This window comes from Phoenix dactylifera, chromosome 11, assembly GCF_009389715.1.
Source record: "Phoenix dactylifera cultivar Barhee BC4 chromosome 11, palm_55x_up_171113_PBpolish2nd_filt_p, whole genome shotgun sequence".
In the NCBI taxonomy this organism is placed as follows: Eukaryota; Viridiplantae; Streptophyta; class Magnoliopsida; order Arecales; family Arecaceae; genus Phoenix; species Phoenix dactylifera.
In genome coordinates, this window is record NC_052402.1 from 8,620,165 (window position 1) to 8,764,343 (window position 144,179).

The window sequence follows — 144,179 nt, forward strand, 5'->3', positions numbered from 1 at the left end:
AAAGGATTAGAAGTGATTTTAGAAGGTTAAAGAAAAATAGAAAGAAAGGAAAGCAAGCCATTAGAGTTCTTTAAGAATTCTGCATTAAGGATCAAAGTCTTTGGAGCTTAAGACTTAAATCAAGTTTTCGTGTGGATCAACGTCGGAGGGTGAACACTTGGGCACCTAGTGGAAATTCTGCATATTGGATTAGCGTTAGAGGTATTCTTCTATTTCTGCATTTATATTATATTATTTGATTGCTTTCATTAAGGTGATCTTGGCTTATAAGGGTTTTATGTTAAGGAACTTTATCAAGAAATTTTTAAAATTCCTAACTTCCGCTGCGCATTATAACATGCTAAAATCCTTCACTGTTTGCAGCCCACCGCTTGATTTGAGCCGCACCTTGACCCGACCCAAATTGATTTCGGCCTGATTCAGCTCCGACTGAGCTCCCAACTCGGCGCCCAACCCGGACCCGAAACCTAGTTGACTCGGATCACGCGGAACAACACCTACTCCAACTGTCGAGACATCCTTCTTCGGCGTCCTCCGGCGGGCCACCTTGGTGGGTTTCTGCCATCCCTCGAGGTCAACCGGAGAACCCGTCGGGATCGGTTCATCTTCCATCGAACTCGGCCCGGAGCTGGAGATGGGCATCGAGTTCTTCCTTGCATTGGTCCCCTTCGTCTCCTTTCTCCGGTGTGCCGAGAAGGGCACCTGTCGGAACCCAATCTGATTGGTAACCATCCACGGACCATAGACACCATCCACTTCAAGCCCATCACCCACCCCCTCCATTTGCTTGGGAGCCTCTGCCATAGTCGATCCCTCTGCACCCGCCTTCGATCCATGCTCCTCCTCCACCGCCTTCTTCCCCATTGCCGATTCTTGCCCCTCCGCCTCCGGAGGCTGGAACTCACAGGCCACCGATGAATGTCCGATCCGTCCGCACTTAGAGCATGGAGCAGGCAAGCTTTCATAGGTAAAGCTCTGCCAGAACTTCTCCTCTCTACCAGCCGATCTCGCCATCACGAAAGTTCCCGGCTTGAGCGGCGCTGAGACATCCAGCTCGATCTTTACCCTGACAAAACCAAACCGCTTCCCCTGCGCCGTGAAGCCGTCTAACTCTAGAGGGTTGCCGGCACTCGTAGCTATCCGCAGGATAGTTTCCTTCATGCAGTAATCCAACGGCAGCCCAGGTAACCGGAGCCACACCACCACCCATCCAATGCCACTTGCTCTCGGGATGAAATTTGGACGCCAGCGTTCCATGGCGACCAGCTGCCTGACCACCATCCAAGGACCATTCCTCATCGCCGCCTCCCGGTCCGCTTCATTGTTAAATCTGATTGCGCCGACACCATCCACCAATGCAAAACTTTCAACATCGTACGCTAATTTTCCGGCCCGCCGGATCTCCTTAGCTACCCAATCCACCAGGATACTCCTCCCCAAGCTCCGCACCAAGATCGTGGTGCTCCTCCACTCCGATCGAGTATCCTCCAGCTCCTCCTCTGGCACCACCACCACCTCGGTAAACCGGCTCTGCACCACTTCCAGCTCATGGGGAGAAATTTGGTGATCGGTCCACACCGCTTGCCTCGGCACGCCTTTTGCCACCTCCGCCCACGACGAACATTTCGCTGCACTTCTGGGAGTATTGTTCCTGGGCCATCCGACTTTTCCGGCACCGGCGTCGTCGACAGCCCAGCTTTAGCGTCGGCCATGGCAGAAATCCGACCACCGTTCGACAAAATTCCCCAGTGACCCAGCTCCTGCGCCCGTCTTTGCCCTCACTTTGCCACTATCATGAACATATTGAGAAGTGTGTATCTTGAAATAAGATCAAGAGCTGATGTCTTGTTATTCACATCAAACATGCTTGACACCAAAGACTAAAATAGATGTATTTACTATCAACAATCAATTCCACATAAGACTGAACACCACATGTAAATATAGTCAATAGAATAAAATGATTAACCATATTAAATTTATTATTGAAAAGAATAATTTTAACTGAAAGGGCTTTTGAAATATATAGCGTTACTAATTTCGGTTGTTTGGGATCAGATTATTCAAGTTGAAAATTGTGGTGGTTCTTGAGGTGGATCGCCTTATCAGCATGCTATGGTTTTGAGGTTCCAAGGTACCAACATCTTAGTTGATGGCCAATGTTGGCATGAAGCAATATCTAAATCTAGGTACTGACTTTGAGCTTAAAAAGAAGATGGGAAAAAATTTAAATTTTTACAAATCTAGAAGCTGAATCTAAATTTATATATCCATGACAAAATGCTCTGCAAAGGAAGTATTTAAATATGCTCAAACTTTATCATTTCACTGCTGATTTTGCTAGCATTCTCAACAGTTTTCGTCCACTGCTAGGATAGAAAGCTAAAATGTTGATTGTTTTTTCTTTTCTTTTATTTTGTTTTTTTAACTCTAACCATATGTTGGACAATGGTGAAAATTTCTACATAGCCAGTGAAAACGGAACTGTCACCAAATGATGCATCATAGATTAAATAATTTAATCCTTAAAAATACAACACCATTCTCACTTTCCTATCAAATTTATGACAAGTGTGGGATAATTGCAATGCACAAGATAGTATCTTGAATTATAGATTGGGTGAGGAGGTAAAGGCAAGCATAAAAATATAGCTGGACTATTCTATTAGAAAAAAAAAGAACGAAAAGAAGAATATTCAGCATCCCATTTCATGTTCGAATTATGTCTACCTACCTGAATTTATTACATTTTTAAATAATCTTACAATATAATATCATCCTCATTATCGCAACATTAATACAAAAGCATAGAACGATCTTTTCAGCCAAAATTTTCATTCCACCTTTATTGATATCTAGTGATGGTGGCAGTGCAGAAGCCTTGGATACCAAGCGTTGCATAGGATCTGCAAATTTGAACCAGCAATGAATGAGGAAAAGATTGTGGAACACTAAAAGAAATTCAGCAACAGTAAATAAGATCATGCCATTTGGATTGTAATGTATTCAATTTACTTTGTTCCAGTTGAAGCCCAAATTGATGCAGTGTGTTTGGCAGATATCACCTGCTGTCTAACCTTCATGATCATCTCTCAACTTCTCTAGCTTAGCCTTAAGCTCTTCGTTTTCAAGTCGCAATCTTTCTACTTCATGCTTGAGCTCTGCATTGTCATGTCGCAACCTCTCAATTTCCACTTTGGAGTTCTCATCATTCTGTAGAAGCCAAAATGGGAATAAGGATTAAAATATTGAAAAGAGGGATAAAGACAGTCTCGCCCCAAGTCGAAGTATTCCAGCCTTATGCACTGTTACAGATAAATATAACGAAAAACCCCCAGTTTTCAAATTATAGTGTTTGAGAATAAAATGATGGGTGCTATCAGCACCAATATAAACAGTACAGAAATTAAATGATTCAGTCTCCAACTCATTTAATATAGAATAAAATGACTATCTCCATAATAAAGGAATCATTTCTATATTTTTGATTGACTTCATTATGTATATATTGACTATAGTAGCAAGAATCTTCTATTTAGGGTAGTGGACCTGCTGCCAAATCTCCTTAGAAACTCATCCTGCACTTGCTTCCTTAGTGTTTTCTTATTAATTTTGTTAAAGAGACCTGCCTCCTTCTACATGCACCCGACCCACTTCCGGCAACTAAGGTATTGACTTAAATTTCAAACATTAGAATGCTATACACAACAAGGAAAAATGAATCGGCTTGTACCAGCCGGTTCAGCTCAGACCACAAATGGTTCCGGCCTAGGCCGGAATCGGCCGGTACAAGAGCGAACTGGACGGAACAAGACCGGTTTCGTCTGATTCGGCTAGGACAGCCGGTTCGCACCAAGTCTGATTAGATTTGCCATAACCACCGGTTCGGATCGGTCCGAATCGGTACCAAACCGGACTGGGGGCCGATCGGTATGACACCCGGTACTGGTTTGGCAATCTTTGATACACAATATTAAGATTTATGAACGACTAGCATATGGAATATGTGATACATTATCAAAGTTTGTAAGTCCACATGAAAAACTGACAATGTTTAGACTGCAAATATGAACATAATGTTTTTAGAAATATAAACTTTGGTGAAATCCATCTTACACTTAAATTCATTGAAAGTCCGAATGCCTTGCCTTACTCTTCCAACTTTTCTAATTATTGAGAATTATACATATATAAAAATGTGTAACCTAGTAAAATGTGAAATAAGTATATCTAATGCACACCAATACCTAGTGGGCACCCATCTAAGTGAGAGATCTCAGGTTCGAACCGGAGTGGTGGTGAACAACTGCTATTCTCAAGAGAAAAAAATAATTATATCTAATGCACAAGGTGATTGGCATGCCAGTTGTTTAGTTGGAAGAAACAAAAAGCATAACCCAAGCACTTCTTTGCTAATTATGAGACAATTATTATATACTCACGCTTTCATATAACTGCCTTAATGGTAAAGAAGCTTTCCCTGTATAAGGGGCACCTAGCAAGACTTGTTTCATGACCTCCTGTGCAGCTAGATCATCAATACCCATGTTCTCGTAACTCCAAAATGCCCCTACAGCTTCTAAAAATCCTTCATGGCATAAAAATGTTGTTTGTACTTGGCCTTTTGACCTGAAAGAATATGAAAATCACAAAGGCATTGTTTAGGAAAGGAAAAAAACAGATACCAAAGAAACAAACTAGAATATACTATACTAATAACAGTAGCAATGTATATTGGAAAGAACAATGGAAAAAGACTATGCTCCATGGATAAAACCAAAGCCAAAATTGGAGTTTCTTAAAACCAAGCCTGAAAAGGAGAAGAAAAGGATAGTAATTCTTGGAGTCAAAAGATAATTACTAGTCTGATTACCAATACTTAAGCGAACGAGAAATCTTGTCAATTGTTTTTGCATGACCACATATGTAAGCTCCTCGAAAAAAGATTTTCTTCAGCCCTGAAAGATTTGCAACAAAGTAGGAGATCTGCAATGCACATATACAGTAGAAATAAGAGTTTACTTAAGACTAACAACTTGGTAAATAAATTTCTAATTGTTCACTAATTCTATTCTCTGAATTTTTACAAAGGAACAAGAAGCAGAAAATAATATAAAAGTCAGAGCCAGAAAGAATAAAATGGTCCAATTACAGTAACAAAAAAAATCACTCATAGCATGTAACAACAGCTCTAGCTGAATCCCATTTTGTACATTCTACACAAAGCAATAGCAGACACGAAGATCAGATACTTAAACTGATTTTCCAATATTTTACTTTGTGTTTTGTAAATTCATAATTTTAACTGGAGCAACTGTTGTTCACAGTATCCATCAGTTTAAAATTAATCTTATTGTAATGTACGACAAATATGTAACTTCTACTCATTCAACAACACAGCTCGTGGATAACTATGAAGTATAAATATATGCTAGTCAGTATACAACCTCATCCAAAAAAATATCAAGTTGGACTGCTGAGCTATGTCCTTTCCGGGCCTATCAAAATAGAACTCACTAATCCTAAGGCAAAGCATTGAGAAACTCAATGCTGAACAACTTGGAGCTTGACCTTTTTTTTGCACTATTATGGATAGTAAAACAATAGGAAAGAATGGATTCAATTGCTTGTGTCAAACAGAAGATCAGTAAGACTAGTGGTTCCTCCTACAAGTATTTGTTCCTTTCATTTTTCCCATCCATCCGTTGTAATCTCTTCCTTTAAATTTATACGCCTATAGTCTATTACTCGGAACGAGTATGCGTAATGAATTCCAGACATCCCACAAACAAAACAAAAACAGTACAAACAAAAAGATTCACAATTTTATTGATCATACATAAGTGTATCGATCGACTATATTTGTTGCTTTTTACCGACTGGATGTTAAGGCAATGCAGTTTATCCAATGATAAACCTGATTTGAATTATAGAGATATGACACAATCAAACCCAAATGAACAAAATGTTGAATTGAATTGTACTAGACTATACTGGGGTTTATTCCTCATTTTTGTACTTCTTGTTTCATTTTCCAATTATTTTTTCAATTGAGAGAGAGAAAGATAATGGCAGGAATTCTCTTATCCCATTTTCTGCAACTGCAATAACTTCTTTGTCTCTCCATCCCCAAAAAAAGAGATTGTCCACATTTCATGGGGCCAAATCTCATCAATTTTTTCACATCAGATAATAACATAGATATTTATTTAGTGTAATATGGTACAGCATTGTGCTACATCATAGGCACATTGGGAATAGAAGTACAACATGCTAATATGCCATGGATGATCCACATATCCAGGTCAGGTGCCGATGAGCACACTAAACTATCCATATGGCCGAGAGCCCTCAATCCAAGCACAACAACATAGTTATCAAGGTGCACTCTACCATTGAGCTAATAGCCTGTATTTCTTGACCTACTAGTGGCCAAACTACCCGGACACTGGGTCCAATATGAATATGATAGCATAGCTATGCTTCATAATTGGAAAAATGAGCACCATGGAAGTATATGCCACTCAATCAAAAGAAAGATAATGGAGAATTGACATAATGAGTATTGAATACCTTTTGGAAGATCTCCAAATCAATAGTATGACTATCGAAATTGTGAGCATCACCATATGCGTTCTAGATCCAAATGCTAGTACCAAGGCCCTTTAGTGTCCTAGTCGAGAATTGGGACCTCATAGTCGCTAGCCAATATGCTTCTCTCTCATGCCTTTTTTCATTCATGATTTGATATTCTGGTGTCCTAGGCATAGAGAAGCCACACCAATCCATCCCAAACTTGGTGGTTAAACTCTACTATGGTGATGATACTGTATTTGATTTACTTTAATTTGTAATTTGTTTTCTTAACATTGGATTTATACTAACAATAGTGCATTAAAGAAATATAATTCAACATATATATAATAATATATATATATAGAGAGAGAGATGGAAAAATTCTTTCAACATAACCTTTTTTTACCGTTTCAACAAACAAAGGAGGAAAATGAGCATGTAACCATGGTGGCATGCGAAGTGGATTTCGCCTATCTATCACATAAATGTGTAACCATGGTGAAGGTATGCCAGAATTTACCACATAGATCGCATTGATTTTGGATTATGTGTTATAAAGACTTGTGCGATTTTCTGAAAAACATGCCTGTATGTATGTATGCATGCATGTATGCATATATTGCACTTAGAATTCACTACAATGAATCTATTCAATGCGTTGGAAGGTACAAGCTTGGAGATCTTGATAAGTAGCTGCTTAACCAAAGATTATTATAGTGCCATAAGCTGATCGGTTGATGGCTTTGGTAGAGCTGCAATCACGTATTCAGAAGTTGGGTGTAGAAAGGAAACAATATGCTGTGGTTACAATCGAGAACAAGTGGCTGGGACTGGAGGAAAGATAAGCTAGCATATTGTGTACTACAAAAGTTAAGAGGCCTTGGAATCTAATACAATGATAAAATTAGCAAAGAAGATCATAAACAATATGAGTTTTATGTACCTAAAGCTCATCAACAAGAAACATATAGGAAAGGTTTTTGAGGGGGCCTTAGCTCCCACCTTAGCGTCGTACCAAAATTTTCTTACTATCGTTTTCATTTCCCTCGGAGGAAGCTCTTTAGCTTCCTCTTCAGGACACTACTAAAAATTTTCTTGATATAGTTATAACCATGGTTTGCTGTACCGCCCCATATAGATTGTACTTCTGTACCATATTAGGTGGGAACTGGTACGGAACTCGAGTTCGGGTCAATACAGGCCCCACACCGTGGTGTACTAAGATGAGTATCAACCTAAACCGAGGAGTACCAAGATAAAAAGTGAGAAAAATTATTAAAAGACTGTTTCGGTATAGGGGTGTGTACTAATACTATATCGTACCGACTGTACCGAACTAATAAAGTATCAGAATGGTACCCGGTACCGAGATTGCGGATCTTGATTATAACTTTATTGCAGCTGTTTTGGTACAGGGATGCGTACCATACTATACTGTACCGAACCAATAAGATATCGGTATGATACCTGGTACCGAGATTACGGACCTTGGTTATAACTCTATTGTAGCTTTTCCAAGACAACCGAAATCTTCAATTATTATATTATTTTAAGAGTTCCTCTTACTTTTTATATTAAAAGTATCTTACATATTTCTTCCCAAGCACTTATATTTACTGCTACCCCTCTCTTTTACCCAAATGTGCAACAGATTTTTCTCTTATTTCATGATGACTAAGCAGTCATATATACCAATAACCCACAGCTATGCCTATCCATACTAGGCAAGTCATCACATAAAATTTACCTACACCGAAGGGAAAAATAACAGAAATATCTTAAAGTTAGTAGCTAAATGGTACAACTGGACCCTCATTGCATGGCATAACAATTGATTCATGTTCAAATAAGTTACAAGCCAGGTATATCCTCATGGATAACTGATAAAACAAGCGAAACAGCAATATTTTAACTCCTGTATATATTCTGTCAATAAAATCATTGGAATGTAAAAAATCATAACAATTGATCATTTGGACAGATCAATGTGGCCTTTCATTCCCCAATAGTCATGGATTTGTTTGGAATCTTGCATATCAATAGCATTCTGTGAAATAATAATATAAAGGACATGGATTTCAGGCACAGTATGAAACAAAAGATAACAAAGGTTTTAACAAAATTCTAATGTATTCCATATAATTCCTACAAGTACAGGAAACTTCCTACTGCAGCTCAAGGCATAACACAAGAAAGAAAAAGAAGATTAAAATCATTTATAAAAGAAGAGTTGTTCATATTATTCATTATATAGTTTAAACATTCTAGCTATATTTCCAACACGAATTTTATCAACTTTGTGTAGACAAATAACAAACCAGACAAGGTGTGTTCAGATTGTGGAGTATTATTATCTTTTGGTTACCAGAAGTATCATAAGAATTCCGCCAACAAAAGGAGAAATTGGTACTTACTTGTCCAATATTGTACGTGAAAGCATTCAAGAGAGCTGCAGCAAGATCCTCTGCTTTGTAGTCTGAAAGCTTGTTTGAACTTACCTTTCCAAAGCTGGAAGCAGTTGTAGATGCTGGAAGACCATGCTATGATGATTAAAACAAATAAGATGTAATTACTAAACCTATAACACAGAAGGAAACACAATTTAAATTAGATTCACCATAAAGTTGTACAACATCGATCACTCAACTAGATTTCAGGTTCAGAAAAACAAAGCAAGAATCTAGTTTTAATTGTCGCCCCAACTTTCTTTGTGCTTGACTCTAAGATCTAAATGTCTGCCAGTAATTGTTCATGTTATTGTTATCGTTATTCTTTTTCTTCCCCTTAATCAAGACCTACCTTTATTCTCCCCTCTCCCTACATGCCCTAGGCTCCTTGTTCCATCCCTTTTCCTCTTCTTTGGCTCTCCCAAGCAGCAAACGATGCAATAATGACAGACAAACAGCGGCGACAGACAAGGCAGCAGTGGTGGACAATAATCTATCCTCACCACTCTTAGGTACATCCTCTCTCGCCCCCTTCTCATTATATCTATCCATCTCTATCCCCTTGCCCATTCCCACCCTCCTCCACTCTCACTGTTTCCGTTAACCACCTTGATAGGTGGCGAGCACGTTCTCATGCTCCCTCCTTTGCTCATTCCCCCCTCTTTTTGAGGCAGATGAGAGAGAGTGAGGCAGATGAGAGAGAGAGTGTGTGAGCCCTTCCCAATCCCTCCCCTCCCTCCCTAGGGCCTCCCGATCTCCTTCCTACACTCTCTCCATCTCTCTCTACCCCCTCCCTCTTGATCCCTCGATCTCTCTAAAGGATCTCTTGAATATGGAGGATTGGGGCCGTTTTGGGCTTTGGGTTGTGCTTCATTTTGGGCTCAGGTTGGGCTTGGGCTAGAACTTGCAAAGGCCTTTTTGGCTCAAGCCTGGCCTAAAGCCCAAAAATATTTTTTGGGCTGGTTTCAAGTCAAAAAGGAAACTTGACCAGACCGAGCTCATTACTAGGCCTAAATAAAGAGATACTATATAATATTTCAAAGAAGGTGACTGCAAAGTAAACAATAAATAATATTTTGTGCAACTCGTAAACCAAATTCTAGTAATCAAATATTTTACCTACCAAAGAAAACCATTAATTAGTATCTACTGATGTTAAAAGATGCCACACATGTAAGCATATGTAAGCTGAACATTGCTAGAGATTATAAACAAAAAAGAAAATATACCTTTGGATAACCTAGTTCCCCATATATATCCCCCACAGTCAAGTCCACAGATAGATTATTTCCTTGCTGGCTCAACTGTAGGAACTCTTCATAACTACAACAAGAAGAAATCAAATATTTCATGATGAAAAATTTAAGCTAATAAGGGGAAAAACTTGGTAGAAAATCAATACCTTGTACACCCTGTTAACAGCCTTGCAAGACCAAGAATAGTACCACCACCTAGATGTGTCCCAATGATACGCTCAAACTTCCCCTTGCCAATCACCTGTTTTATATTCCATATAATGAATTGCTACAATATAATGAAAAATCTAATTATCAAAGAAACTAGAACAATCAACTGTAGTAGTAATAATAAGAGTTACCTCAACCATACTAACACCTGAGCCAATATTGACAAGAAGATATGGAAATATGTTGCTTTCGCTATGTTCAGTTATCAACATTCCATCAGGAATTTTAGAACTTTCATGGCAATTTTCCTGCACCAACAATGTTAAAATATAAGAAACTCAGAATTTACCAAGGACCATCTGCTAGGATGGGCACTAAAAAATTGCAAATGCCTATCTTGCTGTCAAAACAAGGGGCAATTTTTGTAATTCGCGAACTGTTTTGTCTCATAAGATGAACATCATTCCTTCTAATATTACCAAGATGTATGGTGCAGACCAATTGCCGACTTCGTAATCTGTCACTACTCACCATGTCCATTATTATTTAATAGTACAATATATTAGAACTTGCAACAGCAGTTTAGGGGTTACACCTTTACCAAAACAGAGCATCAAGATATTCAAATGAAGTTGGGATAGGTAGTTGCAAGTATGACTTTCAGTATTTCCTTTTATTGGATAGGATAGATCAAATCATTAGAGTGGACATTTCCACCTCAAGAAAGGAATCAATTGGTTACTTAGATATAATACAACATTTTGAGAGATACAAAAATACTCACAAAAGAAAAGAAATCAAACACAACAAATAATTCTCAAGTATTTTCCAAAAGAAATGCTCGTAAATTATCCTTAATTGAAAAACTTCCTCTTCCTCCAAGTCCAAATACCTATATGCATATACAGGCTGAAATCAGGAAGGCTGAATGAATCAAAAAGAAAAGGCCATGACAAACCCATCTCAAAATGTTATAGGCCTTTGGGTTAGCCTGATGCCTTAAGCTAAAGTCAGACCCTACCCAAAGCCATATATAAATCTGAAAGTTAACTGGAGAAAGGTAGTCACTAAATAAGAGATACTAGAATTCTATTTTGTAATTGGGAGAAGTTGTACTCAAGGTTGATGGACTCAGAAAGGATAAATTCACCAAAACTAAAAATATCTGATAGCTTGTAACTATTGGCCCTTAGGTCCTGGTGACATGGATCAACCTAATTGTGCAGTAGTCATGTTTGTTCCCAAGATCCATAATACGAGCCACATTTAAAAGTGGGAAAGGAAAAGAAATTTGAAAATATTGACAAAATATCCGCAAAATAAAATAAAATTCTGCACAGATTTATTACCTGAGATAGATTGTATTTTATGTTGGTACATATCTTGTACATTATCACACTCGCATACTCATTAGACGGCTGTAGTCCATCTAAGCTGTCTATACATGGGGCTATTGCACCAATAATTGATTCTGTCATCTTATATTGAAGTAGCCTGTCACGACCCCCGCCCCGTTCCCGGCGGGCCGCCGCGACGGTCCTAGGGTGCGGGTAGGCATAAGGCCACCAGCCACCACGTAAAACCCTACTACCTATCAATCATCCATAAATTCTGAAAAATTTTGGCATGATGCATGCACAAAATGATCACCTTTCCTATGGTGACCTGTCAGGATTATCTCAATACATATAACACACTACCTGTCAGAGCAGTAATCACATAATCTGTCACATAATAAACCTGGACAATATATAGCAATACATTATCACAGGCACACAACTGATCTGCACACACATATATATATACATGCTTCCCAATCCATCCATGGTCAACCCATATCCACAACAGGATCTATGACTGTAACTATACACTATATACAACAGAAGGTTTATAATACACCAAAAGGGTATAAACCTCTATCTACATTATACTATACTATGGAGCGGCACAGCTAACAGGCAATCACTAATCCTGCTCCTCTCTATACAATACCTGCCCTGCAATCAAAAACACCAAACTGGGGAGTGAGTATATAAATACTCAGTGAGTGGAGTAGAGAGTACTATGCACATGAGACCAGATATAATCATGGCTCGAGGTGAAATCTCAAGATCAATAATAAGATGAACATGATCTCAACATAGAGAATATGGAGTAAGTCATCAATATCACCACAATCAATATCAACTCATCTGAAGCATATATGGAATAATCAAGTCAACATATATGCTACTCATGAATATGCTCAACATGTCATAGTACTGAATCATGTAAATCAGGTGTCAATAGGCTGAATCATCAACAAGACAGCTATCGGGAGGTGGGTTTTACGCCCCAGGCGAACCAGCAACAACTCTCTACTGCCATATGCATACATCGAATATGACACCACACCAATATGTAAATCATCACTAGACAGCTGTCGGGAGGTGGGTTTTACGCCCCAGGCGAACCAGCAACAACTCCCTACTGTCACATGCATATGCAGGATAAGACACCATACCGATAACATAAATGCTAGACAGCTGTCGGGAGGTGGGTTTTACGCCCCAGGCGAACCAGCAACAACTCCCTACTGTCACATGCATATGCAGGATAAGACACCATACCGATAACATAAATGCTAGACAGCTATCGGGAGGTGGGTTTTACGCCCCAGGCGAACCAGCAACAACTCTCTACTGCCATATGCATACATCGAATATGACACCACACCAATATGTAAATCATCACTAGACAGCTGTCGGGAGGTGGGTTTTACGCCCCAGGCGAACCAGCAACAACTCCCTACTGTCACATGCATATGCAGGATAAGACACCATACCGATAACATAAATGCTAGACAGCTGTCGGGAGGTGGGTTTTACGCCCCAGGCGAACCAGCAACAACTCCCTACTGTCACATGCATATGCAGGATAAGACACCATACCGATAACATAAATGCTAGACAGCTATCGGGAGGTGGGTTTTACGCCCCAGGCGAACCAGCAACAACTCCCTACTGTCACATGCATATGCAGGATAAGACACCACACTGATCATATAAATGCCGGCCAGTATCCAGAACAGAAATCCATCTCACATCTACATACTAAACGGCACCTCGCGGGAATTCTACATCCGCGGAAAGCCATACTGCACCTCGCGGGGTCTTACTATGCCCGGCGGCAAGCAGAATATAAGTCGTAGGACCGGCCGATCCTACGCCTAGGGCCGTGTCCCCCCCTAGGAAGGGACTGGGCTCCGCCCACCCAGAAGGCTACTATGTGCACAAAGGCCGATGTTCAACCCCCATCGACTATAGGTGTCCTGCAGATACTGCCAAGCCATGCATAAATGCCATAATGCACCCTCCCAATACTCTACTAAAAAGGAGTATGATCAAGACTACCGCTCACTCGACTCCGACCCAATCATAAACTAACATCAGGGTTGGGAGTGAGGGGTCAAGGATGTACAATGCAACTCAATATACCACTGAAATGGGCTCTACAAATCTTTGAAATAGAGGAAATAAAATCAATTTACAAAAGAAATCATTTCACAATTCGGAATCAATTTGATTACTCATCAACCCCTCGTAATTCCTCTCAATGTTCCCTCAAATGCATGTACAGAATAATCAAGCATGGAGAATCAAGATTATAGAGGAATCTACTACAATATTAATCAATATGCTCAAGTGGAATCAATTCACACTTGGCGACATTCATGAAAATGAATTAAGGATGCTCATAGTGCAAAGTACATGACTCCCACTCACCTGTCAATCTGGCACAGCCCTGATACGCCTCCAAAAATCTACAGCAGGCAGTGGGGAACTTCTTCCTCTTGTTCCCTAGCTTCTTGCCCAACTGTGACATGCATTTACAATACATTTAGTCTTGTATCAAGGGCTATAATCTACGTGCCAATTATAACATAGGAAACTTTAATTGATTCAACTCCCATGTTCTCTAAATCTTTTCTTTTCTTTCTTTTTTTTCCTTTTTAATTAATTAACTCACCATTTATGTGTATTAGGGACTCCTTTGCATGAGTACAAGGTCCCTTTTAGCTTGATCTAGGCTTAATACTCTATTATAGCATGAAATCCCCTATTTTCCACCCGGATGAACAGTAACCCGAACTGACAGTGGGTTACTTCATCCTGGGTTTTGATCCACTTTCCAAACTCCAAATTTGATGAAATTTTTACCTAACATTCTACACTCATAGGGGATTCCAAAGAGATAACATGCATCATCATCGGAGGCCGTTTGACCCCCTAAATAATTTGCCGAAGCTGGGACTTCGACACGGTTTTTCCGTAGTGCCGGAAAAATTTGTCAAAATCCGATTCTTCTTCTTTTAACCACCTCTACAACCCTTATCCGACCCCTCTAGACTATATCCACCCTTTGTATAGCCTAATGTCATCAAAAGACTAGATAGGGATGGATATTTACCTTTTTCTTTTTGGAAATCGAGGTCCTTGCGTAGAGGGGAAGGAGATCTACGTTTTTCCCTTCAGCTGGAAGTGCAACCGGGATCCCTTTCCTCCTTGAATCCCCTTCCTCTTCTTCTTTCTTCTTCTTCTTCTTCTCTTTTTCTTTCTTTCTTTCCTCTGTTTCACGCCTGAGAACCCCCTCCCTCTTTCTCTCGGTTTGATTCCAAAAGCCAGCTCAAACCCTCCAATTAAATCACATCAAGACACTATTCACCCTTTGTTTAATATTATTAAATTCCCATTTTGCCCCTAACACTTCAACATATCTACCGTTATGCCATTAACTTTTGATTCCTTCCAATTTTACCCTACCACTTCAATGCATCTACAACTATGCCATTATCTTTTGATTCTTTCCTATTTTACCCCTTATATTAATTGAAAAGGACTATTCTATCCCTTTTTATATATAAAAAAAAAATTTGGGGTTATTACATCCTCCCCCCCTTATATAAAATTCGTCCTCGAATTTAAAAGAGTAAATTACCTGTCATAGCTGCATTCGATGTCTGTGCCTCCTGTGGATTTACCGTGAACACCCTTCCTTGCCCTCTGCCTACTGGAGCTGACAGTTGAGATGGTCCAGCACTCTGCTGTGATGTTTGTGCTTGACCTCTACCTCTGCCTACAGGCTCCCTACTACTAGGCCTGTCCATCTGCACAGAAGGATAGGATGCCAAAGGCACAAACTGCTGGGTGGCACCCTGCGGGCATTCTCTGACAAAATGACCCGGCTGTCCACATCTGTAGCACACTCCCTGACCCATTCTACATCTGCCAGGGTGCTGCTTCCCACATATGCCACATACTGGCCATGATTGGAACCTAGATTCAGTTCTGGCCATAGTGACTGGAGGACGAGGTACTGATGGTAGAAAAGTATCTTGTGATTGACCTCTTTTCCTCCATTTCCTCTTACGTGGGACAGGTGGAGCTAAGCGTACAGACTGCTCCATCGGGCCCTCCGAGAGATCTACTCCCTCAGATCTATCTCTACTGCTTTGCCCTTTCCCCATACTCATTCAGCTCTTTCCTCTTTGTTTCTGGTCTCCCACTGTTTTGCTTTATCAATCAGCCTAGATAAGGTGGGGACCTCTACTGCCAGTACTGCATTATAAAGCGGGGAAATCAGACCCCGCCTGAATCTTTCTATCCTGGCAGCTTCAGTGGGGATGATGTAAGGAGCATACTTCCCCAATCTAGTGAACTCACGAGCGTACTCAGATACGCTCATTCCGGGCATCTGCTTCAGCCTCTCAAACTGAAGAGCCCGATTCTGCCTCTCAACCGGAGACAAAAACTCATCCATCACTGCTTGCCTGAACTCTTCCCAGGTTGGAGGATTCCTACTGTACAATTTGTCCTCCACTTGTCTCTGGTACCAGCCCCAGGCATCTTCTTTCATTGTGAGCCCTACAAGTTCTATTGCCCTTGCATCAGAACAGGGCAGTCTCCGTATCATCTTTTCAGTCTCCTCCAGGAATCTCTGAGGATCTTCACCTTCTTCCCCCTTAAACTCTGGGGTTCTGAGCCTCAGAAATTTCTGTACAGTAATTCCCTCATCATCTAGAGCTCGCCTGGCCAAACTTCTTGGCACAGGTACAGGAGGTGGAATGGATACTACTGACGGGGCAGGAGGTTTCCCCCGAGCAATCTGCTCTCTCAGAGCCTGATTCTCCGCCAGTAACTGTTCCATCAATGCATCTCTATTTCCTACCTCCCCTTGATCATCAACTCTCCGCCTGTCTGCAGGAGGAGATTTTTCTCTTTGGGGCTCGATATGTGTGGAACCCGCATCCAATGCTATATCTGGCTCCATCCTCCTTCCAGGACGAGCAGATCCTCTCCTTGGAGGTATTCTTTATATGTCTCTAAAAGAGTTAAAAAGAGAGGGCAGTCGTTACATACTGAGTCATAATATATTTTACTGAATTGTAAATGACTCATAAATTAACATACAGAAAAACCTTATGCTCCATAGTATAATCCTATACTTAATCCTGACTCACCCTATTGCTCTGACAGAACTCTTCTTAACCTTTGCTCTGATACCAAGCTTTGTCACGACCCCCGCCCCGTTCCCGGCGGGCCGCCGCGACGGTCCTAGGGTGCGGGTAGGCATAAGGCCACCAGCCACCACGTAAAACCCTACTACCTATCAATCATCCATAAATTCTGAAAAATTTTGGCATGATGCATGCACAAAATGATCACCTTTCCTATGGTGACCTGTCAGGATTATCTCAATACATATAACACACTACCTGTCAGAGCAGTAATCACATAATCTGTCACATAATAAACCTGGACAATATATAGCAATACATTATCACAGGCACACAACTGATCTGCACACACATATATATATACATGCTTCCCAATCCATCCATGGTCAACCCATATCCACAACAGGATCTATGACTGTAACTATACACTATATACAACAGAAGGTTTATAATACACCAAAAGGGTATAAACCTCTATCTACATTATACTATACTATGGAGCGGCACAGCTAACAGGCAATCACTAATCCTGCTCCTCTCTATACAATACCTGCCCTGCAATCAAAAACACCAAACTGGGGAGTGAGTATATAAATACTCAGTGAGTGGAGTAGAGAGTACTATGCACATGAGACCAGATATAATCATGGCTCGAGGTGAAATCTCAAGATCAATAATAAGATGAACATGATCTCAACATAGAGAATATGGAGTAAGTCATCAATATCACCACAATCAATATCAACTCATCTGAAGCATATATGGAATAATCAAGTCAACATATATGCTACTCATGAATATGCTCAACATGTCATAGTACTGAATCATGTAAATCAGGTGTCAATAGGCTGAATCATCAACAAGACAGCTATCGGGAGGTGGGTTTTACGCCCCAGGCGAACCAGCAACAACTCCCTACTGCCATATGCATACATCGAATATGACACCACACCAATATGTAAATCATCACTAGACAGCTGTCGGGAGGTGGGTTTTACGCCCCAGGCGAACCAGCAACAACTCCCTACTGTCACATGCATATGCAGGATAAGACACCATACCGATAACATAAATGCTAGACAGCTGTCGGGAGGTGGGTTTTACGCCCCAGGCGAACCAGCAACAACTCCCTACTGTCACATGCATATGCAGGATAAGACACCATACCGATAACATAAATGCTAGACAGCTATCGGGAGGTGGGTTTTACGCCCCAGGCGAACCAGCAACAACTCCCTACTGCCATATGCATACATCGAATATGACACCACACCAATATGTAAATCATCACTAGACAGCTGTCGGGAGGTGGGTTTTACGCCCCAGGCGAACCAGCAACAACTCCCTACTGTCACATGCATATGCAGGATAAGACACCATACCGATAACATAAATGCTAGACAGCTGTCGGGAGGTGGGTTTTACGCCCCAGGCGAACCAGCAACAACTCCCTACTGTCACATGCATATGCAGGATAAGACACCATACCGATAACATAAATGCTAGACAGCTATCGGGAGGTGGGTTTTACGCCCCAGGCGAACCAGCAACAACTCCCTACTGTCACATGCATATGCAGGATAAGACACCACACTGATCATATAAATGCCGGCCAGTATCCAGAACAGAAATCCATCTCACATCTACATACTAAACGGCACCTCGCGGGAATTCTACATCCGCGGAAAGCCATACTGCACCTCGCGGGGTCTTACTATGCCCGGCGGCAAGCAGAATATAAGTCGTAGGACCGGCCGATCCTACGCCTAGGGCCGTGTCCCCCCCTAGGAAGGGACTGGGCTCCGCCCACCCAGAAGGCTACTATGTGCACAAAGGCCGATGTTCAACCCCCATCGACTATAGGTGTCCTGCAGATACTGCCAAGCCATGCATAAATGCCATAATGCACCCTCCCAATACTCTACTAAAAAGGAGTATGATCAAGACTACCGCTCACTCGACTCCGACCCAATCATAAACTAACATCAGGGTTGGGAGTGAGGGGTCAAGGAAGTACAATGCAACTCAATATACCACTGAAATGGGCTCTACAAATCTTTGAAATAGAGGAAATAAAATCAATTTACAAAAGAAATCATTTCACAATTCGGAATCAATTTGATTACTCATCAACCCCTCGTAATTCCTCTCAATGTTCCCTCAAATGCATGTACAGAATAATCAAGCATGGAGAATCAAGATTATAGAGGAATCTACTACAATATTAATCAATATGCTCAAGTGGAATCAATTCACACTTGGCGACATTCATGAAAATGAATTAAGGATGCTCATAGTGCAAAGTACATGACTCCCACTCACCTGTCAATCTGGCACAGCCCTGATACGCCTCCAAAAATCTACAGCAGGCAGTGGGGAACTTCTTCCTCTTGTTCCCTAGCTTCTTGCCCAACTGTGACATGCATTTACAATACATTTAGTCTTGTATCAAGGGCTATAATCTACGTGCCAATTATAACATAGGAAACTTTAATTGATTCAACTCCCATGTTCTCTAAATCTTTTCTTTTCTTTCTTTTTTTTCCTTTTTAATTAATTAACTCACCATTTATGTGTATTAGGGACTCCTTTGCATGAGTACAAGGTCCCTTTTAGCTTGATCTAGGCTTAATACTCTATTATAGCATGAAATCCCCTATTTTCCACCCGGATGAACAGTAACCCGAACTGACAGTGGGTTACTTCATCCTGGGTTTGATCCACTTTCCAAACTCCAAATTTGATGAAATTTTTACCTAACATTCTACACTCATAGGGGATTCCAAAGAGATAACATGCATCATCATCGGAGGCCGTTTGACCCCCTAAATAATTTGCCGAAGCTGGGACTTCGACACGGTTTTTCCGTAGTGCCGGAAAAATTTGTCAAAATCCGATTCTTCTTCTTTTAACCACCTCTACAACCCTTATCCGACCCCTCTAGACTATATCCACCCTTTGTATAGCCTAATGTCATCAAAAGACTAGATAGGGATGGATATTTACCTTTTTCTTTTTGGAAATCGAGGTCCTTGCGTAGAGGGGAAGGAGATCTACGTTTTTCCCTTCAGCTGGAAGTGCAACCGGGATCCCTTTCCTCCTTGAATCCCCTTCCTCTTCTTCTTTCTTCTTCTTCTTCTTCTCTTTTTCTTTCTTTCTTTCCTCTGTTTCACGCCTGAGAACCCCCTCCCTCTTTCTCTCGGTTTGATTCCAAAAGCCAGCTCAAACCCTCCAATTAAATCACATCAAGACACTATTCACCCTTTGTTTAATATTATTAAATTCCCATTTTGCCCCTAACACTTCAACATATCTACCGTTATGCCATTAACTTTTGATTCCTTCCAATTTTACCCTACCACTTCAATGCATCTACAACTATGCCATTATCTTTTGATTCTTTCCTATTTTACCCCTTATATTAATTGAAAAGGACTATTCTATCCCTTTTTATATATAAAAAAAAAATTTGGGGTTATTACATAGCCTTCCAAACTTTTCACTGTAGAAGGCATTAGAGCATCAAATTCTGTTCTAATTTCATCACAATGACTTTGGAGACTTGTCATGTGACTAACATAAATGAATATCTAACACCAGATTAATTTCTGCATTGTTAACTTGGTGAGGAAAACTCAAAGACAAATCTCAGTAAGTAATTATCAGATATCTATGACACATGACAGGACTATATGGATCTAAAACACCTGTTCAGGAGGAATAGGGATTCAGCATCCAGTCACAGTCTACCTACAAAATCTAGCAAATCAAATGTCCTTTTAAACTTGTTGAACAAAGCATGACAGAATTCTTTTACCTTTTTCTCCTATTCCTGAATCCCAGATATTGAATCATTATAAGCGGTGCATCAAACTAGCTTGCCTGACTGTGTCTAATTTTCTATCCTTGAACTTTGACAGTCACCAAAGGATCATTTTGACCCTTTAAAAGGTTAGATCCCTTTACTAAGCAGGGCAGGTTGTCTCCCATATTAATATACTATGGTCAGAGTTATAATTGATCCTAATTCTGCCCACTCATTTGTATCATCTCATTTTACTTGCCACTTGAAATGGAATCTGGAACAGCTAGATTGTTGTCTGTCAGTATCTATTCCTATTGAGGATTCCTTGCCTACAAAACTTGTCTATAAGTCATGTGTGGTATGTGTAGAAGGTAGGGAACTAACTGTTGACCTAACCATCTGAGATATTCAAGATTTTGATGTGATTTTAGGGATAGATTGATTAGCAGCCTACCATGATTGTTGGTTGTTTCAGTAAGAAAGTTACCCCTAACCAACAAGTGTTCCAATTTGTCGGTATTAGAGGGTCAACCCTCCTTGTGTTCCATCTTCCATTCAGGCTAAGTGTCTCCTTTTAAAACTATAGACAAGAAGAGTTGCTTTGAAGTTCTTCATCAACCAAAAAGATACAGGATACAAAATGATAGAATAAACATGACCTTTCATTTACTAAATATTTTAATAATCAATCCTTATGCAATCTTATAGGTGAATAGTGAATAGATCTAGATGATTTACCAGCTTCACTTGCTCTTTTACATCTTCAAGTGTCAAGTCATCCACATCAAGATTTTCATAGCTCATTAAAGCACCTAGAGCTCCTAAAAACCCCTCATGGCGCAAAAAAATTGCTTGCATTTGGCCTTTGGACCTGAAAGATTATTAGAAAAAATGCCCGCAGAAATCTTAGCAAATCATCTTTATTAGAAAGCTCAATACAACTTCCAAAACAAAATACTAGTTTTGAACCACTATATTCAGATTACCATAAAGTGAAATGATGATTTCCCAAAAAAAAAAATAGTAGTTACCAATAATCAATTGCATAAGAAATGTTGTCCATTGTACTAGCATGGCCACGAATGTATGATCCTCCAAAAAAGACCCTTTTGAGCCCTAAGAGTGCTGCTACAAGGAAAGAGATCTGACACATACAGATCAAGAATAAGAACCAACAAAACCCTTTTTCCAAGTAAAATGACTAATAATTTTACTAATTGAACTTTGTACAACAGGCATGAAAGGACCATAACAGATATAAATAACGCTCCTACAAGGTGGATGCTAGAATTTATTAAACATAGTAAAAGTGAACCTACTGTAGTTAGAGATTCAGATGTAATGAAATATACAATGTAGGACAAGATTTAACTATCGCAAAATATGTTAATATGATTGGATGCTCATATAGAAGTAGTACCTTTGGAAGGTTATATTACGTTTTTTCTGGATTTTTAACCTTTGCTCCAGTGTATGATAACAAATGTTTTTGTTAACATCCTGTCCAAGTTATAAATTGGGCCTTTCGCTTCACATGAGAGGAAGGACAAAAAGGCAATAGGAAAAGGTCCAGGCCATCTAAAATAGAAACAAAGTTTTCCCAAGAAGGTGCAGCCATGTTTATAAAGGCAAAGAAACAGATGTATACACACAATATATCAGCATATATCAATGCATATGAAAGAGATACACACTGATACAAATTGATAAATATCAATGCTTGCCAGCAAAGTTATGGAAACATTCACCCCTGTGCTTTCCGATAACCTATAACATAGTATGTACGTAGATACAATGCAGATGGGCACTTTGATCCCAAGGTCTTGGGTTGATTATTTTGAGATGTTCTTACCAGAAACTCAAACTATAATTAGATGTGTTATTATGTTGACTACTTTGAATTGGCTTGTGTATCGACTAAATGCGAAGACTAGCTTCCAATAGAGATGTATGGGAACAAAATGGTCAAGTGAAAAGTTAATATATGCTCCAAAACAATCACTGAGAAAATCAGTAAAGTAGTTGTGGTGTATGGACTTAGTAAAATGAAAAAAATTATCTCTGTGTTAGTTGATAGCAATTTTTTCAGCATATTGTTCTAAAGCAAATGCAGCTGATACTGTCATATTTGGAAGAAATATAGAAGGTATTCAAAAGTTAAAACATTCTCTACATAAATATTTTCAGATGAGGGATTTGGAAAATCTCACACTTTCTACTGAAAGTACATAACTAGAAGATATCAGGAGTAAAGAAATTGTTGATCTGTACCATGGGAGCTATCTACCATTCTATGAGAAATCCACGGAACCAAGCTTGTAAAGACTATAGAAGTCCTCAATCTAAAAGTAACCATTGATCAAGGAACACATCTGGAAGACCAAGAGAAGTGCACCATACATAACAAGGCAGGCAAATTGAATATTTGATAATTGCATGATTAGATACCATGCTTTAGCATTGTCACTCAATTCATGCATCAGCCTAAAAACCTTGACTTGATGCTATGGTTCATATCTTTTCAATATCTAAAAGGGATCTGAGCTGCAGATTGGACAAGATTGCAGTTCGTACAAGTTTGATTAAAGTTATTGCACCTTTGTCGAAGGATACGTGGATGAAAAAGAGCAAAGCATGGTTATCACTTGTCAGGTCAGCATTGTAGCATATCATGCATGAAGTCACATAGTTAAAGACACCTATCATCAAGATGAGCTTCCTGGCTAAACATCTACAGATGTGATATTGTGAGAACTAAGCTATTGGATTTATGACCAAGTGTCATGAAAAAACTAATCATATTGAGGTGTATGTCATTTCATTAAAGAGAAGATAGAGATAAAGAAGTTGTCACCTCCAATAAAAAGGGTGTCCAATACACGAGATTCCAGCCACTATGGGGTTTGGGGAGAGTCAAATGTATGCACAACCTTACCCCCATGTGCGGAGAAGCTATTTCCGTGTTTTGAATCCGTGACATCCAGGTCATAGTAGAGCAACCTTATTGTTTCACCAAGGCCTATCCTCAAGTTGCCTCCTCTAATATCAAATCAAAATCAGGAAATACTTTCATAAAATCCTTTGAAGTATGTGAGGACCTGCATAGATGTTTGTCCAGTCCCACGTTAGGGCATTCATCAAGAAGGTCTTTCAAGGCTAGCCCTTTCATGAGATTCTAGGCCATCACAAATGGTATTAGTGCCAATCATCCCAAGACCAACATGCAGCAAGGGGTCACTATGGCATGGGCTTTTTTGGGGCTAACCATGAGTCTGTTGTGGGGTTTGTGATTGGACCCTTCCCTTAGTGAGGACATCAAGAGGAGGAGTGTGTGGACCATGGTATGCTGAACCGGCATGTAACGGCCGGTTCAGCATGTAACGGCTGGTTCAGTACGTATCGGACCGGTCCGGTACCATGGTGGAAAATGGTTTCGGCCCCATACATACCGGTCCGGTACCATGGTGGAAAATAGTTTCGGCCCCTATGGGGCCGAAACCGAGCGGTATAGAGGGCATACCGGTGCGAACCGGTACAAGCCCAGTACCACCTTGTATCGATGCAAACCGGACCAGTTCGCATCGGTATGCCTTCATTTTGCCACAGCGCGTGGGCGCTATGGCTTTTTTGACCATTCTAGCGCAGCGAACACTAACTTTGCCTCAAGAAGAAATCATGTTCCTGGAGTTATTCAAGCTACTGGAGTGGTATTCACTTCAGCGTCACCCGAGAGCTTGCAAGCCATGGAAGGCCTTAATCTTGCCTAAAGCACGCGGCGATGTGACCTAAAGTGGTCCAAAGTGGCCCTAAACATAGAAACATAAAAAAAAACATGAAAAAAAATCAACAAAACAACAAAAATAGCCGAAACCCATCCGAACCAGTGGTACGGGTTCGGTACGGCCCGAACCAGTACCATACCGGTCCGGTAGGCCACCGGTATGTCTACCGGTACCGGTTTGGCAGACATTGGTGTGGACTCATCCGAACATGTGTCTAATCCCACATCAAGTCGGTGTTGGAGAGGACTTGGGTACTTAATTATGACCCCAAGTAGTAACTTATTGGCCAGCCCTTTTTGGGTGAGGTTGTAGTTATTACAAAGTAAATAACTACAAGATTCCTGACCTGACTTAATGTCCTCTTTCACAAGACATTTGGTTGAGAAGGATTTGGTAAAGCTGACCCCCGCTTAAGAGTTCATAAGAGCGAGTTGAGGTCTTGACTTACACAGCCAGGGGCCCAAATTGGTGGTGGAAAGATAGAAACCCCAATGCAACGAGCTGCTTTATAAAAGATCAACCATAATTAGCAAATTTATGAGCTAAATAGCTAACTCAGATTTTTGTCGTGCAATTGGGCCTTAGAAGTATTTTTGAGCCTAGACTTGGCTGAACTTTAGATTTTAACTGCCTAAAGTGGCCAGATCCTGACGTCAAAGGACATATTGTCCTCTACACACCTAAGTGCTTGCCCTAAGCTTATAATAAGAGAAATATGGGAATGCACATGACTAGTCTCTGCAGTTTCGTACTTACCATTTATTCCCTTCTTCTCTTCTGTTTTGCATTTGCTCATCTCTCCAATTCTTCTATCCTTACTTACACCTCTAATTTTAAGGGGACAATATCACATCTCTTTTCCAAAAGATCAGTAAGCACTCTTCGGAAGGTTTTTATCCCTTCAAGTTACCACAAAGTTGATTCTAATAGTTTGGTGAAAAATCTTTAGTCACTAAGCAATAACAAAAGAAACTACGGAAATGTCTGCAAATAATTTGAGGAACACAAAAGAATCTTAACAAGTAGATCAATAAGAATTACTATAAAAAATAAGATTACTTTTTGGTAGCAAAACACCATAGCAGCTAGCAGCACTGAGATCAGCAGTTCAGAAACTTTATGAACATAGTAAGATGCACAATTTAAACTGTATGATTATATTTACATTGTAAGATGAAAATAAATATATTGAGGATGTATTCTCTTGTTAGTATCACTAGGTTTGCTTCAGAGTTTGTTTCTCTTTTTTTATTGTTTTGAATGAGTGAAATCAGTAGATTGACTTACTTGTGCAATGTTATAAGTAAAAGCACTCAACAATGTAGTAGCAAGATCCTCAGCTCTGTAATCTGACAGCTTCCTTTTAGAATCTATCACCTTTCCAAAGCTAGAGGCAAGGGTTGATGCTGAAAGCCCTTGCTGGAACAAATTAAACAAATAAAACTCGCGGTTACTAAAATCATATTGAAAAGGGGGAAATCACTCAAGGCACCATGGACAGCTTTGCCTTATCAAACATGACTCATGAGATGCCATTGATATTAGTAGAGAAATTATAAAGCTCCAAATGTAGTTTCTTAACAAAGCGTTGGCACATAGCATGTTGCTAAAACATGGCCTCTTCTCAACAAAATATGTTAAATGCAAACTCAAAGAGTGGTATTTATTTTCTCTTTTATCAAAGAAACATACCATGAAACAACAAGAAAACATCAGAAAAAGGTAGTGAGAGGAAAAACATTTTTGCACAACTTGACAAAGCATCAATTTGATTGCAATTTTGTACTCATTAGGAGAAAGATAAGAAATGGTGCAGAAACAGAAAGTACATATTAATTTCTGCACCAGTGGGTTAAATGAAAAAACTATTTAAAAGTTGTGAATGAGGCATTCATAAGAATGTAATTGAAAAACAGAAAGGTTGTGGTCTTCGTTTAGAAGACTTGGTGCAATCAACAGTTACTCATGTTTAGCATTATAACAGAATAAGAACTTCCGCAAAATAAAGCAATAAATGCTATATGGGGAAAATGTACCCACAACTGTAACTCCGATTATGAGTGCAGCTGCAGTTCCGTTAACAATTGATGAAATGAAATCATCAACAGAAGGTTAGTAGTTAATAATACAACTAGATGGATGGAATCAAACCTTTTGGCAAGCTAATTCTCCGCAAATATCTTTCACAATTAAATCGAGCACAAGATTATCCCCTTGCTGACTCAATTTCAAGAAGTCATCATAACTGAAACAAATAAAAATAAGTATCAGAATTTGAAAAAAGAATATTATGAAGCATATTATAGATTGGCAACATTACCTCGTGCAACCTGTTAAAAGTTTTGCTAGACCAAATATTGTGCCACCACCAATATGTGTCCCAGTCACCCGTTCAAATATCTTGTTTCCAGTAACCTACATACCATTTATACGTATTACAACTTTCTTGCAAAATCTTAGAGGGTTCATGAGTTTGAGCTAGTAGACTTTTTTACAAATAAATGTCACATAACATGTAGAATTACCTTTATTATGCCGACGCCTGAACCAATATTGACAAGAAGATACGGAAATAAGTTCTTTTGATTAATTTCTATGGGAGTCCTTTTTCCATCCATGTGTGTAAAGGATTCACCAGGGATTTTCTGCCCAAAAAGAACAGTTAACATATTTGACAATTTGTTCTATTCCAGATACTAACATCCTCATGAATAAGTGATTCCTAAGCATACCAGATCATATGGTATTAGCGATTCTCATTCTAAAGAAACATTGAAAACCTGCTCAGCAAAATTAGCATCAAAACATTACATGACTTGAGCAGTTCTGATATGAATGCATAGAACCGGGAATTATACAATATTTCCTAATGTAAATCAGATGTATTGACATTTTGCTTGGATCTAGTATTATAGTATATGATATGCCAATTGGTAATATGGTCTTTTCTTATTTGTCATATCATTACTATCACTATGTGATGCAAGGTTGCCAACTGTTCCAGTTCGTGCCATCCTGCACATACAGCTTCCGGCCTGGACTTGCATGGGACATGCACGTCTGCCAGGTATCCTGCATACTGTAGGGCGCCAAATGATATCAAATCTTGCTTCTGCACATTATGGTTTCACACAGCCCAGTATAATCGCTTTCGAACTAAAAATGTTCAAAACATTTTCTTGCTTTACTTTTTCAAAAATTCAACCCTAAATGAAAGGGGAATTTGAAGAAAAATAGTACAGATCATGATTTAGGTTGATATTATTTTCTACGGAAACACTGGGTTCATGCCCTAAAGCACAAATTCAGGACCAAAATCGAAAAATGTATAAATTTTACTTTGATCAATAAAACCTTCCCCAAAATTAGCTTAGGTCTGAAAATAATTTGAGCAAATGATGTTTGTTAGGGTTATTTTTTAAAAATATATTATCAAGTAGGGCCTATCTAATTATATTCTTCATTAGTCATCTGTTAAAACTTTCTGTCCTTGGTTTCTAATAGATGTCGTAAGTCTTAATAGATGACAAATATAGTTGTTCAATGCATAATAAAAGTTGTTTAATGTTTTAATTCTTATAAAGGACATGTCAAATAGCAACACAAAAGCTTCAGCACAAACCAAATAAGATGATTCAGCATTTAAGTCAATATATTAAACTCTTCATAGAAACTGAGCATTAAATCATAGAAAGGCAAATAAGGAAAAAAAGAATGGATGCTAAAGTAGCAATTACATGTCAGCATGATCGATATAGCAATATCAACAGTAATAGTCTGCTCACAACTGCATGATATGCAATTATGCATCATGTAATATACAGTTCAGACCACCATCACACTTGACTTTTTGATTCATATATTTCCTAACCCAAAAATATCATACCTCCTTCTATCCCTTTGGATCCTTAGAGTGGTCTATCAGTGATGTTCTATTTCTCACCCTAGGGCATTTCCAAATTCCAACTCTTTAACCAATCTGTTATTACATATGCGAGTTGTTGCTTCTCCAGATGCATTCTCTCTGTTGTCCTTGCCACTTATTGTAAGATGCTCTCTTGTTCCATTATATTGTTATACTCAATAGACAATCATCATGCTCATTATATTGTAGCTAAATGATAACCAATTCCTATCCTTGCAATCATTCATGTCCGCTAATAGAATCAATCCATTTGTGTGGAACTTTAGCATTCGGAGTAGCAAGCCACCACGGATGAACAACTTTGAGCTCTTCATAACTGCATATGATATACCCCTATTGATCAAAACCAAGGATCGCCGAACCGGTACCGAACCGGTACCACTGGTTCAACCTAGTTCACGCATCCAAAATACCACTGGTTCAACCTAGTTCACGCATCCAAAAGCCCAAAAAAAATTAGAACCGGTGCGAACCGACCGGTTCGTAGCCAGTATAGGCCGGTGCCATTTTTTAACGCCGAACTAGACCAGTCAAAAATCAAACCGGTTCGGTACGGGCTGAACCGGCCGGTACGGGCCGGTTCAACATTGCTTGATCAAAACCACATGAGGATGGGTAAAATTTGATCATATTTGGATCAAGAACTATGGTAGCAGGTGTATTAGCCTTGTACCGACCGGTATGTATCATGCCAGAGCGATGGCTGAGTCACTATGGAATATGGATCAAGCCGGATGAGGGCTCATTAAGAAACTTTTCTTTTTATTCCACTATCTTAAGGTAGGAGAATTTTGGAGAGGCGGTGGGAAGGTTATGTAAAGATTAGTTTGAATGTTTGGAGCTCAGATCACTGGATAATCAAATTTTAGAGGCAAGAAACTTGTTTCTAGCTAGGTAATCCCCTCCAACACTAATGTTTAAGCTTTTTTCAAAAATAATTTGACCATAGGTTAGGGAGAAATTGGAGAAAATTAGTACAAATTGTGTTTTAGGTTGATTCTATTTTGTACAAACATTGGATTCATGCCCTAAAGGACAAACCCAGGATCAAAATAAAAAAAAAAATTGAGTTTTGGGTTGAACACCAAAACCTACCCTTCAAGCAAATGGCGTTTGTTAGCATTATTTTTCGAATATTTTGTCAAGTTGGGGAGGATCCAATTATACCATTCATCAGTCATTTGTTAAATAATTACTGATTTTTTAAGAGTTAATATATGTTTTAATTCTTAATAGCTGGAAAAAATATAGTTGTTCCATATGTAATAGAAGTTTAAAGTTTTTAATTCTTTTAAAAACTTTTGAAATAGCAATAAAAAGCTTTGTCATAGATAAGACAATTTGAGCATTTAAATCAATATATTGTTCTATAAACTGAAAATGTTAGTATGCAGTATTAAGGGGGTACCATCTGGCCCAAGCTGTGTCAGCCAGTACACAATATCAATATAGTAGGCAATATAGTGCATACCACATACCGTACCAACTAGGGCTGGTACAGTACAGATCCTTGTTTGGGACTGACCTGAAGGAATTGATTTACTGTCTGAATATCGGATTGCAATTTAGAAGAGAAAGAAGAACATGTTAGATAATAGAAGACAATTAGCAACATAATTAGTAGAATATGAAGAATAAATAGAAAAATGTAGAAGGAAGGGATAGAAAACAATTTAATGCCTTTTATTAATCAATGGAATTGATTATACCCTCCTCTTATTCTCCTTTTATAGCTACACACACAATAAGATTTACATGATGGGATTTCTTATTTTACCTAACAAATCTCTTGTCTGTCTAAGAAGGGATATAAGAAAAGGAAGGAAATAAAATACTCTGAATTCTGAAATATCGTAAAAGATAGAAAGTTTCCAATATCAAGGAATCCAAAAAAAGAAAGCCACCAAAATCAATTCAAAAGATAATCTTGATGGTATAATATCTTTCTTGATCCAACCTAGTGCTAAACTAGACATGAACGAATTTTTTTTTCTAAAATAAGACTAAGACCCAACAGCAAATGGTTCTGAGAGCAAAGAAGAAAACTGCTAGTATGTACAAAATAGCTATTTCCTCTACTCTCATACTAAAAGTAAATTTATCAAATTCATATCCAAGGTTTTAAATCCTGTGGAATGGGGTTATCCCGATTTTTCTATGGAATGGGACGCATCGCCATCCCGCCCCGTCCCAACACTTGGGACAGAGGATGTCTCGAGATGTGCCGATCGGGATGCTGGGGCAATGGCGGAAAGGTCCTATCCCGACACTTGAGATAGTATCCCGTCTCGATGTCTCGCGGAACATCCACTAGGACTTGAGTCCATGATACGCCATACGTACCGAACCAGACGGTACGGAATATACAGTACCATACTAGTTTGGTACCCGTACACGATATGGGAGCATATCCATACTCGATATGCCGAACTAGCCCCTGTATCGGGCATACTAACAAAGTGACAGGGTAGCATCGATATAGGGCCCGATATCAAGACAACGTACCTTGCTTGAGTCCTTGTTCACATCTAAACTAGACCTAAATTATATCAGCATATCTGGAATGTTTCTTTCCCTTCCAACTAGGAAAATTTCAATCATATTTGCCTAGTGGTTTGCAAAAACAACATCGATGAAATTTTGTCAGAATGCAACAAAGCTGATATATTTGAGTCATCGAAGGCTTCACTCGAGATTTTGGCTTCCATAATTACAAAAGCTTCACTTGATGGATAATATCACCACTTCTAATGTCTTGGCCACTGTTGTTTTTGGAGTTGTTATCAATCAAATGGATATGAAGAATGTTTCTTCATAATTATTTTCTTGCAAGGTTTATGTGGAACCTTTGCCTCGTGTTCCACATCATGCAAGTAGTGTTTGTTGCCTGCATCATGCTACATATGATCTCAGCAAACTCCTACATGTACATTTGGCATATCATTCTTGACCATGGTTTGCCATATTGGCCCGAATCGGGCGGTACAAGACATATAGTACCGTACCAATTTGGTACCGATATCCAATACGGATGGCGTACCAACAATCAATATGCCGAAAAGACCCCGTACCATACCATGCCGTATCGACACAGTGCTAGTGTGGCACTGGTACGGGATCCGGTACCGAGATGCCAAACCTTGTTCTTAACAATAATAACTAATCACTAAATTGAAGTTCTGAATATAGATAGTAATAACACCAACACCTTTGCCCATCCAAAGCATCATATATAGTATCAATATGAATGGAGTTTGGCCCTTTTCATTGCATACTGAATTTTGAAATCAAGGTTCGCCGTCTCGATACCAGATCCCATACCGGTGCCACACTAGCATAGTGTCAATACGGTGCAATATGAAATTTTTTTGGCATACTGAGTGTCGGTATGCTACTCAAACCAGATACTGGTACCGAATTGGTATGGTACGGTACGCTCCATACCGTCCGGTTTGGACCGGTACGGCATACCATGCTTGAGATGGTGCCTTTCCTCGAGGGTTAGCCATGTCCATCTTCCATTTGGCATGAGATGACTAATTATGCCTACTTGATTGATACTAAAGCTACTGATCCACCAATGAAGCTTAATTTTCTAATTCATTCCAATGATGGTTAACTGCATACAACTTCCATTGACATCAACTCATTGGCCTTGTTGACTATGATCATCTTTTGAAAAGTTCGTCGCATTCTGCAGCAACCCACCCAATCTAGCCTAAAATTTATTATATATATAATTGAAGAGATAACTAGTCAAGAATGACATAGCATTATGCTTCTGAATTGGAAGAATGTTAAGGCTAGGAGTGGTAATTACAAGGAAGTTCTCCGCAGAAAATGAGTCTGCATGTTTGATTTAACCTGAAGAACATTCAATCTTTGGCAGCTTTGCTTATAGTGGGATGAAAGATAGTGGTGATGAAAGTGAGAGGGGTAAAGTGACTGGACTCCATGTTGAAATGATTTTCTGAGGCACTGTTAACACAATTACAAAGAGAATTACAAGACAACTCCAGCTCAATAAAGAAAGCTTTTGCTTGCCCCTGCAGAAATAAAAGAGGGGGAAAAGAGGAGGGGGGATGAAAAGAAAAAAAGCTATAGAAAATACTAAGAAAGGATCCTCCCCAATTCCGCAAAGATTCAGTTTTCGCTTTCTTTATACTTATAGTAGACATTTTTCACATGAACTGCTGGATCAAGAAATGAACTAAGTCAGAAGGTAGTCCTCGATGGAAGTGAGATAGGTCTGTTTTAGTTTCAGAACCTTGTTTGTTCCAGGCGCTGTGTGATATGACTAACTATAACACACAATGATGTACATTGCATCCTGTAGCTTATGACTATGCAATCCAAAATAAACAGTCCAGAAGAGAACAGTTTCAGTGTTAAACCTTCAACAAAAAGTTTGCTCCAGCTACAACACTATCCATTTCATCCAGCTTATCAAGAGAAACACCTAGCTTTTCTTTAAACACATCAGCAAATTTATATGCCCCTCCACCTGTGGCCTGGTCAAGCACTATAACAACAGATTAGTTGGAAATGAAGACCGATAATTCAAAGTTTTTTACTGCTACAGAAGGTAGTAGTATTAAAGATCTTATAAAGTCTGAAGCTATGCATCATTGCAGAATTAATTACACACAAAGCACAAAAAATAATTATTTAATTTAAAATAATTCAGAAAGTCACTAAAAATATCTAGTTTTGATCAGCTCAAATTCAAAACAGAGAGCAGAGTATCATAGTTGTCTTTTATGAAAAATCATAACAACAATGAACTATATATCATGCACATCTTCTTCTCCATATTAATTTTCCATGAAACATTGAAATTCCAAAGTGGATGAAAGTAAAAATAACCAGCCATAACAACCTAAATAATCTAGCACATGTTCATCCAAGATGCAGCTTTGTACAAGACAATATGTTTTCACTTTTCAGCAAACTGGTGCAAAACACAAAAGTTTGTTACTCAAAAAAAGAAATTAAATAAACGTTTATTATAAATGCATTTGACAAGACATGAATTGTCTAAAGTTTGGCAACACGTAGAAAATTATATTTTTTATCATGACATGGAAAATACTGATGTCCAACTGCAATTTGCAGTTAAGATCCAGTGATAGTTTAATTTAATACATATTATCTTCTATTCAAGGGACAGTATAGCTACATGCTTCGTTTATAGAGGATCCAACCATCATGGAGATCAATCATGAATCCACTGAATATCACTGAATATTCAATCAACCATTACATAACGGTCATATATTAAGCATATTACCTACGTTTTTTTAACTGAATTCTAATAACTGCACGTCATTTGATGACTATACATGCGAACTTCTATGGAAAATGATATATCTTAAAATTATCATGCAACACAGCAGATGCAATGTAATGTTAAATACTACTAATACAAACAGTTTGAATGTATAATTATATAAAAGGAATAAAATATTAATTCTAATAAGAATTGTCAAGTCTTTTTTACAATTATGTGGGATTGAAAAACAATTAATACTACTAAAAGAAACCAAATCATGGTTAAAGGAAATCCATTTGTAGGCTGAGGTCAAGCAAAGCCCCACAGAAAATCTCGGTAAGTTTTTTTCTTGAGCATGGATCCAGACAAATCTAGGCAAACTCCCCAATTCCAATATGCAAACCAGCATGTTTACTGCAATTAGTCAACCATAATACCTATTGACTTGAGTTCAGATGCAAAGCAGCTTGGACTTATGCTAATTATCATATCTTCTGTGTAATCTAAAATACATTTGGAGTCAGATTTAACCTGGAAGACAGAATTCTACAAGCTTAATATATAGACAATTCAATAGTTGAATTTAATATGTCTACAATTCATCATTCCATTTTAGTTTCCCAAATAGCCGGTAGGGAGTAGGGGGATCGAGCTTTGTAACCAAAATGTGAAGAAGCTACTGAATAAATTCTGAGAAAAACAGATGCTCTCTTCTCAAATGGTTTCAGGATAAATGCAAGATTCTAATGGTGACTACTAGAGAATTGGTGATGAGACTGAATGATTCTTGATTAGAGCAAAATGCTAGTGCGAGAAAAAGAATTGGTGAAAGATGGAGCTGATCAAACTAACCAAATTACTAATGTCAACCAAGTGTTACAAAAATAATCACAATATAATGAATTTAATCAATCATGTAATGTTAAATGAAGTCAACTTAAAGAAGAAAAAAGGTGAACCGACTACTTGGTTGTAACTAAAAGTTTTGACACATTTGTAACTAAAAGATGATTTGCTCCTAAAAGGGAATGTTGATCAATGTACTTTAAATGGTTGATGTTTTATCCTTTTTATATTTTATGTTTAGAAAACAAGATGGTGGTTAAGGTTCAACAATCATCTATGAAGAACCTTCCCCAATAATAATAACGAAAATGAAAATTGTAGCCACTTAGCCATGGCCATGGGTCCAAGGGAAGGTAAGTCAGTTACCTCTTCCACCAAGTTTATATTTTTAATATATTTTTATGTACAAGAGAAGCTTAAAATTGCTACACTATTTTTTGCACAAAAGTTACCATTCTTGATTGTGCATTTTAGTTATTTATCTGGGTCAAAAGAATCCATGTGGGATTGCATGAGAACAGTTGATGAAGAACCTATGCTATAAGATGTCCAAGAATGATTATTCTCCACATCCCATCTGGTTGAACTTCTTGAAAGGGATCCACTCAACATCTATATCAAGCAAAGGAAGAAATAGCCTTCTCCTTACCTCCAAAAGAAACCTTCAAAAAATCTTTGCATTTGAAACTTTTTGTGCAAAAAAAGGCAAACATGTGTGCACTATTCATTCAATCTCCAAGCGTGCTTCCTTTCATTGCAAAACTTCTAGTTACTTATCATTTCATATTCCTTATCGCCAACATCTACTATTAAGCTTATGTTATAGACATTTTCTTATGAACACAACATAAAAACTAACACCTCTTTCCAAAGGAAAACATGTTTCGACTTAAGAATTCCACCATTATCATGCAATAAATTTGTTCCTCCTATAAGGGCCATTATCAGTTATAATCTCGGGAATCCAAGGCCCTGGGAGGGGTGGACTAGGAACAGACCTAACCTTTGGCCTTTTTTTTGCACAAAGTGGCTGCTCCAACTTCTAAACACATGCCAATTCACTTGTCAGCCCAAGCCTTTACCATTGCACCAAACTAACAGCTCTAGATGGAACAAACTATTGAGTTCGCATATCAAGAAAAGAAGAAGAGATCTGTAGCTGAAAAAAGTTGATCTATGGCTAGGTAGCCCCATAAATCATGGCTTGGTAGATTCAATTAATTGTCCGTACTTCATAACATTTATCTCAATTGCCACATATTTATTAAGCGCATTTCTTTCAATCTAGTTATTGTGTGCATATATGTGAATATCATTATTGTGACTAAAAATGATACTAAAGGCCCTAGCAAGTCAATGAGGTTTCTAAAATATCACATTCACAAAAGGATCTCGAGAAGCATAGACACTAAGCGAGGGTCAAGATAGCGAAGTCTACAGGTGGAGCAAACTCGTGCTAGAAGACACATCTAATCAAGGTCTGAAATACTGGTCTCCAGTCCACACCATATGAACTGGCCAGCATGTACCACAACCCTGGAACAGTACAGGTGATATCTAGCCGAACTATGCCCTGACTGCCCAATCAGCATATCTCACCCAACCACAGGTGGACTTGAGCTGAATCAAGTCATCTAGTCCCATTACTGCTCAAGATGACTTATATTTGGTGTTTGGGGATTGATTTCCACCTATAAAACCTACTCCGTTTTACAAAAAAAATATGTGTAAATGTTTAAAAAACAAATTTAGATGGTAAAGATTTCACTTCAAGAGAGGAACCTTAGGGATGCACCTCGCAGTAGTACTTCTTGTCTATTGTCTAATTCCAATTTCTCACCCTCTTCACACGTTTGTCACAAAAGCACAAGAGTACTCGAGATATTACAAAGAACCAAATCTTGTTTATTTATAGACTAACAAAAGATAGGATAGAATAATTATTATAAAATAACTTCTTAAAGAGAAAATAATGCATTTAATACCAAGATTTCTGACCAAATTTCACTTAGCAAATTTCAACACCATCAAGTACTTAGCGACTTGTCTGCAACTTGATCCACTATCCAATGTGATTTGACCCACACTATGATTTATGACTCGATTTCAATCCAGATAGCATTGTTAAATGTATCCTGATTAATATTAAGATTGAAGCACCCAATTAAGTAAACATGGATGTTCAAGCATTATTAGATGTTCATCTTAAAGTAAGCAATCACATATTATGCATTGAATGCAAATCTTTAGGAACACTTATTTCCTAGAAAAGATATTTTAAGAATTGATGAGTTTGGACATTTCATTTAAATTTATTTTCCATACAATATCTAAAACTTCTAAAAGTAGGAAGTCTAAAAAGTAATCCGGTTATGTATGGAAGGAGCATTACCACATGATTTATGAGGGTTTACACCTCAAAGCAAAATTACTTGACAACTGACAGAGGTTATAGTTAGGTGCTGGTTCTTTTATAATCATGGTTAGTGTGTTACCCAAACATGTCATAAACATTTAAAGGTCTATACTTCTATTTTATATGCATGAAGACTGACCAACATCCATGTATAAGAAAACACAAGAAGATCCATACCTTTATTGCCACATGCCCATTAGATAAACCAGTAATAATTCCTGCCAAATTAAGTATTTGTAATTTTAAGCAAAGAATATTTGAAACTAGCAATCAAAGAAAAAAAAAATGTACATGAAAAAAAATAAAAAATAGCATATGCATGCTATAGTTCTTCTGCACACAAAACAAATGATCATAGCAGGTCAATAATGAGAGAATGTTATCAGACATAGAGAAGGGCAATAAAGGGACTACAACATCTTAAGGACAATATTCGAAGTTGCCTGTGAAGTTTGAGTAGGTACAAGTACTACAAAGGCTGGTCTGAAAGATTAATGAAGAAGTGAGAGACAAAGTATACCAACACATTAAAAATTTGTGTCGTTGCTCTACTTGGCCATCAATACAAAAGACATCTATATAATTATGATTATTGATCAGCTTAAACATGCAATAAGAACAACTTGTTCCCATTCAAAGAACATATCATCTCACTTAATAGGAAACCATCATAAATGATCTGTCATTAAAAAGGAGATGTATATTTAACCAAGTTTCACAAAACCGGTACCAAGAACCATACCTATACATAGGGTATGCTGTACCGGCCGGTACGGGCCGGCCCGAGCCGGCCCGAGCTGAGATCGGTACCGGATCAGCGTGGGATGCCGGTACGGGTCCGTACGAACCGGTCCGGGCTGAGATCGGTACCGGATCAGCGTGGGATCTGGTACCGGAAGCTTTTTATTGAAAAATCGGCCAGTACGATTGCCGTATCGGTATAGGACCGGTACCGGTACGACGAACCTTGCCTGTACGTTTCTAGTTTAATACGATATGGTTAATACAGTAGAGTACACACCCCATACCGAGACAGGGTTCCAACACTTTTTCTCACTTCTAACCATGGTACCACCCGAGACTAGGTCGGCACAAGTCTGTAGTGTGGGGTGGTTCCGCTCGGTTCGGATCGGTACAAACTGATTTGGCTCATATATTGAACCAAAACTCAATGTCGTACTGGTATCTTAATGGGACGGTATGGTACGATCAGTACGGGCCAATACAGGTGGATACGACAAACCTTAGCTCTAACCTATAGAGGAATTTGTTATCATATATTATCAGTTAACCCATCAATTCCTATCCAAAAAAAGTTAACCCATCAAACAAAAGCTATAATTTTGGAAAATTCTTAAAATAGACCAGTAGACATATTGCACACCAATAGTTCTATCTAACATGAAAGCTTTATGTAAATCTTGTGGTTGAACATAACTACTGGGGGTATCTCTTACATAATAGATGTATTCATGAAGATTAAATCTGATGTTCAGAAAGCGTAATCCAACTTGCATATGGACTAGTATTTCAATCAAGGACAAACATATAAAGGTCTCGAGTGATTTTGCCTAAGAAGATTTGAGCTTGTGGAAGTAATTACTCATGATAAAGTGCAAAGTACACTAACAAAATACTATCATAAACTCTCTCTCTTACTCTCTCTTGATATAAGGGTAGAAGAGGAAGAGCCAAAAACTTGGAGACTATAGGTTAGCCGGCTTATCCTAGTGAAAGTAAACATCTAGTTAAACCTGATAATATCCAATGCATATAGTAAGTTAGGAGGTGGAGAGTCCTACGGTTGACTAGAGTTATTATCTCGAATGATAAACCTATTGCCTCCTCCTCAAGTCATTACATGATTTTAAATAAGTCCTTGAATGTATTCTCACTAGAGTAGTGTGAATCTTCCATTGCAGCATAAAAAAAAAGTCCTTGGAGAAAACCAACTCCAATATATCACTTGGAGATCCCTTGTGCACATAAAATCATTATGATCAAGTCCCCCCATTCTTTTCGTGCATGCACACAGCTCTGTGGAATAAACTTGTATTGCCAAACCAATACATGCATCATTAGGGTGATGTAATCAAACATATTTACACAATTGAAAACCCAAATTGAGAACTTAACTATGAGTAGTGAAAAAGTATGATAAATCATCAAGAAAAATCAGTAGAACAGCAAGATCAAGAACTTTCTGTCAGATCATATTAAGCCTTAATATTAGACAAAAATCACTGATGGATATCTTGTTGGACTACTAGCGCTCATTTGTGATTTAATAATTCTTACAAGAAACCTCCTAACAAATGACTTAAATGAGTTAGCAGACTGGCTAATTCACAAAGAGACAGATCCTCCTGCGAATTTGCCAGCCTGCTAACTCGTTTAAGTCATGCAAGCTATGGACATTCACAGTTGACTCTTAGGCTGAAGAAGTGGTGGGCATATACACATAAAGAAGAAGCATATCCATGCAATATGCCTTAAGTAAACATAATATGTCAAAATGTACCATTTAGAACTTGCAATTCCAAAAACATCATGGGTCGCCAATTTAGTACATGCTTTTGTATCTTTCATATACTCTCTCACATCACTAGTAGAGTAAGAAACAGTATCATTTCATATTATGACAAACTGAAACTAGTTTGATTTTTATTAGTAACTAAAGGAGTTTCTATCCATGGTTACTTTCTCTAGTATGTAATCAGAGTGCAACACTAATTACAGAAAATAACATTTTTGATTAGTGAGAAAAGCATATCAACATTATGTTTTTGATTTGATGCCATTACAAGGCTTGCACCTTCTCCTTGCCATATGATATCATCATGCTTAAGATTGGTTTGGAGCAAGGTTCGCCGCACCGGTACCGGACCCATACCGGTGCCACACTATCATAGTATCGGTATGGTATGGTATGCGGTACGTCTGGCATACCAAGTGTTGGAACACCACCAGTACCAAATCGGTACGGTACGTTCGATACCTTCCGGTACGGTACGCCCGATACCGTTTGGTACAGTACTGTACAGCATACTATGGCTTGGAAATGTCTATAGTCGGGCTATAGCTCTTGCTATAGTTAAGAGCCACAATTTGTATCGCCATCTTCCTCTTCTTCTTTGTCATGTTCTTCTTGCTTCCTTGCATCGGGTCATTTTTACAAAACTATAGCTACACCAGGAGGGTGACCCTACCCTTAAATATAAAGACATTTGAAAGGGTCTTCATATAGACAGTCAAAAAAACAGTCCATCACTAAATATTACTTTCCCTCTTTTAACTCGCAATTGGATTTGTGATGAAATTATTTGGATTGCACATTCAAGACTTCTTTAATAAAGTACAGCTGTATATGCATATAATGACATCCTTGGTCAGGAATAACAAATGAACGTGATCCATAAAGGCAATCCCAATGTACCAGATAAGCGGTCTTTTTTTCTATCGTAAAAATAACAGAAATACAGCAAGAAAATGAATGTCAGATAAAAATTGTTAAAAATTATACCGCTGTCATGGATAAGCTTCTTGGATTTAATGAACTCCAAACAATCACCAAGACGCCTCCTTTCAAACTTCACAAAACGTAACTCCCCACCAAGAGTTGCATTACCGCTTCCAATCTGCTCATTACCCTCATTGCCGCCCGAAAAATAAACTAATTTGATCAAAGTTCCTAGAATTACCCAACCATCACATCCCAGTTAGAACCAAAAAAAAAAAACCAAATTTAGAACTTTGGATGCCACAAATTAATCGGAGAAATGGTAATGCATGCCTCCGATGTCGAGTGCGAGCAGAGAGGCATCGGAGGGCTGATTCGGGAGACAAATTGGAGGATTTCGCTCGTCGAGATTCCCAGAGATTTCTGCCCCACTCAGCTCCAGCTTCACGTGAGGAAGCTCCATCTCGGCTAGATCAAGATCAAAAATTTCTCAAATTTCCGGTAGCATTTGGAAGAAAGGATCTCATCTACGTCTTCTGGGAGACGATGCGAAGGAATGGATTAGGTTTAGGGTTTTTGACGGCCGATGACAGCGAGGGGAAATGGAGAAGGAAAATTAAAGAAACGGAATGCAAGAAAGTTGGACTTTTTTGATGCAGTCAACAACCTAAACAGTCGGGCGGCGGGTGGTGGTGTAATAAAAGGTGGCGGATGGCACGCAAGAAGCAGCGTTTGACGAAGAATATACTCCCGGGGTAGGTAAATAATTGGTTTTAGTACTTTTAGATTTTGTTGATATCCAACATCTATCCAATGTCTTTTTCGTCTTGTCCTTGAGATGAGCGGAGATCTTAATTTGCACTGGTATAAATCGTCATCAGTACGATAAATTTACCTTTTAAAATTGAACCAGCACAAATCGTGCACGTATCTTGTGATATTTTTAAATTTTTTCTTTATTTGGTCCAATCAATTATTCCTTTTAAAAGTTAAACCAATCTGTAAATTTGTCATAATAAACTAAACATTTAAAAATCATATTTTTAAAAACTTTTTAAATTTTTATTGATATAGAGATTATATTAAATGAGGATTCATCTTTTAGTTAAAAATAAAAAATAAGACTAAAATTTTAAATTTTGTGTGACGGAGCTATTTTGATTTTTTCCAAGATGCGTCATTGTTCCGTTTCGTCCCGATAATTGGATTAAGAAATGCTCCAAACTATGCCGAACGAGATATTAAGACAATGACAGAAGATATTGGAGATAGTATCTTTGTTGAAACTTGAGTTTTTAAATAAAATATCATTAATTTTTTTAAAAAAATAATTTTTTTAAATATATTGTTTGGATGGTAATTAGAGATAAGCAAACTAATAAACCATAATAATAGGCCATGCATGCACCCTCCTTGGCTCCATTATTTGCTCATTCAAGCATTGGGTTCTCATTGTTCAAGCATTAGATTAAGAGATGCTCGAAGATATACCGAACAAGATACTAGACAATGACAGGATGACCCTGTAGTTGGTACCTTTGTCGAAACTTGAATTCTTGAATGAAATATTGTTTATTTTTTTGGGAAAAAAATAATGTTTAAAATATATTGTTTGGATGGCAATTAGAGGTAAGGAAACCAATAAACCATAATAATAGGCCATTCACGCAACGTCCTCGGCTCCATTATTTGCTCGTTCAAGCATTGGGTTCTCATTGTTCCCGCATGAGAACGTGACGTATCACGATCACTTTGTTTCGGCCTTAGATGGTCTAGTTCAGGACCTCAGGTCCTCCTCCTAGACCTAGTTTGTTTGTGCAATATATTTCCTTCTGGATAAAATAGAGAACACAACCATGTCTTGTATTTGACTCTCCTTTCATTACTAATCCTTCTCAAGCTTGCAAATAGTATTCAATGATTCTCCCTATTGGAAGCTCCACTAACTCATCTGGATCACCATTCAGGAACTCATTCTTTCATGCATGACCTTCATCCAACAAATTTATCTTTACGGATTTGCCTCTCGAAAGGTCTTGTGGACTTGCACTCCCGAGGTGGAGTTTATTTTTTAAGTTGTATGCTCCCTTCTTGATCTTCTAAGTGGAAATTATACTTTAGGGGTTTGTTTCCTTTGTCAATCTCTTCGTTTGGCAGACCATCACTGCCAATAGCATTTTCCTATATTTCTCCACCACCTTTAGCATATGATTACGGAAAAGTAGGAGTAAAAACTTAAGCCTCATCTATTTTTTGCCTCCTTTGCTTTGTTCCTTCAGTTGAATGGGAGGGTCAGGGCCGGCCAGTGCTATTAAGAAGGAATCATGATCTGAAGCCTCATTACCTGTACACTTAAATGATGTTCATTTGCCTGTAAAAAAAGTCTGGCTTAATAGTTTATGGTAGGTACTCATATTTCTTCTCTGAGAAACATGTAAACTCATATATTATCTCAAAAAAAAATGTTCCTTTAGCCTTCAAAAGATGAATCATGCCATGTTCTATTAGAAAGGGCTATACATAATACATGCCCATACCATACATAGTCCAGAAAGAATAACATTAAAAAAATCTTCAGCAAAGAACAAAAATAAGCTTATTGAAGCATCTAATTGTCCACTCAGTTGCAGACGATGATGTAAAATTTACAGACAATGTATGAAACATCTGTTAGCATCACTGGTGTCAAAACTCGAGTACTATTGTATGATAACCAACCATTGCATTTGATTGTATACTGGGGATGAGATTTCAAGCTGTTGGCCTCATAGTCCTTTCTTGATGTAGTGGAAATTCATTTCAGATGGCAAGCATGAAGCAGTTCAGAAAATATTAAGAGTTGGGCAAGAGCCTGCCGTTGTACATCTTGTCCAGTAATTTTCGTGCATCAGGTCTTCGGAGCATCCCCTTATTATTGGGCAAACCTGTCCCTAGACACACTGGACATACCAGCTTTCCGCGACCTACACCATCATAAGATACACGTGTCAAGTTCATCCTTGAATTATTGAAATATTAAACACCACAATGGCTTGGTCATTGTTACTTATTAGTAATAGTGGCCAAGCTCACTAGTCATACTTGAATTGTATGATCCAAATGAAGCAGGTAAGTTAAAATGTTGAATGCCTTGAAGAAAATAACAATCCTAGATTTGAATGTTTGAATAAATAGAATTTACTTTACAGTTACATCAATTCTACTCTCCATAGATGGTACTAGATACTCATCTATGTAGCAGATAAATAACATAAAAGAGACTCATACCCTTAAGAAAGATTTCCACAGAAGTAAAACCAAAAGCACTCCATAGCCTTTCAGATTTATCTAAGGAAAACCTCAGAAATTTATCTTTTCTAACAAATGGATACTTTGATGGATCAAACCTTGGTCTGCAATGCCAATCCATCCACATAGGATAAGGATGAAAGCTATGTTTTATGCAGTGCTTCAGTAGAATGGAACATCCTAACATTTTCTTTAAAATAATTATGATTAAACTCTCATAATAAAACATATTCTCAGCAGACATCCAACCGATTGGACATTCAACTAAGGTTATTTTTAGAAATATGATCCCTGAGTGCACCCACCTTTCTTAGATCTATCTTCCTTCTTTATAAGATAGAAATAATAGAAGTGTTCCAACCAAAAGTAGGATTACCTTTATCATCTGATATAAAGTTAAATATCTTGATCTTAAATAATATCACAGCCATCCATGCTGTTCCTCATGTTCAAGGCACATGCTCAGTATCATTCTGTAGCCATGTAGACAACAACTATTGGTATGTTTTATGAGATTTGATGCATTAATAACCATAGAATTTTTCTTTTTCCCTTTCTTTTCTTCATGGTCATAGACAACCACCTGATGCTGCATAAACAACCAACATTCTTGCAAGCAATGTTGGCTGGGTTAAGCTGAACAAACTGACAGATCTAGTCATGCCGACAATCCAAGGTGGGCCTGGTTTAATTGTTATATCTGATTGGTGGTTGTTTATTGCTGGAGGAGCTAAGGGATACCTACCGCCAGCCAGTTGGTCTCAGAAACTTGGGCTGTGAGGAAAGGATTACATAAACCTGATGACCTAGGCCTTCGTGATGTGATACTTGGAAGTTGGAAGTGACTTCCTCACACTTGTGAGCAGCCTACATGGGTTGAGCAGGTCTCTTGGAGGGACTAGCGCTTTAATTGAGGATTCTTAAGGCTTTATGTTGCCAGTTCACTCACTAGAGAATAGTGTAGGGAGTGTAGCAACATGGAGTGTAGCAACATGGACTGGATTGGACTATATTGTATTCTGACTTATCTACCACTCTGATCTAGCAGTTGTAAGTTGTAACTGTGGCTAGGAAAGCCATTTCCTTATTAAAACAAAAAAAAAGAGGAAAATGCAGTAACACATGGAACAAATCATATAAATGCAGTAGCGAAGACATACCATAACAGTTTGGGCACTCAGTAAACTCATAAACATCTTTTGCTCGCTTTCTGTTGAGAGCTTTCCACTTACCTGTGCCACCACACATGTCACCTGAATCAAAGCAAGTGAACTGTATCATCAGAAAAAGTTCTATAAGCGAGTCAAGAGCTACATTTTCCAAATCAAGCCCACTTCATTATATTTGGAATATTCATCCGAAACCAAAATAGTGTCCTAGTCCAACTATGATGCTAGTTGGGCAACCAACTAGTGGCTGGCCTTGCACATAGGAGCAGCAAAAAAGGGTGGAAAATTGTTAAATCACATAGAAGAGTTAAAGAGAAGTACGGCACCTACAGGTTCTTCTCCATGAAAAAAGAGAGGAAGAGAGAGGAAAAGGTTTGATCTAAAGCACTAGATCCCTACTGCAGCGAAGCATCCCTTTGCCTCATAGTTGTTCGAGATTCGGGTCCAAGAAAAACCTCAAGGGTTGTGCACATGGATTGATGCAGCTGTGGATATTAAAGCTTAAAGGATTGTATATTTTTGCAGTCTCAGTATCCCAAAATGATAAATTCAACTCCAGAATCACATCATGGCTTGGGAAAAATTCTTTAAACTCTCTAAGCATGTTTTTTATGCATAAGTATATAATGAATAAGATCCTTGTCTTCCGATGCAATCACCTTGATGGATTTCCATGTCCATCACATGAACATTCATGACTCATTGCCGGAAGACATCATTTCCTCACAACAACATGATTGCTATTTCAATTCTCAATGATAAAGAATATATACAGGATCCTTTTCTAATATTATTTTTTTCCATTTCTCTCTAAGAGCTTGCTTCTAAAATGCTAATCCAAGAGTTGATATGCAGAACACTCATGTCACAATTGGCTCTGATATGCAGAAGGGCTTACAGTCATTAGAAATAAATGAACTGCTTACGTGAGTCTTAACTAGTTTGTTGCATAACTGAATCAAAATCAAACAGAATCCTGACAAAAACCATAAATAAGAAAGGAAAAAAAATAAAGGAGCAGATTCCTTACATATTATAGCACCAGTGCCCCCACAATTCCGGCAAACGGCTTTTTCTTTCCCAGACGACCCATCCACCATGTCCAAGGCGATTCCATTAGGCGGACAAATAGAGAACACTGAAGCATTTAATAATGCTAGATTTGCACACAAACATGCAAGACATTTGCGCCTTGAAGGCAGAAGGCGATTCCTCTGCATAAGAAAGCAGGACATTTTTAATGCAAAAATTGTTTCGTAAAGCTTTAGAATGATGCAGTTCTTGAAAGACATGTAACAGAAATAATACATCTTCTAGCATCCCTAATGTGAAATGCCCATTTTGTTTGCATGCATTTGCTGTTTAATTGGTATTTGACCCATAACACTTGCTTTGTCTCTGGGTATAATCAGTGAAATTTAAATCAGAACTGCACATATTGAACTCATGTAATTTAATTTCCTCATAACATGTTAAAGTATTGCAACTGCATTCACAATTTCACATAGTAATGAAATAATCTGTATGTTAGAAAGTTGCTCCATTCTCAGACGCTACAGTTTATAACTTCCAAAAGAAGTTGGTACACCATAAGCCACCAAAAGTATATCACTCCATATCCCATCAAAATTGTTTATACATACACTTATGTTCATTAACCTTGATAACATAACAAATGTCTAATACCCACTGCAGATGAACTTGAGGTGCGAAGAAACTGGAAATTGACTAATGAAAACTTATTTCAAAAAGACAAGAAAATTCATAGATTTGGGCATGTTGTACACAGAATTGTTAGATCCAGATATACCCATTGTAAGTATTTTATGGTCAAGACAAGTGATATAAATAAAAACGAGCAAAGTTGCAAACATTTAAGTTAGCTCTTCAGAATTTTTCCAGCCAAATAATATTACTAATAATATACAGCATTAATCCATGTAATACTTATGGAAAGAAACCAAATTCAATCAACCGATCTTGTAATAGAAAAGACAAATGTAAAAAAAAAAAAACAATTTAAAGGTTCTTACATTAAAAGCAGCATGATAATGTCAAAGAAGGACAAATCATTTCCATCAAGATTCTAGGAAGTGATTGCAACAGCAGTAGGCAGTGAAGCTCAGAATTGTCTAAGATTGGAGCATGGACAAGGTCATAGAACAAGTTGAGCATTCCATGGTGGACTCTTCAACTAAATTTCTACATTAGAAATAAAATTGAGCATATTGTTTGTTAAAGCTTCCATCAATGAAACTTGTTCTATATACTTAGAACACATTATGTACTTAACTAACTAGAGGGATGATTATTTTTATGTCAAATTATATGCGATACCCTTCAACTTCTCTTTCACTTTATCTTCTCTTCAGCCTCTTCATTTTCTTCTATTAGATATGATTGCATGGAAATAATTCTGCTACCCAAAGTTCTTCATCCAGGTAAGAGAATCCGTTTCAGAAAATGTGTGATGAGTTGGATGCATGTCAGACACTTGGGCACTTATCAAATTGCAGCTTCTAAAGATGGGTGAAGAGTTGGAGTTGTTGGACCTTTCAAGTAATAAGTTAACCCACCAAAATGATACTAGAAGGGGTTTTTGTTGTTTCTGGAACTCGATAAAAGATGTAGATATTAAAGGAACTTTGGAATGTCGAATTTCCTGTATCCTCGATCTAATTTTGGAGTCTGGATGCTTATCTTGAAAAAATTTAACGAATAATATATTTAAACATTTCCAGTTATACAATATAAAAATTAATAACAAATAATATCTCTAATCATCTTTCTTCTGTTGCCTATCTCTGATTGCCAGTTTTGATTTTTCTGAGCAAAAGGGAGGGGAACCCACCCAAAGTAAATTAGCCAGGGCAAAGTACTTGGGGATGCACCACAACCTGGAACCTCCTCCAAATGGAGAATGGTTGTGATTATTACAGCATTGGAGGTTCATTTTTTTGGTGTGTAAGTTCAAATGAACTTTTTGGTGCTGAAGACTTAGATGAACATAACATCCAGATATGTCACAGAAGTGGAAAAGGTATTAGATGTAACTGCTTTAGTTCTAACAAGCATTCAGAATGTTCAGCAAAGTCTATATGCTTGAAAGGTTGATTTTCTAGTTGAAACAATCACCCATACATGTTTCAAAATGATTTCTGAGGGTAGTTGTCATCCCTGGTTCATTTGTGTTCGGTCTCAACTTTACCATCTCCCGAACCAGCTTTTCATATAGGTAGTTTATATGCATAGCAGAGGTAATAATGAAAAAGGGAGTTGAAGAAAAGATGTTTGCTACCTTGTAAGTAACATTTCCACAGAAAGACAATCCTGAAGATGAAGTTAAATGGTCCTAGATAGTTATTGATATACCTCAATGTAAGTATGATTGATTTGTTCTCTAAAATATAAATATAAGATATAACAAATGGCAGCAAAGTCAATCAACCACCTAGGACTCTAGCATACCTGCCAATTGATATGACTATAAAGCAAAAGTGATCAAGGAGAAATTCAGAATGATTTGAGAAAGACATTGAAAACTTTCAGTGAATGCATTTATATGGCAGTCACAAAACCCAACCTTGCATTTGTGATCGACATAGCTTGCTGATCTGAAAATCATCTAATGCTATACATCTTGATGCAGCCTTATACCACGCATGGTACCTTATGAGTTCTTCAGAACGTAGAATCTTCAGCAAAAAGTATGCTCAACACATTTAATGGACACTAAGATGCCATTTAAATGGTTCTCTAATTGGAAACTTACTTCAGTTGCTTGATGCACATTCATAAGTATACAGATAGCTGAAGTGATGTGGTTGCTAGATATATTGCCAAAGGTAAGTATTTTGTTATAGCTCACACCACAGGTGACTTGATATGGTTGAAGACTCTCATCATAGTAATCAGCTTTTAAGTAACAGAACCAGTGAGGCCGCAACATTCTAATTATTTTAATTTGGTTTCTCGTACTGCTATCATACTCATAATTGTAAGCCTCTGAGGGATCTCCTTTAATAAATTCATGCAGGAGCCAGCTCCTTGGGACATGATTCTCTAAAAGGCCAGCAACCGCTCTCTAAGGATTCAGAGAGTGCAGTAATTTCTCTGAACATAGTACAGATTAGGCCTGGAGAGTTCACTTAGAATCTGATTTTAAGGAGATTTCGCAAGTTTCAATCATGTTTGTGCTTGTTGTCATCATCATGTATATTTAGTACATTTAAGATTCCTAATCAGAGTCCAAGATATTATTAAATATGACACAAAGCATGTAAATCTAACACGGTGACAAGCAAGGTTCGCCGTACTGGTATCGAACCCCATACCGGTGCCACACTAGTATAGGTGTTCCGAGTGTCGGTACGGTATGGTATGCGGTATGCCAGGCGTACCGACATTGGCGTACAGATACCGGTACCCATCGGTACAGGTACGATACGTCCGGTACCGACCGGTACAGCATACCATGACTGACAAGTAAATAAAAACTTTTGTTTGCACATGGCAGGTTACTGATCAAAAAGGGTCCAAATTTAATCCTAGTGCATATTAACCCAATAACTGGCTTTCACTTTCAAATATACAACATGCTGCAAGAAGTATATTGCTTCAAGTAGTATCTCAAATATGAAAATGTCACCTTAGAAAGCCTAGGTTCATCACCCATTGGTTGAAGAAAAAAATAAATATAAAATTATAAATGATTATTCAGCCGAAGACACACATTCCAATATCTAAATTAGATTCAAGCATCACAAACATGAACACTGATTGCTATTTCTCCTGCTGATCATAAATTTGCTTTTGTAAGAAAGGAGAAATATCGACCAGATTTTGCATATTTCAGAAGTATCTACGCAAATGCACATACAGTGATATTTTCAAATAGGACAGATGCAGAGAAAAGGCAAAGACAAATAAGATGAAAAACAGCCATTGTTAAGGAATTTGAAAAGCACGAAAATACATCATATGCAACCTTCAGGTTTTCTGTGTTTGACGAACACTCAGAGTTGCTCTGCTTCCTGTTGTCATCTTCCAAATTGGAGCTGTCACAATGTCCAGCTGACACTGATATGGCTAGCATTAGCGTACCAACAGGATAAAGCACATCAGACCAATTAAAGATTGTTTTGCTAACATAGTTATTACTATAAGACATGTACGGAAAACAGCTATTCAAGGAAGAAATAAACAAAATATTTTCTTGAGAGTTGATGAAACCAAAAATAGAAAGACTATACCAAGCAATTTTAAATATTTGAACACCTAAGGAGAATCCAGAAATTATAGATTCTATGATAGAAATTTGCAAGGCATCTTAACGCAAGGGCTTTGAGAACCCACTAACTTTCAAGTTCTAGACATGCATTAACAAACACCAGCAGATAACAGACACCCTTGAATTGATAAGAATAAAAACAGCCTCAATGCCTTGACTTGCAGTTAGCAATGAATCTCAAATTTACAAGAATACCATGTTTTGATCATTTTAGTATATTATTAAGAAATACTAGGAAAAGTTCTCTTATTTATATTTGCAGCCTTCATATGTAAAATAGTTTGCAGCCATCAAGGATAAAATTTCCAAATTACAGTGTTTAAACTTTAAACTACCCCATGCATAAGCATAGAGGCAAAAGCACTTATAGACGTAACTACGACCCAACTAGCTGTATTCCCAGCATTTAGAATTAAGATTCGATTCCATCCTTATGTTTAGCTTCTACTGCAAGGCACATGGGTTTTTAATGCTTTTTCAAAACTTTCCCATCAATTTTATCTAAGCAACCATATGTCTTTCTCTCCTCCTTCTCAATTCTTCAATATAAACCCAAGGACCTTATCAAGGCTTAATTGCACAGTCACATACCAACTTATCAGTTTCTCCACCACTTCATCCTTTTTGGGTTAAATTCCTACAATTCTCCAATCTAGGACAATTCTTCCTACTGTAACTGATTCACCACAAGACACTTGTATCTGCAATGTGTTCCTAAGCTTCTCCATTGTACAACATCATAGTACCTGAAGAATCTTCCCTCCTTCAGAAAAAAGATCCTCCAAGCAAAACATGACTCCACACTTCTTTATATTCAGAATATAATACCAAACACACATTTGAATATGCACAGCATGCTTAATCTCAAATATTTAGAGATGGTTTATAACTTGTTTGTGCCTACTGAAAAATAAATTCATTGCAAAATAAAGATTTTTCAATTTATTGTCATTTCTACCTAAGTTATATTATCTCCCTAAATCCTTTTTTAACCATTTAAGATGCATCCAAGGTCATGGCCTTGTTAAAAGCAACTAAGATCTCCACTGCTCATGAACCGACCATCATATCAAATTCTCAACAACCGATTATATATTTGGTGATGGTCATAGATTTGTTTCGCACGTTCCATTTTGACTTTCATTCCTAGTATATCATGTGCCCACATGCACTACATTATTTGTACTTATCTTATGTGCCTAAATTCATCTTGTTTCTCAATGTCCCCTCATATCCATGCAAGCAAATACTCAATCACCTCTTGTTTTGATAAAATCCTTATAGGATTTATCATCTAGATAAGTTGTGTCAAGGAAAAATTCAAAATAAGCACCTTCACACTGTGTTGCATGCAGAATATGGCATGAAGTCCTCTTAATCCAGGCAATTGAACCCATCTCTCTCATCAAACCCAAGACTCGATCAGTGAAGAATGGTTGATTGTGCAAGGAATGCTACATGCGAGACGTTTCATAAACAAGAGGCTCAACATGGAAGAATCAATTGTGCGCATCTCAATCCACCAATCACCCAACGAATGTGAAGTCCTCCTTGTTGATTCATTATTTGTATCTTATCATAGAAAATTTTTCATTCATGAGGTTGCAAAGAAGGTGCGACAAAACTTCAGATGGGGAACCAAAAGAAACTACTAAAAAGAGAAAAAGAAAGAAATCATTTAAGAACTCTTGGAAAAGCCAGTGAGCACAGAAACCGCAAAAAAAATCACAAGGAAAAGAAACTACTAGTACGACGGAGCGGTCATGACGCATCGAGCAAGCTCCATAAACTCAAATTCCTTGCGGCTGAAAAAAAATCCGGTAGTAGCGAAGAGTAACGAACTAACCTCTACTTCTGGAGCTGCTTCTACCGTTGGGCGTGCTGCGAGAGATGGCTGGTGGGAGCGCAGACGAGAGGAAGACGGGGCAACTGCTGCCCATTTCTACTCTCTCTCTCTCTCTGTGTCTCCGTCCCCCACCTCCTCATCCGGCGGTCAGCCACAAGAAGGTAACGGGTCGCGACTTGATCCAAAAGCTACGAGATATTCAAAAACCCGTCTGATTAGCTATTTTCCACCAAACAGCAGCATAGATTGCTTTCGCTCCAACACGCCGGCACGTGTCTAAGATAAGATTTGGTGTAGCTCCCACCAACAAAAATAGGAATTATGTAGACTGCTTCATATTCCTCGGATGTTTTTTTCTGGTGATTCCTCGGATGAGTTCACAGTGGGCCAGCGTAACCTAAATCTACGCAATTACATCAACCACCGATTTCTTGTGGGATTCATGATCTAGCATCTTTTGAGTAACAAGCGTATCCAACATTGCATTAGACCAGCAACTTGTCCAAACGAGTGTCATGCCTGAGCCTTGTTGAATTAGTGTTCTTTTTTTTATCCTTTTTGTCTACATCTGGAGGATCCTGCCAAGAGGCCTCACAGATAAACTGTTACGGCAAGCACATTAGTTTTACTGGCATAGCTAGCGATTGAGAGGGTGGTAAGAACATAGGAAAGAAATGAATAGATAGATGGTGTGAAAATGGATCGTTTTTTTACATGGGATTGGATTTTTCGCCATAAAGCGCGAACCAAGATTTGTAATACGAAAACCGAAAGAAGACTAAGGACTAGCCATTTTAGAACAAGCATTTTATTTTTTAGAAGCCATGAGCATCACAGGGGGCAGCAACTCACTTCCAAGTCCGCTCAATCCTGAACCAAATGCAAATGGATAAGCTTAAGCTTAATCCTAGCTAATATAGTTATAACGAACATGAAAAACCCTGGTGGCCTTTGACTCATATCACCAGTCGCATTGCTCACAATCAAATTTTCCCTTCCCAAGCTATTCGGGTATTCCTATGAACATGAAGATAATTTAAATGTCATACATAAATTCTATGTTTTTCTTCCCTCTCCCATTCTGGCCCATAACTGGGTTGAAATTAAGATCATGACTAGCACGGCATGCAAACAACTAAGAAGGCCACAAAAAAACGGAGGATATTGTTTAAACATTTCCAAGCGTAAGTGAAATATATATTAATCGGCAATCACCACGATTTTACAAACTTTACTAAAGGCATCATATGCCCAAAACGGATAGTCTTTTATCTGAGGTTATATAATTTCCGGGCAGTTGCACTCATCAAACCAGAGTTGCTTCCATTTGATGATGTTCTCCTTTCAATTTATTAAATAAAAGGGAAAAGAAGGACAAGGTAGGCATGAATATTTTCTCTGAAGTAGGCTCCAAGAACAGAAATTTCAAACTGGTGCATGGTTAACAATCAGAACTACTCACACATCATGTTGCGTCCCTGTGCAGTGAGGAGGTTTCGCATAACAAAACTTAAGAGGTAGTCATAAAATTCTACATTCTTCCCATCACTCCTCCAGAATTAAGCTAAGTTTCCTACCAAAAGGAGGGCACAAAAAAAAAAAAGACAAAGCAAAGTACTAGCGGTAGATTTGTATGTCCAAGAAAGTCAGCTCGGAAAATGTACTATTACAGCAAATGGCCTCAAAGCAGCGATACAGCTCCACCTCTGTGCAGTACGTTAGCAGATCTGGGACATTTAGGTGAACCACAGGATTTAAAAGAAAGCATATAAAATAGCTTACATCCGTACTCAGTGAAAGCTGCATTTCTTTGTGCATCATCAGTCGGGCTTTACGCAGAAATTACTCTAATCACACTCACTCAACACGATACACTGGGTAGGTCATGCCTTAAACCATTATATGCAAGGTGAAGACGTTTCAAGAAACAAAGCCAACGGAAGGATGTGCTTTCACTGGGCTGCAGCAACCAGAGCAGAACGAGCATTTGTGAATGTAGAGATAAGCGATCCAAGCTGTAACTTATCATTGCATCCAAAACTTAATCTATACCTGCAAACAGAACATTGTAGAAATAGTTAAACTCTTCTTTGCAGGTCCTTTTTCTTGGCCTTGTCTAATAAAAACTTTTCCTTATTGGTAAGTAATAAAAACTCTTCTTGATTATGACTATTGTAACAACATCATTGGTTTAACCACAAAACATTTTCCAGGGAATTTTGGTCTGAAACACAGACCTATTAAACCAAGTGGTTAAGCAAGGATCTTGTACGCTGGACTTAAACCAGAATTGACTCATTTAAGAAATGATCCAATCAAAAAAAAAAAAAAAAAAAAAAACAGATTAAGTCCTAATCTGATCAAGTATTGGACCTAATCTAATATGTTGACTGTCAGTCGGTACTGGGTACAAATCCTATGAAAAAAAAATTGAAATCACAAATGGTTCATGCAAGATTTGTAACCTGATTGAAACCACTTAAGACCTAACACCTTATGACCAGAAGATGTAAAATGCACAAATGCATGAGTTACATAATGTTAACCATGAAACTGATAAACTTAACTAAGATAAAGGAGGTCCATACTCAATATCAGCCAAATTGTTGATTAGCTTAACTCGGACATCTGATGGCATTTGGATCTTGAAAACAAACCTGAGTACAAGTCATGGAATGTGATTTAGCAACACAACAAAGAATGGGTAGGATGAAAAAAAGATCTCGTGCATGTTTCAACTTACATTGTAACCTCCCTCACAATATCAACCAAGGCCAGTCCTTTCCTCATTTTAATATCAGATATATCTAAACAAGCTAAGATGGCAAATCTTGCATAGAATAACAAGTTTCCCGCTCAAATCAAAAAATAGTAGTCCATGTGCGAGGATACATCTGAAACTGGCTGTAAATGATTCATTAAGTAGCCAATAGGCTATCTGTTCAATGTCTTTTGGCATCGGGTTTCCAGTGCAGAGGTAGACAGATTCTTCTGTTACATGCTGAGAAGCCATATGTGTTGACTGTCCACATTAAAGGAGATAAACTACCTCATTATCAAATTCAGAAAAAAAAATACAGATGTAGAAAAGCTAAACATATCAGAAACAAAAGTGAAAACTAATCCGACAACCCATATAAATATTTAATCCAGATGTTTTGGTAGACAATCATAGAATAAGTAATACATGCAGTTCTTTCTAATAAGATTAGGTGACCAAATAAAATATGAATTACTTGTAGTCGCAACTCCCAAGAACTCTTTCATCATACAAATAAACTTAAATCATTATCTCCCCTCAGTGTAATGCTTATCCCAGGAGGCTTTGGAAATTTTGGTAGATTTACAGTAAAGACCTTTAAGCTTTTCTTTCTGCATCATGTGCCTACAGATGTACATGTTAATTATTGAAAAAGCAACTTCATGCTTCTGAATGCAAGTTGCCGTTATTGTTACCAAAATTTATTAAGCCACAAGCATAACGTTTGGCTTCATCCCATCTACATCTGTTGGCTCTAATTTATTATCACATTTGTCATACTTCATCACCTCCTAATCAGATCTTCTAAAACCTTTTCCTGTTTCAGAACAATCTGAGTTTCCTAAACACTGAGCTGTCCCTAGTCCCCGGTTTCCCTCCCTACCCACCTCCACCTCCAATGTATAAGAGTATCAGCTGCAAAGTCACATTGAAATCTGACGCATTTTGAGTCTAGGTTATAAAATTAATGGCATGCAAGCAAACTTGTATTGATGTATGCACTCCCATTATCAGAGCTCTATATTTCACATAATAATTTTTCATAAAACAGTGTATAAAGTAATCCTTTTGTTACATGACCATCTTATGAAATGTCACATAGAGGTTAAGTAAAAGATGAATACAATTTCAGCCAAAGTTCTAAGTACCGTAGAACAGGGCCGTCCTGGTTTTCTCATGCAACGAGGACACCCCACATACCAAAACACGGGATGGTGGATGTCCTATCCCATCCCGGTCCACGTCCTGTCCAGGAACTTGGGACAGTGGGACACCCTACTGTCCCACAGGAATTTAAAACCTTGATTTCAGCACTAGCATGTGATGAAAACGATGATAAGCCTATATGCAAAATAAAATATGGATAGACGTGCTAACATATGACCCAAAAGATTTGAGTTCGATTCTGCATAAAAGTTTGTTCAAATTTTTGTAATAACATGGCCTTTTATACATTTACTAATAAAATCCATTTCAGTACTTACTGGGACATGGTACAAAAGCATGCCCATGGTCCTTATTTCACATATCATAGTTGGTTAACTGATACATTTGAGTATGTGACCACAGAAATCTAAAGAGTGAAAATTAGTTAATTTCTAAGATTGTCAATATTATTATACACCATCACTAATATAACATGCAAATATTGGTCAATATGGTCAAATAAACAAGAACATGTTGATAAGGTCCCTCAATACGGGAGACTTGTAAAAAAGTCAAATTGGGAATTTTACATATCAACTTTGTCACCCGAGGAAATTAAGTGAAATTTATGACATAAAATGCCAAGTCAGCCATCAAAAGGTAACTTATCTGACTAAGAAGAAAGCAATGTCAATACTTGGAACTAAAGGAGAATGACCTGCAATATGTTCAGAGCCTTTCTCATGTCACCGTTGCTCAGCCGTACCAGGGCAGTTAAGCCACTCTCAGCCACGTCAAGCCTAGAAGGAGATGATCACAAGTTACTGATTCAATAATCAGTAGATGTTTAATAAGTTGGTAGCATGTTAACAACTGAAAATCATATACTGCTTAATCCAATCGACAGCTGCTGTTAAAATCTTAGATTTTATCCAAAAAATATAAAAAGGGGGCAAACAGATCTTACAAAATAGAACGGTAGATTTTGGGAAAGTTGACTACTTATTTGTTGAAAGCATCTCTTACATAGATGAAGTCAGAACTTCTTAAAAAAAATTTGTACATAAACCCTGAATGTTCATCAAAGATCTTCTGACAGACTATGTTCATAGATTCCAGAGCAAGTTATTTTCCGGAATCTCTCATTGAACATTCATTATTGCATCACTGTTAAGTGCATAATCATCAATTTCAGATTGTTAAAAACACTGAAGCAGGTGCTTACTGAAGATTCATTTTGGGGATTCAAATCCTCTAAAGCATTCCAATCCCAAGAACAGAATTTTTATTTTTTAAGGTTGGGAAAAGAAAATTGATTCAAATAATAAACAAGGTAGCAGTATCATGGCTACTGGCTTATATTAGTACACAAAGTAAAAGAACGCCAAAAAAATCTTTTGCACCAATAGAACCTATACAGAGAAAAGGAAAAGAAATGCAAGTATAAAATTCCATATAAGAAACAAAAAAGTTTAGGAGCAGCAATAAATGAACACAGACTCGTGATCAAACGCTTGGCTCTTAGAGCTAGGTAAGGCAATTTAAGTGAGCATTAGGGCTGCAAATAGGTTGGGTCAACCCATGACGCAACCCGAGACCGACCTGGTTAGGCCCAGCACCACCCAACTTTTTGGACCCATAAGTCCAGTATAGTTCTGAAATATGACCTTTTGAACAAGCAGGTTGCATCTGGTCCATATTACCTAACCCAAGCCATGGCCCAACAAGGTTTAAAATCGGTCAAACAGTAGATGACATGATTAAACCTAGCTTTGCCCAATCCAACTCACCCCAAGATTCCACGAGCTTGTGTACTACAGGTACTAATTATAGGTGGAAGGCTCAATTAGTTGAATTGCATTTTCATAGACAACATTAGTGGTCCTATTTTGCACCAATGCCCTTTTTTTATTTATCTCAATTTATTATCCATGCTATTACTGGACCTTCTAGACATCAAACAGATGATGTACTTCCTTGTTACCTTGCACTGGATCCAAATCAAGATCTGATCCAACCCAAACTCAAATGCAGTGAGTTTGATTCAGGTCATGATTTACCTGTCCTAACCAGAATGACCCAGTTGATCCAAAATATTTTCTATGGACCCAATCCAAGCTGACCAAGTTAGCTAAAATCATGACCCAAAAATATACTACATACTATTTATGACAAGTGATAGCAAGAAAGGATATTGTATAAAATAGATTGTTATGAGAGAAAGGAATTTCAAAGGGAAATATTACCTTATGGGCCTGGAAGATGTTAAATTGAACAAATCTTAACAAAAAAAAAAAAGACTAAATGTTAATTGATCTTGAATGGTTTAAGGTTTGTGATTAAAGAGAGATTAATGAATCAAGTGATAGAGCAAGGCTTTGTTGCTTGACTTGAGTTTCCATTTTAGCTAAAATAAAATTAAAGAGAAATTGAGATTTTTTTTTTTTTGGGTGTGTGTGTGTTGGGGGGGGGGGGGGGGGGGGGGTATTTGAATCTAAGGGCATTTTCTAAGAAGTTGGCAAACAAAATCTAGAAAAGAATGTGCCAGAATCAAAACTGTATTTTCTAATAGAGTGTAAATTAAAAGGATATTATCAGACCATGAAAAGCAAGATTAGCTCCGGCGTGAAAAAATGTAAATTATCCCTTGGATAGGTGGCCAAGGAAATTCAAAATAATGCAATGCTGTACAAAACCAAACTATGAAATAAAGATACAACTTCAAAATGACATGCAACATGGGTACAACACCTTATGAAACTTATTTCATGTCAAATTTCTACAATGAATCAAATTAAAAAGAACAACTTACCCTTCAGCCTTTATCACATATTCAAGTCGTTCTCTGATATGAGTTGCATCAAGTGGAGCAAACCGAAACCGAGTGCACCTTGACTGTAATGCTGGAATAATTTTGTTGACATGATTACAGATAAGTGCAAACCTAGTGCTCTTCGTATGTTTCTCAATCACTGAACAAAAAGATAAAATCACAAGAATAAAGATGGTGAGAATACATAAACCTATGAATACTTAGAAAAGTGAATGGTTGTACAGGCAGACCTCTACGTAATGCAAACTGTGCATCTTTAGTCATAGCATCTGCCTCATCCAGCAGGACCAACTTCACAGAAGATTTTGCACTGCATGAAACATAAATAGTTGACTAGGTATTGCAGCATCCACCAGGTAACCAATGATAAAGTCACACATCTGCATGAGTGCGCATATACGTGTGCACACTGTATATATGTTAGTGGTGTTTATGTTTGCATACATGTATGTACATGTGCTACTTTTAAATAACCAGGTGTTGAACAACCATGCCCCATGATAGTGGCAGGATCCTGCAGCTGTCACAAGCTCATCAGGACAAAATTTACCTCATCGCATGATATGCAGTTTATATGATTTGGAGGGTGGAGTATCTTTACTCCCACACACACATGGTTCCAATCCTAGGGGCTGCACCCTGCCACATGCCATGTTCATATTTTGCCACCAAGATGGAAAATTGCTTAGCATATACTTCTGTCAAGCAGTCGTTCCCAATAAACACTATTATGTCTATCCAGCGCCGGCTTTGTAAATCCTAATTTGCTCAGAGTTGTCATCTTCTATCTACAAACACATAAGCAAAGGAAATAAAATGGTAGAATATGTGGGACATTGAGATCTTCTTTGGTCAGATCTTCCTCTTGACTGGCATTTCCACTATAATCCGAGCTTCTCTCTCTACTAAGGCCCTGTTTGGGGGAGCTGTTGGCAGTAGAGCTGTTGGAAGTAGAGCTGTTAGAAGTAGAGCTGTTGGAAGTAGAGCTTTTATAAAAAGCTGTTTGCTGTTTGGTAACTACATTTCCAAAATGCTGTGGCACTTTAACATTTGTTTGGTAAACAAACTGAGAAAGTACTTTTGTATGACAAAATGACCATAAAGGACATTACTAGTACTATACAATAGTGCATAATAAAATATAATATATATTAATACATAAATATATGATATAGTATAATATTAATGTAATGTAACATAATATTATTATAATATAGTACTATAACATTGTATACTATAGGATAATAATTTAATATAATATTAAATTATTTAACATAACATAATATTATATTATATTATATTTATAGTATAATACAATAATAAATGTATAAAATATTATAATTATTAGTATAAATTAATTTTTTACTCTTTTGAAGACCATTTATTTCTCTAACAAATTTTCTAACTAGGTGAAAAAATTGGTTAAATAATTACTAATATTTTTATTTATTTATTTATTTATTATTTTATTTCATTGAAATATATTTATTTATTATTTTATTTATTTATTTATTCGTTCATTTATATACATATTTATTTATTTATTTATTTTCTTTTTTCTTTTTCTTTCCTTTTTTTTCTTCTCTTTTTTTCTTTCCTTTTCTTCTTTTTTTTTCTTCTCTTCTTCTCCTTCCTTCCTCTCTTTTCCGGCTCGGGAGGGAGCCGGGACGGCGTGCCGCGGCGACCGCGGGGGAGGAGGGGCTCGGAGGGGGCCGGGACGGCGTGCCGCGGCGACCGCGGGGGAGGAGGGGGCCGAGATGGCGGGCCGGCCGGGGAGGCAGCGGCCATGGCGGCCCCTTCCTCCCCTTCCTTTTTTTTTTTTGCTGTGTGGTGGGTCGCAGCGGCGGGGGGCTCGGGTGGGGCCTAGGGGGCGCGGCCACGGGTGGCCGGCGTGGTGGCTGCCTCCCAAAAAAAAAAAAAAGAGGAGGGCCGGCGGCATTGAGGAGAAGGAGATAGAGAGGGAGAGAGAGAGGGGGGGGATGGTGACAGAGAGAGAGGCGGTGGGATTGAGATTTTTGGGAGGAAAAAGAAACTTTTAAATGGGGGTATTTTGGTCAAAAATACAGCTTCCCGACAAAGCTGAAAACAACGTTTTCGGAAAGCTCCAAAATTGAGCTTCTGCCAAAAAGCTGTTTTCAGCTTCCCGCAAAAGCTGAAACAGCTTCTTGGAAATTTTACCAAACACACTTTTTTACCTAAAAGTACTTTTGGAGGGCCAGAAAGTGCTTTTTGGCCCTCCAAAAGCTCCCCCAAACAGGGCCTAAGGTCCTCTTCAGTCATCATTGTACATGACAAAAAATTTAATATTTTCAATACATTACTTCTTTCAATCTCAGTGAATTCATCAACTTCCTCCACATTTGTAACCTTGGCAGTAATTTTACGAAAACCTGCCGAAACAACATTAACTCTAATACAATCATCTTTGCAATTGCACATAGTCAAGTGAACAGCAATAAAATTCAATCTGTATCGCAATTACTATCTGGAATATTTCTCCTCAGGAATCTGATACATGACAAAGCTAGTATAACCAATCGATCCAAGATACAGCTTTACTGTACTATTCGTTACATATCGTAGTTCTGCTAAACATCTACACCACATGCGCATGTAACAAGGAATAAATGTTGCATGCTGATGCCTTGCCGCCTAGCACTAGCATGGCATGTGCCCATGTACCAGTGCTTAGGATACACTAGCACACTGTAGGCATGCAGTCAATGCCACTGGCATGAATGGGCAAGGGACATATTTTAGATTTTTAAAATCAAAACAATCAACAGCTTCTTCATAATGCTTATAGATGTAGCTCTTAAAAATAATTTAAAAAAAGAACTAAAACCAATAAATAATATCCTATAATCAAAAATGAAAACATGTATGACTGTGTTGCTTACTGACAGGAATAATCTAGGGTATTATGGCATGGTATTACACCTCAACAGTACATTACCACCAAGAAACAATGATTGAGTGTCAATGTGTTATGTCATAAATTACCAAGTGATACCTCAATGACACTAATGACATCATACTCTAATAACATTTCTAAAAATCGACATGAAAAGATGTTATTTGCTTTTGTTTCTAGATTAATGTTGTTTCGAGGGGAGGATTTTGGATGGAAATCACTCCTCCCCAAAATCACTAATTTCTAAGCTGGTGTTTAAGTGGACATATTTGGTTGTTATCAACTTTAATCTTGAATATATAAATGTGCATGTGTGGATAAATCGTTCTATTAACCTTAACAAAGAAATTGTTATAGTCCAAATGTGGAAAAGGAAAAGAAAAGGAAATAGGTTGAAAATTGCTTATACCAAGTCTGGAGCAAGGATTCAATATGGATCCTGCTCAATTTTGCAGAAAGGCATCACATGAATGCTAGGTTCTCTGTTGTTCTTTGGAACCAAGAACAAAGTTTAACCTCCCTCTCTTGTGGATTAATGAGAAAAACAGAAGAAAAAAGGCTTCTGACACTGTTCAGCCCTATAACAAGTCATGTTAAACTGTGCCAAACTGGCACAGTTCAATATGGGCAGCACAAGGCACTTGGGAACACACCTCTGCCCCATGCCAGTCTAGCCCTGTCGTGGTAAATGCCAAACAGCATAGACCGGCATATGCTGACACAGGGATCTCGGTCTGTATATAGGCAACATAAAATGAAGCTTATTGTGTAGGCTTTAACATATATCAGGCCTCACAAAAAAATTATTATAATTAATGAAGGTAAAAAGTTCTTTATCACTTTTTGGATACTTGCATGAAGTAAATAAAAAACACTTATGTAGCATTTCATCCTTTGAAGTTCTATGTTTTCTCTTTGGAACATATGCTAGGTAGAAATATATCAAAGCTTGATTCATGAGACATCAAGGCTTTACTATGCAAAATTTTTTCGTTAAATCCCCACTTCCTTGCTTTAGTTTAATGAACTCATTTATACATGTAATATATGATCCATGAATGCAACGGGCAGATAATGTTTTGTTTTAAATCATCAAGATGCTTAATGAGACATGCAATCAAGTTTTTGTCTCTTGCTTTCCAATTTCAAAAGTCTGACCCACACCTCACTTGCATTCTCTAATTGCATCAAGGCACTTTGTCAGACATGTCAATGAAAGGTTGAACCAACTATTTTTCTTTGGAGCATGATAATGTCAAGAACCTTTAAAAAAAGAGAAGACTAATATGGACATGACTCTACCAAACAAGGGTATAGAGATCCCCTGATCCTTTCTATTAGAAGCTTAACAAGATAATAAATTTCATGAAGTCGTGTTTCCCTTCACTGTAATTATGCCCCTAGGGTATTGTAGAAAATGCATTGCCCAAAGAGTTTGTGGATAGGATTTCAGTGTGAAATAGCAAAAAAACTGACATCAGTTAAAACTGCCTTAAAGAAAGTTTATAGGCATTGCTAAATCACATTGCTCCATAATGTCATACTTGATAGAGGTAACAAGGCTTGATGGTTAAGATATGAATGAGAGAATCACACATGCACACACGTAGATAGAGAGAGGAGTGTGTATGCACATGCACAACACAAGCATAAAGTTGAGCTTCAAGTAAAAAACAAGATAATTTCAATTAGCTCTTAATTTAGACACAATTGCTAACCTCGTAATATTAATCTCATTTATGCACCTAAAATTTAAAACTACATTCGTATAATTTCACTTTTACTTTGTAGTAATTGCTACTAGAGCTAATATTTCTCTCATAGGATTTAAGAACCTTGACAAACTTCATAATCCATTCCATTTTGACCTCAACTATACAACAAAATCCTCTCCTATCCAAGGTTTAAAACCAATCTTACTGCATTGCATAGCCCGTAAAATGGAATATACTGTCATGTACCACCCCATATTAGCAAATTAAAGAGTAAAAAAAAGCCTGTACCACAGTACACATCACACCAATACATGACTGCTATGCCCCCTATTCTGCAGCGCATCAAAACTTTCTCCTATCATAACCACAACAACTCCAACTCAAAATCAGAAAGAGGAGTTAATCCATCACTAAGCTAAGTACATATCCCAAGGTGTTTTAAGGATGCAGTAATACCCTTCCCCCTTATCCAAAATGTGCAACTCCTTTGTGGCAGACCCCGCAAGTTATAGCTTTCTTATCATCTACTCTATTTTCCTTCTGCCACAATGTCTCGCAATATTTGTCAGACTCCACAAGTAAACATTTTGAACCGATACATGTCTATCTTTCAAGCATTCGGATCACCAAAACCCAAAAGAATTTTTACATAAACCCTGTACTTGCGCAAATTCGACTACTGAAAATAATAGATGTAAATTCAGCACGAACAAAGCAAAACTTCTTTGAAAGAAAACCTCGAACCACTTTTCAGCGAAGAGCATATAAACTAATAAATATAAGCAAGCATAGAAATTAATCCAAATTCTTTTTACCCAAAGGAAAGGCTCCGTGCACTGGCGAAATCTTGGATCTGCTGTCGAACAACATCAATCCCCCGATCATCAGATGCATTGAGCTCCAAAATCAGGTTGCGGTACTGCGCCCCATACAGCTTCCGTGCCACTGCCAGAATCGTCGACGTCTTCCCGGTACCTGGCGGCCCATAAAGAAGCAAATGGGGCAGCCTGTTCTCGTTCGTCAGCCGATCAACTTCCAACCAACAAAATCCAACTTTTAACCACAGAATCGAACCCAGAAAGAAGGAAAAGAGATCCATAGGAGAAGATAGGTGGAGGAGGGGGAGGGAGACGAGGGTTACTGGTGTCCACGATGTCGCGATGGGCCGCGACGTCGGCGAGGGACTGGGGACGGTACTTCTCGACCCAGGGGGCGGACTTGCCGTCGGAGGCGAGAGGGGCCTTGTCCTTGTTGGACCTCGCCGGCGCGTCGCCGTCGATCTCCATGGGAGCGGTCGCCTCCGCCATCTTCGTTGAAATCCTTCTCTCCCACGCCCTAGCGCTCTATTCTCCGGTTTCGTACTGTTCCCAGCCGTCGCGGCTATGGCGCCAAAAATCCCGAGTGGGGGTCTTTTTGGCTGCTCGAGGGCTAGGGTGGGCTGAAGGGCCGCGGATAAGCTCACCGATGGTGCAATGGACTGAGACCTCTGGCTATGAAGTGACGGGTTCCGTCTTATTTTGGAGGCGGATCCGATTGAAGCGGTAGAGTGGATTCTATAAAAAGGATCAAAAAAATGTACCGTATTTCAGATTGGTCATGTATCATGAAAGACGAACAGAACTGCTGATTGGGTACAGAGCTATAAAAAGATTTTGTGAACTCACTGTGTACCTGTTCCTTCACCGTTGTGGAGTATTTTGGCTTGTGACTCTGTTGGCAATGCTCACGCGAGATTAGGTGAGCGTCCGGTTTACCCAAAAAAAAAAAAAAAAATGACGGCAACTACGTTTGACTTTGTTTGGATTAGGCCAGGTCTCACTTGGACTTGGCGTCAACATATTATGGTGGATCTAGAACCAAGGTTCGATGCTACCTCAGATCCGGCCCCAAACCAGAATCTAAAAGAGCGTGTTTGGATGATCATGAGATATCCCACTGGATTCATGATGGGAAAGCCAAATTGGAAGTGTGTGGGGTGGCGGGGAAAAGTATAAAGACCCACGGTCGTTGTAGGTGAGGTGGCCGACATACTTTAATATGGAAGGTGGATAAGCGGGTAATTCGGGCTTACCTTACCTTGCATAACTTAAATTTTATTATTTGGGAGGATTACTGGAAGAGAAGAGGTGGGAGGAGAGGGAGGAAGAGAGCGAGAAGAAAAGGAAAGTGAATCATTTTTCTCCATGTTGGGGATAAATCATGGAAATAACGGCAATGGGGATAAAACGGGAACAGGACGTGATAGGGTTCTGCTTAGTTTTGCACTACAAGTCTATCCGAGCCATCGATCGGAATGAACTTATGCTGCGAGATGAAGGAATATCCCGCCATAATGAATAAATTTATTCTTATGGCACCAGCAGATCGTTTGGCAAGAATAGAGGAGATAGTGGAGGATATCCCTCACTTATTTACCAACCAAATGAGCTCATAGTCATTACTTCGACATATCTTTCCATTCGAAAGCTTTTTCTTTTATCCAGAGAAAAAGAAAAAACTTTATGAGAATATTCATTTCTTTAATCAAAGTTTATGAATAAGAATTTTAGAAAACAACGAATAGAAAGGATTTTAATGGATTGGGTTTGGTTAGTTTTGAGAAAAGGTAGCAATGGAGGAGTTTTTCTGGGATGCAATTGGTGTTGAGAGGTGTCGGTTGTGCCTTTCGAGACTTCATGATGACAAGCTGCTCATTTTTTTACAAACGAGACCTCCTATGATGGAATCTTTGCTCTCCTTCATTTGTTACCGCTAAGGACCGTATGCTCATTTTCTTAAGCAAAGTTTATGAGTAAGAATTCTAGAAAAAAAATGAATAGAAAGGATTTGAATGGATTGGATTTGGTTAGTTTTGAGAAAAGGTAGCAATAGAGAAGTTTTCCTAGGATGAGATTTTAGTGGGTGGGAATTTTATACAAATAAAAAAAGAGAGGTGGTTTTCTTTTTCTACTAGAAAGGTGGTGTACACCTTACGAATAGCGGGCCATGCCTAACTTTAGGGAACGCCAATTGTCAACCTCCAATCAAATATATGGTATTTTATCTCTATCTTTATTTGTTAAATAATTGGTCTCCTGATGCTAGCTTTTCTCTTGTATGAATTTGATCTTCTAATTTGTCAGAACGAATTTATTGAAGAATATTTATAAAAGAATGCTCATTGTCAAAGACGCCGGATTCCAACACAGAATGGCCTATGAACAACATGATGATGGCATTCCGATCTGTATATGGATTCAGGTAAGAACAGAAGTTGGTTTGCGAGACCTCTGAAAACCATACTTCATGCAGCCTCCAAACAATGTCCAAATCAAGCATCTTGTAATGATTTGATTACACTCGCATGATGATATGGAGTCAGCATAACCCTCTGAGACAAGATCCAGATGTCAAATGATACTCAAATATTAAAATGGAAAATGAGAGGAAAATGTCCTGACAGAACTGCCGCATCTTCTCATAGAAATGTCTCTTCTACCAAAACATATAAATATCTCTTCATCAGGCCCATCTAATGTGGATGCTACCCATTTCCAATTCCAGAATCCAACTTAATCACTGGTCAATAGATGCCAAAACAAGAATTATAATTGACCTCTGAAAGGTTTTCGTAACTTCTTTTATCAGAGTTTATTTTAAAGTTTGCTCTTCGCCTAATCAGCAGCACCTCATCTTGAATAGGATTTCTGCCAGAATGTTTGTTCATTTTGTGGTTTAACTTGAGAATGTTTTTCCAAGGTTTCTTATTAATTTGGTTTCTTGGTTTAATTTAATGACGAACCAAATTTGAAATAAAAGGGGAACAGAATTCATATATTATCATGGGAATAATTCTGTAGCGATCATGTAGGTGATTGGTTAGGTGCAGAGCTTATTTTACAAAAAGTATTACTGAACGTTTATTTGCTCTCAAGAATAAATAATTAATTCCATACAGATGCTTATTGACAATTAATGAACAATCTACCTGTTTTCTTTTTTCCTTGTGCTACCAATGAGCCTGCAGACCAAAACCTTCATTTCACTGATTAAATGAAAGAAAAGAATTGCGTTAGATCAACCGAAGAAGCCAGGAACAAGAGACTGACATCATCAATATCATCCACACAACACTACAACCCACCATAAAAGCATTCTACATTTTTGTAAGAATCAACTCATTAGGAAGAATGAGAGTTTAATACAATGTCATCTGAATCGAATTAACGAACGCTGGTCAAAGAAACTTCCTGGATCATCCCTTATGGTCAAGACATCGATACAAATTTAATTAGAGGTGATTTAAAATTGTCATGAAGGTAATTTTAGACCACATATGGAGGCCATCAAAGATTCCTGGAAACAATCATCCAGTGAGATCTTCTAGTTATTTGCTTTATTAGCTTCTACAAGAAAAGAGAGTACTCCAACCCACATACCACATTAACATGTAACGCAGCTAGCATAACTGCATCTTAACTTGTTCATCAAGTGGAAATCTACGGATCGGTTCCGTATCCTCTGTAACGTTACAACTTACAAGAATTGATGCCTCAGCAAGTTATTCAGATCAGTGACTATTTGAAGCAATGATAAAAATTTCTGGCGGGCTGACATTGCATAAGTTGCAACATTTCTGCCAAATATGGAGGGCAATTCGCACCAGTTTAAAGTCAACACAACTCAAACAATAAATTTGAATGAAAACTGACATTAAAAATAGAAACAATAAGAACGACGTCAATTCACAATACAAAACAAGCTCAATATACAATATATCTCTTACATACAAAAACCCAAAGCCTATGGACCAACCAAAACAATAACTCTCACCTTCCACTCTTATCTTCCCTTTCCAACACAATTTCAGTTGGCATCTAAATCATCGGGTTCATTTGCTTGAGATTTCTTCAGCTTTGCCACAAGAACCCACATGTTGGCCAGTTCATTTTCTAGGAAGGCTTCCCTCTGTTTAGATTCTTCTACTTTCTTCTGAAGCTCCGCTTCTCTTTGCTCCTTTTCCAGAAGCACAGCTTCAAGTGTTTGTTCTCTTTCATAGCTAGCATTCACTTCTCTCCTGGGCGTTGGTTCATGCCGCTTGAGGTGATTGTCTCTTTTGGCGTTCTTTGGTCCATTGCTCACTCTCCGCTGAGCAGAACTTCTCACTGATGCTAATTCAGCACCCAGCCTCTCATTCTGGTTCATGAGTTTGGTGACTTCTTCCGATAGTGCCTTCAACTCCACACCTGCAGCTGAGGCCAACCCTTTGGCATATGCACTCTCCTCTGCCAGCTTCTGGTTACGTGTTTCTAGTTGGGTTTTAGCTTCAGTAACTTCAGCTACTTTCTGCTTAAGTTCTTCAATCTCGGATGCCTAAGGGGGTCAATAAAGAAATTGAGTGGAAGGTATTGGCAGGATTTATTATAAAGTAAGAAAGATACCTCACAAACAGAGAACATTATCTAAATAATTACAGTGAATATTACAACCACATGCATCCAGAAATTTGGCTGCTTTTGTCAATAATTTATCCATGATATTCTAAACAAATTGTCCATTTATTGAGCACTTTCATTTGTGGATTCACAAGAATGTCCGATGCTCTAGAGCTACATACGTTATCCCCAATTTGCAGTGCATGGAGTTTCACATATTTATAGGACTATGTTAAGTTGTTTTTTCCTCTTCCAAAAATTGCTGACAAATGATCTCGAATGGTAGGCTTTAACCACATCTGTGAGGATTTAGCTTTATAAACTCCGCAACCACTCATTAAAGTTTGACAATTTTACTGCTAGTTCTCAACTTAATGTCGATATTCTAAATTTGTTTTCAAGTCATAGTAAGCAAGACAGACGAGGCATTTGCCAGTAAAATTAGTAGTTCAATTGGTGGGTTGTGAGATCTATCTTATAGGTCACACAGCTTGACTCATGGAACTGGGAAGCAACCCTGCAAGGTTTCCAACTTTGAAATAGATCAAGCACTTTCCAGCCCCCAAAAAAGAGAAAGCTTAGCAGAGAGGACAAACGTCAAGACTTGATGCCGGAATAGCATTCATATCAGAGGTAAAAATTATGATCTAAAGAGGCAAGCTTACATAAATCGCATGCTACAATTGTGGAATGCAGAACAAAAAGAGTTGCTGCTTATGGCCCTGATGTAGGAAGTGAGAAGGAATATGAACTCAGATAAATTATGAATAGGGCGTCACCTCTTCTAAGTGGATGATTATAAGAGTTACAAAAGAATGATGCAAACATTATGTCATTATTACAGGTAAATTTTACTTGTGCGAATGCAAAAATTTTAGTATGGTAAACAAACAAATGACACTTCTTTTGAACTTCTTGCATGGAATAAAGCATTTTAGCGCTAGGAAGCATACATACTTCAAATTCCATGCCGTGTCCCTATGCAATGTGCATATCAGATACTGATACACATTGCATACGGATAGGATATATGCCAGGTAGCTATTTTAAGTTCCATTTTCTTTTTTTATTTCTGAATGGATTCTTCCTTGATACGCTAGAAAATACTTCTCATATACCTCCAAGCATGAGGGATAGGGCTGCTTCTCTTTCTATTTTTTTCTCTTTTTCTTTTTGAGGGGAATGGGGGATAAATGCTGGCCTTTCAACCATGGGCATGATGGATAGTTACTTTTGGAGCTTAGGATGCGGATGTTATCGTGGAAGAATGGGTCAAATTATTGGGATGATTCATTATTCTTTATGGGTGTTTTTTCCACATATACGTAAAAAAAGTAGTTATTCATTGTCATACCCCAGCTGTATCATATCCTATTCTTTTAACAATTGCTACAATGGCACATCGATATCATGTGTCAACTCAATGTGCTTTAGGTATAGAGGTATCATATGGGCAGATAATATCTAAAACTAGCAAACAATCAGTAGAACTGACCATATGCGCCTGCTGCAGCAACTCTGTAGTAACGTCTCTTGATGGTGTGTTTTCTTTGCTTGCAGGGAACTCCATCTCAAAATTAGTTCCCCCAGAGCAATGTTGTGATTTAGAATTTGTTGAAGAGGCAATCTGTTTTTTCAGTGAAGCAATTGCTTCACACAATTCTTCACATTCACATATCTGACAAGGAGAATGGATTCAAGAATTACAGCTGGGCAATTTGTAGCCAGTGGTCATACAACCAAGAGAACATAAATATAACCCATTACTAAATTTCACCTTTTGTTGCAGCTGATCCTGTATCACTCTGTTATCTGCAGTTTTCACCTGGAATAGATCACCCAACACCGTCTCCAAACTCAGTTTTCAATAAAAGCCAAAATATATCCAAGTTGATTAGATTATATGCATATTCCAAATTTTCCGGCCAAATATTTCGTTCAGAGCAAAGATAACATTCAACTATTCCACTTGCCACAAAGTATTCGGAGATGCATCCATGCAAAGATTAATATGAAAGAGTACAAGTTAAAGATAACTTAGTACCTCAAGTTCAAAAGACTTCTCATTGAGTTGTTCTACCAGTTCAGCATAAGACTGCAACCAAAAAAAAAAATATGGCTGTGTCAGCATTGTTGTCACTTTTCCTTTTAAAGAAAATCTGAAAATAGGAATTCTATTTCTATTTTTTTTCAAATTTCTGACAACAGAAAACATGTTTGGTTTGCAATTTTTTTCCTTTTTTCTATGAGGGCCAGCGACATGGCCGGTGATGACGCAGAGGGAGGGAGATTGGGGCCAGCAATGTGGTTGAGAACAAGGGAGAGCTTGACGTCGAACGGAGAGGCAGTCGAGGGAGCAGCAAAGGAAAAAAAAAAGTGAGGATGGGACCGGTGATATGGCCGGGGACGAGGGATAGATCGAGCATCGAGCAGAGAGATGGCCGGTGAGGTCTGAGGAGCCAGTGGTTGGATAGGAGCGATGGAGCTGAGGGAAAGATTGGACGGAAGAAGAGGGTTCGGAGAAGGGTTAAAACCCACTTTTAAAAAAACTAGTAGTGAAATTTTTTCACTTTCACTTTTCCAGAAATAATAGAAGTTGTTTAAAAAAAAATAGAAACAGAAACAAAAACAGGTAACAAAACATGTTTTCTGCATTGAATTCTGTATTTCTATTTTTTTTAAAAAAAGGAAATAGGAAAAAAAACAGTACCGAACAGGCCCTAATTATTTATTCATACTAAATCAAAATGAGTAATATATGACATGTTCAAAAAAAAAAAATCACCGGTGAGAGAACCAGTTTGTCCATTTTGTTTTGATTAGCAGAAATTGAATCAGCCATCTGCTTTTCTAAAGAAGCTATCTGCTGGTTTTTGGCTTTGATTTCATCACTAATCTTCCTTATCTCCATCTGCGAAGTTCAAAATATATCAGCAAGACCTACATGCTTTACGCATATTGACCGAGAAAGGAATATAGGAAATGATACATTACTTGAATCTGCTCGTTCTTTGGATTATTGGTTGCATCGTCTGACAATCGTTTTAAAACACTTGAATGAAGTGCTACTTCTCCAGACAGAATTTTTAGTTGCTCTCTCAGCAAATCAACATGGTCTATAGTTTTAATGCTGGTCTATCATAAGATAACAAGCAGAAGTTAATCAAGTTAAAAAAAAAAAAAAAAAAAATCCAGATTACATTCCTGAAACAGGAGCCACACATATAGCACTTAATATTTAACAGTATATATGCTCCAAACAAAAAAAACAAGGTATGACATTCTGTTAACTTCATTCCTTAAGCTAGCCTTCCAATTAACTTCTCAAGAAGAATGAAAATTATCATCATGCGAAACTAGAAAGAAATACTAACACCATTAAAGCTTGATCTATATGGACAGAAGTTGTTCCATGGTTCTAAAACAAATCAAATCAGATAGGCATGTATCAGCCCCAAAAGAGAATTAAAGAGTGTTTTTTTTTTCAATTTCTTTTTGGTTTTTATGCCGTCTGCCTCAAGCATCCACGTCAAACATATAAGATTCTTAAATATTGCATGCTAGACATTATTCAATGATTATCGATCTTTTGTCTTAAGAGTATAAATTTATCCCCTTCCAGGTTTTTTTTCCTTTTGGCTGCTAGATCAAGGGAGAAGATAGACCTTTTACACCTAAACACCAAATATTTTTAGCTAAACATTTGTGAAATTGCATTATAATTTGAGAATAGCTTGCTCAAAAAATTTCACAAGTTTGTGTTTCCATTTCCCCTTTCTTAAAAAAGAAAGAAAAACAAAGGCTAAAAATTGATGATCTTGATTAATTTCACTACTCAGCCTTCTTATTTGGCAAGCTCACACTAAAAACATCATATACTCTTCATAATTAGTGTTTCAATTTTCAAATGTCATATCTTCACTTTTGTATTTTTTCAACAACAGATCATTTTTTATTTTCTTTAAATATTTTTTATAATTCCATTTAATGTATGCTTCATGTTCTGAACTGCTTTTTCATGAAACTATCCAAAATGTTTCAAATATGAAAAACGTAATTTTAGTATGGCTGAATTGCTGTCAAAAAGCAAAATTATAAACCTCAACGTCTATTGGACGACAGCCGAATAGACATTTCTCAAATTCTACAATAAGTTGAGTGAACTGTAAAATATGGCGATTCTTTTCTCCAAGCAACGATTGCTTGACCTAGCAAGTGCAGCACACTTAGTTATCTCAGAAAGGGTGACATTCTCCACATGCTGCGTGAAGTGGGGGTATGTTGTTCATAAGAAATCCTAAACACGGATGCACCAAGCTAACAATCTATTAAATACCTCCCTTGCATTTCATCATATCCTATGACGGAAGGAACATAGTTTTACCATTTTCATTACTGTCCTTGGATTTCTCCTTTGTCACCTTGTACTCTTGCGGAATAAAATATGTTTAATGTGCTTAAAATCATTCTTATTATTTGATTTAAAATTTCGAATTTCTTGGAGATGTATAAGCCAAATAATCTATTTCGGACAAAGCTTATAAGTAAAACTTGATGTGGAAGCATTACATGGAACCATGGTATGCAGGGGGGATATCAATTCAAAATAGATGAGGCAAAAAAATTTAGAACAAACACATAAAACATGATGTTTAGGTAATATTTCTCTGTCAAGCAAGCATATCTATGGAAAAAAAATTGTGCTAATGGTGTTCAAATTCCGAGTGCAATTGTTGAAAAATTTTCACAAAGGAAAAAAGAATAAGAATTTATAGCATCAATAAATGCATTCTATAAGAATGGGTAAACTTGGCATGACAGTAAAATCAGTCCATAGTGATGTTATGCCTTCCGATAATCTAAATTTCTTAGGCTGCACACTTTAATTTAGCTTCTTGCACATGTAAATATATGGCATAGCCCAATAAGCGAACTTAGTTGTTAAACAAGAAGCCATATGCACATATATATTATATAACTTCAACTGCATACCAGAGGTGTCTCCTGCAGAGAAAGATTATCAGCAGGAATACTCTCTGTGATTAAAGAATTTGAATTTCTTGGTTCCACAGGAAAGTTTACACTCTCTGCTTGAGGAGTTGAAGGTCTAGTGAATGACTTTGTCCCACTTGATTTTTCGCCATCAGAACTTGTCAATGTCCCACCACTGTCACGTTTCTGGAGAGAGAGTTCTAAATTATACATGAACCAAAAGAGAAAAAGGCATGTTACAAAATAAAAGAAAAAGAAAAAGAGAAGCATTCCAGAACTACTAGAATATTAACCTACACTAGACATTCTAACACAAACTTTGAAACATGAAGCATTTTTTCAGGTCACATGCTCACATGGACATCAAGTAAACAAGATGGAAGAGCTCAAGAACATAAATCAACTGTAGAGAAAATCAAACCATTAATTGTAATGATGAGCCAAATGCTCTGTTGGTCCTTATATGAGAGGGCCCTTTTACTCTGAAGGAGTATTTTTTTTTTTCTTTTGTCCATATTACAGAAACAGTAGAATGCAAGAATCATCCTTTATTATGATTCCATATTAAGAGGCCGTAGTGCTCCTGTTAGAGACAAATTGAAATTACCGAGAAAAAAATTTAACCATCCATAACTTCCTTATTCAAAGAATCATATCTAATATCATATCTAATTTGAACAGTTCTCTCTGCGAGTATCTTGGGATTTCTCAAAGATAATTAACATTGTGAACTTCAAATACCATCTTCAGTATTGAATAATAACAAATTTCTAAGTGAATATCTGCAGCCGTTTTGTGGATAAGGATGAATGCTGTGACCCGGTTCCCTTTTCTTGTCGCGGTGGGATCATGTAAACAGAGGGTAATCTCAGTATTAGCTGCTTAAAATTACAAAATAATAAGGCTTGCAGGCTATTTTGATGATGAGTTGTTGCTCAATACTTGATTATAAATTACATTTTGCTTCTACAGTTGAGTGTGAAATGGAGTATTAATTCCTTTCAAGAGTTTTGACAATCCTTCTGTCACTTATTAAGAGTAAATTTCTTTCTTTTAGGCCCATACATCTGATCGTGCCCTCACTGCTTTTTGAATGTTGCCGTGTCTATCAAATGTCTAGTTTCCTTGAAGGCTCACATGACACAAGCATGTCTTTCCTTTTTTCCTAGATCTACATCACTTGCCCCTAATTCATGAGGCATTGGTCATGAGGGAAACAATGTCTCCTCATCAAAGATGTGTGATATAAACTTTTACCATCACCGCTCCTCAACATGGTATTGTCAGAAATCACTGCTAGCTTCATCTGTTAGCCATCTATAAATCTTTTTCACGTTACATAAAAAACCAAGCATAGAGACCTAACCGGGGAAAAAGCTTTACTTTTATTCCCAGCAGCTTGGCCAAGAACTAGCAACTTGACAATATTCATTCATATAATATATCTTTTTTGCCAACAAATTACACTTTTGTTGGTATTTCATTAGCCTCTAAAAGTCAGGATTAAGATGAAAAGAGTTTCACCTTCACAACTTCACCAAAAATTATCAATGTGCATCCATGGTTTTAAATAACACATTATGCGGATCAACCCCGATGAAAACTGTGGTTGACAATTATAACGGTTATAATGGCCGTTATTTGCCTCAAAAAGTAGCATTTCAAAATTTTATTTTAATAATCACTGTTATAATGGTGTTATAATAGAAAGAAACAGGCAAAAACAGGAATCCATTCACATTTCATTAGATAAAAATATTTTTTAGACCGTACAATCAATTTTAAAGGGAAATTTGGTGTAAAAAAATGAAATTTGAAAAATAGACTTTACATAGATTTGCATGGAGAAAGACAAGTGAAAACAGATTTATTTATGTTATAACCGACCATTATAACACTAAAAAATGCAATATCATGACCATTATCTTTTTCTCCTGTTATTGCATAAAATCAACATCATAATGGTTATAGTACTGTTATTTAAAACCTAATCATAATGGTTATAATACTGTTATTTAAAACCTAGTGTGCATCCAGCATCATGTTGATGTCAATGGGAATTGTTGATGATAAAAGGTCTTTCACTACATATCATCCAATACTGGTAAAGAAGCTTTAAGGTAGAAGACTCACAAATATACAAGAAATCCTGTAGAAATCAGTTATCATGATTCATGCCCGTCTCTTATAAGGATTAAAAACGAGAAATTAACGAGGTCTTTATATTGATGTTAGGAAGGAAAAGAAGGGAAGCAATGGGGTGCAGGATTTTCTAACACTCGCTTTGCAAATCTACACCAACGCCTAAGTATCCCTAAAGGACCAAAAAATGCAACCAAATATGTTTGACCAGTTAAAATAAGTCCATTAACTGGTGATGTAGGCCCAAACAGTACAAATTAGCAAAAGCTAAAGTCCATATGCATAAATTATTGCATAAACATTGAAGGATCCATATGTATTTAATGGAATTTTGAGGAATGTATAGTGTGAATGGTGTAAAAACATAAGGATATATGTACCTCACCTAATTTATGAGCTGCGCTCAAATTTGAATAAGTCCTCAAGTTAAAAGGAAAGGATGGTCTGATACTATACATCACAAGGACTGGAAAACCGACCCGAACATCTACTTTAGGGAGTACCATACCAAACCCATGGGAACTGGATTAGTTTGCTGGTTCGATACTGAAGTTGGTCCAAACTGAGAGGAACCAGCCAATATGCTCAGTAGTCAGTACCAACCCATACTGCCCGGTTTTGGAAGAAAAAAAGTGTTGGGAGCTATCTCGGTATAGGGTGCGTACCATACCGCAATGACCATAGCATACTTTAATGACCATATCGACTATAATGTACCGAACCAGTAATATGTTATGCATCTCATATACGCTGTTGTATTAGTAGTGATATATTTCAGAGTGAATCCATGCAAATATTTACTTTCAGTTGAGTTGAAAGCATACATAGATGGGACCAAAAGATCATTAATATATAACTAAACTCTGTGCTTTAAAGGTCTCTTGCTACACGCTTTTAGCTCTTTTTTTGTAAGTAGGAAGTACTGATTGATTTTATGCAATTTAACACATTTAAGCTGACATATCAAAGAATCGCTTTTCTGACCCTCTATACCACAAGTTTCCACATTCCTGGACTGTCAGCACCAAATTATTACTGAAGTGATTGTATAATCTAGTTTCCATTGGAAGAATTCAAGCAACCAATTGCTAATTGCCTTCCATCAGTTAAAAGAAATATTTGCAAACTGGGAGAAAAAAATTACGAGCTTACGTGCTGTATATGCAAAAAATTGTATGAGCAGAAAGTATGTACCTAAATGATAAAAACAACATCGATTCTGAATGTTACATGGAGTGATCTATGTTAATTGTAATTGCTAAGATATGAAAAGAATCTAAAATTGTTCAAACATGAAGATGTGGCTGCTTTTGGTTCATACAATGCATAGACGACACTCTGCAGCTCTAATCAGTCTTTAATGTTCCTTAGACATGACTAAGGCCCTGTTTGGGGGAGCTGTTGCAATAGAGCTATTGGAAGTAGAGCTGTCTGAAGTAGAGCTGTTATAAAAAGTTGTTTGCTGTTTGGTAACTACATTCGTAAAGTACTGTGATACTTTGTTTTGTGTTTGGTAAACAAACTGATAAAGTACTTTTATATGACAAAATTACCATAAAGGACATTGCATAGTATTATACAACAAAACATAATAAAACATAACATAAATTAATACATAAATATACGATATAGTATAATATTATTGTAATATAAAATAATATTATGTTAATACAATAATAAAGGTATAAAATATTATAATTATTAGTATAAATTAATTTTTCATAATATAATATAATATTAAATTATTTAATATAACATATTATTATATTATGATATAATATAATATGATATTATATTTATAGTATAATACAAAAATAAAGGTATAAAATATTATAATTATTAGTATAAATTAATTTTCCATAATATAACATAATATTAAATTATTTACATAACATATTAATGTATTATGATATAATATAATATGATATTATATTTATAATATAATGCAAAAATAAAGGTATAAAATATTATAATTATTAGTATAAAATAATTTTCCATAATAATTTTCCATATTTTTTCATAAAATAATTTCCTGCGGTCCAGGGGCTCTTCTTCGTGGTCCACGCTCGAGGAGGACCTTAGCGTGGGCCGCGAGGTTGATGATAAAAAAAAAAAAACAATAGATTGATTTTGGAAGGTATGGAAAAGGATTAAAATTTTTTTCTTCTAAAATGTGGTTCAAGAGATGCATACAAAAATTGAAAAGAAAAATACCTTTTCTTACGGAAGGGAGTCTGACGACTTGGGCTCTTCGCTCCAGCAGATTTTTAGGTTTATACAGGGATAAACTATGTAATTATGTTATTTTAATATGGGCATTTTTGTCAAAAATTCAACTTTCCGAAAAAGCTGAAACAGCTTTCTTCCAAAAGCTCCAAATTGGAGCTTCCTCCCAAAAGCTGTTTTCAGCTTCCCGCAAAAGCTGAAACAGCTTTTTGAAAAATTTACCAAACACAGTTTTTCATCTAAAAGTACTTTTGGAGGGCCAGAAAGTGCTTTCTGGCTCTCCAAAAGCTCCCCCAAATAGGGCCTAATTCTTTATGCTTATAGTTGTACTCTAGCAGTCATATTTAGAATGTGAAGCTTGATAAAAGAAAAGAACATGAGGATTTATGAACATCAGTTTTGCTTATTAACGCATACACACAATCATACTGCATATATGCTGTAAATTGCCTAATTTTTTATCTTTGTATTTTACAATATGCAGCACTATTTTTTATATGACTAGCATTACCTTGATGCACATATATTGCCTAGTGCTACCTGTTGGGGATGATGTGCACTTCCAATGAGCAACAACTTCAATGGTCATCATGAAAAAGGGCAAGTATTGGCTCCAAGTGAAGCACTACAACAGACACTAATTGCACTAACAAGCAGGGTTTCTGAAAGAAAAACTAATAGGGCTCTATATACTGGTTATAACAATTACGTTGGGTTAGCAGGATGTAACAACAAAAAACAGTAGCTGGGTTACATAAGGTGTCAACCTTGAGCCCTTATTACTTCATACCTAGTGAAGACCTCTATGTATCGTAGTTGCAGATTATGTAATGATAAGTGATGATATAACCATGAGGTCAAATTTAAACCAGTGCTATGACTGAAATCTTTGAAGATATACCTCAACATAAACAGAGTATAGATCATGGTCTGCCGTACCGGTCGGTACGGGCCGGTACCGGACCCTATCGGTACGGTACAGCTACATATTTCAGTACCGAACCGTACCGGCCCGTACCGACAGGTACCGACGCGTACCGGCCCATACCGATCCATACCGACTCGGTACCGGCCCGTACCGAACCGGTACCGACCCGAACCGACCAGTCCGTACCGGCTCCAAATTTTTTTTGATTTTTAGCCCCTTCGGTACAGTACCGGTTCGGCTCGGTTTGGTTCGGCACCGTACCGGTACCGATGCCCACCGGTACGTCGGTACAGTCGGTATCGCGTACCTTGTACAGTATTCTTGTCAACCATTACTAAATGAGGTCCCAATCAAATATAATGGTGAAGAAACATCCTGACGAGATGACATCCATTAGTAAGTTCTACTTTGGATTAGAAAAGAAACAGAGAAAATCTATAGACAGAACTCTTAATAAGCCAGCAAATTTGGTCTGCGATAAAGTATTAAATGCATGGATTTCCCTGATACCAAGGACCTTTCCAATAGACATTTATGCGTACCCGTAGCTTGAACCAATTTAGGAGCCCATGCTTTCGGTTTTTCTTCTCCTCCTTGGAAGAATCATCAATAATTTCACCATATCCTTCTAGTGGAACAAAAAAATCACTGTTCTCAGTATCCAAGATCATTTCTCTCCTCCTATATGGGAGATAAGCAAGCTGCACATTCACATAAATACCAACAATCAGAGTGATTTGGGAAAAATAACGCCCTAACTGCATGGGAATGGAGACAATATATCTATGAGTCCATGACAACATTCATAAGAACCTGATAATTAAAATTAATTATTCAAGAGCTTAAGTGGATTAATACTAATCACCATACCTCCTCTTCTCCAAACGAGTGTCTTCGCCTTGGACCAGGACGTTGAGGAAACCTTGGAGATTGGGTGGTTTTTGTAGATACCAAAATTAGTTTTGTTAATCGTTGTATCCTTCCCAGCAAAGCAGCTTTAGCTTCTTCTTCTTGTTCCAGCCTCGATTGTAGCTTTACATGACCATCCTCTAGCTTTATATACATGATCATATTTTAATTAAAATTGAACATTAAAAAAGAAGGTAAAACAAATTTATGTTAAAAGACTGATATGTCTAACAGGTAAAGAAGAGAGATAAACATTTACCAAGTATCAATACTAATATTTTTAATTTTTAAGAAAACTATAAAGCACTGAGTATGTGAAGTGACATTTTCCCAGAAAGTGATGCCTTAATTGCCTTTTCAGTAATTTGGTGCAGATAATCAGTCCACACAAGTGTTCGAGGTGGATAAAACCAATAAGTTCTTTGCTCATCAGATGATCTCATTATTATATGGCATAGAGTTCTTTCTCTATATGCAAATTATCCATCTAGCTTGCCTATCCATAACTTTACTGGACATTTTTCCAGTTGTCAGCCCTTCAGTAATATCATGGGATGCTAGACTTCCAACTTTCAGAAGCATAACAAGGAAACATCATATATTCACAGTTTAATGAATGTTCTTGTCAAAGACTATACAAATTCTTTTTTAAGTTTTAATGATAAAAATAATGGTGGCACATTATCCTCCTATGTCTAAGGTAGCTCAGAAAAAAATTCCCGAAATCGAAATCGGAATTAGTTGTCATAATTTCACTCACTCTTAACTGAGATTTAAGTACAAAAGACAGTGAAGTAGAGGAAAGATGATAAATATGCTAATAAAAAATGCTGAAAGGACTCTAGAGGGGAGCAGATCTAGATCAATTCTAGAAGCGGTCAGAAATGGCAACATTTCTGACACGACCAGAGAAGAAAAAGATTTGAAATGGAGATGCGCCATTAAACAAAAACGAAGACCAACATAAGCAGGAAGAAATGTGGAAGAATCTAGGATGGGTTATGGGTTCGAAAAACTGCATTATTATTAACAACTAAATATGAAGAACCTGTTGAATGAGTGAGAATTTATTATTGTAGCCACTCAACAAAATGAAGGTGAAATACAAATTTTCCCGTATCCATGAAACTAAACTTAAAAGCCATGCTTTAACTGATGGCAGAGGATGGCTGAGAAAAAGAAATGTGCACTCATGGTGCGCAAGGGCTGAAAATAGAGGACCAAGACAATCACAAGAAATCACTAATCGTCAAAAAATAATTTTGTGTCATGCCAGATGAACAAAAGGTGCATGATCATCTGAGGAGGATAAGTTTTTTGCCAAATATTAGCCCATTATTGATGCAACAAATTCATGGATCTAAGTTTCTTTCAGATTATTTCATTAGTTTGAGAATATTTATAAGATCTAAGTCTAGGTATGGTTTTCGTTTCACTTCAGCATTATGATTGACTTGATGTAAGATGAGTATCATCTTTCTAAAGGCATACCTTTTCTACATCCATGTAAACATGTAACTAGCTGTCTGAAGGCTCACCTAGAACACTATATCTAATAAAAGTTATTCCGCAAGTTTTCCCAAGAAATGTCTTTAGTAAAAACTCTATAAGCAAGGCATATCTCAAAAGATATAGAACAAAAAGAATCATGTTGCAAGGCATGGCTTCAACATTTCCTTTTCCTTTTATTTTCTATTATTAGAGTTGCTTTATTGAGGACTTGCTAGAACTTGGTGAGATGATTTATTATTGTAAGGATAGGTGAGTCTTTAATTATTCTCCTGATTCTTTGATTTTTTTTCCTTTATGTTTGCAGGGACTCATATCCACACATCTTAGTTGCATCTGATATTATCTGGACTTTGTTTCATATAATTCCGATATATTTAGCCTTTCACAGGAGAAGTTTAAAATAAACTGTCAAAGGTTGTCAGAATGTTGCTTGTGAAAGAAACTTGGCAAAGTTGATATCATACATGCATGAAAATCCAAGACTATTAACAGATATTGTTACACAATGAAAGAACTTCCATGGAGACATGGATTTATTGGTAGAAACTGTTGGTATGACCGCAGCCATAAATATAAGCTTTGTTGCAAATATAAAGGATTGGTTTTATCAAACATTCCTTCTTATCTATTCCCTTAAAAGGCCACATCCAATGTCACCACAAGCTCTTTCAGTGTTGGAAGCATTTACAGAAGGCTTGTTTTTGCATTAAAATCTCAGAACTGAAAATATAAGAAAATTGGGCATGAGTTAATTATAACCATGTAGCCCCTTCTTAACTATTTGAAGTCAGCTTTATGGATCCTCATTCGTCAAGCATTCCTATTTAGAACCACCTCTGATGTTATTCCAAGTTTTCTCGTATCCTTCCTCACAACCTCCATCCATGTTACCTTAAATCTTCCCCTCCTTTTCTTATAACCTTCAACACAAACCTGGAGCCTCCTCAGCACTGCACATGTTCATGCCATCTCAATCAATTTCTTTACTGCCCAGCATATGAGCCATACATACGAGTTATTTAGCAAACCTATAATTACTAGTGAAAAATCATGGGTATTGTTATGGACATGGGATTTATTTAATTTTATCCATTCTTCAAGAATATGTTGATAAAGATAAGTAGAAGCCAGACCTCAGGAATGGAATAACTAACTCATAGTTTAATTGTGCAACAAGACTGTGGTGAGCCCTAGTTCTTTTGGAAGCAATTTTGAGAACCAGTTCTTATGTCTATTATGAAGGAAAAAACAAGATAACCATTCATTTACTAGCATCCCCTTGTATGGGATCTTAGTACATGTAGTGACTAAAAGAACTCATAAAATGATATGACTGGAATAACCAACGTCTAAATAAATGAACTAGGGCAAATTCCTACAATAACAGCGCCATTTATATGAGGATAATGACTTATACATAACCTTGGGAGAAAAAAATTGTGAAAGGGGCTCCAATAAATGCTGCTAAAATGCATGCCAATATTATGACCAGAATCAACATATAGAAGGTCGGTGCACATGATAAAACACGTTCATAATATGCATCAATTGTTGAACTCTTGAGTTATTCATTTGTAAGGAGGTAAAAGATTATAGGGTTGGCTTTACATTATTGAAAATTCTAGTAGGATTTTAGATCATGGTTATTTAGATGTGCTTTAGGGCAGAAAAAGCAAATTACCCTTTTGGATGCAAATTGATATAGGTTACCACTTATCATGAAGTTGACCATACTGCATATGTTTTCATTGTCAATTTACCATTTTATAAATTGGACACAAGTATGCAGCTCAGACTAGTTAAATCGTTACAATTATAACCATTTCCTTTCCCCAACTATTCAGCAACATCATAAAGATTGCATTTCCGCCTCCAACTAAATGCTTAGTTTTGGTGTTGCCCCAGCTTTTCTAAATCCTTGTTTACCATACTCCTTTTTCTAGAGTTCCAGTATAGATCTGACCACCTCTCCTTTTAGGACCACTTTATTTGACATGCCCAAGCCATCTCAGCTAGTTCTCCACCACTCTCGGTCTTCAATAAAGTTGCAATTTATATTGTCATGATTAATTATTTTTTCCCTAGCCTATTGTTCCTATTTTTTAATAATCATTCAACTAAGTTTTCTTATGACTGCTTCTGTGGCAGCCTAGGTATGCCACCCCCAGTGCCTTCTCTAGGCGCAGGTGGCTTGTTTAGGTGGCCCGACCATGGGTGGGGGCCTAGCCAGCCTGCTAAAACACCTGCCTAAGCAAGTCAAATCTGGAGTAAATCCAGCTTTCAAGTAGCGTGGCTGGTAAAGTAGGGCAACAACCATCTAGCATCTTGTTATTTAGAAAATCAAAATGACTTTCCTAATCCCTTTACCTACCTCTTCCATGCCTCTCCTATCTGACAAGCTCTAAAGAAAAGAGAAAATAAAGGGAAGAGAGAGAGACCAACTAAAATCGTTTGCATAGTTGTTGTTCGATGAATTTTGAAAATATTTTCTCAACCTTTCTATAGTAGTGTTATCCTTGAGCAGGAGCATGTAACTCAATCTACCTAATGCACTACATGCTTTGATTTGTTCGATTTGCTAATATCATTCTCGCCTTTAACTGCGCATTCAAACTATATCGTAGCGTCATTGCTATTACAAAGTTCTTAGCCTCTTAGGAAGGTTTTTCATCAAAAGTTTTCTCTTTTGTTTTTGCTGTTTCTCATGACTAAACATCTTATATGTTCACTTTCTGATAATCGATCTCCAACATCAAGTTTAATAGCATTCTTGCGTAGAGCTATAAAATTGATTTGAATAATATTTAGCATTTTATATAAACTATCAAGCATTCAGCAGATTAACTATATCAATGTGAACTGTAAATAAATAAAAGAAAAAGATCATCTTCCGTAAATTGCAGAATATGGAGAAAAGGCACACCTTTCGCTTTAAGAGAACAATATCATCCTCTCCCATATCTTTTAAGGGAGCAACAGTCACAATGCCCCTTTTTAGCTGTTCTAGCTCTTCCTTTAAACTACGAATCTCATTTTGATATTTCTTGATCAAAGACTTTTCATCAATAATCTGCAAAGTATAGACAAAGTATGTGAGAAAAAATTACAATTAAGAGAAAAAGAAATCAAGTGAAGGAGACAAAACATGGAATATAATGCACAAACATAGGACAGTGGTTTCTAGGAAATGCAACTCTCTCTTAAGAAGGTTGATCTACAATTGTTACTAAAGTAAAATTATGTACTAATTCTACAAGATAAAGAAACATACTTTATTTTGTGATGCTTGTATCTCAATGTGTTTGGCACGATGGGCAAATTTCAACGTGTTATGGGTCTCTTCTGCATTGCTTGAGGATGGAGTCACTGTGCAGATGAGCTGTGTAACAGAAGACAGGTAAAAACTACTGAATACTTTATGACGATAACATTTTTCTTTTTAACAAACAAGACAACTCTAGCATTAAAAACCACTCGTTGATTTCTCTTTCGTGTTAATTGCTTATGTCATAAGTAAACAAAGTGTAACTTACAGAAACACGCCCTTGACCACTCAAGGAGGATTGGAGGAGTCGAGTTAATTTAGAATCTCGGTATGGAATATGTGTAGCTTTTCCATCAGTTAACTTTGCAATCACCTGAAAAAAAACTGAAGAAGTTCAATGAGGAAACTTGTAAAATCAAATAAATAAAGCAAAATAAAGGACTTAAACAATGTAAATGTGACTGACAAGATGTCAATAATCCAAAACATGAAATGGAAATGGTTTAAAATGTTGTATTTTTTCATTTATGAGTTATGAAAGTCAAATACTTTATTAGACAGTATGGCCCTAAACTGAGTACAATGGAGGAATAGGATTTATGAAGCCGACCCCAACTAGTCTGGGATTGAGGCTGAGTTGAGTTCAGTTGAGTTGATTATTAAAGTCAAATACTTTTATTTATAAAATTTGGTCCTTATAATTATATAAAAGTCCCTGGGCATGACATTTTTCCATTGTTTTCATTAATAAACATAAGATTAAAATATAACAATTTTCAATTTAAACTAATTTCTTTATAAAAATCTGAACTTAAAATATGATAACTTTTAGAGCTCCGTGGATTGTGCATACTCAACAATGTTGAGAAGAAAGAACATTTGCATGAACTTAAGTAGCTATAGTTTTCGTTTTATAAGTTTGGATCAAAGCAAGGCGGGGAACATCCATCTATTCTTCTCACATTGGCTCACCCTAGCCATTGATGCATGTAATAGTCAAAAAAAAAATCTAACAACACTCTGCAAAATGGTTTTTAGCAAAAAAAGGACATAAATTAGCATTTCATTTAGAAAAGAAAGAAAAAACAAAAATTAAATTTATCTCCCTCAACAGATGATCCTTAAATTAATTTTTTTAAAAGAACAGGAATCAAACCCATATTAAGGGACAATTGGTCTTAAAGTGGGATCTGAATAAGATCATATATCCAAAGAACACTTTGAGTCTTCCAGCTTAAATATAAATGAGTAATGCTACCCCAAAGTCTCAGACAAATCAAGAAGGCCTGATACAAGCCATGAAGTGAATTCCAGTTTCATAATGTACCTAAACGTCCCAATGGTCCAAGTTTGCATTTGCATCATAAAATTCATGGCATGACGCATATGACATGGCAAACTATGATTGGCACTATGACAACCCTTGGATTGGTTCTAAATTGTGGAACTTCTATATAGAGCAAAGTATGATAATTATATAAACTAAGCCCAGCAATACGGAAAGACCAAGGAATAAAGATTCTGGTGCTAGAAAGGATGAATTTTGTAAATAAAATGCATCGATAAATGATTTGGACAGATTTTGACCCTGCAAAATTTTACAATAGCAAGAAATCAGTTTATAGCCTTTCTTCTCATTTCTCTTTTTTTCCCTTTTTTTTCTTTTTTGTTTTTTGTTTGTGCATTTGAACTTTTGAAGGCATATGGATGTCATTACATATATAGTCAGTTAACAAAATTAGTTAGTTAACAATCTGAAGTAAAGCATGAAACGATACATATCCACAAAATTGATCAAAGCATAAATATGGACCCTCTAGATAAATAGATGTTTCTTAGATCGTTCAAAATTTCCATTATAGTTTGCATCAAAGATGGGCAGTGAGAAGCTGTCACCAGAAATTACTTACACTGAGCATACTTACTGGGCATGCATCATTCAAGGTTCTATACTACTATCAAACTTATGGCATCATCAATATTTGAAAGAAACAAACAAGGCATGCACATGTAAGCACAAAAATGATGATATATAATTAAAAATTACAGAAACTAAAGTAGTTTAGTGGAGAAACATATTTGATAATTTAAATAAATATGAAGAATTTTGCTTAAAGCCTTACGGTTCCAAGAGTTAATAAGCTTTTATTGATATAGGATCCCTCTTTTCGACGTACTCCAGTAGTTTCAGCCCTCGAGCTCTCTGAACCTGCCAGATCGATGAGGTTCTGCATATGAGTAAAAGAAATTTATAAGAAATCAACAGAGTACCATTCTATAAGAGCATACATCAAACATATTCAACATCACTAAACACTTTAAGTACAAAAAAGAGTGAAAACTAGAAAATTCTAGAAAGAAAGAAGCATCACATATATAGACTTACAAGTTGTGAAAGATGAACTGCTTCCCCTTCACTACATTCACCACAGGGGCTACTCTCTATTGTCTGTCACAAAGCAGGATAGAAAAACATAAATGCTAATCTGGAATTCAAAAACTAGTATGATGACAGCAAGTTTATGTGAATCATAACTTAAAATTTCTATATATGATGTGAAAGGCTTGGAGTCCAGCATGCAAAGCTGAACTTGGAAGCCTTCTGCAAGCCTTGATGCACTATTTAAGCAGTGCTGCTCTTAAATACAGCACATGAATTGCACATCGCGCATACTAGTCTAGTATAATGATTGCAAGTGTTTGTGAATGACAAGGACCTAGGTTTAAAATGGAGTTAATTAGAAAGATAGTATTTGATATACCCTGTCTATTAAAAGAATTTACAAGTCTTATGATTTTTAGATAAGCTGATAAGGTGGCAAAATTTTGAATTATATACCCCATCTGTTATAAAAGTGTTGGATCCTGCTGGGGAGCAACACCCCCCCCCCCCCCCACAAATATCTACTGTAGTTTCTCTCACTCGCACACGCACAGACAACTGGCCACTATGAGGGGTATCTTTGGAAATATCTAATAAAGTTGCAGTTTCACTTTCATTATGTTGTGAAGATTACTACTGGAATTGGACTAAGCAGTGTTTTTAAAAGGTGGATGTCATACGAAGGAGGTCAACAGAGCACATAATACATATGCAATATGTGAGCTGCATATTACCGGTTCCTATGCAGTTACTTTTCTTCAACTATTTAAAAATAAATGAAATATATTTTATATCAATTATAGCAGCGATATTTTTTTTTGATAAATAACAGCAATATCAATATTAATATAGCTTAGTTCAACATACCGGCCGAAACTGAGCGGTACAGGGTATACCATACCATACCGGTTCGCTACCAGTATCCGGTATGGGTGCATACCGACACTCAGTATGCCCAAAAAAAAAAAACTCCGTACCAGTACCGATCGGTGTACCGATGGCGGCCCAGACCGGTACGTACCGATTCCGTACCGGTCTCGTACCGGTCCCAAACCAGTTCTTCAACGATAAACTACCGGTACCGGATTCCATGCTGATCTGGTACCGGTCTCTGGCCGGACCGGTACGACAGACCATGCTCCGTACCATACCGTACCGACAGTGCTAATGTGGCACTGATACGGGGTCCGATACCGAGACAACGAACCTTACTTAATAGCAATAGTTATAATATAATTAACATATTAACATTATTAATACCCTTATTAGGCCCGCTTTAAACTCATATCAAACCTAATCTGTGCAGGCCCAAATAAGAGTGGGCTGCATATGACACACAAAACTAAATGGGCCGCATATGTGGCCACACAATGCTACGTAGATTGCCTTTTTGGTCCATATGCAATATGACCACGTATAGGCATCGTGGTGCAGTCAAGGGACAGCATTTGCATAACGACATCTGCATATGCAAGTGCATATGCAGCTCTATGCACCACATTTTAAAACACTGGGACAAAGAGCAAAGCATCTTATTCTTATTTGATACTCGTGTCAATTCTTCTCTTCTTTGCCATGTATCTTCTTCGCTTGACTAGTCATCATGTGCATCTTGACTTGTCATGCATGGAATCTTAGTGGTTAGGGACTAGATATATTGCTTTTTGCGCTGTCTTTAGTTGCCTCTTAATCAAATTTCTGGGCAGAGACAATATTGATTGCCAAAACCCTTATGAACCCAGTTATGGTCGCTAAAACCTGAACACAGGTTCATGCTTTGAATATAAAGATTGTGTGCACATATTTTTTTTAGGACAGCAGCAGCATATGTTGTTTAAATCCAGGTATCACATGGAAGGCCTCCATGAGCATAGCCAGATGAAACCTAAGCGAAATGTCAGCAGCACTTAAAATTTGCTTGTTAAACAGAAAGAAATATGTATATTTTAGTATTTCAGTTGACCATTGAAAGTGCATGTAAATATATCTAAAGCATCAGAAAACCAAATAAATCTCAGTGGTAACAATAAGTTAGGAAAACATATGAAACAGAACAGAAGAGTTACAAAGCTACAGAATCATATTAGTTCAGCCAAAATTTGATTAGGCAGAAATTCTTCAATAAGGAAATGCAACAGCAACCAGAAGTGCTCTTATAAGTAACAATGTTTCTAAATTCAAACATAAATTCCAGTAAACCACAGCCTACATACCAGTGTGAATATTGTATGACTTCTGCTGCTTAGTAAATTGAAGTTATTAGATCCCACATGTCTATGTTCTGTCACCAAGTCAAAATTATCATCATTAGCAAGATAAAGAAGGCATAAGTAGTATATTGCATGAAGAAAGACAATACAAATGCTTCTTTCCGATGCAAACAACTTATTGACCAAGGTTTACAATCTCAGTACCGTACCATGTATGGACAGGAGACTAGTACGATATGGTACTGGCACCATAGCAGTACACTAAAAAATTTAAAGATACTCAAGGTTCCTATCAAGGAATCATGCGGTTAAGTCGGTACCATACCACAATGACCATGAACTAGGATGATTCTTACTAGGCCGAACCGCCAAAAATTGCTTTGTTCCATGCAGATTGGCCCGATAAGGGCCCTATACCAATTCAAGCCATACTAATTGGGGGAGAAAGGGCCTGACGCACCTTTCTCATCCCTCAGTTTCAAGGTAAGAGAGGAGAAAGAGAGAGAGTGGAAGGGTTAGCAAGAGTTGCAATCCAGCTATTTCCCCCTCTATTTTTCTTTTTAAAATCCCATAAACAGAAAGAAATTGAAAAAAATGAGAAAATCATGCCAAAGTTTTAGCATGATTTTGTGATACATCATAAAAATAAATAAGATGTTAGATTCCAAAACTAGTGTCAATGTTAAATAATCTGAACCCATATTGACTCTTGCAGAATTGGCATGACTTGATACCTTGTGATACATAGGGTATTGCAGTGCACATGTGTGGCCAGTGCCACCACTAGCTTAGCAAAGGCATGAACGATGCAAACTAGCACCTAAGACCATGGTTAGGACAAATTAGTATTAAATGCTCCATCGCACGTTCTGCATTTATGTTTTCTGGTTGCTATAGAGTTTGGCCAATTTGATGGACCAATAAGTTCTATCAAGATCACCCTGGAAAATCAGTCAAACAAATGTTACAATAGCAAAGACGATTAAACTTTCTTAATTCGGTAACTTTTATTTATTCCAAAAGATCTCAAACGAGGAAATAGCTGAACTATTTAATGGTGGTCACAATGAATGTTAGCTCAATAAAGGCACTGCAGTGTTTAAGGCACTGCATGAAGACGGCAGCCAATGAACTCCAACACCAAACATAAGCACAACCACTCAGCCAAGTGTTGCAGCTAAACAAGACATTGCAGCAAAAAGGGCAGTGGTACCTGGGTGAGGTTTTGGGAAGACCCTCCTATTCCTATAATTTTACACCTCCTACCATAAAGCATGTTGTAAAAACTCTAATATTATTATAAACAAGGCCCACTAGTTAATTCCAAGTAGACAAAAGTCAAGAATTCTTCAGTAATCGCTCAAGGCCTATTAAACACTCAAAAAGCACTATCATCGCTATGAAATGATCCAATTTGGGACAGTATAAAATGGAGAAACCTGCATTCTCACGACCGCTACAATTGATCACTGGATGCTCTTTGAAAATACAACAATTTTAAATAACTGGAAATATATTTGTTACCAATACAAATATGCAAACCTGCAGGAATAACATAATGATATATGAGTCTAAAATCTACAAACGTGGTAACTTAGTACATAGTGTAACAATAGAAATGTTCTATTATTAGATAGAAATGTCTTATCAAGCTCCTGAGAAGCATCGTGCCATATGATAGTTTCCTGGGCTTACGAACGATCCCAAAACAAAGTGCTGTTTTACATTTCAAATATGGAATACAGAACTGGATATTATAGTAGCATTCTATTAATCACATTTAGAAATATATGGTTAAACAAGTACTCAAAAGTATGATAGGTAGGTACTATAACAACCATAATCTAATACCACAGATCGAAAATTTATAATTGAATATTTAAGCATCAATGGACAGCTGCATACATATAAGAGATTAGCTTGTATAATAATAACTACCAGGTTGACTATGGAAAAATTAATAAATTTACCTTCCCCAGCTGCAATAAGGGACAATGCGTGCGCAGGAGATAATACAACTTCTTCCTTAATACCCTCAACGAATGTTCCCTGAAAACATAAAATGAAGTTCAGTAATTGCTAAAATAATAGCCCTCACACAAGATGCAAACAGTGACAATCTGCCATAAACAAACTTCTACAAGATGCTAATATATTTACATCTATACATATATATATGAGCAATTATCATATGCTCAATAACCAACCTGTTTGCAACTGGATATCATTTTAGCTAGTAAGAGATTTAAGGATTAAACCAACCAGGAATCATGAATGGTTCATAGGTTAGCAGCAGATATAAGGGAGCATCCTAGGCCTCAAAGAAGGAAAGGAAGAAAAAATGGAGCATCCTAGGAACATATTTATACTCACCCAGTCTGATTATTAGTTATTGGACCATATGATCCTTGATTTAGGTGTGGTCTAAGTGGGAGAGAGCATTTTGCGGAAGTGGATATTTTAGGAATTAGTGGAAGTGAGTATTTTAAGAAGGGAAATATGTTAGGAACTAACTTGTGAAAGTTTTCACACATGAATACTAAAGCTTTTGTATAGTAGTAACATGTTACCTTTTTTAAGTTGTCTCTAGCTCTTTTTTCCCCTCTCATGGAGATCTATAGATTAACAAGATGCAGTAAAATTTAATATCAAAAAAGACCTTTTTGAATCCTCAAAGTCCACATTTGGCAAACCCTGATTCAGTCACCACGAGGAAAGGATTCTAAAGGCTAAAGGTAAATCACAATAAATGGAAGGTATGGCACAAATATTTAAAAGATCATTGCTGCCGCTTGTCAGAGCATGAGAATAAACATAAACTTCCTTTAGCTTCTTGTTATCAACAGCGGATGGAAAATCAGCACGCAGCAAAGCTCCAAGTGTCATCCAAAGGCCTGTATTCTTCTCAGATTTTAAAAATTGCTGCAGTCCAAGATTTTGGAAGAATTTGATGGATCCATCTTAGTATATAATTAATAATTTCTATTTATTTCAGTTTAGGAAGTGGTTAGGAGGTCTAGTTTTACGTTTTTCCTGTTTCCCTTAGTTAAGAGTCTGATAGGAATCGAAGGCCGCAATACAGTAATTCCATCAGTTATAGATAATACAGCAATAAATAGCTGAAGAACAGACATTAATAGAGAGAGGAGATGAAAATAGTACAAGAAAAAGATGAGAGATGAGGGGGAAACAGTCGTACCCGAACTTCAGTTTTCTTTCTTCTCAAAACAATAACAAAAACCAACCATAGAGCCAACAACAAGTTTTGTACTGGTTACTAACCAGCCATAACATTACCTATTTGAGTCCTGTTAGGACTCTACAAAACAATAAAGAAAACAAATAACCTTTGGTACTGTAACTTGAACAATACATGCTACAATAACACGAGCACTAAAATCCCAAGTAATTTTTCTATTTATGACCCATTAGAACTTTGCTTGCCATTTAAAATCACTGCATAATTCTGCAATCTTCCCTGCTCTGAACTCTTGAAGCCATAAATCCTTCTCCCTTTAATCATTTAGCACTAATCATGTTCTCTACTAACGTATCACATTAGGACCCATAAACAACTCATGCTGCATTGCTTTTTCTTTTGAATTACAAAAATACAACCAGAACTGTCCTGATCTCAGGATTCTGGACAGCAAGCAAATAGATTGCTCTAAAACCTTATCTCACCTATTGTAAGGGCCCACTTACATATTGTGGGGCAGCCAAAACGGTCCGGCATCACACACTATCCAGCCTCAAATGGTTATTTTGATTTTTGAAGAAGTTTATCATTCATCGATAACTTTGAGCATTCCATTTTATCCAACATAACCTCATTTTTTTCTACACTAGACTTCTGTGATCTATAATGTCTCAAGAAACAAATCATAAACTCCAAACAGAGAAAAGGGCTTGGAGGAGAGAAAGATGGTTATAGCAAATGGGGAATCAGTTAATTCCCCTCTTTCTAATAAAAGAAAAAATAAGCTCTCAAACTGAAATCCATGACCCACTCGGTATAAAAACATCCAACACACAAAATGTCTCAAGAGTTCACGATCATAAATCACTATAAAATCCATAAACAAAAAAAAAGGTGAATGCCAAAGAACAGAGAGCCCTCTTTCTTTCTCCAACCCACTCTTCTGTCATTTATTTGAGTGTAGAGCACAGGCAGACAATGATCAACACCTATCAGAGGATGTCAGGCCCTGGCTGGAACCACATTTTTCCCCAGCATAGACTCAGAAATTGGGTACATTAGCTAGCAACAATATGGCTGGCAATTAGGAGCATTTGGAAGAAAGAAGAGAGGAAAGGTGCTTGTAAAATGACGAGAGTATAAGAGCATGTCTGGAAGCATATAGCAAAAAAGAGAGAGAGTATAGGAGTACAAAAAAAGGAAGGGCAACTGTTTTGACTAACACAAACGACAAGGCAAGGGGGGAACAAGCTCTGTTTTCCCAATCTGCTCGTTTCAGTAGATGTTTTAAGATCAGCAAGAGTGCCTTACCTGGTGATTTATAAACAGATCCATACATGATCATTTTAAAGGAGGCCTCTGTAGGATTTTTATCTGTGGAACTTAGGAAAATGGGAGGATGAATTGGTAGATCCTAAAAGCAAGACAATGATTGGCCTGATTGGGAAAGAATCTGTTTGTTAATTCTATTTTTTGCATGTTTTTCTTTCTTTATTCTTTGGGGTGGGGGGTGAGGGCATCTATCTTCTTTCATCAAATTTGCTTTCTGTCTTGAAATATAAGTCCTTACTGCAGAGAAAAAAGATTTTACTTCTATATTTAAATTTTATTTTGTGTGGAAAAAGCCGAATGAATTCAAACTCACAAGGTTAATACTTGCATAAATATAACAACAACACAGTTTCAATTTAGTGCAAATAACGACCAGATAAATTAAGCTTCCAATTCCAAAAGAACTTAAAAAATAGAATGTAAGTTGCAATAGCAATGAAAGAGAAATGGAACAGCAGTAACTTTTAAAGAAAAGGGAAATCTAGCACCTGAAGATCCTCCCTGATTCTTAGATTCTGTCCTGCTGGGTTCAGTAAATCATTAACAACCTGGGACCAAGAATGTTCAGTGAGCACTATATCATCTCCTCTATATGTATAAAAGAGGCAAATAATTAGCATCAATAGGAAAGTGGTCATCTCAGTACAACCAGTATCCTTAGCAAAAGAAATTATTGTATCAGTGTTTAGAAGCATAAATTCTAGGAGACTTGATTCTTGCAAGATCACCAATAGAAAAGTACCAAACAGAAAACAAGTTGATTAATGGATAACATAATGGGAATCAACTACTATATGAAACAACAAATAAAAAGATATGCATATGTTGAATTTATATAAAATGAATAGCTGTATTGAGTGGCATGTATAAAATAATTTTGCACATGTTAGTGTGTCTAGACAGATACAAACAGATGAGTTTTTTGTCTTATCTGAGTGTAGTAGCTGTATCAATATAATTATTGCATTAGCAATGTTTTAGAACTCTTTCCTCTTCCTCAGTTCCTCCAACCATTTTCTAGAGATTTTTCACCACCTTCACACGCATACATGGATATACACATATATGAGTGTACCTGTCCTAATTTGTTGATCAAAATGTTCACTTCTAAGTTTTGGGGCTTCACCCTTCTTTCATCACATTTGTCAAATACACATACACATATACACACGAGTGTATCTGTCTAAATACATTTGTCAAGGTGTTTGATTCTAAGTTTTCGGGTTTCAGCTTCTTTTAATCAAATATAATCCCATATTTCTTGCCACTAGGAGTTTTGCAATTTCTTCACATGCCTTTCAAGTCTTTAGGTCATCCTTTCACTGCTATGGTCTTAGGTTTCTAAGGATGACTTTGTCATTGTTCTGCCCACCAAGTATGGATTCATTCAATCATCATTGCACACCAATTTCATAATTCCAGCTCATAGCAATTTAACTAAAGTAAATATACTTGCCAACCCAATATGGAGAAGCTTGTTTTTGCATGGAATTGGCTTGTGCTCTCAGTTACAAATGAGTCCATCTTAATGTTTGAGATAGGATACATGATTATTAGAGCTCACCTCATCTTCTATAAACTTGAATTTAGAGGTAGCATGACTAGTTTCTTGGGCTCCACTGACTCAAGGTGTCATCAAATCAATTGGTAATGTTGCTCTTCTTAGAGACCTCCATGGATCCTTCTGTCAATCGGACAGAATGCTTATGGAAACATCTCATTGTCTAAAGCTACCTCTACGAGATTGATGGTAAGCTGGGTCAGACATATGAGCATTAGTGTTGAGTGCTACCAATCCACTTGACCAAGAGGGAAATCTCCCTCCAGTTTGCAAGAGTTCAAAGCCATGGACATGACAGTTCAGCCATCTTCCAAATCACATGCCAATACATTGAAGCCACAGGATTTTGTTCTAATTCCTAATATGTCTTGCAGAGAAACTTGTCACTAAGAACCAGCAATTAACCAAGATCCTTCCTCATCATGAGGTTTCTCTTGATAAGCTATCTGTGGTCAGTGCATCTACCAGTCAGCCATGCTCCTCCCAAGATGTAACATCAAGATTTTTCATGTTACTACTTCTCAGTCCAGTTTCAATTTCTTTCCAGCCCTAGCATCATTCTTGTTTTTGATTCCTATCCTAGTCATGTTATGCCTTTTCCCATGTACCTCATATTAAAAGAAAAAAAATTAAAATATATAAAAATAAAAAAATCTTAAGACACTGCTTGAAAGATCAAAAGCAGATTTACATATATAGTACACAAAAGTTATGTGGTGTATTATGTACTCCTTACAAGGTACTAACTAAATGCAGGGCATTGAAATCGTACAACCATCTAGTATTCCTTACTCTTAACTATACACCTAATTGTAGTCATTTTTCTCTATTTGTACTTTTTTTAATCTGTCAATTATCTGTGGATTGCAATTTCTTCATAAGCAATTAGACTGACTAGTTCAATTTTAGAACTCATCAACTACAAATAAAAAGTAACTCTTCAAAATTTTCGTACAATTAAAATATTTATCGACTATTCCCATAGAAGAGATGTTGTACAAACCAAGGGGACGCCTGATCAAATTAAGTTCAATCACCGTTGCAGTTTTGATCTGGTTCATCTGGAAAACTGCTCAAGTCAAACAGCTCCACAACAAACTGTCTAGATTGTTTAATTTTTTATTGTTTAGATACAATCAGTCGAGGTGCATTATGCGGGCTTGCCTTTCTATATATAAAAGAAAATTACCATTTGCCACTCACCAAGATTCATTCTCAATAAGCCATTATCCTGCCCTTAGCCAACCACAATATAATCGACTCTTTTTTTTAGCATAACTTCTTTGTGGATTTATCATATTCTCTATAAAGAGACCTCTATGGAGCAGATTGCAGCAAAACAGTGACGTCCAATTATCAAAAAATGTACGACACAACATGTTTCTTGTTATTCCACAAAATGAACTTCAAGGTTCAAGTATTTTTTTACAAAAGAAAAAGCAAAAAAGATTTCCCATACATTTCATCCAAGAACATAATAGAAGTGAATAGAGAAGGCTATTTCTAAGAACGTTATAAGTTTTTTCTTTTATAATTCAGGACCTATTCTTTAACAACCAAAACAATTTAGAACTTCCTGTATAGTTAGTCCTCTCAAAGTGGTGTTACTAAAATTAAATGATTTAATAAACACAAGAATTAAGTTGCCTTGATGTTAATCTCTCTTGTTAATGAATTTCGTCATTATGTTCAAACTCATGATTTTTGTTTAAGGGAGATACCTTTTTCTTAGATGTTCTATCAATAACTTGCTTTTTACCATTTATCCAAAGAACATAACATATTGTACAACAGAACTGGCAATACGAATATCAAGTTATCAACCATAAAGATTTTTCAATTATTTAAGAGGTTTTAAGATGATATAATCATATAACACCCACAAAGTTGTAAACTTGCACCACCTTTAACAATGAATTGACCTAGCTTAGTTCTAAGCTAGTGAAATTTGATGTATCTTGAAAAAAACACCAAGAGTTATTAAGTATTTAGTGCTTCACAGAAGGAAAAGCATAGAGCACAAAACTTTTCTGTTAAACATATTGACCAAAAGATTGATGTTCAAATTATCAATGGGCAAATCCAATCAAATGCACAGATCTACTCAACAATCTACAACAAGGAAAGAACATGATCTGATGGAGTGATATAGAGAAACAAACCTCATTATAGATTTCCAAATATGATACACGAAGGAGAAATTCACGGTTAGGAGTCTACAAAAATAGAAGTGCTAAAATAGTTAACCACTTGTGTACTTAGGATATTTATATTAAAATAAAATAACTGGAAGTGAACAACTAGCCACATACCTCCTGTATAATGCTAAATGCATCCTTCACAGCCAAAGGTATGATACCAGGGGATCGTTGGTCTCCCTACAAGTGATACAACATCAAGAGATGAATGCTAGGTATTTTAAATTTCTGACCATGTTACTTTAGTTACTAATCTTAAGAAACATATAATTGTCATTTAATATAAAAAAGAATTGTGATGAATCAGAAATATATTTTCTTACAAATACATAGAAAACATCAGCATTGTCCATTGAAACTCTTAGAAATTCACAGAAAAGATCAGCATTATCAGTAGAAATGCCTCAATACAATGAAATGCAAAATTAATTATTAAAGCATTTTTAAGGCCCTGAAAACATGTACATAAATGCTACTAATTAACATATTTCAACTAGAATACTTCATATTTGTCTAATAGTTGCAATAAAGGAATTAGAGAAAAGCTTCATCTAACAATATATACATGACTTGGGAAAAGAAACAGCATGCCGTGGGCTAGTCATATTCTGTTGAGATATAATTATCAGTACAATGTAGTCTGAGTTACTCACCAGTGTGGATAAGGATTTTAATGCAAGAGCATGGAAGCAGGTCCTTAAAAATTTTAGAAAATTACAGCACAAAGGTAGCAAATATATGAAAAGTAAAAATAGAAAAGGATAAAAAAAATTGGTGGTTGTAATTGTATATATTAAAATAAAAGTATTTGGTTACATCTTATAAAGTACGTGATCTAAGTGATGAAGTCAAGGCGAGATCATGCGTGCAATTCTTATCGTGATGATATGAGTCTATCATCATCATTCATGCATTAAATGCTCCCAATTTGAAGATTTAAAATTTTCTTGCTTATCAAGGTGTTGAGCTTTTTTAACTTTGTTAACAGTCAATTTGCTGGTCAGTTGTAGAACATCTTTTGGGCCATCTTCCTCTCTTTTGTTATAGTTACTATTCATGTTAGTGTAGCACAGTACCATTTATGCTAAAGCAACTGCTACAGTACTGCAGCCTAATTAGGGGACTTTACACATCCCACAGAGCAAGTTGATTGCTTAGTCTTTAAGAGTCCTTACAAGACTCAAATAAAAGGTGATTGAAAGTTTTAAAAAAAAAATCTAACAGAAGTCCACTAGAGCTGGTTTAGAAGCATTGTACAGGAATTGCTTTTGTTGAAAGAAAGAGGTTGAGGCCAGGTTGATCCTTCTGTCCCCACCCTCCCAGCCCCCACCAACCACAAACGCCTCTAACTCCAGTTCTCTTCTTTTCAATCCATATTTACTCAAACTGCAACTTCTTTTCACTATTTCTGCTGTATTATTTCTAATATTTTGACATGCAGAAATCATTGAAAGCCTATTTACTTTCAGTTTAATCTAAAAATTCCCTATTTCTGTAGAATGGACAACAAGCTAGATAATTGTTCATAGGACCTTCTATGCATATGTAGGCTAAACGGACCTATGTCACTAAGTTATCTAGAAATTAAAATTAAAATTAAAAATACAAGGAGATATCTCAAAAATAAGTATAATCTAAAAAATTAAAACATAACATACTAAACGAGATGTAGCAAGTCTAACAGAAGTACCAACTTTTGCAACCTTCTACTCTAATTTCTAAATCAATTTCAACCTCCATATCCAACATGATGCAAAATGTTAGGGCCAACACTTGTTTCATTCTCAAAAAAGATCCTAACATCAGTCTTTCCTTTTTTTCAAGTTTATGTACATATAGCTAGTTCACATTTTTTGGTTCACACATTTTAAAAAAGCTGTGCTAACTAATAATTCATTTTAATGGTGCTCTCACATTGACTACAGATGCCAGGAACACAATTTAAACTTATTCATGGCTTCTTTGTTATCTTGGAAAGTTAGGACACCTAGCATCTCTCTTTTTTTGCTAACATTCTACCCAAAAAGCATTAAATAAAATGACTCTAAGAGTTCAGCTTTGTTATATATAGATGTTTGCACATCTAGAAAAGTAAAGAAGAATATTTAACTAGATGGCAGACTTTTATGTAGAATCAGATTTGAAGACTATATTTGCAGAACAAATGATAGCATGACTATTAGTTACAAAATGCAAAATGCCATATGATTAATCAAATCTAAATGCACATACTTATATTTTCAATACAACATATGGATAAATCAAAACAGTTGTAGTTCTCACATGCATTGTATGTGTTTTGCCACTACTAGTAACTCCATAAGCAAAAATTGTGCCTGCGAAAGAAAAAAAAAACATTAGAGTACAATATTAGTGATACATACAGTTTATGCTGTTCGCATGTATAAATTATTTAACACATGTAGTGAATAACACAAGATAAGAATACGTCCAAATGTTGTGACACCTCAAGATGCTGAAACCCAACCAACTTCAGGGATTCGCATATACTTTCATGTGCATGCTGCTTCCTTCTATAGATTAAGAGATGCAGCTAAAAGATTCACTCTGCATGAATCATGCTAGCATGGATAATTATATTAATAAATTTCAAAAGACATACATTAAAAGACTAACTGATTGCATGCACATAGATAGTTCGTCAAAAATGTAGACCTCTTATGACAGACAATGTGTTTAAACATCATGTAAGAAGGAAAAAATCACAAAGCCCTAATGTCTAGCTGCAACGATCTCATAAATCATATGATTTATAGAAATGCTGGCAAACCTTATATATTCAGCCATGGATAGTATATTTAAATGGATTAAATCAGATATCACACCTAGCTTTCAAACAACAAAGTTTGGTCTATAAAGGGTTCCCTACGAAGCAAATTCATATAGCTAAAAAGAGTAAAAGATGTAATCATCATATACACTAAAAGTGTCTGTTAGCATGCATGTAGAACATGTTCAAGCATTGAATTGTTGATATTTCTCTATCCTTCAAAGTTTAAAAATACTTGTAAATAAAATATTACAAAAAGTATTAAATCTAATTACCATTTATACCCTCCATTGCACCACTGACAACATGCTGAGCAGCAACATCATAAACATGTCGTGTTGTAGTTGTAGGTCCAAAAACTCGATCTGGAGCCATCAAGCACAAATGAGCAGTTAGTCAAGGCCAACCCTCTCTAATCTACTGAGGCCTCAAACACCAAAATTTGTATCTACAGAACATGACTGCGCATACTATATAAAAAATACACATGGAGTGTGGAAAAGCTTGCTTATAATTTATTGCACAAAAAGATAAGGAAAGATTTCAGTCAGATGCTCCTTCGAGTATCTATAAGTAGAATATCAACTACATATATGTTAATGCTCCCACTCACTTTGGCATTTCTCTCTAAATATCTAAATGTAAAAATATATATCAATGCTTTTCTTTCTCTTAAATAAATGACCAAAGAATCATAGATTGCTCAGACTTATTTTGAATATCCTGATAAAATTTCTAAACCACATTTTTAAAGCAAAAAAGTATAAAGCAGCAGTGCCACTTTTTTCTAGTTGTCATTACCTATACAACCATAGCTATCATTGCCTTTGAATGAATAACAATATAGTTCCACCTGTGGAGATGAGTCGCAAATGGTTGCCTCCCTTCTCCTTTTTTTCTCATCATTTCTCTTTGTGAGATGTTTTTTTTTAACAGAAAGCACTCTCAAATTCTTTTTACGTCTTTCTCTGATTCTCATGCAATACTTTCCCTTACACTAGTAGAAGGTATCTTTTGTAATGTTTCTGATTCATTTTCTTAATGAATTCAATTGGAGTAGCTCCATTCTAGAAAAAGCAAACTATTAGAAGAGAAGGAGAATAGGAAGACAGGCATAATGTGTTAATCATAGGAAGATGGGCATAATACCTTAATCCCTAAAAAGTGGATATTTAGCATTAAATACAAAAACAGTATCAGTATCAAAATCTCAGGGTTGCAAATAATAGTTGCAGCCAACTGCACCAAGGTGTCATTTAATTACACCAACCCTAATATACTAAAGGAATAGAGGGACTGATCAACATTGTCATCAGATCTAATATATCTAGGGCTAGCAAACGCTGGATAAGACCAGCTATCTTGCTCCAATGACCTGCTAAATTAGAGATCAATCCAAATCAAAACCAATCAGCACTTGGGTTTGGGTTTGGGTTAGGTGACCTAATTAGGGATGAGAGTAAGACAGATTTTCTTATTTGACATATCTTAATAAATTAGTTGACCTTTTATTTATCTCCTATTTGCTCATAAGTTCCAATTGGGAAGTCAGCGAGTCTTAGATGTATTAAGAACTTTTGGAATCACTTAATATACTAAAAAAAAGGGATCTATGTCGACCAATGAAAAGTGAACCTGATTCACTTAGAACGAATAATTGACTAACTAGTAACAAAATTGAGTAAAGCACATACCAAGAAATTATTCCTTAGATTTCAGTTATCATCTTTTTCCCCTAAATTGATGAGTATGCCGATTCCTCTTTTTGGATTGAGGAAACCTTCTTTCTGTTCTTTACTTTGCATGCCAGTTAATCTAGTGTTATAGCATTGATAAATCTGGATGCAGGTAGGCATGATAACATCTTCAGCCTATAATATTTTGTTGGAACCACCGAATTTTGACCCGCAAGGCCCAACACAAAACAGGCGTTGTAATTACAGATAATCCAATTCACAATTGAAATGCCACACATACCACGTACCATATGCATATGCCACTGATGGATTATGCTCGCTCCTCACGATTGTATCCCCATCGGCGTACCACGCGATCTCCTCCCCCAGCCGAATCTCCCGTGGACTGCATTCGGAATCAAACACCAAATCTTAAGAAGGCACGCATTTCCAAATTTTCCACAAAGAAAGGGGACAGCAACGCCGCACGGAAACCGAACCTGAGCGGCCGGAACCGGACCGTGACAGTGACATTCTCCTTGGATCCCCCCGCATCGAATCCCAGGCCATCCTCGTACAAGTACAGCGGCTTGCTCAGCGCCGACGACGAAACCGGCGAGCTCAGCCCATCCAATGACGCCTCCGGTACCTGCCGCGAAGACGACGTCGTGGAAGAGGACAGCGAATTCGTGGCCTTAGAGACCGCCGGAGCCGCCTTCCTCTGCCTTGAAGCCGGCCTCGACGCCATGGCGAGCTCCGATCGATCCTCCAGCCCAAAACCACACGAAAAACCTCCCCTAATCGATCGAAGACCCTGAGAAGACCGATTTCGCCGTCATTGGAGCTCGAATCGGAGCAGATCGGAGCGGCATTGCACGGAATCCTGACAAAATATGATCTAAGAGGCTGGAAGATTGAGGTTTTTGAAATTTGGATACGAGGAGAGGAGATTTCTAGGGTTTCTCTCTCTGCTCCGCTTTTCTTTTGCTTGCCTTGGAAGCGATGCAGTTGATCGATTTTAGAAAGCTCGCCTTTTCGGTTATTTTTCTTTTCCTTTTTCCTCCCCCTTTTCTCTTCCCACTTTTATTTATTCCACTGGCGCCCGGAGGAGAAAAGCGACGGCCGTATCCACACCACAGTTCCTCCCATCTTATCCTCCCATAGAACTTTTTTGCGGTTAACTACTTATACCATCGATAATTATCTCGGACGGCAGATCTACGTAGTCGCATAGAAAAAATATATACGAAGAATTGATAGAAATTGCCGGTTTGTCGAGGTGGGACACCCCGTCACATGCCACCCGTGTCGTCGCGACGAGGGTGTACGTTGAAGCGAATCCAATCATAGGAGGACGCGTGGCGTCGTGTACTGGATCCCCACATCACGGCACCGGGGCCTGCCGGTCGCCGTTTTCGTGCGTGCCCCCAGAAAGTATCCAAGAACACCCGCTGTTTTCCTTAACCTACTCCCCCCAATAAAGACAAATGTTACGTGCACGTCTCTGGAATATATACAGCATTACTTGGTGGCCCAGGAAAGTGGCCCGCAGGAGCAGGGGAATAGGGGATGCGTCCGTTTCCTACCGCACCGTGCGCGGTGCGCTGGTTTCATGAGCCGTCTTTTGTTGTCGTACGTGTTTTGCTTCGGAGTGCCGACGGCACATTATACCGGACGTTTGAATGCGATCAATCAGGGCCGTTCGTTTATGATTTCACAAAAAAGACGGTTGGTTAAGTTGATGTGTAATGATGTTTACACTTCTTCAAGCAATCTTGGGGTTGGTGAGTGGTCGATTTGGAAGAAAGGCGTTACAGTGATCGGAATGGCTTGGAATGGAGTCTTAACATCAGTGATGGATTTGCTGTCGGCTGTGGATTTGGTGCATGGAATGTGTTGTGGTGTAATTTAGAAGAGGACATCATCCTCCTATATATGGTGGTATGTATAATGTTTGTGATAAGATAATTGCCACCTTCACTCCGACAATGTCAATGTTACTACTCGAGCGATGCGTTTGATACAAGAGAGAGAGAGAGATGTCACAATAGTTAGATGAATTTGTAGAAGAAAAATCGCATGTCAAACAACCGGAGGACTTGAAACATCTAAACTAATAGATGTTGTTGGGAGTGGGTAAGAATAAGACATCGAAGACCAACATGATTTAGTTCTTATGTCATCGATTTGTTTAGCATCTAAACTAATAGAATCAATAACTAACTACACTAAATTGGATTTAATATATGTACGAAGGTTATGATTAAGGGGCCAAATGGGTCAATTGGCGTAATATAGAAACCACCTAATATGCTACCACCCTTTTGATTATCACCTTTTTTTTTTTTTTTTATGGAACCTTTGAGCCTAAGCAAACTAGGTGAAACCCAAACTAAAGCCCAGCTTATAAGGTGGGGCCAAATCAATCCCAAATTCGACCCTTGACATCTCCAATATGTGGTCAAGGTTTGGTTAGCCACCTAGTTGTCACCGCAATTTTCTTAGGAAAACTTCGACATCGTCAAGCGTTTGATGAATGGACCCAAACAGTGGACAAAAACATGGCTCCAGCAACTTCAAGACTTAAGGAGCTGGATGGTCTTTGGAATCCATTTTACAAAATATCTTAGGGCAATAGGCTACAACTGATCTATAGAAATTCCATTCATGTGAACAAGAAGACTTTAGGTTATTCATAAGATAGAATCTTTTACGGCTATTCCTTACTGGCTCTATAGTTTTATCGACATGGTAGATGTGGACAGTGGTCCAAAGCTTTTCTCACTCTCTCTATTTGGAGGAGACATCTCAAGTATTCGACAAATTAGTATTGGAATGTAATACAATTGAGTCTGTTTGAATGATTGAGATGAAAATCTTGTAAAATTCATAGGTTAGGCCAGTATAACCAGCAAGATCACAGAATCATATGCAAGCTCTTAATAGTACGAAGAAGGTGCTACTCTCTACCTAGATATATGAGATAGATTAACTATTATATAACTACATCCATTTCTGTTGAAAAGTTGCAAGAAGGTAAACAAAAGAAAACATTGCTGACTCATTTTCTAATTTTGTTTGTTCTTTCCATCCAAAAGGCTACTCTATATCAACCACTAGTGCAGCCAAAGGATTCCATCTGTACTACTAATTGGTTACTAGCTGTGCCTTCCATTGGAATCTAGGTGCGATGGGCATGAATGCTAGAAAATAATTAAAAACTTTCAAAAAAAAGGTACCCTGTCACTTTCTTTCTGAGTATGCATCCCACTTGCACCTCATTAAATTTACGCTCCTGTTTTAAATTTTGTTCAGTCATAATCTAAGTTGGTGAAATCCCACTTAATAATAATGATTGCATGAATCTAATCATTAAAAACAACTTTTGTTTTTTTTTTTGGCCATATATATGCACCCCTTAGATCTTGAAAAGAGCCGAGGCGACCAAATAATCAACCTGCTGCAAGAAGTAAAGCACACGTAAGTTGTGCTTGTGCATGACTGACCCACCTGCACCACCTTCATGCACGGCGTGACCAAGCACAGTGATTTAAGCCATATAGTATTTAGTCCAAAATGAAGGAGTTCAATTTGGCACCTGTAGTTGGAAACGGTATAAATACAAATCTGACTTGCAATAACATATCTAATATGGGACTAAATAAAAGATCACTAAAGAGTCCTAAATGTTTTAATGTGAACTTTTCTAGTTAGATATAGTCTCTTGCCAAATGGCAAACACCAAATGAAAAGCTTTCATTAAAGTCATGAAAAGATCTAAAAAAATTACTAAAAATTATCGAATAATTAAAATTTATCTTGCAAATATAACACATGATGATGTGTAGAATGATACAAAATTTTAATATTAAATTAGTGTATAATTAAATAAGCCGAAATTTGATATAATGATGTAACATCTCAAATTTTATGACATAAATATGAATAAGAGCGGATTATAACAACAATGAGAATAGCATGCTCTTCACTAGAAGAGGTTCTAGGTTACAATAAGATGGGTTGTATTCCTATCATATTTCTTCCAAAGAACGACAAAAAAATTCTCTCCCATAAGCACTCCACAATTGCATATAAAATTGTTCAATTTAACACCCATAACCTTGCTGACATTTAATATACTAAAAATTCACATTATCAGGTGCAGTAATGCGATCTAATATCAACCAACCATTTTTCTTCTTTCCCTATTTTCTTTTTTATTCCAGGATGAAGAGAAATAAAGAGAGAGAAGGATAAGTATCATTAGAACTCATGCTGCTTCATTGCTCAATTCTTGATGAACGCAGGAGTAGTGGATTCAAACTCTGGAATCATGATATTTTAACCTTGTCCTTGAAATAGACCACAACTAGTATAGTATGACAACTTAGGTTTCGTCCCTAAAATGAAACAAATGCTATACTCGGGTTACATGTTTGAACCCTGGTTTGCTCCCTGAAGCGAATGAGCTTGGCTGAAGCCTAAAGCAAATTTGGTCATGGTCGCAAATAAAACTCAGTTTTTATTACCATCCATCTCCACGGATGCCCGAATTTCATGAGGAGATGCTCTTGTACAGTCTTTGGGATGGACTTCGGCCCCATTGGGAGAGCTTTTGGAGGGGCTTTCTATCTCTCGAAAAGTACTTTTAGATAAAAAATTGTGTTTGGTAAAAGTTTCGTAAAGCTTCTTTAAATTTTTCAGAAAGCTAAAATCAGTTTTTTGAGAGAAGCTCTATTTTAGAGCTTTTCGAAAAAACACTTTTAGGCTCCATTGGGAAGCCATTTTTTTTACCACAATCTCCATAATAAAATATAATAATTACACACTTTGTCCCTTTATAAACCTAAAAATTTGCTGGAGTCCCAACAAAAAATTCTAGCCGTGGATCAGATTTCCTTTCATGAGGAAAAAATATTATTCTTTTCTATTTTTGTATGTATCCTTTTGAATCATGTTTTAGGAGAAAAAATTTATAATTTCTTCTCTATTCCTTTCGAAATCCATCGATTTTTTTTCATCGACATCGCGGTCCACGCTGAGATCCTCCTCTAAGCGTGGACTGCAATGCATTAGGAGGTTATGAATCGCGGCATTGCGGTCCACGCAGAGAAGAGCATATGGACTGTGGCATCGCGGTCTAGGCTCAAGCAGAGACCGCGACATTGCCGTCCAGGCTCAAGCATGGACCGCAACATCATGGTCCATGCATCAGAAAATATGGACCGCGGCATCGCGGTCCAAGCTCAAGCGTGGACGGCGACATCGCATCCACCAACTCCCTCCTTGATTGATCTTGCGGTCCATGAAGGACCGCTAGATCAATTGTGTTACAGAGAGAGAGAGTCCTCTCTTTGTTACACACTATAACAGAGAGACAGAGAGAGCTCTCTCTATAACAGAGAGATAGAGAGAGAATATGGCCATGCCCTACTTTGTCGGCTCTATAGTATTTACTGGTAAAGCTATTAGTTATTAGAAAATAATCAATATACATGTTGAATCAATATATTATTTGTTTCCATTTATGCGCGGATTGCATTGCTAGATTTTGTTTATTATCATACTTGATTTAGAAAAAATTGGAGCTTGGTTATTGATCATAGTCATACATGTAACTTGTGTTTTGTGTAGTAAACAATAGCATCTTATTTATAGGTGTAGATTCTTGGTTCACCCACAAGGAGTAATATGACTAATATATGAATATATGGGATTCTAGGGGTCCATATGTTAAAAAAGAGTTGAAACGAAAACGAAAAAGTAAGTTATATGTATGTAATCTATGTGTATGTAAATTGTACATATTTAGATATGCTTTATAAGATGCTTTATGATTATGGATGAAATCATGACTTATAATTAACAAAATGTTTCGTGCCTTTATTGTTGCATTGTAAGAAGAATATATGTCTAAGAAGAACCAACACATCCTTGTTGGTCCATCAATCCAAGATGAGAAGAAGAGGAAGGCCATTTGGAATGACCAATTGATGGAGGAGTTTATCGAATATGTATTGGTGAACTATATTATAATAATTGATATGTTATGTTAAATAATTTAATATTATATTAAATTATTATTCTATAGTATATAATATTATAGTGCTATATTATAATAATATTATATTATATTACAGTAATATTATACTATATCATATATTTATGTATTAATATATATTATATTTTATTATACTCTATTGTATAATACTATACAATATCCTTTATGGTCATTTTGTCATACTAAAAGTATTTTCTCAGTTTGTTTACTAAATACATATTAAAGTGTCATAGCACTTTAGAAATGTAGTTACCAAATAATAAACAGCTTTCTATAAAAACTCTAATACCAACCGCTTTCCTAAACAGGGCTTGGTCCCTTTAGCACCACTCCTTCCAGCACCTTAAATCTGGCACGAGCGTTGAACTAAAATAAAAATGCAGGAGCGTTGGTGGTGGTTTTGGACTTGGTTCTATTGAGCTACTGATCTTTGTTTTTATGTGAATGAGGGCCGTTATAACTAGTGGGCATGCAGTGGCAGTGGCAGTGGCCGATCCAGTATTTAGAGGAGCGTTACGAATCATTCAATGATGTCTCTCATAACATAACTAGGGAGCTGAGAGTATCAGGTTGGCAGCTTGATTTTTTGTTGGTATCTAAGAAGTATCTGACCCACCATGCGGCTGAGAACTTTGTCTTCAAACTGCCACATGTTGAACAAGATTAAAGCTCAATGTAATACCTGCATTTTTTTACTATTTTTTCTCCACTTTTCCTTTTTTTTTCCCTCTCCTCTCTCCTCCCTCCCAGCACCACCACACCTCTTCTCTCTTACTTCCCCGTCTCTTCGATCAGTCCAATGGGCTTTCTATAAGACACCATTTATGATCATCCGAACATGAATGGTATCCCCCGGTTTATCTCACTGCAGAAAAAGGGGCCAATATTTCTCTGGAGCCAAAATTACCGACGTTTCTATCTAGCGTCGGCAGGGATGAAACTAAGATGATGCTAATTAGCGTTATCCAAAGCAAATTGTAAGACGATACTTCTAAGCATCGTTGGAGGCCAAAGAGAGAAAGGAGCAGACGACGCTTAAAAGCGTCGTCGGAATCCTACTCACTAAATTTCCTTAACACTAACTTCCCCCTTAAACCCCTCCTAAACACTAACCTAAGATGACGCTCATAAGCGCCATTGGAAGACGAACTATAAGACTTGGGCCAGACGATGCTTAAAAGCTTTGTCAAAATCCAATGGCCCAAGGACACTCAGTTGCATCGTCGGAGGCAAAGTCCCCCTATAAAATGCCAATCCCAGATCAAGAAGATGAAAACCCTAGCCGTGGTCAGAGAGATAGAGAAAGAGCCACAAGGGCTGCAAAAGGGAACCTTGCCGCAAATACCTTCCATGAAGGATACTAGCGTTATAATTTCATGACTGATCTTGCCTTCTCTTCAAATCTCAGTCATATTTGTGGTAATCGCATCATCTAATTACGTAGAATGATAGAAACTGACAGTTCTTGCTACTGCTTGGCGTAGATCTATTCATGAGGGAATATTGGCTCTTGTGTCATCTACAGAAGAAAAATCTTTGTTAATTTGACAGTCAAATCCATTTTTGCAGTGGGGAGTATTCATATATAAATTCTAGTAGATGCTGCAAATTTAAAGTCAACTTGAATGCGGCACCGACCCAACATTTTATCTTATCATATGAATCAAGTTCTCGGATCAATTGAAATAGACTTGACATACTTACACTTCCTTAATTATAATAGTTCAAAATAGTTGATATAGAATAGTGATTGCTCAAATTCATCAAAGGAGAGTAGTCTATTTAAAATAAATAAATCAATAAATAAATAAATAATGAAATATATGGTAAAGCTACTTAAGTGTAAAGTTTGATATATATTGTTGACATAACGGTATATAACCTGTCACGCCCCCGGCCCGAGATCGCGAGCCGGGGGTCCGCCCCCACCGCCGCACACCAGTAAGAAACTCTCCCCACGAGCATGCAAGGCATCTAAACCAAAACACCTCAATTATGTAATTCTAAATTAATTCAACTGAAATAAATGCAATCTTATTCCATTGACTGACACAAATTATAAAGTTTCACGGTTCTCAATGCGCAGCGGAACAATAAAGATAGAACATTAACTTAAATAAAACCCTAATCTAAGATAACTTGTGTCAAAGTTCTTCTAGTCGCTCTCCCATTTTAAATCCCCGATAGGTTAGTTCTCGGAATCTGTAAAACAACAAGAAATTGTATAATGAGCTAGACAGCCCAGTAAGTAATAAACACCTTAACTAGTCAATTCATATAATAACATAAAATATAAATACAAATTACGATGAATCAACATAATAACATAATCAATTCTTTTTCAAGCACAAATTCATTAAAATTCGTATTTTTCAAATATCTATATACATAATCATAAATCTGATTCGAAACAAATCATATTCATCTCATCAGCCTTTAGCTACGACCACACTTATACCCTGTGGCTAGGCCAGAAACAGAACCGCACTTATACCCTGCGGAGTGGGCCAGAATACCGCACTTATACCCTGCGGAGTGGGCCAGAATACCACACTTATACCCTGTGGTGGGGCCAGAATTGCCAATGCATAACCCCCTATTGGCAGGGTCCAGAACATAGCCAGGCTGAGAGTTCTAAATCTGATGCACATCAAAATTCTTTTGTAACATAATAGATATATCATAATCCGATCTAAATATGCATATACGATGCAAGAACAGTAATATAACAATAGTCCGAAAAAATATCATTCCAATTCACATATCCATTTTTCATTCAAAGCATCATCTCGTAAGATTCATAAATCATATATAAATTCATTAACAATTTACTTGATGCAAAAATAATATTATATAAATGAATAGTCTAGAGAAGGCAGTTCATTACTTACATTGAACGCGATCCACAACAAATCCAATTAATCTCACAAATTCCTCGCAGGACCTAATATCCAAAAATCATATTTTCTTTTAAAATTAATCACAATATATATAAAAACTTAAATTTAATATTTCCTCCAGGGCTGACCCTGCCAAGGTGTCTAGCACCCCGAGTTCGGGTTCATACCCATAGACCACCCTCCTTTTATATTATTATTATTATTATTATTATTTTTCTTTCTCTCTTTCTTTTCTTTTCTTTTCTTTTTCTTTTCTTTTCTTTTCTTTTTCTTCTCTTTTCTCTTTCTTCTTTCTTCTTTCCTCTCTCGACTCTCTTCCTCTCTTTCGGCGAAACAGGGGATCCGTCACCCCCTGCCACCCCATCCTCTTCCCTCTCGATCGAACCCAAGGGCGGCCACGGCGGCCGGCCTTGACAGCAGCAGGTGGTGGCGGAGCAAGCCCGACCACCTCCCGGCGGCTGGCGGCGACGAACCCGCGGTGGCAAGCTTACGGGCCGAAACCTCCTTTTGGACCCAAATCCGGCGCTTGGCCGGCTCCAAACTATCCTACAACATGGCTAAGCATCAAAAGAGGAGGAGAAGAAGGTGAGCGATGCTTACCCCAACCTCGACGAAGACCGGTGGCTTTCTTTCTCTCCGGCGGCAATGAGGAAAAAGATCACCCGTGCTGCTCGGCTCTCCCTCTTCTTCTCTTTCTCTCCGGCAACGCGAAGAAGACCCTCCCTCTTTTCCTCTCTCTCGGCCGGCAGCGGCTCCTCTTCCCCTCTCTTCAAAGAGAGGAGAAGCCCTAAAAAGAGAATGGGGGAGCCGGCTTCTTCGGGATGGCTCCCCCCCTTCTTACACGCCCTCACGTGCGACGCACGTGAGGCCAAAAATTTGGGCTGGGCCGGTCAATGGGCCGGGCCCAGTTTCGGGATCTCACATCCTCCACCCCTTAAAAGAAATTTCGTCCACGAAATTTTCGTACATGTAGTTCAAGAGTAGATTATACTTCTTCCAAACTAAGTCATAACACTCTTCAAATCAAAGTCGTCTTGTCTGGGGCAACTGCTGTTGCATCTGCATAAGGCCCACTATGGTTTGCATAACCTGGCCTAGGCCCGGTTCTTGTCGTCCTGTCTGAGTATCACTAGCAGGATTGACGACTCTCTCCTGCTGAGGGGTGTTACCAACTTGTTGGGATGTGCTGTCATTTTGCGGGTTGGGTGCCTTATTAGTAGCTCTGCGAGTAGTTTTTTTTTCTCGTCCGACGTGGAGGCATCCTGACCTATGTCTATCAGATAGCAGCATGCCAATAATAAGCTTACCAGTTCATTACAAGTACATGGAATGGTTGTTACAGTCATCATAAACTAACGTCCCAATGTCCCTAGTGTCTACCCACCTACACTCATGTCAAGTCAGATTTTCTTATTTCATAATTTATCCAATTATGCTCTGATACCATAAAAGTTGTCACGCCCCCGGCCCGAGATCGCGAGCCGGGGGTCCGCGCCAACCGCCGCACACCCGTAGGGAACTCTCCCCATGAGCATGCAAGGCATCTAAACCAAAACACCTCAATTATGTAATTCTAAATTAATTCAACTGAAATAAATGCAATCTTATTCCATTGACTGACACAAATTATAAAGTTTCACAGTTCTCAATGCACAGCAGAACAATAAAGATAGAACATTAACTTAAATAAAACCCTAATCTAAGATAACTTGTGTCAAAGTTCTTCTAGTCACTCTCCCATTTTAAATCCCCGATAGGTTAGTTCCCGGAATCTGTAAAACAACAAGAAATTGTATAATGAGCTAGACAGCCCAGTAAGTAATAAACACCTTAACTAGTCAATTCATATAATAACATAAAATATAAATACAAATTACGATGAATCAACATAATAACATAATCAATTCTTTTTCAAGCACAAATTCATTAAAATTCGTATTTTTCAAATATCTATATACATAATCATAAATCTGATTCGAAACAAATCATATTCATCTCATCAGCCTTTAGCTACGACCACACTTATACCCTGTGGCTAGGCCAGAAACAGAACCGCACTTATACCCTGCGGAGTGGGCCAGAATACCGCACTTATACCCTGCGGAGTGGGCCAGAATACCACACTTATACCCTGTGGTGGGGCCAGAATTGCCAATGCATAACCCCCTATTGGCAGGGTCCAGAACATAGCTAGGCTGAGAGTTCTAAATCTGATGCACATCAAAATTCTTTTGTAACATAATAGATATATCATAATCCGATCTAAATATGCATATACGATGCAAGAACAGTAATATAACAATAGTCCGAAAAAATATCATTCCAATTCACATATCCATTTTTCATTCAAAGCATCATCTCGTAAGATTCATAAATCATATATAAATTCATTAACAATTTACTTGATGCAAAAATAATATTATATAAATGAATAGTCTAGAGAAGGCAGTTCATTACTTACATTGAACGCGATCCACAACAAATCCAATTAATCTCACAAATTCCTCGCAGGACCTAATATCCAAAAATCATATTTTCTTTTAAAATTAATCACAATATATATAAAAACTTAAATTTAATATTTCCTCCAGGGCTGACCCTGCCAAGGTGTCTAGCACCCCGAGTTCGGGTTCGGGTTCGGGTTCATACCCATAGACCACCCTCCTTTTATATTATTATTATTATTATTATTATTATTCTTTCTCTCTTTCTTTTCTTTTCTTTTCTTTTTCTTTTCTTTTCTTTTCTTTTTCTTCTCTTTTCTCTTTCTTCTTTCTTCTTTCCTCTCCCGACTCTCTTCCTCTCTTTCGGCGAAACAGGGGATCCGTCACCCCCTGCCACCCCATCCTCTTCCCTCTCGATCGAACCCAAGGGCGGCCACGGCGGCCGGCCTTGACAGCAGCAGGTGGTGGCGGAGCAAGCCCGACCACCTCCCGGCGGCTGGCGGCGACGAACCCGCGGTGGCAAGCTTACGGGCCGAAACCTCCTTTTGGACCCAAATCCGGCGCTTGGCCGGCTCCAAACTATCCTACAACATGGCTAAGCATCAAAAGAGGAGGAGAAGAAGGTGAGCGATGCTTACCCCAACCTCGACGAAGACCGGTGGCTTTCTTTCTCTCCGGCGGCAATGAGGAAAAAGATCACCCGTGCTGCTCGGCTCTCCCTCTTCTTCTCTTTCTCTCCGGCAACGCGAAGAAGACCCTCCCTCTTTTCCTCTCTCTCGGCCGGCAGCGGCTCCTCTTCCCCTCTCTTCAAAGAGAGGAGAAGCCCTAAAAAGAGAATGGGGGAGCCGGCTTCTTCGGGATGGCTCCCCCCCTTCTCACACGCCCTCACGTGCGACGCACGTGAGGCCAAAAATTTGGGCTGGGCCGGTCAATGGGCCGGGCCCAGTTTCGGGATCTCACATAACCATACCCAAAAAGGTATATAACCATAACCTACAAGTTCCAAATGCTATCATGGATCCTCAAATACCGCCTCTGTTTAAGCCCTCATGTTTACTTGATTAAGAGTGCAAATCCAATTACAAATACCATAATCAATCCGTGCTTAGCTCTAATAGGCTTGTATTGCAGTATCCCTTATTCTACATGGACTATGGGCTATATCCTCTCTAATACTATTTATAATGGTCTAAGATCTCACCTAGAAAGACTTGCCGAAAGATACTATTCGATGTTCTTGGCCCTGTATAAATATAATTACCCCAAAATCTAGCTAGTGTATAACCAATGTGGGACTAAACATATGCTTGCACAAAGCGTCATGTATGGAACCCAAAGCGAATCTTATATAAGAACCCATGAAGGTATATGCGTAGTTCTATATTGGTTGTGTGCTAGGAAAACTTTAGGTACCTAAATACAGCTAAAAGACCCAAACAATATCTCATAGCTAGTATTTTTGGATGAGATCCAAGGTTGTTACAAATGCAATTAAAGTAGATCCGGCCCATATTCCACATGAGACTGGAAGACATTACAACATAAGTCTGTGCCTCTTGGCAATTAATCACAGGTTGATCTTTGTATTTATATTTAGTTTTGACGAAATATAGACCCTTAGATCCGTAATGGAGCTAAGACTTAAATCAGAAGAGTATGAGAAGATCCTCACATCGATTATAAATTAGGAGATAGTTATATAAAGCCAAAAAAATTAGATATTATCTATTGAATAATTTTTTTTTATATTCTCTTGTTCACCTTTTTGAGTGTGGTCTAGATAAATTGCTTTATTCAACTCATCATAAACCCTATGGGTGGTGACATTCCTTTACTCCCATAAGGACAGGGATTGTATCTTTCACGTGAAAGAGGATTCGCCTGCCTTCGCATGAATCCATTATTGAAATAGCGATCGGTGGATAATCCAATAGTAGATTCATGCAAATAAAGATGGATCTTTTTTTCCGCATGAAAGATACAACTCCAACAACACTCCACTGCATCCAATCCCTCCTACTCCTTTTTCACATATGAACCCACCCCACCTGGGTCCAAGCCAGGCTCGCAAGTCTCGACACCTCTGGCCGTTATGGTGTCGCCATCCGATGGTCCCTTTGGACACGATGGACCCAAACACGTTGTGCAGCCATTCAACACCTGTCCTCTGATTTAGTGTACCTGTTGCGCCCCATGGGATGCCAAGCATCGGTTGGGTCGCGCATTGCTCGAACCCTGCGAGATTAGGCCAAGATTAGATAATTAAAATTAGATTTTTTTATATAAATACCCCCTAAATATTAGATTTTACATGAATATTCTTCCAAAATTAATATTTACATTTATATTCTCATAAAATACTTGTTTTACCATTCCATCCTTTTTTTATTTTTATTTTTCATATATACCCATGCTATCAAACGACGTTAAAAAATTAATAGTTTCAAATTAAAATGACTAAAATACCCTTAATGGGTAGACATGCAAATAGATCGTGATCTTGATAGCAAAAAAAGAAGATAAGGATAATGGCATAATTCTAAAATTTTATTTTATTTTTAATTACTATAAATATGATTTTTCTTAATACCGTTAGAACAACCGTTATATTACGGGCATTTGTATAATTACAAAGTTTTATGAGAATATACATGCAAATATCAATTTTGAAAAAATATACATGTAAAATTCGATATTTAGAAGGGTATTTATGAAAAAAAAATTAGCAAAATTTTAGCTTCCCTCCCTCGTCCATTCTATGGAGGATAGGGCCCGGCTCTTCAAGGCTTTGGTGGTCTTTTCAAGGCATGGGGATAACGCTATCGGAGATAAGACCTCTAACCCAAGGACCACAAGAGGGGAAGCATCTCATAGGAGAAGCCACCAAAAGATAAATAGATGGGGAATGTTGGGGTTCCTTCCACATGATTGGCTATCAATGCACAAGAGGATCTTGGACCTCTTAATGTGATTGCCACTCCCTCATATTTTATTTCAGTTGATGTAAGAAGTGAATAGAAAACACCAGCCAGGAACTTGCAACAATTGAAGGAGCACCCCTCTTTAAAATATTACTAACTTTTGAACTTTGGAGGGACTACTGTGCAGTCTTTGAATCCTAAAGCTCCATTAATTGCTAGGCATGAAGATATTTTATTTCTAAGGAAGGATGACATGTAAATGGTGAAACGGATTGAATGGCATCATATGTGGCTCATCATGCTGAGGATTACATCTGAGAGAGTCTATCATCCACTCCTTTTCAGCAACAAAATGTTTTGTATTTGGACTTTTTGGGTTGTATATGCATTAGAATGATAGGATTCACCCTTTCCATCAAAAAAAAAAAAGCGAGAGAAATCTCATACCTTGGCGACTGAGGCGTAAGAAAGAATTGAATCATGACCTTTGCACTAAGAACAACCTCATACCTTGGGGACTGGGGCACGGGGGCACTGTCCTTGGAAAATTGATAGGTACTCTTCAGGGCCCAGAAGAATCAACTCATTGGAATGAGAACTAGGACCACAAGAACATCCCGAGGAAGAGCAGATTGAATTTAGGGGCAGGCTTGATAGAGTAATTGGTTGGTTCTCCTAAATATCTCTCTTCAGTGGGTTGCACACTTGATCTTGAATAATTTTATAGATTAATAACATGCTGGAAGTTGTGATAGTAGGAATTGGATCCAATGGAATGGATATGAGAAATTTTTTTTTGGCCCCTTCCTTAGATACTCCTGAACAATCTCCATTCAAAATAGAATCATCTATTTTATTTCTAAATTAACATCATGGGCTAAGCTTACTTGATTTATTTGATCCTGCGCTCCCTTCAAGTTGTAGAAAGATAAACTATATCCATTATAATACTTTAACAACTAAAACAAATAGTCCTTTCGTTATACGAGGATAGTGACAGATTTTTTTTTTTTTGTTTGTTTTTTGTTTTTCGAGGTTCTTGAGTGTAGCACCTTATAAGTATCCATACTATATATATAAACCCTTAGATATCAATGTTCATATGTGACATCTCTTTGCCCACAGAGCTCGATTCACCAACATTTGTCACTAGGATATGACCACTTGTATAATGAATCCTAACAAGCTTGTTTTAATTTCATGTTTTGGCCTCTCTTGATACCCAAGACAAACGAAACTGCGTACCAAATTATACAAGCTCAAAGGAGAAAGAAGCAAAAGTCATCACTTAGAAATGGAAAATGCTTCGGGGTTCATTGGACTCACAAATGCTGATTTAAGAACTCCACAATCGACCAACTGTTGTACCAAACTCTTCTTACTCAAAATTACAAAGATAACATCACGTTTTTAGTTATCTCAATAAAAAAAAATTCATGCTTTTATTATCTTGTCTTTCTTGGTTGTTTATTCAAAGAAGTTATTATAAACATGGTAAGAAGTTTGGGTTAATAAGAAATGAGATTGCTTTTTTTGTACATCTTACGAAGATCGGGAGAACAAACCGAACCGATAAAAGTAGAAATGTAAATGGTAGAGGAGACAAACCAAACTATACTCTCAAAGGGAATAAATTAAATTAATTTTGATAATTTTGTTGACCATCAAAGCTTCACTCCCCGTTATGCATTTGTAAAAAGGATCAAGCTAGAGTATTAAGGCTAAGGTAAATAAGGAGAATCATGGACTTGATGGATAAAATCAAAGATAATAAATTGTAACTTCATCAAGGGCACAGTTTTCTCCCTCCTTTGAAAAAAGATGAAATACATGAGGTTATAAGTTAAAACCTAATCCTTCTCAAAGCTAGGGGGAATTCAACTTCTTGTTTTTCTTCAAACCTAATATTTTGAATGAAAGCCCACACGACCTATCTGGTGCCGCCCTTGACAAAAGCCCAATCTCATAAAGCCTAATTTGGATTTTTTGGAAAAGAAATTCTATTTAAGCAAGAAGACTTGATTCTATTTATCTGAGGTAGAACTAAAAAGAAAAGAGTTTCAAAGCCTTCGAAATACTTAACACATAGGGGATATGATGGGTATTTTTATTTTTTAAAATTTAAATCTTTTTATAAGTTTAAAACTCCGGGGCATGGCACACTCTTTTCATAGACATTGGTTGTGAGACTTGGTGTTACATGTATTCCATTTTCAATTGTAGATAGCTGTCCTTGTGACACGTCTAGTCATTGACATATATGTCTTTTATTTTTCTTCAAAAAAGACATCTGTCTTCTATATTCCACCATATATGTGTAAGCTGTTGAAGCTTAATTTTAAATAGGGACAGCTGGATGAGATTCATGAGGGGCAAGAAATATGATGCTTTTATCTTGATCACAACTACACCTCACTTTTTCCATGCGAACGATCAAACATGTATTTGTAATCAGAGGATTCCAACAATCAGGCTTTGCTATATTGGTTGATAAAGTTGTAGCTTGTTTTGAAATGGGACAATCGGGTCAAGGTGAAGATGATTTTCCATTTAGGTTAGCTCTATCGCTAAATTACCGCCAACTAAGATTAAACTACATTGTCCATTTATGAATTCTAGCATGACCTGAAATTTAAGAAATTTGATGAAGGCTGGATCATCTAGTTCAACTTATTCGAGTGAAAACTACTCTATTCATTGAGTGAATGATGATGGCAAATGAAGGAATATGGAATCGTTCGACCCTAATGGTATGCCTAGGTAGACCATGTGGACATGGTGAAGCATCTAGTTTTAACTAATTCATAATAGTGATGGAAAATTGTTTCACAAAAAAAAAAAACACAAACAAATTGGGGATGATACTAGAATTCGGAGAACATGGTGAAAGGCAAGTTACACAAAATGGAAATATCAGGAATTCATTAAAAAAGAAAATTAAAAATAGAAATGAAACTTTTAGAAAATTTTAAATTAATTGTTTAAATTTGTCGGAAGTAAAGAAACAAAAACCTAGATTCTTAAAAGAGAAAATATTTATTCAAATTAAGCCTAGGCATGGCCCGAGCTCGATTTTAACTTATGCTTCGGGCTTCTGGGTGGACCTTGGCTTCATGACCATTTTCAGTTTTTTTTCCTAAAAAATACTAAAAAATGTTAAATATAAATAACTAAATATTGCCAGCAATCTACAACATATCTATTATTCTATTAAATTGACATATCAACAAGGATTGCCAACTCAGTTTATAGATATATCAAACATATACAAATAACACAAGAAAACCAAAAAAATGGGCCGAGCCTAACCCTTTGGTTTGAGCCCACCCAAATGCATCCGAGTTAGGTTCAGGCATAGGTGGGCGGGTGGGAAATCCGGCCCATGAACAAGTCTGAGGCGAGGGCAGGAATTGAATCCCGCCCAAAATGTTTCGGGCTTAAACATGTCAAGTAGGTTGTCCGGCCCGTGAACAAATCTAAGATGACAGCAGGAATTGCATCGAAGTCTTTTGTACCAACTCCCAAAGATTTATCATCTTTACTAATTGTCACCCTCAAGTTAAACTTAAATATAGCATCCACATTCGAATAAACTCCATAATATTGTGATAATGGGCTCCACAAAATTCGCTCTCCAGTTTTTGCAAACTGTGTGTATCCCACTTTATCAACAGCTTAACACTCTCAAACCTATCAGATTGAAATGTGATTATTGTTCCTATTCAATTCTTTTTTTTAAAAAAAAATTATGTTTACTGCCCAACACCCCTAAATACCCCAACATTAAACCATCCACAGTAGAGAAAAGGAAAAAGAAAACAAAAGAAAAAAAATAATGAGGAGAAAGCGAGCTAGCCGGCAGGAGCACCTTCTGCAGATATATGACTCTTGCTCAGTAGATGTGTGACTGTGGATTCAACTTGGTGGCAATGGCAATACTACTCGGGGGAGAACACATACGCACAAAGTGCGTCTCCCTCAGTTACTTGCACACACACAAGAGAAAAAAACACTCGATGGCAATGGACGTATAGCAAAAGAAAATGTTAATTCTCAACTAAAAGAAAGAAAAGAATAGATGTTTTAATAGAAAGATCTCTGGCTGAAGCTGGAGTACTGCCTCGCTCCTTCGTCGGAGAACGATAGATGACAGAGATGACTCAACCCTTGGTTAATTTGTTAAGGTCGACACTCTTGCACGAATTCATTGAACTAGGTTTGATCTTAAGGTATCGGGTTAAGGACAGAGATTCCCAGATCTATGAATAAAAAATTTAAAAAGAAGAAGAAGAGAGGAAGCAATAGCTAAGAGAGGTTTGAAGATTCCATGACTTGGGAGTCGCATTCATGTCGGCAGATCTCTATCTTAGTGTGCTTGTTGATTTGTTTGATACATAGATTTACGTTCACCATATTAAATAGAATTTCTGTTGTAACTTGTTGCAGTAGCTGATCTAAAATAATCTAGTCTTATTCAAATCAAAGTTATTTAGATCGAATTTATCTAGATCAGACTTGCAGGTTTTAACTGCAATTGCAATTGCTATTGGGGTTTTTGGTGCTTGTCCAGGAGAGAAACAAGGAGCTCGCTTGTTGTGCCATAGTGGATGTGCTGGCCTATTTGTTGTTGAAATTTTTTTGATTGCACTCAAGCCAATAGCACCAGGATATTACACTTAGAAGAGAATCACAGTCTTCTCTCAGTTTTCTGTTAATGTTTTCTTCATATCATATTATCCTTAAAATTATGTTGTGGAAGGCCGTCTGGATATGTATACATTTTTTGAAAGGAGCCTAGAATACATAGGAGAAGGAGCATTTGAGCAAGAGGTGGTTGGTTGTTTCATGTATGTGCTGCAAAATGGGCACTTTGTTAGTGCAGGCATATATTCCTTCTGAGTGGAGTGTTACCTGTTAGAATTTTTCCTTCTGACTGCTATCTAACTGAAGATTTGCACCAAAATTAAACAGAGTTGGGTATGGCTCAAACAAATCCTAACCACACCTAGTACAACATACTTGCATAACTAGACTCTGTATATTTGTCATTACCAAAAAGGAAATACAGACTTGTACTCTGTGCCCCGGCCACATGCAATCCGTGCAATAAACTAGTTAAACAAAGAAGAAAACATATCCATATTTTGGCTACCAATAACAGAATCAGAGGGTGGCAAGCACATCTCCTTTCATATATCCCCTTCATGGTGCACTTTTTTTTTTTTTGTTCAAGAAGTAGGATGGTGAAATCCCATCCAAAATCAAGATTAGATGGACTTGGCTTAAGTTTAAAGCATATCAAACATAAACAAATAACATAAGGAAAAAAAAAAAGTGACCGAGTCTAAACCTTCGGCCTGAGCCCACTTAAAAGACTTTGGGCTTAAGTGGGCAGGGTGGGACATCTAGCCCATGTGCAGGTCTAAGGTGAGCGCAAGAACTGAATACCGCTCAAAATTAGGGGTGGCAATCGGGTCGGATCATGCATAAACAGGTCGGGTCAGAAAACTATAAATCTGAACCCGACCTGTTTATTAAACGGGTCAGGAATTGCAAACCTGAACCTGACCTGTTTATTAAACAGGTAACCCGACCCGACCCGTTTAACCTGTTTAATAAACAGGTAACCTGTTTACCCAACCCGATCCGACCTGTTTAACCTGTTTGCCCAACCTGACCCGTTTAACCTGTTTAGACCTGTTTAAAATGCCCAACCCGACCTGTTTAACCTGTCCAACCCGACCTGTTTAGACCTGTTTAGACCCGTTTAACCTGTTTAGACCTGTTTAACCTATTTAACCCGTTTAACCCGTTTAACATGTTTAGACCTGTTTAACCTGCCCAACAGTTAAACGGGTTAAACGGTTTAAACGGGTCAGACATCTAAAACCCGTATCCGACCCAATTAATAAACAGGTTAAACGGGTCGACCTGTTTACGACCCGAACCTGTTTAGACCAAACCCAAACCTGTTTATGGCGGGTCGAACACGGGTCAGGTTGGCGGGTCGGGTCATATTTTGCCACCCCTACTCAAAATGCATCTAGCTTGAGCAAGTTAGGTTGGTTGTTCAGCTGGTGAACAGATTTAAGATAAGGGCAGGAATTGGATCCAAGTCCTTTATACCAACTTCCAAAGATTTCATCATTTTTACTAATTGGCACCTTGAGGTCAAACTTACACATAGCATTCATATTCAAATAAACTCCATAATATTGTGATAATGGGGTCCACAAAATTCATCTAATGCTCTCCAATTTTTACAAATCGTGCATGTCCCACTTTATCAACAGTTTAACACTAGCTCAAGCCTACCAGGTTGAAATGTGATTACTGTTCCTATTCAATTTATTTTTTTTAAAAAAATTGTGATTACTGCCCAAGACCCCAAAATATCCCAATATCAGGGCGGACATCCATCCCCCATCCGTGTGGTGGTAGAAAAAAAAAGGAGGAGAAAGCAGGTTGGTCAGTGCGCTCGACACACTGGTGGTTTAAGAAATCTATAAAGTCACCTAACCACCTGCAGATATATGACCGTTGTCCTAAGCGCGAAGCAGACTGTGGATTCAAGTTGGTGGCAATGGTAATACTGCTTGGGGGAGAACCTTACTCCCTGAGTTACTTCACAAAAAAAAAAAAAAAACATGTATACCCGCAAATAGTAAATTTATGAGAATATTTATATAATTTTTTATATTTATAAATGTATATATTCAAAAATTGATTAAAAAATCAAAATTCGATTGGAATTTGCTAAGTCTTTTATAATTCAGTTGAATCGATAAATCAAAAAAAATTAAGCAGCATTGTCAATTTTCTTTTTTAAGATCGTGACTCGGTCAAATTAGAATATTAGATGATCATTTTGATAATGTTATTTTTCTTTGATTCGGTATAAATATAATTATTAGATCTATGATATCTATATATTCTTCATTATTTTTAAAAGATTAAAGCATATCAAATTTAAATTAATTATAGATGATTAGATTAATAAATTATTTTTTAGTGATTTATAAATTTTGAATTGTTGTTTGTTTTTTAGGCGAGAATATTGTAAAAGCCGCATGATTCATTCTATAAAGGTTGATATTAAAATGAGATCATGGGACATGGTAATTTTAATCTTTTTTTGTCAACTTTTTTTATTAAGAACAACTGCATTATTTTTACTGAATTTTGATCATTTTTATTTTATACCCTTCTAAATATGCGTAATTATGTGAATACTCTAGTAAAGTTGTTATTTGCATATGTATCCTTATAAAATTTTTCTTTTGCGTATCTACATGTAAAGATATTTCAGTTATTTCAAATTTAAATTATTTATTTTTTAATAACATTAGATGATATTGATATATATATATATTAAAAATATATAAGTAAAATAATTTTTTATGAAGATATATATAAAAATGATAATTTTATAAAAATATTTATATAATTGTATATATTTTAAAGAGTATAGATGTAAAAAAGCTTAAAAGTAAAAAATAAATTAAATTCTCAACCGAAAGGAAGGAAGAACGATGACAACCAGAAAACGACAGATGACTCCACGTAGAGATGGGCACTGGGCCGGGCCGCCCACGGCCCGGCACGGCACGGCACGAAGCGGGCCGTGCTGGGCTAGAGGGTCCTGGCCAGCGGGCCGTGCCTGGCACGGCCCGCTTCGGGCCTGGGCCGGCACGGCTCGGTCTAGGCCCGCGGGCCAAGCACGGCACGGCCCGCGGGCTAGCACGGCACGGCCCATAAGGGCCTGGGCCGGGCTGGCACGCGGGCCTGGCACGGTCCGGGCCTGGGCCCGGCTCGGCCCGATAAAAATTAATGCTTCATAAATTTTTTTAATAAATTAATAAATATTGAACACTAAGAATTTATGATTTATGAATATAAAGCCACCTTAATGGTGGGGGGTTTGGCATAGACCCCTATCAGTTTATTAATTTAAATCAAAATGGTACATGAAGGGAGGTTTGGACCTTGGTCTGACCTCTAGAATACAATAAGAAACTAAGAAAGGGCCGAGGTTTGGACCTTGGTCTGACCTCCAGAATACAATAAAAATGTACAATTATAAAAAATTAAGAAATCTTACTAATCATCAGTGATTCAGTGAATCAGTATTCACTCTTCAGTCTTCAGTAGTGTTTGTATCATCATCATCAGAGGATGTTGTATTATGTCCACCTTTATCTTGAAGTCTTGCCTCAGCATCCAGCCAATCCTTGAAGCAGAGAAGCATCTCCACCGTTTCGCCCGTCATCCTACTTCTCTTTTCGTCAAGAACACGCCGACCTGCACTAAAAGCGGATTCCGATGCTACCGTGGACATCGGCACAGCTAAAATATCGCGTGCAATTGCAGACATAACAGGATATTGATTTCTAACACTCTTCCACCAAGATAATACATCTAGATTCTCTATTTGATTTTCATCATATGCAGAATGGAGATCATTTCGTAAATAAAATTCTAGTTCACTACTTAAAGATGAAGAAGATGAAGAGGAACTTGAAGCATGTGTGTGTCTTCTCTGTGCAATGAATGAAAAAATAGATGACGAACGAGAACTACTAGAAGGAGAAATAGAGGTTTGTATTTGTGTTCTAGATCCACGAATTTTTTCATCATATATAGCATAAATATCATAAAGAAGTTTTTTTACCTCATCTTTAGCAGATTCAGCATCTTGATTCATATTTTCAGAGTATGCATCAAGTAAAATTAGCACGCCATTTAATTTAACTCTAGGATCAAATACAGCAGCTAAGTTATGCATAGGACATATCATGTCCCAATACTCATTCCATTTAGATTCCATTAGGTCAATAATAGGCATTAAAACATCATCATATCTATGTTCTGCAAATTTTTGACTAATTATATATGCTTGTTGTAAAAATGAACATGAAGTAGGGTAATAAATACCAGAAAGAACATTGGTAGTGTTGCTGGTGGTCCAAACCGAGAACGATTGACACGACGGTGTGAACGGGGTTCCGCCTGAGTTGTCTTGGTTGGTGCTGGTTGCGCTCCACCTTCCGCCAAGGAACCTGCAAACAAGCCTTGCACCACCACCAGGGTGGTGATGGCCCTCCGACGGTCAAGTCAGAGGAGATTGGAGGAGGAGAGATGATAATCACAAGTGGGAGAGAGTGCTCTGGGAGGTATTGCTTACCCCCCCCCTTCTCCCCCCAGCCGCATATATACCTGGCTGGGAGGTCTCTCAGGGGGGTTTGTCGTCGTGGGGCACGATAGAATGGCCACTGACATGGCCGTTACGGGGCGTCGTGGAGCAGCGCTGGGTACGGTCATGGCAGGGCGTAGTGGAGCTCCGCTTTGTACGGTTGATACAGGAGATCGTGGGCAGCATCGGGTACAGCCGTTGCAGGGAGTAGTGGAGCAGGAGGCCGCGGCGTGCCTCTGGAGAATAGCCTGTCGTTATCAAAAGATCTCCGACTCGGGGTCGGAATGCTGGATCATAGGGCAGCCGACCCGAGGTCGGGCTGCGAAGCCGAGGAGGTCCGACTCGGGGTCGGAGTGCTGGATCATAGGGCAGCCGACCCGGGGTCGGGCTGCGGAGCCGAGGAGGTCCGACTCGGGGTCGGAGTGCTGGATCATAGGGCAGCCGACCCGGGGTCGGGCTGCGGAGCCGAGGAGGTCCGACTCGGGGTCGGAGTGCTGGATCATAGGGCAGCTGTAGCTTTCCTGGATACGCGTGCCGATCACATGGGGCATGGCGGCTCAATTCCCCCATAACAGTAGCCCCCCACTTCCGAGCCTGGAACCAGAAGGGGAACAGGTGAAGGGAGTGATGTTTCGAGATTGCCGCCATCCTTCGGAGAGGCGCGCGCGCTTCAAGCTTCCCGCCTTCTTTATGGCGTATGGCGGTTGCTGCTGACCTGGCAACCTGAGGATTTCGGCGGACATCCTTCCTTAATGGTGTCGATTCGCCTTTGGGGTGCGAGCGACCCTTCGGCGGCCAGGCGTCTTCTGGCGTCATCGAGGTGTCACTTGCCCTTTCGCCTATTTAATCGGGGGCCCTTCCCGTCCGTCTTCTTCTTTACGGACATTTTCGAGTTTCTCCTTTGCGCTACCATTGTTGCCGCCGAAACGTTCGCTTGCTTTTCCTTTGACGCTCTCGGAGCCGTTCTTCCTCCTCTTCAAGTGAGTTTCCCACTCTTCTACTTTGAGCTCTTCATACTTTTTCTTTTTGTACTAGTGCACCCCAGTCGTTCCGGCCTTTCCCTCCTTCTTGACCCCGTCCTGACCGTAGATTGGCCATTAGGGATGGGCGAAGTGGGAGCAGATAGCATCAAGTCAAAACTGGTCGCCGAGGACTTAGACGGATTTGTGGCTCGGTACCACCTTCCCGAGGCCTGCAATGTCACGCTCCCAGGGCCTGAGGAGAGGATGTCTCATCCTCCTCGAGGGAAGATCGCCATCAATGAGGGCATCCTCCAGGCCGGGTTCCGCTTTCCCCCTTCAGACCTAGTCTTACAGGTGCTCCGGGGTTTAGGAATGGCACCGACGCAACTGGTGCCGAACTCGTGGCGTGCTCTGACGGTCTTCCAGGTTCTCTGTCGCTTGCATGCGATTCCCGCCACCTTGAACGTTTTCTGGGAGCTCTACGGCCTGAGCGGCCACCCCCAGGACAAAGGGTGGTGGTGCTTCGCAGCGCGGCGAGGGTGCGGCCTTGTCAAGGAGGGTCCTACCTCCATTCACCACTGGAAGGAGCGCTTCTTTTTCGTTGATGCAGACCCCTCCTGGGAAATCAGGGCAATCTGGGGGACGCCGGTGAAGTCCCCAATTGGCCTGTCGAAGTTGTCGAGGGAGGAATCCGAGGGCGTCGCCGCCTTGAAGGGGTTGGTCGCCGAGGGCCAGCTTCCCCCGGTGGGCCGCCTTATTTCTGAGGATACCTTGGTGAACGTCGGTTTGAGCTCGGTCCCCACCGACCGTGAGTTCGCCATCGTTTCTTTAGCTCTTTTCTTCTCTTTCGTTCCTTCTTCCTTTCGGTTTCTCAGTCCCTGACTATCCCATCCTTCTTGCAGAGGTCGACGACGTCATGCGGTCGGTGAAGTCGAAGGCTGTTGGTAGGGCGTCCCTGCTGGAAGCAGTCCGGAGGAGGAAACGAGCTCTTCCGAGCGGGGCCCCACCGGCGAAGAAGTCCCGTAAGGAGATACCTCCGATGCCGACCGACGAGTCCGGGCCCACCGGTCAGGGAGATGTCGTGGGCACCGACCGGCAGCTGACGCTGTATCAGCCCTCCGGTGGTAAGGTTGCCGCTACTCCGGAGGTGCCACCTGAGCCTGCTCAAGACGGATGGGTCGGACGTGATCGGTCCCCGACCCGGCCTTCGACTCGGTCGGCTCCTGATGACTCGAGGAGGGACGCGCCGAGGCCCCGGCCGAGCGGGACCCTATCAATTCCTGGGGCGACCCCCGCCCCGAGCGTGATCAGCCGGACTCTTCCCCAGGCGATGGATAAGGGTAAGGCTGCAGAACCACCATCCGGCTCCGGGGAGAAATCGGGGTCTGCCTTCACTACCGATGGCGCCCGAAATCTCATCGAAACAGTGTTGCTGGAGAAGGACCGTCGGCGGGTCCGGGAGTTGGATGTCTCTGACATTGGGGCCGCCAGCTGCGTCTGTCTCATGTCGGTGAGTGTTCTTCTGGCCGTCTTTCACCATTTATTGGCTCTGTTGTTCTCCGCCTGACTCCCTTATTTTTCCTATTTCTTAGCTCGCCCAGTACATGATCCGTCTGGAGGAGTGCTACAAGGAACAGGCGGGGCTTTTGGCGAAGGCCGAGGACCGGCTGAAAGCAATGGAAGAGGGAGGCCGGGCTGCGGCAGGCAGGACGACCGGGGACCTCGAGGCGAGGCTCCGGGAGGCCGAGGAGCGGGCACTCGGCTTCGCCGCCCTGGAGGAGCAACTGTCAGAGGCTCGGGAGCAACTCAAAGCCGCCTCGGGCCTCGAAAGCAGGGTCAAGAAGGCGGAGGAACGGGCTGAAAAGCAGTCCCGGAAGATCGCGGACTATCGAGAGCGGTGGGAGAAGGCCCAGCGGTCTGCCGACAACGCCTGCGACCGAATCCGCTCTTTTGAAGCCAAACTAGGCGAACTGGAGTCGGCCCTGGAGAAGTCATGCACGGACGTCCAAGAGCTCCGTTCGCGCCTGAAGGAAGCCGAGGCCGCTCGGGTTGCTACCGAGGCGAAGCATAAAGAGGCTCAGGCTGATCTGCTGAGGGTCTCCTCTGAGGCCGAAGGCCGGATTGTGGCGAAGGTCTTGGAGGCCAAGGCTCAGATTATGGAGCAAGCTGAGGCGGAGCTGGCCGAGAAGAGGGCGGAAATCGGGCGTCAGGCGGTAGAGGCTTATCGCCAGTCCGCCGAGTTCGCCCATGATATGTCGGAGGCAGTGCGGACCTATCGCCAGTCTGACGAGTTCGTCCATGACGCGTCGGACGCGGGGGCCGAAGCCTTCACCTTGGGCTTCGAGGAGGGCCTGGCAAGGGTGTCGGCTAAGTATCCCGAAGTTGACCTGAGCGAGATCTCCCTCCTGGACTCCTCTCCGGCGCCATCGCCTGCTGGTTCTCCTGCTGCTTCCCTACCTCCCGCGGACGAGCCCGGCGTTCCCGACCCGGGAGTTCCTTTAAGCTGACCTCTTGTACCTTTCATTGTCTTTTTTATTTTTGTATGTCGGCGTTTTGCCCAATTGTATGGGCCTCGGCCCTGAAAATTAATGCACGTTGAATATTTCTTCATCTCGCCCTCGTCCTCTTTTTTTTAGCTCTTGGTTGCTTCTTGCTGACTTTTGATTCCCGAAGTTCTTCCGGCGCTAGGCCAGGCATCCGAGGGTTAAACCTCAGGAAACTCTTCCGGCGCTAAGCCAGGCATCCGAGGGTTAGGCCTCAGGAAATTCTTCCGGCGCTAAGCCAGGCATCCGAGGGTTAGGCCTCAGGAAACTCTTCCGGCGCTGAGCCAGGCATCCGAGGGTTAGGCCTCAGGAAACTCTTCCGGCGCTAGGCCAGGCATCCGAGGGTTAGGCCTCAGGAAACTCTTCCGGCGCTAAGCCAGGCATCCGAGGGTTAGGCCTCAGGAAACTCTTCCGGCGCTGAGCCAGGCATCCGAGGGTTAGGCCTCAGAAAACTCTTCCGGCGCTGAGCCAGGCATCCGAGGGTTAGGCCTCAGGAAACTCTTCCGGCGCTAAGCCAGGCATCCGAGGGTTAGGCCTCAGGAAATTCTTCCGGCGCTAAGCCAGGCATCCGAGGGTTAGGCCTCAGGAAACTCTTCCGGCGCTGAGCCAGGCATCCGAGGGTTAGGCCTCAGGAAACTCTTCCGGCGCTAGGCCAGGCATCCGAGGGTTAGGCCTCAGGAAATTCTTCCGGCGCTAAGCCAGGCATCCGAGGGTTAGGCCTCAGGAAATTCTTCCGGCGCTAAGCCAGGCATCCGAGGGTTAGGCCTCAGGAAACTCTTCCGGCGCTGAGCCAGGCATCCGAGGGTTAGGCCTCAGGAAACTCTTCCGGCGCTAGGCCAGGCATCCGAGGGTTAGGCCTCAGGAAATTCTTCCGGCGCTAAGCCAGGCATCCGAGGGTTAGGCCTCAGGAAATTCTTCCGGCGCTAAGCCAGGCATCCGAGGGTTAGGCCTCAGGAAATTCCGCTCGTTGGTCGGCCAAGGCTGGCGCAAGCCGAGGCGACCGGTCGGGGCTTCCGGCTAGTCTGCTCCCGGGATGATCATCGGGTTAGCCAGGCATCCGAGGGCCGAGCCTCGGGAGATTCCACTCGTTGGTCGGCCTAGGCTGGCGCAAGCCGAGGCGACCGGTCGGGGCTTCCGGCTAGTCTGCTCCCGGGATGATCATCGGGTTAGCCAGGCATCCGAGGGCCGAGCCTCGGGAGATTCCACTCGTTGGTCGGCCTAGGCTGGCGCAAGCCGAGGCGACCGGTCGGGGCTTCCGGCTAGTCTGCTCCCGGGATGATCATGGGTTAGCCAGGCATCCGAGGGCCGAGCCTCGGGAGATTCCACTCGTTGGTCGGCCTAGGCTGGCGCAAGCCGAGGCGACCGGTCGGGGCTTCCGGCTAGTCTGCTCCCGGGATGATCATCGGGTTAGCCAGGCATCTGAGGGTTGTCAAGCCTCAGGGAAATTCCGCTCGTTGGTCGGCCAAGGCTGGCGCAAGCCGAGGCGACCGGTCGGGGCTTCCGGCTAGTCTGCTCCCGGGATGATCATCGGGTTAGCCAGGCATCCGAGGGCCGAGCCTCGGGAGATTCCACTCGTTGGTCGGCCTAGGCTGGCGCAAGCCGAGGCGACCGGTCGGGGCTTCCGGCTAGTCTGCTCCCGGGATGATCATCGGGTTAGCCAGGCATCCGAGGGCCGAGCCTCGGGAGATTCCACTCGTTGGTCGGCCTAGGCTGGCGCAAGCCGAGGCGACCGGTCGGGGCTTCCGGCTAGTCTGCTCCCGGGATGATCATCGGGTTAGCCAGGCATCTGAGGGTTGTCAAGCCTCAGGAAAATTCCGCTCGTTGGTCGGCCAAGGCTGGCGCAAGCCGAGGCGACCGGTCGGGGCTTCCGGCTAGTCTGCTCCCGGGATGATCATCGGGTTAGCCAGGCATCTGAGGGTTGTCAAGCCTCAGGGAAATTCCACTCGTTGGTCGGCCACTTGTCGCTCGCCGCCCATCGGGGTTTCTCCGTGCCCAGCCGCGACCGTGTTTCTCCTCTCCTCCAAGCGTTGCCTGGGGGGAACACGAGAAGGGTATTAAACGCTAATTAATGCGTTACCTGGGAAATCAGATCGCCAGTTGCTGCTGGTGAGGAGTTTTAGTTGAGCGGCCGCGATACGCGGGTTCTTCGAGGAGGATGCGGCCTGGGCGCGAGCGGAGACACGTGGACCTAGGGGTATACGTCACCCGGATCGTCCTGCACAAAGAATGCGATTTAAGGAGAATGACGCTTAGGAAATCGCGGGGAGATACGCCTCGGGAGCCGGAACGGCTCCGGATTCAGTGCGCCTGCATTTATTGGCCCACCCGTATCGGAACTACCAGGGGGCCGCAGCTTGGCTATAAATACAGGTGCAGGTACGATAGAATTTGCCAAGCCGGAGCTGCAGGTTGCCATGGATCGCGGACCTCCTCCTTGGCATATGACTGAGAGACTCCTGTCGAAGGAAAGGGGAGGCGCTCCCCTTACAACTTCAGCCAACTAGCCGTTTCATCTGGGATCAACAAGGAGGGTCTCCCCGGCGGAACTCCGCTCTAGGCGTTTCATCCGGGATCACATCTCCCCTCCTTGAAGTTCAGCCTCCCGGTTGAGCTCTGCGCCGGACGCTCAATCCGGGACCGCGCCTCCATATACTCTTCCCCCTTGAATCCCTTCTCTTCCCTACCACTGGGAAAGATGGGAATATCCTTTGGAGGCGGCGTTCCCCTGGGGGCAGCGGGAGCTTCTTCTGCGGCGGCTCCTCCTCTTTTTGGTGAGGTGCTGGATGGCGCCTCCGGTTAGAAGCACCCACTTCTGGTGGGACTGCAGCCGCCCTGGGTTGAGGGTTTGGGTCCCCACCTCTTCTTTACTTTCTTTACTCCCTAATTCCCCTCTGGGAATTCCTTGTAATCACACGAGCACGCCATTGTAACCAGAAATTATTGAAATGAAAAGTATTGCACCTTTTTAAATTGTCTTTCTGGCCTTGTTGTTCTACTGGTAATACATCCGCAGGTTAGCGGAATTCCAGCCCCTTGGAATTTCTCGGCCATCTAGGGCTTCCAACTGGTAGGAGCCAGGTCGGTTTACCCAACGAACTTTATACGGGCCTTCCCAATTTGGCGCTAGCTTCCCACCTTCCGTAGGTTGAGATGCCTTAGCTCGCCTCAGCACCAGATCTCCAATTCTGAAAAGCTTCGGTCGGACTTTGGAGTTGTAATATCGGGCCACCCTCTGCTGATACATTGCCATCCGAACCTGAGCCATTTTCCTTGCCTCTTCCAAGAGATCCAAGTTCCCTCGGAGTTGCTCTGAATTGGCCTCGGGTCGGTGCGCGGCCACCCGAGGCGAGGGGAGTCCGAGCTCCACGGGGGCAACGGCTTCCGTGCCATAGGTTAGGCTGAAAGGCGTCTCTCCAGTAGGAGTCCGTTGCGTGGTCCGATACGCCCAAAGGACATTCTCGAGTTTCTCGACCCAAGCTTGCCCCGTCCGGCCGATCCGCGCTTTGATACCTTGGAGGATTGTCCGATTTATGACCTCGGCCTCGCCGTTGGTTTGGGGATGCGACACGGATGTGAACCGATGCTCGATCCCGAATTCCTCGCAGAAGTCCCGGAAGTGCTTGTTATCAAACTGTCGACCGTTATCCGAGATGAGGACCCGAGGTACTCCAAATCGGACAATGATGTTCTTCTTCACGAACTTCCGGACTTGTGCCTCCGTGATGGTGGCCAGTGGCTCTGCCTCCACCCACTTGGTGAAGTAGTCGATGGCGACAATCAAAAATTTCCGCTGGGCCGAAGCGACGGAGAATGGTCCGAGGATATCCATTCCCCACTGTGCGAAGGGCCAGGGCGCGGTGATTGGCGCCAAGGGGACAGAGGGGACTCTCTGGACGTTGGCGTGGCGCTGGCAGGCGTCGCATTTCCGCACGTGGTCCTTCGAGTCCTCCAACAAGGTCGGCCAATAGTAGCCTTGCCTCATGATCTTATGCGCCAAGGACCTAGCCCCCAAGTGCGATCCGCAGATGCCTTCGTGGACTTCGCCGAGGGCGTAGGCCGCTTCCGCGGGGCGGAGGCACCTTAAGAGGGGGGCGGTAAACGAGGTCCGATACAGCCTCCCTTCATAAAGTACGTAGTGGGCGGACTTCTTTACAAGCCGCCGGGCCTGATCTTCGTCTTCAGGGAGGATTCCTTCGGCGAGGTAGGCGACGAGCGGGTCCATCCAAGACGGCTCCGGGTCAATTGCCATCACCGCTCCAGCCCCGTCAATGCTCGGGGCATCCAGGGTCTCCAGGTAGATTGCCCTCGACAAGTTGTGCGCGTCTGCGTCCACTAGGCGGGACAACCTGTCGGCCCTGGCATTTTCGCTCCTCGGGACCTGCTGAATGTCAACACTGCCGAGGTCGGGAATGAGTGTTTGCACCTTCCGGACGTAGCTCTGCATGGTCGGGCTCCGCGCCTCGAACTCCCCTCGAACCTGCCCGACCACCAGCTGGGAGTCGGTGAAGACTTTCAGACGCCGGATGCCGAGCTCCTTGGCGAGTTTGAGTCCCGCGACTAGGGCCTCGTACTCCGCCTCATTGTTGGTCACTGGAAATCCGAACCTCAAGGCATACTCGGCTATCACTCCATCGGGATTGGTGAGGACCAGCCCAGCCCCTCCACCTTCAGGGTTCGACGACCCGTCAATGTGGAGCGTCCAGATCGGGAGATCGAGGCTGGGTGTTTCCGGCGGCTTAGGTTCCGCCTCCTGCACAGTGCACTCAGCGAGAAAGTCCGCGAGCACCTAGGCCTTGATGGCTGGTCGGGGCTGGTAGCGGATGTCGAACTCACCAAGTTCTACTGCCCACTTCACCAGCCGTCCCGCATTCTCTGGATTGCTGAGAATCTGCCGCAGTGGTTGATCGGTCAAAAGGGTGACAGAATGAGCCTGGAAATAGGGGCGAAGCCTCCTGGTCGCAGTCAGCAGCGCGAAGGCGATCTTCTCAGCCTTCGTGTACCGCGTCTCGGCATCTCGGAGGACTCGGCTGATGTAGTACACAGGCTTCTGAAGTCTTGCCTCTTCCCGAACCAGTACTGCGCTGACTGCGGTTGGGGAGACCGCCAGGTAAAGGTAGAGCATCTCCCCCTCTTGCGGCTTGGACAGCAGGGGAGGAGACGCCATGTACTCCTTGAGCTGGTCGAACGCCGCATGACATTCGGCCGTCCAGAGGAAGTCTTTTGGGCGCTTCAACACCTTGAAGAATGGTTGGCAGCGTTCGGCCGACTTTGCCACAAATCGTCCGAGCGCGGCGACCCTTCCAGCGAGCTCCTGAACCTCCTTCACTTTGGTCGGAGGGGACATATCTTGGATGGCTTTGATCTTGTCCGGGTTGGCCTCGATCCCCCGTTGGTTGACAATGAAACCGAGGAACCTCCCGGCCGAAGCACCAAAAGCGCACTTCGCTGGGTTTAGCTTCATGCGAAACTTTCGCAAGGTGGTGAAAGTCTCCTCCAGATCTGCAATGTGCTGGTCTGCATGGCGGCTTTTTACCAGCATATCGTCCACGTACACCTCCATATTCCGACCGATCTGCTCCTTGAAGATTTTATTGACGAGGCGCTGGTAAGTGGCGCCAGCGTTCTTCAGACCGAAGGGCATTACCTTGTAACAGTACAGCCCCCGGTCTGTTATGAAGGCAGTTTTCTCCTCGTCCTGTGGAGCCATCGTTATTTGGTTGTAGCCGGAGAAGGCGTCCATAAAAGACAGTAGCTGATATCCGGAAGTCGCGTCGACCAGTTGGTCTATCCGTGGAAGCGGAAAGCTATCCTTGGGGCACGCCTTGTTCAGGTCGGTGTAGTCGACGCACATCCTCCACTTCCCGCTCGCCTTCCGGACAAGTACGACGTTTGCCAGCCACTCGGGGTAGCTCACCTCTCTTATGAAACCTGCCTCCAAGAGTTTGTCTACCTCCTGGTCGACCACCCGGATCCGATCCGGGGCACAGTGTCTCTTCTTTTGCTTTACTGGTCGGTGGGTCGGGTCGACGTTGAGGGCGTGAGAAACGACCTCCGGGTCGATCCCAGGTACATCGGCCGCCGACCAGGCAAACACATCTGCATTGGCTCGGAGGAATTCCACTAACCGGAGCCGAGCTTCCAAGTCGAGGTTGGCACCGACCCGGACCGTGCGGTCCGGGCGGCCTTCTTCGAGGGGAACTTCGATTACGCCCTCGGCCGGCTCCCCGTGCCGCAAGGCCACTTCGTCTCTGGCGTCAAGTGACTCGACGCTTAGGGCCTCCATGGGCTTCTTCCCTTTGAGAGTTGCTAGGAAACACTGCCGTGCGGTCGGCTGGTCACCTCGGACCTCTCCAATCCCGGCCGCTGTGGGGAACCGCATGAGCAAATGGTAGGTAGAAACCACCGCGCGAAGGGCGTTCAGTCCGGGTCGTCCGAGGATAGCGTTGTAGGCCGAGGGGACACGGACGACCAAGAACCCGAGCCGCACCGTGGCTTCTGCGGGTGCAATGCCCGCAGTCACAGGCAGCTCGATGACACCTTCGGCCGAGATAGCGTCTCCAGTGAATCCTATGAGGGGGGTGGATGTTTTGTGCAACAATCGTCGGGAAAAGCCCATCTTTTGGAAGGCCTCGTAATACAAAATATCAGCTGAGCTTCCACTATCCACAAGAACACGCCTTACATCATAGTCCGCCATAGTGAGAGAGATCACCATGGCGTCATCGTGGGGAGTCTGAACCCCCTTTACATCTTCATCACAAAAAGTGATTACATTTCCGACCCGCTGCCTCTTCGCGACGGCCACTCCTGATACTTCCGCCGAGCCCCCTGCGTTCCTCACGGGCCGAGAGCAGCCCCCAGTGATAGTGTGGATCACTCCCGCAACGGGTCGATTCTGCTCCCGAGGCTCCTGAGGGGCCGGGTCGGCTGGACGCGGGTCTGCGGGGGGACGTCGGTCGTTTACATATCGACCGAGACGCCCTCGGCGAATGAGAGCCTCGATCTCGTCCCGAAGCTGGAAGCAGTCTTCGGTATCGTGGCCGTGGTCTCGGTGGTACTCACAGTACGTCCGAGAAGGCTTCCTCCCAGGGATCTTCTTCATCTGCCTCGGGACCGGGAGGTCCTCCCGCCCCTTGACCTCCATGAGGATCTGGGCCCGGGGGGCCAGGAGTGGGGTGTACCGGTTAAAGCGTCGGTGCGGAGAACGAGGGCGTGTGGCGCCGTGGTTCCTTGCTGGTGACGGGCTTCTGTACCGGCGTTGAGGCGTCGGGCTCCTCCTCTGGGGTGCCTCTTTTCGCCTTTTCTTCCCGGGCTTTAGAGGGGCCTCGGCGGCCTCCTTGTTCCGGTGGGAGGCTGCCTCCTCGGCGTCTGCATACTGGTTTGCCCGAGACAACAGCTCCGGGAAGCTCCGCGGCAGGCGTTTGTCCAGGGAGAAGGTGAGTCTGCCCTTCCGGAAGCCTCGCTTCAGGGCTGAGAGAGCCACCTCCTGGCTCAAATTCCGGACCTCCAGTGTTGCCTTGTTGAAGCGGGTGAGATAATCCCGCAGGCTCTCTCCCTCGTTCTGCCGGACATCGAAGAGGGAGTCGGAGACCAGTCTTCGCCGGCTACTGACGGCGAAATGGCTGATGAAGAGACGGGTGAACTGGTGGAAGGACTGGATGGAATTAGCCTCCAGGCCGGCGAACCACGCCCTTGCCGGGCCGCGGAGGGTCGCCGGGAAGGCCTTGCAGAGGAGAGGATCCGATGCTTCATGGAGGAGCATAAGAGTCCTGAAACTCTCCACGTGGTCCCGTGGGTCCGCCGCCCCGTCGTAGGGTTCGATCGCCGGCATTTTGAACCCCGGCGGGTTTAGGGTTCGCAGGATCCTTGAGGCAAGCGCCGGCTGGGAGGAGATTTCCAAGTCGGCGAAGGGATCTTTGGAGTGGCCCTTCAGGACCTGGAGCTGTCTGTGGAGATCGTCCACCCGCCGGTCCAGGGAGCGCGACCGGTGGGTGGGAGACAAGGAGCGGCGCGAGGGGGACCGACTGGAGTGCGGGCCCCTCGAGGACTGGGGTGTCTGAGAACGCGCCCGGGTCCGCCTCTCGTACCCCGCGCAGCTCCGATGAGAAGGTCCTGGCAGAATGGACCGCACTCGAGAATCCTCCCCGCGCCGGCGCTCCTCCCCATGGGAGAGGAAGGAGCGCGGGTTGTGAGGAAGAGGCGAGTGCTCGGGGAGCAGCGGCCCCTGAGCCCGCTGCGGCACCCGAGAGATCACACCCTGCAGATTCTGCACTGCCTCCGCGAGGGTGCGAACCTGCTGGGCTAGCTGGTCGAACTGAGCAGGTTCGACCGTCTGAATGGGAGGAGAAGCGGTGGAATGCTGCTGAGAGTGTGTTGGGGACGCAGCAGCCTCCCGGCCAGAGGCGCGAGAGGCTCCGCGACCGGAAGCATTGGAAGCTCCGCGACCACCTCGCCGTGCCATTACGATCGTTCTGAGATTCGGGCCCTCCTTCTAGCGCCAACTGTTGCTGGTGGTCCAAACCGAGAACGATTGACACGACGGTGTGAACGGGGTTCCGCCTGAGTTGTCTTGGTTGGTGCTGGTTGCGCTCCACCTTCCGCCAAGGAACCTGCAAACAAGCCTTGCACCACCACCAGGGTGGTGATGGCCCTCCGACGGTCAAGTCAGAGGAGATTGGAGGAGGAGAGATGATAATCACAAGTGGGAGAGAGTGCTCTGGGAGGTATTGCTTACCCCCCCTTCTCCCCCCAGCCGCATATATACCTGGCTGGGAGGTCTCTCAGGGGGGTTTGTCGTCGTGGGGCACGATAGAATGGCCACTGACATGGCCGTTACGGGGCGTCGTGGAGCAGCGCTGGGTACGGTCATGGCAGGGCGTAGTGGAGCTCCGCTTTGTACGGTTGATACAGGAGATCGTGGGCAGCATCGGGTACAGCCGTTGCAGGGAGTAGTGGAGCAGGAGGCCGCGGCGTGCCTCTAGAGAATAGCCTGTCGTTATCAAAAGATCTCCGACTCGGGGTCGGAATGCTGGATCATAGGGCAGCCGACCCGAGGTCGGGCTGCGAAGCCGAGGAGGTCCGACTCGGGGTCGGAGTGCTGGATCATAGGGCAGCCGACCCGGGGTCGGGCTGCGGAGCCGAGGAGGTCCGACTCGGGGTCGGAGTGCTGGATCATAGGGCAGCCGACCCGGGGTCGGGCTGCGGAGCCGAGGAGGTCCGACTCGGGGTCGGAGTGCTGGATCATAGGGCAGCTGTAGCTTTCCTGGATACGCGTGCCGATCACATGGGGCATGGCGGCTCAATTCCCCCATAACAGGTAGCATTATAAAAACTAAGCAAAAAATCTTCCAAATTTTTTTTTTATTCTAATCAGTTTCAGTCAATGTAAATCCTAATCCACGATCATTAATATATGCACTTAATAAATTTTTATATGGGTATGCATCATATATCATGCTATATGTGGAGTTCCAACGAGTAATTACATCAAGTTTAAATTTTTTAAAACGTTTACCATGATTTATGCATAATTCCTTAAATTCTTGAAGTCTTGATCTAGAAGCATGAATAAAAGAAACTGCATTTCTAATTTTTGAAATCACATCTTGAATCATGCCCATGCCAGCTTGAACAGAAAGATTTAAGATATGACATGCACATCTAATATGCAGTAAATTTCCATCTAATATGGGATGCAATGAGTCTTTTAATAATACAACAGCAGAATTATTATTAGATGCATTATCAAAAGTAATAGACATAATTTTATCATTAATATTATATGAACATGCAGTTTGATAAATTATATTTGAAATTTGTTGCCCAGAATGTGGAAAATCAAAAGCACGAAAAGCAAGAATACGTTTATTTAATTGCCAATCATTATCAATATAATGAGCAGTAATGGCAATAAAACAATTACTACCTACAGATGCTGACCAAATATCAGAAGTTAATGAAATTTTTACATTTAAAGTAGAAAGTGTTTCAATTAAATTTTGTTTCATTGCTAAAAAATTGGTCATAGCTACTCTTCTAAATGTACGCCTACTAGTTCTTTTGTAAGCAGGTTGTAGGTTTAATTGAACATATTCTTCAAAATTAAAAGATTCACATAAACTAAAAGGTAATTCATCCTTAACTATCCATTTTACAAGTGCTTTTCTTTGATTTTCATGATTATATGCAAAATTACCTACAAGTAATCCCCCTTGTATATTAAGGGTACTTTGAGTTTGAGCATGAGAATCATGCATCCTATGACTCTCTTGATGTCTTTTTAAATGCCCTGTTCCCCCACTACTACTACAACTATAAAGTTTGGCACATTTTTTACATTTAGCTTTCCAGACTCCCTCAACCATAACTCTATCAAATTCATTCCATACAGTACTAGTCCTCTTACGAGAAGAGGTTTGACCTTCACTCGGTTCACCAGTTCTAGAGGAACTAGGAACAGGGGGTTGGGGATTAGTTTCTTCTCCCTCAGAAACAGGAATGCCAAACTGACTTTCCTCAAAAGATGACATATCTATGATTAATTCAAAAAATAAAAACTAACCGCAAGGAGGAATTGAGTAGAGGGTCGGAGGGCAGAGGCAGAGCCGAGATTCCGAGCTTCCTCTTGTGCTCTCAACAGAAGCGACCTTCTCTTCTCAACAGGAACCTCCTCTTGTGTAGCACTTGAACAAACTAAAAATTAAATTGCTAGAAGAGCACTTTAGAAGAGAGAAATAATAGCAGTAGAGAAGGAGAGAATGAGAGGTTTGGTGTGGTGAGAATGAGGGAGGAATGGGCTATTTATAGAAGCCCAAAATTTTTTTTTTCCCAAAATACCCCTCAATTCAGCCGTTATTGGACTGTTGGGAGGGGTAAAAGGGTCATTTTCACGAAAATAGCCGTTGGAAACGGCTATTTTCCTCCCCCCTCTCCAGACGGGCCGTGCCTCCAGACGGGCCGTGCCAGGCACGGCCCGTTTGGAGACGTTGCGGGCCGTGCCTGGCACGGCCCGTTTGCGCCCGTTACGGGCCGTGCCTGGCACGGCCCGTGGCGTGCCGTGCCCGGCCCGGCCCACCAATAGAGGGGCCTGGGGCCGAGCCGAGCTGGCCTTCCATGCTGGACGGGCCGGGCCAGGCACGGCCCGTTTAGTTTTTGGGCTCGAGGGGCCTGGGCCGGGCCGGTCCGGCACGGCGCGTTGCCCACCTCTAACTCCACGCTTGGTTTGTAAAAGGTGGCACTCTTGTGTGAATTCATCGATCATAAAGGATTGATCATAAAGGCTGATGTAAAGGCTTGATCATAAAAGTCTGAGGACGAGGCCAGAGATTCCCAAATATACGAATAAAAAATTAAAAAAAGAAGAGAGGAGGCTCGGGAGAGGGATGGAGATCGCAAGATTCCCAAATATATGAATAAAAAATTAAAAAAAGAAGAGAGGAGGCTCGGGAGAGGGATGGAGATTGCAAGACTTGGGAGTCGCGTTCCTGTCGGCAGATGTCTATCGGTTGGTATTTAAATATGACTCTGAAGTTTGTCCAAAGCTGGCAGCCTGGCATTGCTAAAAAAAATAATAATAAAAAACAATTCCACAACAACCATTAGACTTGGAAACAGAGCTGTTGGTAGCTTCTCTTGCAACCACAAGGCAGAGAAGTTCTGCTTCCACATCCACTTTCCCCTTTCCTCAAACCTTCTCGCCATGAATCTCCTTCCTCTGAGCGTAATCCTTCAATTCTTTGCCCCATACTGGAACTATTTAGGGCAGCCCATTCTAGAAGCTGCTGATGTTGCAGGGAAGCTGAAACCTCTCGTGGAAGCTATTATCCCGCACATCAGATATCTCGGCACGAGTGGAGAAAATGTGACAGCTCTAACCGACGCCATGGATAGATTGAGAGCTACAAGGGCTGGCATCCTGCAAGACATCAACATCGCCGAGAGAGAAGGGAGCAAGCGCACTCCAGAAGTCGACGACTGGCTCAAGAGGGTGGAAGCGGAAGCAGGTGAAGCGGCCAAAATGAAAGAAGCCTGCCGGAAGAGGAAGAGGGTGTTGGGAGTCCCCCTCAACTGGGTCTCGAGCTACAAAGATGGCGAGAGAGCCACGAAGAAGGCTAAGGTGGTGGAGGAGCTGCGAACTGAAGCACGTTCGATCGTCGTCGCGAGGAAGTTGCCGCCGGCGTCGGTCCAGGAGATGCCTCCAATTCCCGGTTTGGTAGCAATCGAGTCAACTGTGAAGGAAGTCCTGCTCCGCCTGGATGATGATAGCGTGGGCATCATCGCGATTTGGGGCATGGGAGGGGTTGGCAAGACCACTCTCCTGAGCCGCGTCAACAACAGTTTCCTCCCCGGCAGCGACAGGAGCTCGGAGTTCGACCATGTGATATGGACGGTGGCTTCCAAAGAGCGTACTCTGGAGAAGCTTCAGAAGGGAATAGCCCAAAAATTAGGACTGAATCTGGAGGTCCGCCGACAGCCAGCGGACACGGTCCTCTTCGAGTACCTCAAGAGCAAGAACTTTCTGCTGCTGCTGGATGACCTGTGGAGAGGCTTCGAGCTGGAAGATGTGGGGATCCCACGTCCCGGCTTCGGAGGGAATCAATGTAAGCGCAAAGTCATACTCACCACCAGATCGCAGGACGTGTGCAGCAAAATGAGAGCCGTGGAGATCAAGATGAACTGCTTGGCGCAGCCAGATGCCCTGGATCTGTTGAAATTTCATGTAGGTGAGCCGACCCTCAGCTCTCACCCTGACATACCTAACCTTGCAGGAGAGGTTGCGAAGGAGTGCAGAGGCTTGCCGCTTGCCCTCAAGACCATCGGAAGGGCCATGAGCAACCGGAGGGAACCAACACACTGGAAGCACGTAATCGAGCTGCTGAAGGACTCTAAGCATGCTGAGATCCAGGAAATGGAGATCCTACCGGAGGAAGGTGAAGAACGAGAATGGTTTCGTATATTAAAGCTCAGCTATGATTACTTGCATGATGACAGGACGAGGCAATGCTTCTTGTCCTGTTGCTTGTGGCCCGAAAACTATGATATTCGGAAACAAGAGCTTATAGACTGCTGGATGGGTCTAGGCTTAATCGATGAATCAAATGGGAACTTGTTCTGGGGTCACAAACACATTCGAATCCTGGAAGCAGTGTGCTTGCTGGAGCCTAGTGAATTGGAAGGGAGGGTGAGAATGCATGATGTTATTCGAGCCTTGGCACTATGGATCGCTTCCGACTGCGGGCGGAAAAAGAATAAATGGTTGGTTCAAGCGGGTGTTGGTCTGAAGGAAGCAATAGATGTGAAACAGAAATGGATTGAAGCAAAAGCAGCAGAAAGAATATCGCTAATGGATAATCGTATAGCAGTATTGCCCCACTTTCTTCCTGATCCTCCAAGTCTTAAAGTCTTGATGCTCCAGAGGAACATCTCTCTTAGACGGATCCCACCTGACCTTTTCCAATGCATGCCTGCTCTAACTTACTTAGATCTATCCTATACCAGCTTGGAGGAGTTACCGAAAGAGATTGGCATACTAGTTCAGTTGCAGTATCTTAATTTATCCTCTACATACATCAAAGCATTGCCGAAGGAGCTAGCATGTCTTAAAGAGCTGAAGTACTTGTTACTGAGATATACAACTCTTCTCTTCGAAATACCTCGTGGTGTGATATCAAATCTTACTAAACTGCGGCTGCTTGATCTCTATGGAACCAAGAATGTAGACTGGCAAGCTGAAGGTGGCAGAGGTTGTGGTAATGAAGAGAATACAGCAAGTTTGGAAGAGCTGGAAGAACTGAACTCGAAGGTGATGTTATCGACCACTCTTGGAATTATGGTAAATGCAGTGCCGGCCCTCCAAATGCTCTCCAGGTTTGACAACGTAGTTACCCGGCACCTCTGCATAAGGGGGATGAGCAGCTCGGCATCCATCCAGTTGACACCATCCATCGTCAAAGCCCAACTTGCTAGCCTCAAAATGTTGAAGAACCTGCAGAAGCTAATGATCGAACACAATGAGTCCTTGGTCGAGCTGGAGGTGAATGGTGAGGACCAGGATCATGACGTGGATTGGCGACTTCCACATCTTGACCATCTTCGACTCCGTTACCTCAAGAAATTAAACGTGGTAAATTGGACGAAAGTGTCGATCTCAGATTTCCTTCCGCAGCTGCGTTATGTGATAATTGAATTCTGCGATGAGTTAGAGAATGCTAATTCGGTTCTGCTGCTCCCACGACTCGAGATTCTAGCGATACATTCGTGCCCCAAAATGCAGCGAGTGATCGATGAATTAGTAGGTAACCATGTTGGCTATAACTCGGCACCTGCCTTCCGTTGTCTTAGGAAATTGTCTCTGTATAAATTAGGAAGCTTGACTAGCATCTGTGATCAGGCAATCAGTTTCCCTTCTTTGGAAATTGTTGAAATTGGTTGTTGTGACGAGCTGAAGCAGCTGCCCGTCAAGATCATGGGGGGCAACTTACGGAAGATATGTGGCGAGGAAGGATGGTGGCAACGCTTGCAGGATGAGAACGTGAAAGCCTCCCTCCACCCCTATTTCACAAAACGTTATGTTAGAGTAAATGACTCATATTTGAGTGGTACAGTGGTATTCTAGAAAGACAGACAGATGCCGGCGGAGTGGAGTGAAGGGAGCGTAAGTGCACTAAACTAAATGGAGCGAAGCGACGACATCTGCTTGCCTTTGGGGCAATAATCTACTGTTAGTTTATCAGGAACACTGATAGGGGTTGGGGGTGCAGGGGGCAATGCCCCTGCAATATTGTACAAGGGTACTTTGGGACTTCAAAAATATATGTACCAGGCTAGGATTAGTATAAATACGTTGTAACCTTTGTTTATTTGCACATAGTGAAAAGCACAGCCATTTCGCTCACGTGGATGTCGGCACACTGCTGACCACGTAAAATCTCGGTGCCAATTATCTCCGGCTCTTTCTCTCTTTATTCTTCGTACCATTCACCATGGGTGCTGCGCTTAACTTTACACGTTATTAGTTGGACTAGA

At 39.7% G+C, this 144,179-nt stretch overlaps 5 protein-coding genes across 8 annotated transcripts in view; 1 reads left to right on the forward strand and 4 right to left on the reverse strand.

The window, feature by feature from the left end:
* Positions 1-2,630: 2,630 nt before the first annotated feature.
* Positions 2,631-41,116, reverse strand: LOC103706819 (pantothenate kinase 1-like). 2 transcript variants are annotated; one of them, XM_039131485.1, is made up of 18 exons: positions 40,765-41,116; positions 40,495-40,662; positions 37,149-37,189; positions 32,832-32,948; positions 27,038-27,157; positions 26,833-26,927; positions 26,664-26,757; positions 25,800-25,931; positions 21,762-21,874; positions 21,469-21,601; positions 10,621-10,737; positions 10,426-10,520; positions 10,253-10,346; positions 8,991-9,116; positions 4,874-4,986; positions 4,443-4,629; positions 3,066-3,213; positions 2,631-2,906 (listed from the first exon to the last, which is right to left on the reverse strand). In XM_039131485.1, the coding sequence occupies exons 1-17, from the start codon at positions 40,892-40,894 to the stop codon at positions 3,073-3,075; spliced, it is 2,016 nt and encodes a 671-aa protein (XP_038987413.1). In that variant the 5' UTR covers positions 40,895-41,116; the 3' UTR covers positions 2,631-2,906; positions 3,066-3,072. The 2 variants fall into 2 exon arrangements, 1 of the variants encoding a protein (XP_038987413.1); XR_005513863.1 differs by having other exon boundaries at positions 2,634-2,906; positions 3,016-3,213; positions 40,765-41,114.
* A 1,784-nt stretch (positions 41,117-42,900) lies between these two features.
* Positions 42,901-52,187, reverse strand: LOC120112363 (protein PHOTOSYSTEM I ASSEMBLY 2, chloroplastic-like). Of its 2 annotated transcripts, none has more exons than XM_039131487.1 (5): positions 52,025-52,187; positions 49,876-49,967; positions 45,919-46,102; positions 44,880-44,972; positions 42,901-43,394 (listed from the first exon to the last, which is right to left on the reverse strand). In XM_039131487.1, the coding sequence occupies exons 1-5, from the start codon at positions 52,116-52,118 to the stop codon at positions 43,264-43,266; spliced, it is 594 nt and encodes a 197-aa protein (XP_038987415.1). In that variant the 5' UTR covers positions 52,119-52,187; the 3' UTR covers positions 42,901-43,263. The 2 variants fall into 2 exon arrangements, with proteins under 2 accessions (XP_038987415.1, XP_038987414.1); XM_039131486.1 differs by having other exon boundaries at positions 49,876-49,976; positions 52,025-52,186.
* A 1,256-nt stretch (positions 52,188-53,443) lies between these two features.
* LOC120112364 (replication factor C subunit 3) lies at positions 53,444-64,843 on the reverse strand. Its single transcript, XM_039131488.1, has 9 exons — positions 64,535-64,843; positions 64,209-64,425; positions 58,995-59,074; positions 58,744-58,903; positions 56,650-56,731; positions 54,917-55,046; positions 54,768-54,831; positions 54,613-54,681; positions 53,444-54,076 (listed from the first exon to the last, which is right to left on the reverse strand). The coding sequence occupies exons 1-9, from the start codon at positions 64,698-64,700 to the stop codon at positions 53,977-53,979; spliced, it is 1,068 nt and encodes a 355-aa protein (XP_038987416.1). The 5' UTR covers positions 64,701-64,843; the 3' UTR covers positions 53,444-53,976.
* A 3,212-nt stretch (positions 64,844-68,055) lies between these two features.
* Positions 68,056-103,187, reverse strand: LOC103706759 (kinesin-like protein KIN-7D, chloroplastic). 2 transcript variants are annotated; one of them, XM_039131489.1, is made up of 23 exons: positions 102,632-103,187; positions 102,440-102,537; positions 100,731-100,820; positions 99,948-100,000; positions 97,779-97,844; positions 97,629-97,682; positions 94,394-94,453; positions 91,345-91,423; positions 89,378-89,445; positions 87,168-87,230; positions 86,905-87,009; positions 85,050-85,154; positions 84,788-84,895; positions 84,440-84,586; positions 79,966-80,148; positions 79,638-79,796; positions 73,800-73,985; positions 71,802-71,942; positions 71,593-71,718; positions 70,852-70,902; positions 70,585-70,632; positions 70,303-70,485; positions 68,056-68,745 (listed from the first exon to the last, which is right to left on the reverse strand). In XM_039131489.1, exons 1-23 carry the CDS (start codon positions 102,877-102,879, stop codon positions 68,239-68,241), a joined length of 2,928 nt encoding a protein of 975 aa, XP_038987417.1. In that variant the 5' UTR covers positions 102,880-103,187; the 3' UTR covers positions 68,056-68,238. The 2 variants fall into 2 exon arrangements, with proteins under 2 accessions (XP_038987417.1, XP_038987418.1); XM_039131490.1 differs by lacking the exon at positions 102,632-103,187 and having other exon boundaries at positions 102,433-102,522.
* Positions 103,188-140,721: 37,534 nt separating this feature from the next.
* Positions 140,722-144,179, forward strand: part of LOC103706818 (probable disease resistance protein At5g63020) — a 3,558-nt gene continuing 100 nt past the window's right edge. The window contains exon 1 of the mRNA XM_039131491.1: positions 140,722-144,179. This exon is cut by the window's right edge and continues 100 nt beyond it. Within this exon, the coding sequence (XP_038987419.1) occupies positions 140,854-143,769 (2,916 nt within the window). The 5' untranslated portion in view covers positions 140,722-140,853 and the 3' untranslated portion in view covers positions 143,770-144,179.

Bases quoted from the DNA above. Each gene is read 5' to 3' on its own strand.
- LOC103706819 (XM_039131485.1), bottom strand. From the start codon at position 40,894: ATGGAGCTTCCTCACGTGAAGCTGGAGCTGAGTGGGGCAGAAATCTCT. The intron at 4,987-8,990 runs GTAAGTACCAAT...TGTGCATTGCAG, and splicing joins TCACGTACAATATTGGACAA to ATCTCCTACTTTGTTGCAAA. The intron at 3,214-4,442 runs GTGAGTATATAA...TGGCTTCTACAG, and splicing joins TAAGGCAGTTATATGAAAGC to AATGATGAGAACTCCAAAGT.
- LOC120112363 (XM_039131486.1), bottom strand. From the start codon at position 52,118: ATGGGCAGCAGTTGCCCCGTCTTCCTCTCGTCTGCGCTCCCACCAGCC. The intron at 49,977-52,024 runs GTTAGTTCGTTA...CGCTAATGCTAG, and splicing joins AAGCAGCTCCAGAAGTAGAG to CCATATCAGTGTCAGCTGGA. The intron at 46,103-49,875 runs GTTGCATATGAT...TTTCTTATGCAG, and splicing joins CAAACACAGAAAACCTGAAG to AGGAATCGCCTTCTGCCTTC.
- LOC120112364 (XM_039131488.1), bottom strand. From the start codon at position 64,700: ATGGCGGAGGCGACCGCTCCCATGGAGATCGACGGCGACGCGCCGGCG. The intron at 64,426-64,534 runs GTAACCCTCGTC...GTTGGTTGGAAG, and splicing joins TCGCGACATCGTGGACACCA to TTGATCGGCTGACGAACGAG. The intron at 59,075-64,208 runs GTAAAAAGAATT...TGTTTCATGCAG, and splicing joins GCACGGAGCCTTTCCTTTGG to TGCAAAATCTTCTGTGAAGT.
- LOC103706759 (XM_039131489.1), bottom strand. From the start codon at position 102,879: ATGGCGTCGAGGCCGGCTTCAAGGCAGAGGAAGGCGGCTCCGGCGGTC. The intron at 102,538-102,631 runs GTTCGGTTTCCG...TTCCGAATGCAG, and splicing joins GTCCGGTTCCGGCCGCTCAG to TCCACGGGAGATTCGGCTGG. The intron at 70,633-70,851 runs GTACTAAGTTAT...GATCTATTCCAG, and splicing joins AGAAGTCTTTTGAACTTGAG to GTGAAAACTGCAGATAACAG.